The 115,669-nt window shown below is 33.9% G+C and overlaps 6 protein-coding genes across 6 annotated transcripts; 3 read left to right on the top strand and 3 right to left on the bottom strand.

The window, feature by feature from the left end:
• Window positions 1-14,572: 14,572 nt before the first annotated feature.
• On the top strand, window positions 14,573-18,862 carry LOC136970358 (motile sperm domain-containing protein 2-like). Its single transcript, XM_067264788.1, has 8 exons — window positions 14,573-14,924; window positions 16,327-16,491; window positions 16,560-16,646; window positions 17,077-17,234; window positions 17,344-17,404; window positions 18,052-18,090; window positions 18,163-18,287; window positions 18,614-18,862. The coding sequence occupies exons 1-8, from the start codon at window positions 14,828-14,830 to the stop codon at window positions 18,689-18,691; spliced, it is 810 nt and encodes a 269-aa protein (XP_067120889.1). The 5' UTR covers window positions 14,573-14,827; the 3' UTR covers window positions 18,692-18,862.
• Window positions 18,863-19,759: 897 nt separating this feature from the next.
• Window positions 19,760-39,154, bottom strand: LOC136970356 (polycomb complex protein BMI-1-A-like). Its single transcript, XM_067264787.1, has 10 exons — window positions 39,076-39,154; window positions 32,249-32,379; window positions 32,049-32,145; window positions 31,924-31,979; window positions 28,813-28,860; window positions 26,561-26,660; window positions 26,123-26,180; window positions 22,154-22,249; window positions 21,981-22,061; window positions 19,760-20,622 (listed from the first exon to the last, which is right to left on the bottom strand). The coding sequence occupies exons 2-10, from the start codon at window positions 32,355-32,357 to the stop codon at window positions 20,263-20,265; spliced, it is 1,005 nt and encodes a 334-aa protein (XP_067120888.1). The 5' UTR covers window positions 32,358-32,379; window positions 39,076-39,154; the 3' UTR covers window positions 19,760-20,262.
• Window positions 39,155-48,217: 9,063 nt separating this feature from the next.
• LOC136970355 (serine-enriched protein-like) lies at window positions 48,218-51,181 on the bottom strand. The gene is made up of 6 exons (XM_067264786.1): window positions 50,997-51,181; window positions 49,677-49,870; window positions 49,463-49,604; window positions 49,278-49,395; window positions 49,051-49,208; window positions 48,218-48,981 (listed from the first exon to the last, which is right to left on the bottom strand). Exons 1-6 carry the CDS (start codon window positions 51,048-51,050, stop codon window positions 48,466-48,468), a joined length of 1,182 nt encoding a protein of 393 aa, XP_067120887.1. The 5' UTR covers window positions 51,051-51,181; the 3' UTR covers window positions 48,218-48,465.
• A 2,364-nt stretch (window positions 51,182-53,545) lies between these two features.
• On the top strand, window positions 53,546-62,130 carry LOC136970353 (tRNA endonuclease ANKZF1-like). Its single transcript, XM_067264784.1, is given in 17 exon segments — window positions 53,546-53,614; window positions 56,032-56,235; window positions 56,306-56,400; window positions 57,007-57,103; window positions 57,176-57,430; window positions 57,433-57,479; window positions 57,860-57,975; window positions 58,042-58,195; window positions 58,281-58,503; window positions 58,573-58,797; window positions 58,871-59,053; window positions 60,546-61,119; window positions 61,194-61,305; window positions 61,388-61,474; window positions 61,559-61,639; window positions 61,704-61,774; window positions 61,841-62,130. Coding segments are annotated over 16 exon segments (2,637 nt in total). The 5' UTR covers window positions 53,546-53,614; window positions 56,032-56,033; the 3' UTR covers window positions 61,956-62,130.
• Window positions 62,131-62,183: 53 nt separating this feature from the next.
• Window positions 62,184-65,818, top strand: LOC136970354 (homeobox ARX homolog alr-1-like). The gene is made up of 5 exons (XM_067264785.1): window positions 62,184-62,876; window positions 64,757-64,889; window positions 64,953-65,118; window positions 65,188-65,329; window positions 65,393-65,818. Exons 1-5 carry the CDS (start codon window positions 62,747-62,749, stop codon window positions 65,749-65,751), a joined length of 930 nt encoding a protein of 309 aa, XP_067120886.1. The 5' UTR covers window positions 62,184-62,746; the 3' UTR covers window positions 65,752-65,818.
• A 410-nt stretch (window positions 65,819-66,228) lies between these two features.
• Window positions 66,229-80,323, bottom strand: LOC136970352 (sodium-coupled monocarboxylate transporter 1-like). The gene is made up of 26 exons (XM_067264783.1): window positions 79,766-80,323; window positions 78,605-78,670; window positions 78,477-78,528; window positions 78,261-78,328; window positions 78,037-78,191; window positions 77,831-77,971; window positions 77,641-77,770; window positions 76,892-76,980; window positions 76,696-76,811; window positions 76,558-76,625; window positions 76,392-76,478; window positions 76,082-76,251; window positions 75,911-76,011; window positions 74,412-74,515; window positions 70,147-70,212; window positions 70,026-70,077; window positions 68,909-68,976; window positions 68,370-68,524; window positions 68,161-68,301; window positions 67,939-68,068; window positions 67,636-67,840; window positions 67,496-67,563; window positions 67,338-67,424; window positions 66,784-66,959; window positions 66,499-66,718; window positions 66,229-66,426 (listed from the first exon to the last, which is right to left on the bottom strand). Exons 1-26 carry the CDS (start codon window positions 80,114-80,116, stop codon window positions 66,322-66,324), a joined length of 3,171 nt encoding a protein of 1,056 aa, XP_067120884.1. The 5' UTR covers window positions 80,117-80,323; the 3' UTR covers window positions 66,229-66,321.
• Between the last annotated feature and the right edge of the window lie 35,346 nt (window positions 80,324-115,669).

The following is a 115,669-nucleotide window of genomic DNA, read 5'->3' as shown; positions in this document are numbered from 1 at the left end:
TACCGGCGAATTTGGGTACTACTTTTTTATTTGCGGAATCTCTTTCCCAAATCGTCTTTAGTCACTCTCCCAAATTTGGCGACAGTTCGGCTGTTAGATTGCTCTACAGATATCTCTGAGTACAGCCGGAAGTTAAAAAAAAAACACCCTGTATCATAAAGATAAATAAAATTATTTACACATGAAAACAAGTAAATATACTCTTTTCCTCTGACTTCGAGGAATTCACACTAAGACACAAACGAAGTAACGAAGAAATACTAAACTTTCATTTTTAACAATTCCATTCTCAAAAATCGAATGCATTTCGCCTAACGCGTCACTTCCGGCTGTCTCTCCACGCGCGTGTCCTTCTGCTCTAAGCTTCCATCCGTTTTAGATTTGATTATCATTGTTCGGATTTGTTAGAATTTTCCTCAAAAATTCGATCGCGCTCTGACACCAGTGTGTTCTGGGATTAAAATCCTCAATGACTGACACCAGTGTGATCGGAGAGTCGGCAACTCTTCGATGCCTTTTCAGGACTGACACCACCGTGTCTCGGTTGACACGGGAGCCCCGACGGCGATTTAGTTTAGGTTAAAAAGTAGGTCACGTGAGCGACTGCGTGTGCGAGCGATCGGATTCCGGGTGGAGATGGAGAGACAACCCGACATAAGTGACGTACTTAGACAATAAAATTAACAACTAAATAACCGTTTAATTCAACAAAAAGGAGTACATGATACAATATATCGATTTAACCTATCTATGAAGCGGTCACGGAAGAGAGAGAGTTTACAATTGTTCGCGAGTCGCGAAATACCTGCGTCGATGTTGATGATTTTTGATTTGGATTTCGGGAGAACTCCTAGGTCTAGAATCTTGAGGTTGTCCGGATGTGGATCGTTCGGCGGACAAGTCTGAATCAAGAAAGTTCTGGTCGGTTCCGGGAAAGTTTTTTCTAACGTGAAAATTCGCAGACTACGATTGGCACTGACACAGGAAAATTTCGATGACTTTAATTCCGGAGGGACTGGCGACGACTGCCTAAACTCGCAGTTACTTGCTATATTGAAGTGATGAAATTTACACTGTAAGTGGGAATGTTATGAGAAAGTGTGGTTTTTATTGCTGAGAACGTTAACTGACGATTTACTTCCAGGTGTAAAAGTTGACAGTTATCTGACAAACTTTTATTGTCAGGACGATATGGTATGATCTAGTTAAGATACGAAATACAACAGAAAAATCCTGTTGTATTTCCTATATACTAAACCTAGTTTAGGATGAGAGAATTTTTTAAAATGTAAAAATGAAATTACAGAAATTCATCACACTTGATATTTCGTCAAACAAAGAAATATAAATTAATACATACGAAAACACTTTTATACAATAGCCACTAAATAGTATCCCATGAGTAAACACAATATTAAATTTAAAAGCAATAAATTAATTTAAATTAAAGGCCGTATTTTCAAGAATTTACAATTATTCACCTGTACAGAACAAAAATATATTGTATTATGTTTACAAACGTTTTGAATATCTGCAGAAACTTTGCTTGTGATTTTTATTATAATATCACAAAACCGAAATATACATAAAAATACATTTCTTACTTTTTACATTACAGGTTTTGTTTTACAAAAGGTACAATAGTGTAACGCCCTTAAAAGCTGGATATTCTTTTCCTGAAAGTGCAATTCCAACACCGCAGAAATCAAACGGGATTCTGGGGTATCCAAAAGACGTTGGTCATATGAAATTTTTAAATATCCAGTATTTTTTGTATATATGATGTACTGTACAGTATTTAATGTATTAGTTTGGTAAGCCCCAAATACTGTCCAGATTTGTTTGACAGAAGAGCGGAGGCTACAAACAGTGTTCGAGTATCAAATTAACATTATATCCTGCAGACAAATAATGATTTGTTTGAGATCGAAGATCTGACTTTTCTTTAATTTAAGAAACTTTCAGCTGGATTTTTAAAATTTGACAGTACAAAATAAACAGGAATAAACACGCAAATAATACGAAACATAAATCAATAGATGACGCTTTGTGCATAAGATGGTCTATTACATTAATGTAATTAAATAAATTTGAGCTCAAAATTTAATCAAAACCGAATGTAATTCTGCACCATCCTATTTAATGTTATTAAATCCTTCCTTGCCTTACCGTACTATCCGCCATGACAGTACAGAACTGTGGCTCCCATGCAATTTGCAAAACCTACATTTCGGCTCCCACTGAACTCTTGCTTGCCCACCTCTGTAGAATACTATTACTTCTTTGTTATATTAAAGTACAATTATCGTAAATTATTTTAAACTGAATTTTCATTTATTTTTTAAAGGTTCTTTGTTGTCAACAGTTTATGTATGTATTTATAGTTACGTAAATTATTTCATATACATTAGGTTTATTATAATATATAATTAAGTTATTTAATTACTCAATAGTTATTAATATTATACAATATGCAGATTTTTAGCAATATTATAATTTTATTTTTAAATTTTATTTGTATTAAATTTATTTACATATTTTATATAATATTGTGAGATTTTAAGCTCTATTATGAGTTTTAAACTTTGATATTTTTAATTGTTTCCCTTCTTCCAAATTCCTTTTCGTTGGAGGTCAAGAAGATGACCTTTTATTTCCTCTCTTTTTCTACCGTGCAGTAAAGAGGTGACCTTTTATTCTTCCAAAGATGTTTGGTATGTCATGGAAAAATTCTCCCCTCACACCTAGGTGTGAATTGTACATTTCCGCCTTCGTCGTGATATCGGCGTTAACCAATTAGCGCGAGACTAAACTTGCCACTTCACAGAGAGTAGAGAAAGGGTCACTCTTACTGAGGGGTCCAAACCAGATAAACCCACACATTTCCTATCGCGCTCGATTTTGTCTATAATAAAACCGATTTGATGATTCATAAATGAAAACAAATCACAAGACAAATCTTAATCTTTCGACCCCTCCATCATTTGTTATGAGTAATAGAACTCCTAAAAATGTAATAATATTTGATGAGAAGTTCGCTTTTTGACAGTTAATATCAACAATTATTAGTCACAAATCGAACTTATAATATCTTACTTAGTCAGCTTTCGCACAATCGGATATAAAAAGGGGTTCTACCCAAGCCTCCGGGCGATCGTCGGCGGGAAGGAATCTGGATCAGAACCTCTATTCGAACTACCACCGACTTCTAGGAAGATTTCGGACTCCGATCGCCATAGGCTACCAGGTATTCATTTAGAAACCTGAACCTCTCTCTTTGGCTATGAGATTAGCTGACTGTTTAGAATTTATGTCACCCAGAACAGGAACAGAACAGGATAAAATATATGTTAGCTTATTGTCTTTCTATCGGCCTCTATTGTACTTTATTAAATGTTCGTTACTGTAAATCCTTTTTGTCATCCTTGAGTACGACTGACACCTCATCACGACCTCACTATCCCCTCCACTCGATTTATCGCCATCCCCTGACAAAGTAACGAACTTCTCCAGTTCGCGCCGGTAAGTGGGGGTCAAGCAAGAAGCTTTTTCCCCCTCGTTTCTCACAATATGTTTTCATTTTGGAGTATTATTAAATCGAAATTTTTATTTTATTACAGAAATATTTTGCTTATGGGAGATTTAAGCTTTTGTTGTCAGAATACGCAAGACATAGGGGAAGTTGTGTTCACGTGACTGGAGTGGTGTTGTGTTTGGTTATATTTTTTCATAATTGTTTCAAATAATTTATTTCTTAACAAACGAATAAGTAATTATATGTTTGTATTAAAGTATATCAAAAGCCTTCACTTTACTTTTATTTTCGATAAAAATGTTGTTTTTAATATTAATACTTTAATTATTTAAACGTGGAATTGGCTCTATAATTATAATAATTATGTTTAATTGTTATTTTGTAAGAATGTAAGCAAATTTCTTATTAAAAATAAATTTTATTTACGAATTTTCGAAAAATACGTTTAAATAGTTCAAAATATTTGCGATAGATGGCAGGTCATTATTCTTAAAAAAAGATTCGATAAATACTTTTATAAAATATAAATGACTATTTTAAACAAAAGATGGCGCTGCATATTTTCAACTAGAAAATTCAAACTTGCATATAAAACATTATTTTTGTGAAACATAGTTTTAATCAAATATTTCATGTTATGTTAATTGAAATACATTTTTAATATTTATTACTTATTTTTAAATACATATATATACAAGGTATCCCATAAATTTGTAAATAGTTTAAAAATTCATAAAAGTTGAAAGAATTGGTATATTTGAATGCGAGTTTGCGTAAAAGTTATTCTCACAAAGGGGGATTTTTTGGGTAGAGAAAAAGAAAATAGTTTAAATTTTGTCGATAGAGGGCTCTGAACAAAAGAAAAATCATTGTAATTGTGCAAATCTGAGTCTTATAAAATGCATGGTGTACGATTAACAGCTCATTTCTGAATTTTCCTGTTACTGGAGCTGACATACAGTTTTCATTATGATGTTGACATTGATGGATAAAGCAGTATTGGTGAAGTTGTTTTATTTCAGCCACGAATCCCCGGCTGAAACTTTACGAAGGTTTAAGGCACAGAAGGGAATAAAGAGAGGTTCGGGTCCGATCACTCCTGTCAGATTGCTTTCCATTTGCAAAGCCACATCAGAGGTACAGACCTCTGATAAACGTGGGCGCAACTCTGATCGCACCAATGTGTGAGCGATTCCACAAACTTCCCGTTTCTTCAAAACGTCGTACAAGGGAAACCGATCCGGCAGGAGTGATTGGACTTGAACTTTTCTTCATTCTCTTCTGTATCTTAAACCTTCGTAAAGTTTCAGCCAGCAGTTCGTGGCTGAGATAAAAACAACTTCAATAGTGCTTTATCCACTAATGTCAACATCATAATGAAAACCATATGTCAGCACCAGTAACAGGAAAATTCAGAAATGAGCTGTGAATCGTACACCATGCATTTTATAAGACTCAGATTTGCACAATTACAGTGATTTTTCTTGTGTTCAGAGCATTCTATCGACAAAAATTTCAACTGTTTTTTATTTCTCTACCCAAAAAGTCCCCCTTTGTGAGAATAAGGCTGCGACTCCACTAGCCGTAAAACAGCCGTAAAACTCCTCGCCGTAAAAGCTTTTAATCACGTGACCTATTTGCGTTTGCGCTCGGATTGCGGTGGAGGTCCGGCTAGCGAAGCTTTTTACGGCGACAGTACTATTACGGTGTATTCGTGATATATCAATATAAAGACAATAATTATATTCTACGAGTTTTCTCTATACTATAATTACAAGTATAGTAAAAGTAATATCTTTACTTTCATATATTGACTTTTATTATTATTATTTTTTTTTTTTTTATTTATTTTTTTTTTTTAACTCTTTCCGCCCTGTGGGCACTAAGAGGGCCTCTTTTAGTAGGCCCATTATGGTTCGGCCAGGCCCACAATGGGGCGACCGGGTGGTGAGGGACGGGGCCCGACATATCCGAACGGACCACCCCCCGAAAAATTCCTGGGGATTATTCGACCCGTTCGGATTCGATCCCGGGTCCCCAGAGCGGTAGGCTGCCACCTTTACCGCTCGGCCATCCGGCCTTTATTATTATATTATTAAGATAATATACAACATTTATAAGCTTAGCTTTTATATTATATACTCCTCTAAATTGAAGGATTTTCCTTTGGCCGTTCATATCGCGCGTTTTAGGAATCCATTATTATAATCGGGATACCTCTTGTCGTAGATACATGAATACTTTCGGATGTTTTCGATAAATCTTTCCAGATCTTCTAGAGTAGCCACGAGAGAACGTACACAAAAGCTCGTTTTCCGCCATTTTCGCACCGTGTCACGATGACCTAGATTTAACTGACTTCTGATTGGTGAATGGACCGGTTTACGGTCGTATTCGCTTCGAAAGTTGAACACTGCTCAACTCGCTTTTATGTTGGTTTTACGACCTGCTCAGGCGTAAAATATCATGGTCACGTGATTAAAAGCTTTTACGGCGAGGGGTTTTACGGCCCTTTTACGGCTAGTGGAGTCGCGGCCTAACTTGTAAACAGAGTTTAAAATCTGCTACTCATGAGCACCCCTTCCCATTAACTCCACATCTGCGATTGTCGAGAAATCGGAAAACTGAGGGGACACAAAGGGAAGAGTCAGAGAATAGAGGAGAGAAAGGTCACCACCTTTCAAACTGGACATATGTGGAACGGACGTTGAATTTATCTGTGCTTGTCATTGCCTTTCTTTTTAGTTCAATTATTGTATCATTAAAATTTATATTATTACATAACTTTTATGCAAACCGCATTTAAATATACCAATTCTTTCAACTTTTATGAATTTTTATACTATTCACAAATTTATGGGACACCCTGTATATAATTGTTTAAATATAAAACTACTAGCAGATGAACCCGGCGTTGCTCCGGCAAAAGATAACTTCAAAGATTAATAGCGAGGTTGCTGCCAAAGTTTTCAACGTGTAAACGTGAATGTCAGACGTTCGGCTTTGCCTTTCTGTAACCCTAGAAGTTTGACAATGGCGTTTGGAATGTCGAGCTTGAATGCACTGACGTTCCAAACGCCATATTAGAGAGGTTGCAGCCGTCGTATTCAGCCCAAAACTTGAACGGCAGACCGTCGATTGCCGCCATCTGGCAATTCTAGACGGTCGATAATGGCGTTTGCTATGTCTAGCATAGTGAGTAGAAGATCGATTTAAACTTTTTCATTTTTTTGTGTTTGTGGTTGAAATTATGACGTGTTTTATTAAAATAATGATTATTTAATCATTGACGAATAATATTGTCAAGAAACAGGCGATTTTAATCCAGAGATTATTTAATTAAATAAATCAACAAACGCCTAAATAATCGGGCTAACAAACGGCTATAATTAAATAATAAATATAAACGAATTTGGTATAGAGGTGAGCGTTAAGCGCCATCTCATATCTAAATTAATAATTACAATTTTAATAATTTAATAAATAATTTAGAACATTCTGTAAGAAAATAACTGAACCGGGGCGGAGCTTGAACCCGCAGTCTCCGCTTGCCGTGCGGTGCGCTATCAATTTTCTTTTCTTCCAGAATGTGATGGCATTTAACACTTACCTCTATACCAAATTCGTTTATATTTATTATTTAACTATAGCCATTTTTTAGCCCTATTATTTAGGCGTTTGTTGGTTTATTTAATATATCTTCGGGCTTTGAGATGTATTATATTTATAATTATTTAATTATTCTATTTTTTAGCAAGCGATGTCAAGTGCCTATAGAATTTACATATATTTGGCTTCATAATAGCTTATCTTAAGATAAGTTTGTTCTTCCACGGCATCTTCTACCATCAACAGCGTATTACGTTAGTAAATTTTCTGAAAATTAATTTTCCGAACTGCTTTCGAATTTACATAAGGGTTAATGTTACCCTAGGTATCCAAGATGGCGGCTCGTTTCTGACTCCAGCATACAGAAGCAAGGAAACAGTGGGGACACACGTTTTGTAAACCTGACCTATTCTAATAAATTATCATAATTATTAGCAACTAAATTATTAGAATAGGTTAGGTTTAGAAAACGTGTGTCCCCACTGTTTCCTTGCTTCTGTATGCTGGAGTCAGAGACGAGCCGCCATCTTAGATACCTAGGGTAACATTAACCTACATTAGCCACTACTTCCCTGGACAAAAGTATGAGGTAGTCCTATCGTCCTATCGTACGGTAGGAGAATTAAATGTAATTATTTAGCGTTATTAAAACATCTGCTTGCCGTGTACAAGTGACGTTTATACTTGCGCCGCAGCCTCTCTATTGTCAAACTTCTAGGCTTACAGGATGGCAACGCTCACGTCCGACGTTCACGTTTTCGCGTTGAAAACTTCGGCCGCAATTTCTCTATTAGATTATTTCATACTTCTAACCTTTGTACTATATTATATTGTAGTATTTTATTTATATTTACTAAAGTTATCTTACGTAAGAGATTATCATACCATGTACCCAATCTAACACGTTTAAAAATTCTGTAAATTCTGTACAGTAGAGGAATAAAAAATTTTTAAGACGTGTTAGATTGGTCATTCGGTGTGATAAACTCTTACGTAAGATAACCTTTATAGTTATATAGTCGATCTTACCCGTTTTCATCGGGTGCAGGAATTAGGTCCCTCCTCTTCCGAGACTGATTAAATAATTTTTAAATGGGTCTAAAAAATGTTGGATTTTCAGCAAAAACGCAAAAAACCGCATCTAAAATAGTATAGTAAAAGCCGAGTTCTTCAGAGTAATCCTCAATTAAAGGAAAAAGTAAAACTCTTTCTTGTATAACTATTTTCACCGACAAATCCTGTACAACTCCGGAGTTTCTTTTATATATTTCGAAATATTTATTCCATTCTATAAGTTCTGCTAGCCATTCATCAGTAGGTTTAATAAGCTCTCCGTAAGATGCTGCATCTGTAATGGAATTCTGTAGTTATGGTGATTTTTAATTTTTTCAGTGGAATTACCCGAGTTCGGGAGTTTTTCTTTACATTTATAGGCAAGATATCCTGCCATATATTCGAAAGCATCGTGAGAAGTTTCTTCAAAGATTGTGTTAAAGTCTGGATTGCAAGTACAGTTTTCTGAAGATATGTTTGAAGAAAAAGTAGTTCTACATTCAGTATACTAACCTGTATTTTCACTTGTCACTTCTACGTGTGCCTGCTCTAAAACTTTGGGTATAATACATTCCTCTCGTGTTTGATCTGTAGTATTTACTTTTGACTCTAAAATACCAGGATTTTTCCTAAAATAATCAATCTAATCCTATATATATCATTTCACTTAAATGTGCTTCTTGTAATTCCAAATCTATACCATATCCAATTTTGCTTGGAACAGAACCTTTTGGTGCATACCTATTAAAAACGTCGAACCACATATTTACATCTCTAATAAAATTACCCAACTCTCTGCCATTTTTTGTGTATACCGGGTAGGTAATGTAAAAGAACTGTAGCCGCGGTATTTGATAAAATCCGAGCTGCCAATTTAACATTTTGGCGCTGACTTTTTTGACAGTTTAAATGCTTCTGGTTGATTTTCTAACAAGAATTCACTTCGATATTGGTGATAGAAATGAGAGCTTGCAATGGATTTCTTTTTTTATTACAGAGCCGTTTTCAAAGTTAAAACCTACGTCAATAAGCCAGTTTTGCAATAATTTCGATAAATGTTCCTCATTTATCTGCAAATATATATATACATGATTTTTGTATTTGGATGAAGGAAAAACGTTTCGTTGATATACAAATTTAATTCTCTCCACAAAATCATGTTATTGCAACTACAGTCACTGACGCAAGCTACTATATTATACGATAGTAAATAAAGTTCTGCTATTATTTTTAAAAGTATCTCCCTTGTCATTTTTTGATCAAACCCAATATAAACAGGTTGCTTCCAATTTGAAAAAGACTTCTTGCCACGACCACTTGCATTTGATTGTAAGGGCCTAAAACTTCACGCGAAAGACGTCATACTCTTCAACACTTCATCGAATAAAAGCACCACTGTTTTTTTTCGAAAAGTGCAAAATTTTCTCAGACAATTTCAACATTAATAAGACATCTTTTAATATTCCTTGTCGAGAGCCCCATTTCTTCAAAGACGATAGTAATGAAATTTGACCTTTTGTAAAGATCTGTGTCAACAAATCTGTAGTTATCTAGTGTGGTGTTCGTAACAAGAGGTACACGATCCCGCGAGCGAAATGGTACAAAATAAAACTTAATACAAAGTAGTTTTATTCTCTCTGAACAGGTTCTTTACATAGGATCCCAACTTTACAACTTCTAGAATTTTATATATACAGGAATTAAAAGTTTGTCCTCAAAAAACAGTTGTCTTGCACACACGCGACAATCTGACGAGGACCGTATTCACTTACACTAACTTATACTAACTTAAAACTAAAAGAAATTGGAAGAATAGAAGAAATAAGGAAAGATAAGAAAAGAAGTAGAAATACCCGGGTTTCTTTGCGATGTGTCTTTAGGTGGGGAACAACTTCGGATCTCTCTCTTTTGTTACGTTTGTAGCCCTTTTCCTTATAGATCTTTCGTCTATAATCTTTTTCTTTCAGACTGAGTCGTCTTTCCTCGATGATCTCTCTCTGCACTTTATCCTCTTAGATCACCCTTCTCCCTTTCTGGAGCACTCCTTTTCAGCTCCTACCTCTTTGGGATTCCAACCCAGACTTCCTTCAAAGTTCTCTTATAGGAATTCCTTCCTATCGATTCCTTGGCTCCTCGTAGCCTCCAATCGTCGGACACTCGATCTGGAGCTCTACCTTCTCTCGTCAAGAGCTCGACCCAGACTGGCACTCTTTCTGTCTGTTTTGCTTCAGGGCCTCACTCCCTCTTTTGTTCTTACTATTGAGGGAAAGATAATCCTCCCCCAAGGGCAAAGAGTTAGACAAAGAGAGTTCTAGGAAGAGTTAGACAAAAGAAAGTTCTAGAAAGAGTTAGACAAAGAAAGTTCTAGAAAGAGTTAGACAAAGGAACAAAGAAAATCTAAGACTAATTCAATATAAAATATACAAAATATACAATATCATGGCCGACGGCCACACTAGTTTGATTTTTGTCGATTTGGACGAAGGATATTTCTTCTTTTGTAATATCGTAATAAATCGTTTGCTACATTTATTCTTTTCTTATTCAGGTATACCTTACCTTATTGTTGGTAATTGGTTCCAGGAGAAGCGACGTAAGTCGAATTTACTTGTCACTAGGCTAAACCACAAATTACCATTCGCAGTTCTGTATTTTATTTATAAATGCATTTTTAATAACATATGGTTAATAAGAATCTATTATAAGCTTACAAACAAATAAATTTCGTTTTTAATATAGTACAGAAAAAAAAGTAATCTAAATTTACGAATACATGTACATGTTTACAATTTGGTGATGTTTACAGTACAGTAGATCCCCCTATAATACGGTAGATACGTTCCGTGTTATATGAATCAGTGTTGCACGAGTCACTTAAATACGTGAGCCAATCACAGCCCGGCACGTGTGCAGTTTAGGGGCTACGGCTGTTTGAAAGGTTTTCTTCCTTAAAATTAATCGATTCTAGACTAATTTGAGTCGAACATTTCCAAAACACGTATAATTTTTAGGGAATAATCATATAAACTCTGCTATAAACAAAAACTAGTAGGATTACTTACCGAGTGTACACCGTTCGACAACGCCATTGCTTAATGGTTTCTTCATTTCAAGTAACCTATTTGTTTTTTTGTAACTTTATTACTTTCGGATTCAGGGGCCCCTACGACCTCGGGGCCCTCCCCTAAAGACGGCACTGGTAACAGACGGAAAAGTAATTACAAATAATATAGTTTATTCTTGTGATCAATTATAAAACTATAACGAACATAATGAATAACAAGTTTATTTATACAGTCAAACCTGTTTTTATGCGGTCTTTTTTTGTGCGATTTTTTATTTGTGCGGTATAGTTGGAGACTAGTCTCATGCGTTTTGTCACGTCTCACGTTGACTTATTATAGCATAAATGCACTTATTATAGTAATATTATTGCACGAATATGCGAAAAATGAAATAATTTATTTTTTAAGTTAACAAAACACCACCTGGACAAAAATATGTAAAACAGACGATAGACGAGACGATGCAGTCAAGTGCTGACATCTGTTGTCAATAAATTTTACGTGTGTTTTAATTACGTTAATTAAACCTTCAAAGTGCTTTCACATTCCTGGACCATTAAGATAAGATTCACTTCAAAGCGTAAATTGAAGGTAAATGTAATGTATTATTTTTTGTACTTAGATATAAAATTTTAGGATTTTTATTTTGTTTAGACATAATCCCTGAAAATGAATAAGGGCAGAAACAAAGCGAAGAGGAAGGTAATTTCCTCAGAAACTAAGACTACGATTTTAAAACGAGTTATTTTCTATGTGAGACTTTTTTATGCGGTCCTTATCCATCGTATAAAAACAGGTTTGACTGTAATTAATTTTAAATTCACTCCCTCGCACCGTTGAAAAAATTCAATTTTATTGACTTGTACGATTAAATATCTTGTCGCAGAAACCAGATGGCGCTGTTGTCTACGAGCGCCACCGCTTACAGGGCACTAGGAGGCGCTCTGTTTACCATTCGCGCCACCTATTTTTACACTTTATTATTGTCTAATTAACCATTTTCCTAACTTAATAAAAATTACTTTTCTTCACTAGTAAATCAATTTAAAAAATAATTTAATTTCTCAGTAACTTTTATTAATTTTAAGAAGTAATATGGCATAATTTCGGAGCTTTAAAAACGGAATAATTTTACGTCGCGTTTTCTTGCAAGAGTATCGCACCTAACAACAGGAGACATAAGACTAAGCGAGGCAATGCGTCAGCGCGTCGCATTACGCGAATTTTTCATTTACTCGAAATTATTTTTTTCTACTTTTATCATTTGTACTGGTCAAAGAAACGTAATACTATCCATCGCAATTTGCAGCCCCGAACAGCGTGAGGGATAGACATTTTATTAACTATACATATGCAAATTATTTAATTTACTTCGTGACATAAATGACAATTAATAACCTTGGCTTCTTCGTGTCACTGACAATATTAGTCAACAATTCCCGGATGTAAGGCCAGAGAACGACTGTACATTTTCTTTTCTTTTTTTACTTTCCGAAAACTCTCATCCCTGCAGGCAAGAACTAGAGTTTCCATCAGTTGTGTAATGTAAATGTATAACAGATTGCCTAGGGCTCACATTATGTAAGGCCTAGACAAACAGGTGAACTAGGGCCTTATCTTTAATGGTTTTAATAACAGGAATAATTAACTCTTTAGCTAATTTCGGGCACTCTAAATCTAGGATCCAGTCGAGTGCAGTTTGCCAGGCATAAAATTGACACTGCACATTTATACTGTATTTAATTATTGATTTAAAGTGTCCTTCCTATTCATAAAGGGGCCTTAATCTTTTTTAAAAAATGTAATTTTAGAGGTTAAATTTTGGCAAAACTTGTCACGATTTATTAACGATAATTCTAAACGACATTTTTCTTTTTGATGTTATCAGTAAAATATGAAGGATAGAATTTTCGGTTTTTTAGTATTCAAAGGGACAAGTTGATTGAAGGACATACACTAATTCTCTAACTTGTCACGTGAGTAAAAGAAAGGTTATGAGGGTTGACATCCTACGTTATTTTACTACAAAATATATAAAATAAGCTACCGTAATTAGGCGAAATAAACTTTTGATAGGCATGCAGTACGGGTAAAACTGTACGCAAGAGAATTTTTATCAACAGGATATAGCTTGAACCATTACAAGTTACAGTTACGAAGCAATTATAGAGCATCCTGCGCTAGAAAATCTATACTTTTTGGGGGATAATTTAAAAATCGCGTATTAGTGGAGCAAATTTTACCTGGTACGAAAGATTAAAAAAATTTAAAGGGGGAAACATACTAAAACACAAATGTAGCCTATTAACTGCAGGGCATAGTAAAGTAATTCTAAAGTACTCTAATTGATGCGGGCACGAGATTTTCGGATTATATGCTAAGAGCAGGAAACTCGTCAGTTCGACTCGAGTACCTAACTAGTTTGCCCGAGACCCATTTTTACACAATGCCTTGGGCGTACCGGTGAATTCGGACCCTTTCTTTCCACGTTATTATTATTATTAAATATTGCTTTTTTTGCTGCATATAGGCCCTCTAAATCTAAGACTTCGGGTAGTATCTTGTTTTTACACGTAGCATCACTGAATTTCATCGTTAAACGACGCACTAAATCGGTAAATTTGGTCCTCCTCCTCTCGCTCTTAAAGGGGAGTAAGACAATCATTAAGCTTCTGCAATTGTTCTGCTGTTTCCTAGCCACTTAAACTGCACATTTTGACTAAAAACGCATTTCTCGGCATCAATTCTCTCTTTATAACCCATTAAAGTAATTTAATTCAGCTATATAATTAATTTACCTTGAATAATTCTTACAACTCCGGCATTTTTCAACACTAACACACCAGAAATTTTAAAAAAACTTGTTTTTATAATCAAAAATTGATTGTATCTTGATTTAAAAATAAATAAATAAATAAAATACCTTGAGTGTTTAAAAAAGAAAGAAAAAACCTTTACTTGCTACAAGGTCGAAGATAATTTTTAAGTATTAAAAAACACCAAGGAGGATGTAATATTGTAAAACACAGAAAACAAAAGAATTTGGGAAAATTAATACTTTCCACAACGGAATCCTGTCAGTTCGAATTTAAAATTGACCTATGAAATACCGTTCCGTTCCGTTGATTACTTTCACAACTGAAATGAACACAACTCCTTTATAATATTAACACAAGTATAAAATAAATTTAGTGTGGATGCAGCCAACTCTAAATTATACAATTATGAGTCATGCCTATCGATTAAAACAGCTGCGCGCAGCGTGACACAATGTCGATAAATCGAAAAAGACCAGGTAAAATTCGACAGTAAATTCCGTTTATAACGATCGTCCTTCGTTTCTAATAATATCTTAACAGCTAATATGTGTTATAGCCTGTAAGTGAGCATTTCCTTTGGATAACCAATCGAAGAGTGAGATGACGATCGACGTATTACGCAAAGGAAGGTGTTACTCGTAGCAGCTGAGTGGAGAGGAAGGAGATTTGAATGTTGTGACGTAAACACATCGGGGAAATTATTAAAGTTGCACGCATCACAAGAGGGATAACAGCTGTACAGCAACATGCCCGAGCTTACTAACTCCAAGATTCCGCCTCCCGACAGGCAGACCGTCGAAGAATTAAGGAAGCAAGTGTTAGAAGAAATAGAAAAATCCCCCGGTGAGTGGTGTTTTAATTAGTGTTATTGAAGTGTAGGAGTAACCAAGAATTTTTCCCTTTCCTTTCTTCCGTTGTTTATTAGAACAGAACAGCATAAAGGCATTGTCTACAGTAGAATCGAGTTCTTTGTTACGCTCCTTTGTTGAATAATAAACATATTATGACACTAGAATGGCTATTTTTAGACACGTAAAATAGCAATTTAAGTGATGAATGAGTAGAATGAACCTGTTTTGAATTAAATAACTTTCACCCCTCACCAATGATGATTACTTTCGCTCGATTGAAAGGGAAACACAATAATTTGACTTGTGTGGCGCGTGTGGAGATGAAAGTAAAATAACAGCTTTGTTACGCAGAGAAAGAGGAAAGTAAAATCTCAACTTTCGCTTTCTTTCATTTGGTAAATTTATAAAACTGCTGTTTAACGGTTTATAAGTAAATTTATGTCACATTTGGGCGTTTTTCTAATATTTTTTACGTTCGTATACTAGATACTGTAGTGTTTTATTACATATCCGTAATTCTAAACCCCCCTATCGAAAGGGCGTATATCGATTTACGCTCTACAGACTCGCAACTGTCTTTATAAACAACTCCTGTGTAATACAGTACAGATATACGCGAGAACAGAAATTGCTCAACGTTTATTATTTAATTAAAAATAAAAAGAAAAAAAAACATTGCAGTGTGTTGCAGAGGTGTTTAGCGAATTGATCAAACAGGATCGAGTTTTAGAGTCAGAAGACCAGTCGACCTTCGCCAAGTTATGTCTTAAAAATGTCGTATAAAAACATCCAGTGTAGGTGACGTCATAATGATATCTCGTGATACTTGCGGCCGGAAAAGTGAGTCACGTGGCTAGCTTTCTAGACCGCAAACGTCACGAGAGTTTTAGTGTTTAACTCAATGAATCGAATCGATTATTGTACGGAGTCAAAGAGATTAAGAATAAATTGTTTTATTTCTAGAACACGAAAGATTGCTATCGATTTCGATCGTTACGCTATTTTCTAGCATTAAATTTCATTATTTATAAATTATAAACTTCCATTCCGTTCGAGCGTGAAAGGTTTACGTGTGGCGGATATAATTCTGTCATATACAATAGATTGTTTAAAAGGCTTTTGTCGAGATAAAATGGATTGTGTACTCTTCTGTACCTGGATATTTTGTTAAAGATTAAGAAAATCGCCCGTACACATTAATTTCCTCAAAGAAAAATGAAAAATAGTCCGTAAATATATTTTTAAATTAAGGAAGTATCGAATAGAATAACGTGTCCGTATCGGTACAAGCTATCATTTTGTTGTAGATGCGAACACTCGCATCGCGAGTAAAGATGGCGACTAGCTACTGTTGGCTTAAATTCTTAATGTAAATTATAATTTACCATTCTTAGAATCGTATTATGCGGAAGACGTTAAGAGGTTGAAAGATGACGACGAATTCGTCAAGAGATTCATCGTCCACCAAGCACTGTTGCATCCTAGTGAGGACAGGCTGAAGAATGGCATCGCCATGGCCAAAAAGGAATTTAAATGGAGGAAGGAGAATTCCATCAGAGGTATTTAACACCCATTTTTCTGATGAAAAGTAAGTGCAACGTGTCTAACGATACTGTTTCGTTTGCAGAAATTAAAAGGGACGAGTTGCCAACCGAGTTCTTCGATCGCCAAGTTATCGTTCCTTACAACAGAGACAAAAATGGATGCTGCACGGGTGAGAAAATGCCCATATTTTCACTTTATTCCCGTAATTTAGCGTATCAGTTTCTCGTAACGCGTGATTCACATAATGAGGTATAACTAATTAGCGAATTTAACAGCTCGTTACTTTGAGTCACGAGCGAAGTCAATTGACTATTGGGTTGTTTAACATTCCCTCCCATTTCTTGTGTTACGCATGGAATGTTCCTATTCTCCATAAGACATATTTGGCTATTTAGAATATAAATGAGCCAAAATATATTTTCTAAAGAATAGTTTAGAAGTTATTACCTGTTGCGAGAGGACCCGAAACAACTGCACGTGATTTATGCTGAAATTTGATAACATTTTCAGCCTCCCTTTCGCAACACATACTCATCTCCCAATGAAGCTCTATTGAAAACTTCTAGTAGTATTAAGAGAAGTCTTTTGTTTTCTGGTAGTGTTTCTGAGAGCAAAAAAGGTGAGAAGAACGAGTTCGGCGGAGAAGCAGGACTTGGAACGTTTCGTCACTTACTGGATAGAAAGCGTAGAAAGCATCAATCCCGGAGAGATGTTCACCATTATCATAGATTGCACGGGAGCGGGGCTTAGTAACGCTGTAAGTCATTCTTCCTGTTTTAATTTACGTTGCTGTTACGTCGCGTAACAAATATACCTATGCCTTTCTCGTCACGAGTCTTTATAAGTTACGTCTCATTTATATTTAGAATATGGACCTGTTGACACTCTTGATTAACATGGTGAAAGAGCATTACTTGGCCATTGTAGGTGAGTATCAATTCGTAATTGATTTTTGAATATTTTTTCTCACTTGAGGAATATTCAATGTGAAAAGTGTTTTTCACATCAAAAAGCAATAAGGATTGATAGTCAAATGTTTTAGATATTATCTTTAAAAAACGTTGAGAAAATTAGATCTGGCAACATCACTCGAAATTTTCGAAATAAGCCCTCTGGTGGTGCGGTTAAAGTTATTGTGACGTATATTTCGTTTTCTTGTATAAAAATGCAGTATAATTTCGTAAAACCCAAGTTAAACGCTTCATTGTGTTTCCCACGTGCATAAATCAGAATCCTTATTGGTTTATTTAATACAAAAATTAAACAATGGGCTATGGCACGCGATGTATACGTACTTTTGACACAACACTGAATTAGCTATTGCGTTTAAGACAGACGGTTGCTAAGAAAATTTCTCCTAATCAGGCATTTACACGATGGAAATTGAAGCTGCGAGCTTCTCTAGTTGTGATGAATAACTAATGGCTTCCTTTACATGCCAAATTTAAAAAAACCCCTAAATTTACCAATAATATAACACGTAACGATATTAACAGTATGCAAATTAATATTAGCCCATTGTATAACTTAAATATACTAGCTACTGTTACATAATTATGTAAATTTATCTAAAGGACATATCATCGTGGCCAATCTACCGAGCATTTTGGTAGGTAAGTAGAATTTCTAGTATTTTGATCACATTAATTATTGTATAATAATACCCATAACCGTATGATTTACAGCTACATGGAAAATAGTCAAGTACTTGTTACCACCCGCAGCTGTCGAGAAGGTGAAATTTGTAGACAATAAAACAATAGGAGAATACATAGAGGAAGACAGATTGCCACCTCACTTGGGAGGAACGGTAAGTCCGGATCCAAAATTAGACATTTAAGTGGTAGTATGGTTGCCACCACAACCCAGATTATTATTATTAGTAGTAGTATATTCTTATAGCTAGGGAACCGAACAGGTGCCAACTTTGTTACTGACGTCACTTTCAAGGTAATCAATAACAAGGTTGGTATCGATAAGGCAATTTTAATTTTGCATACGGAATAAAACAATCATAATTGTCGCGCGAGCAGTGTGTGTCACAATTTTCGAGGAAAATACGTAATATAGAGGTGATTTTATGCAAGCCGATTGAAACTAGTCATTAATTTCTTGTGTTATTTTTTCTTTTAACAGAATAACCAGGAATTTGGATATTATCCATTTATCTTCGCCGAAAATTATCCGAAATGCAACGATACTAGGATGGTTTAAAAATTCTCTCCATATTTACTTGTATACATTTACAATAACCTTGTTTATAAACAGTTATTCATAGTTACTCATTTTATATTGTTAATGATTATATATACCGGGATCTATATTATACCTACAAAACTTTTGTATATGAAAAGATGACTTTGTATTAAAAATTTTCCAAACGTTTTGGCTATTGTTTGAATTTTACAAAACAATTAACACTGTCTATAATGATCCAAATTACTCTTTTATGGAAATAGACCCATCTGTATTTTCAGTAACACATTAAATTCTCAAATTTTTCTTAATAAAGTAACAAAATGCACTTTGTCTGAACTCAATAGGATTCTATCAAAGGAAGCTGGAAGATTTCTAAGTAAAAGTTACACCAGTAATGCCAAAAGTTATTAAATTCGCACTTGGAATCAGTAAACTAGAATCAACTAGTCAGTGACCAGACATAGGATACCTTTGTAATGTAATATGCATTTTTCTGTCGAGAGGTTGCGTAGCAATCGTCTATTAAGTGTTTTGATCTAGACGTTTCGCTTGTTGGTAATATTTATCAAAATGACTATAATCACAGAATGGTTGATTTTCTCTCGTCGTTCTGCTGTTATACCACTTACTAAATTTTCGGAAGGAAAACACTGGGCACGCATGCATTTGCTGTTAAGTAGGAACGTATGTTTAGTTGTGTGGCACTCTCAGGTATTTAGCGTCTAAGTGAGAGCAAAGGTTACTTAAATCACCCTATATTTACTACAAAGTAACTTGGCTCAGAGCTTACATATAAAATTCAAACCTAAATAATGCTAAAAGTTATTTTCAATGTTATAAAAAGTGACATTAATCTATTTCATCTCAAAGTTTCTGTTATGTTAATTAAAAAAGAGTTTCTTACAATATGCATATTGATAGGAACAATATCCAAAATGTTTATTTGCATCGAAGCAACTAAGCAGGATTCTTGCCTGTTAAAATGACTCAAATTTGACGTCAAAAATATATCTTTGCAATGCAGAAGTGTGTAAGTCATTACAAATTACGTTATTTTCAGAATTGAAACATTACACAAGAAAGTTAAAACAGAACGAATATTTTATTAATTCGTTTATTTTTTGTGTAAGAAAATAATTTCGTACTTTAACAACTTTTATATATATAATATATATATATATAAAAAAAATCGACTCTTGCCACGTTGGTGCACAACCCTATCTTTCGTCCGCCGACAATAATGTGTCCCGCCCGGTGTATAATTATGTGGATGTCGTGATTTTTACATTTGTGACGACGATTTGCAACTACGATTCTATTTACAATTGGACGAAAAAGTTTGTCTGAATGCTTTTCAAACAAAACAATCGGATGAATGATGTTCTTCAATAAATAAGTGAGGTTAGAAAAGATTCATATTACAAAAATACAATCTATCTTACATCTATCATCTAATCTTTATGTATAATATATATAATATATATAGTAAAAATAATTATTTTTCTCTTATAGAACTATCTGAACAGATTATACATTTAATGTAAGCTATACACAGTGTTAAAATGTTTATATATAGTAGGACTGTCTCAGAAAACCTTGTTTGTGATGCAGTTTTCTAGTTCGTTCAGAATCTTGCCGTTGGTGTCGACGAAACCGTCTTTGTCGAAAGTCTGATCGATGCACTTCAGATCGCACTCCGTCTGGTCAGAGGGTTTCACGTAGTTCCAGATTGCGTCCCTCACCTCTTTCTTGTCCACTCCGTGGATCGGAACCGGCTTGGAATTCGGGGTATTCTGATGTGTCCGGTCGTTGCCGTTGAGAACCGGACGACCGTCGTTCACCCGCTGCTTTTCTATGCCTTTGCAAGTGTTATCGTTGCTCTCCCTTAAAGTGTCTTTGTCGGTCGGTTTGTTATATATCTTGTAGAAGAGTCGAATTGGTTCATTCTGCAATATAAACATCTATTATTATTTTACTGCTTAGTACGTGTTAATATATTACATAACATACAGGCATAAATGGAGCTACAATTCTTCAAAGTAGATCTTATATAATCTGTGTTGAATAGCAATAACAAAGAATACATGCCATATTTTTCAGGCAAGAGGCTCTCTATCATTCATCAATTACTCAGAGTCCTAATGAAAGTTTTAGCTAAGAAATTAATACAGATATTTATGTGAATAATCAAAGCACTTTCATGTAGCCTATTGAATACTTTATTTAGGTAATTGGTTGTCGTCAGCTATGAGGATAACCGAAAGCTTCCTAACGAGACTGAAGATCAGAACAAATAAATTTGACTCGGCAATGAACATGACCGTATCTTTTGTCATCCTATCATATAAGTGTAACACTGTGGCAGTGTTATTTATTAATTTTCTATAAGTATTACACTAAATTTACAAATAAAAGAAAATCCTCTATCTGTTCCATACTGCCATTTACAGTTTGCTAAGCAACACAAAAAATTACAAAATCTATACTTTTTAAAATTTTAGCACAACTTATTACTTCATACTCATGTAACTAGTATTTAATTATTATTCATTGCTTATTTATTTAAAAGTTCTATATTATAAAATAAAGTGACTTAAACTTAGAAGTGCAACTTCTGATTATGTTTTCAATGTAATTCCACGAGAAAAAGAAGTAGAGAGAGAACATTAAGAGGGAGAACTCAATGAATTTGAAGCAAGCAAAACTGCCTAATCCTTGAAGATAAAAACATTGTCAATTAAAAATAACTCCAAAAACAATATCATATCATTCAAATCTACTTGGAATACACATTTTTAACATTTAAAATTTCAGGCAAAGACAGCAGAATAACAGAAAAATGAAAATACAGTAGAGCGTCGTTAATCGGAACGATTTTCAGTCGGACTGTGTCATGCTGAATCGAACATTTTTGATACTAGATTTACTTCTAAAGTATAATTTTCATGTTTTTTATATTCTTCAATGTATTTATTTTGTTTGTACAAAATGCAAAATAATTTTTAACGATACGATAGCCTCGATTATTATTATAAAAATTTTCGTTAGGCTTAAAATCGACGAGAATTCAACACGAAGCGACACGCAACGGAGAAAAGTTTGAACATCGGACAGGTTAATATATTTTTTCGTACAAAGTCGGTAATCGGAACAACCCAGTCCCCAATTGATTCCGATTTTCAACGCTCTACTGTAATACTAATAAATAAAAAAGTTAATGTAAATTTCTTTAAAAATTATCTAAGGTTTAAAAATTTGTAAAATTACTGGCTAAAAACATTATAATTAACAATAAATTCATTACCCTTCTCCAAGAATATATGTACGCTAAATCCATCATAGTATATTCATCAAAGAGGTAGTCGTGCATGTATAGTATATCAACCTAAATATTAAAAAAAATACAATTATTTCTTAATTAAATTATGATTTTATTTAAATTTTAAATAACTTAGAATAATTAATACAACTCGATACCTGTTGTTTGGGGAGGAGATTATATTTGGCATGAATCAATTTTTTCAAGTGGGCTATTGTTAATGCGCCCGGACAATAAAGGTATCGACGATGACTCTACAAACACGAGGAAACATAAAACATCAGAATTCAAATAATGGTAAAACGAAAAATTGATAAAAGTATATTAATAGCTTATCACTGTTTCCAATATCAAAAAATATTATTATTTATTATTGGGTAATTTTATTTTGCAAATATTGAAACAAAAATAATCTGTAGCCAAAGTAAGATATAATTCATCTAAACTACCTCACTTAAAGTATTTTTAAACATTAAGCTATTATTAATGTGCAGGAAAATAAGTGAATTATTTTCCTGTAAAAATCATTACGTAACTATTCGTATAAAAAAAAAGACGTGTAATAAATGAGTAACACTCCTTCGCTATTGTTTGTATTTTTGTCTGACCGATGATGCGAGACAGCAAGATTGTAGAAGCTGAAATCCAGCCTGGTGCAATCTTGCCAATTTCTTTAAAATACACACTTAAGATTTTAAATATCAAATGTTAATTTTTATCACAATTTTAGTAATGAAAACAACAGATTTTAATTTTACAAACATACAAAATTATATAAGTTAACTATTTTCAGCAGCTACAGTTTTATGATTTATGTAATTAAATACTGAAATATTCAAAAATACAGTCAGACCAATCTAAAGTTACGACTGTAGGACTGGAATTTTTGAAGTGCGATTTCATAAAAAGAGACATTGCAAAGACAACTGAAAAGCATGAGTTTTAAATTCAAATAAAGTTCAATAATAATTAAAACAAAATTAAGCAAATATAAAATTATATAAAACTAAATTTAACAAAAAGCAAATTAAAACTTATTATGGATGTTTGCTTTAGAGAGAGAATGCAATTATTTTGAATTGTTTTTGATTTTATGATAAAAGGATTGTAGTAAATATCTTCTTATAATCTTTTGATTTATGTAGGGTATCCGAAAAGTTGCTATGCAGTATGAAATTTGGAGTGACATTGAAGTTATAGGCATGATATTGCATATAAAAGCTGTAAGCTATGCAATACCAAACATATAACTGGTCAATTGGTGCCAAATGTACACCTTACAGATCTTTAATGTCATTACAAATTTCTCACTGCACAGCAAAACTTTTGGACCCCTGTAGCTGAAAGTACTGTATAGTGTGATTTCAAGTAATAAAAGCTAAAACAAATATTAACATTCTTAGACTGTAACTCAGGGGCAAATCCTGACCAAAATTTTTGGGCATGCTGAAAGTTATAATAAGAATAATAGGCCTATCTCTAGCACTAAACAATAGGCCGAAATGTTACTTGGTACGAATAAAAAAAGTATGGACTATCATAAAGCCAATTATATCTACACAAGAAATATAATGAAAAAGTATTAAAAATTTATGATAATAATTCAAATTTTGTGGACCCTTGACACTGGGAACCCAGGGTTAAGCCCTATTAATCTCTATGTAGATCTGCCCCTGTACACAATGTATGCTGACTGGGTACCACAAGCTTTCAATAAACTCTGGCTGTGTTAAATGCTTCAAATGACATCACGTGCGTGGACTTGTTTTCTGACACAAACCTCCACACAAGCAAGCGATTCAGTTTCCACAAGCATCGCACTGACTTACAATGGCAAGTCACTAGCTGCCAATGTAAAAGCAAACACAAATGATAAAAAAGTTTATACATTAGAATAAATTATTATTGGCATATTTGTTCTCATATAAAAAGTATATTGACAGTCAAAACTCTCTCTAAAGCATGCGGCGCATGCTAAGCAATCCCAGAGAATTTGCCCCTGCCGTAACGAGTTTCTTCAATTAAGTTTTGTATTTCCTCATGATTAACTAACACAATTGGAATTAGATGCTGATTTGACATTGTTTAAAACTACAAAGCCATCTACAACAAAATGTTTAGTTTTAAGTGTTCAGCTGCTTTGGAAAGTTTCCCTCTCTTCTCTCGGTAATAATTAAATTTTGTGTCCCTGAAACTATTCTCAAACAATTCATCATCTATTTCTTCAGATACAAGTTGTCTGTTTCTTTTAAACTTAGCTATTCTTTAATCATCAGTAGATTGCTTCAAAATTTTGTGTATTGTAAATGATGGATGGAGACAGAGTTTGATTTCACTTGTTGCCTAAGTATCACTTTTTATGACTAAGACACACAGTTCAGATAGGAGCTTCTACTGAAATATTTTTGAATGTAAGATACTAATATATACTTAGCTATTTTTCCCATACTATCAATTATAAAAACCATTTTATAATCATAGTTGTTAAATGTATTTATAGTCACACTAAGACAATACTTATCGTCTTAAAAATAGAATCAAAAGTAATGCCTTTAACATGTTGATTGTATCATCAAGGGTGGCTTTATATAACATACTATGGTAATATCCCCTGGTATCCCAATAATTGGAATTAAGGTAGACCAATGCTATCTTGGATAGTGTGAACAACAAGGCCATTCTGGATTAAAAATTATAAAGGATTCATATGCTATCACTATTTAAGCCCCTTCTTTTTAATACCTTAATGAATGTAATCATATATAACAACATTTTTCACGTTTATTATGAAGCTAATTTGTACAACAATTTTAGGAATAATGTGCATATTATTATAGTTGGAATGACTAGTTTGTCTCATATCGAAGTTCAATTGTATAAGGTAAATAATGCAATCAGTTTGTAATATACATTATCCTTTTAAACTTTCTTTAGAAAGTCTGAGTTTTTAGTTTTATAATGGTTGTTTCCTTCTTTGCCGCAATGTTCCACTGTCACTTCTGTATTGACCATTCATTAGGTCAAACAGTCAAAGTTTAAAGTACTACAGTGTTTATGTGCTTAGTGCATTCATGGTAATGCTTTTGTGAATTACAGTATAAGTAATGTATTTATTTACATGTTTGCTTCAGATAATGTGGAACCATGGATAATTGGGATTTTACTGTATATAGAAAGAACCACCAAATGACTGATTATAAAGAAAATAGAGGTGTGATTAGGCCTTATACATTAATTGTATAAGGCCTAAATTGGAATTAGTCACTTTTCATTAACTGAAAGAGGATACAACTTTACAAAGGCTGAATTCAGACAGTTTGACTGCATAATAATATTGTTGAAATTATTTATTTCATTATTTGTTTGGGAAAAAAATTGATTACATAATTATTATTAATTTGAATATATCACACTGCAAAATCAATACTTAACAATATGTTACAAGAACCCAACTTACTAAACTTGAGAAAAAATCTAGCAATGAGTTGCTTAACTTTCCCAGCAACATTTAAAACTGTGTGGTGCCATCTGTTATATTTTATTTTATAAAACTTTTTATAATTTCTATTTGTATCCTTGTCTACTTGGACCTTGTTTATTAATAAGACTTATTACACTGATGTAGTTTCTAATTAGCAAATAGAGATCTTAGTCAAAAGTCAAAACAATATATATTTATTTTCACCCGTACACTGTTTTTCAGACCTGAAGGCACCTCTTCAGCAGGTTTACAATATTCTATAACAGTCTAATAAGTCCTATTAATAAACAAGGTCCAAGAAGACAAGGATACAAACAGTAATTTATAAGAGTAAGGACATACAGGTAAAAAGAATTAACTTTTTATATTTTTGATTATTATAAAATCACAAGTCTTAATTTTGATGAACTTATAATCTTAATTATATAATCTAAATTAATGATGAACTTATAATCTGAAGTTTTTCTTGATTTTCACATTAGAAAAAGCTATTTCAATTGGATTTCATTTTTCATTTTTGTTAAAATGTATTAATAAATAATTGACAAAGCAATACAAAAATATTTTTCCTAAATTTTATTTAAAATATTTATTTTCAAGTAAATAGAATGAACTTATTGAAAACAACATATTTTCTTATTCTTACCTGTGAGCTACTAATGTTAGAAATTTGATTCCCCTGTAAATGAGGAAACAACACACCTCTGCAAGAGATAAATATATTTTTAAGCTAATAAATTTTTACACTAGGAAATAAAAATATTAAAATATAAATGGCTATAGTAGTAATTATATTTAATAAAACAATAGTAATTATCTAAGAAAGACTAATGATATACAAGGAAAATGTGTAGAAGAATACAAAAGTATTTAATTACAAATTTAGAAAAAGCTTATAATTCAATTTTATATGCAATTACATTTTTCTGTTTGAATGTAATGCCAAAACTTACTACCAAATTTATCAGAGTAAAATATTATTTCTGTAACATTTAGATTTTATTCTTAAACAAATAAAACATCCTGTAGAATTCTTTAATTTTATGAACAAAAATAGAAACATTGATATTAACAGTTAACTTACATAGGACAATATTCCATCGATATGCTGATCATGTCTTTGGGAGAAAAGATCAATCTCTCGCCGCCCAACACTTCGCCCCTTTCTTCACTCGAGGCAGGCACTAAATTCATAAAATAATTTCAATATAAGAAAATATTTATTACTTTCTACATTTAACTTAAAATTACAATCCGTCAAGCACTCAAAAATAATTCATTTTTAAATTTTAACTTTAAACTTGACAAATCATACTTTTTAATCACAGTAGTTTGACTTTGGAATTATTTATGACACACTACAATTTAAATGTTCTTGGTTTAGGAATGTTATTTGATTCTTGAATAACTTAAAATTTATACTTCGAAAGCAAAGTCTATGCTCTCGTAATTCTAGTCAAAATGAACTTTATCCTAAAGACAATCCTTTATGACAGTTTACTAATAAAAGTAATATATATTTCTTACCATATAATGAAATTTATAGTGTCAATACATACAATATTTTAAAAAAATCAACTACAATGCTCACAAATTGAGAATTGCAGACTTACTATAAATGGGTTTACCTTCCTTATATGTACAGAAATCATTTCAGGAAATGTTATTTATAGTCAATTATTGGGCTGCAATTAAAAAATTTGTAGACCTATAAATTCCCACTGACATCTGTCCATGCTTCCTTAATCCTGATCATTGTTTATTTGAAAGTTAGTCTTGCTAAAGCATGGCTGCACTGTTTCTCAGGATACATATTTTATGGTTTCTGTGATCCACATCATTACATCTAAAATAGATACGAACAGACAAGTTCAGCAGTTGATATTTTTGGAACAACAAGTTGCCAATTATACTCCTGTCAAAACCTGCACACAAATATGGCAAGATATTTTCTGAATGTTTTCCCTCTGAACATTTCTCACCTTTTACGCAGTGTTTTGTTCAGTAATGCCTGAAAAAATAAACATGTTTCATCACCATTTGCAACATCTTTGGATTTGTATCTTTTCACACATACACACTTCTCATTCCATTCTGCCACAGTTTCTTCATCGACATTTCCAGGTTCTCCACAGTCTTCAAGAAGAATGAATGCCATTTGCAAAAACTTTCCAACCATCCATTGGAAGCTTTATAATGTCTTTGTCATCAGACTTCTTTACTTTCTTCTTCATTGACCTATTGCCACTCAACCATTCCTGTTTGATATCTGAGTTTTCAAAATTTCATATACTTGTGTCTTGTCAAATCTTAAATTTGTCCACAATTTGCTTCATACAGGGTGGTTATAATTAAAGTTGCGCTACTCAGACCTGTCTGGAGCCCATTCTCGTAAACGTATTTTGATGAAACTTGGTATATATGTTATATGGACCATTGGGAAAAAGAATGCAAAAAAATATTTAGTCCGAATTTTTACCACTAGGTGCAAAAATGGCACATGAAAAACAAGAAACACAAAATGGAAACATGCAAAAGGTTTTTATTCAAAAAAGATTTCTGGTGAGGAAAGGTTTCTGTTGTAGATAGGTTTGACTGTATTTCATAGTTTTATAACATATAGTGACAGAACTAAAACTATAATTAGTTACCACTGTGTATATAACTACCCGATAAAACCTGGTGTTGCATGGGCAATAAATAAAAACAACATTAAAATGAAAACCGTATAGTTTAATTATTTCAGCCTACCATTGTCATATTTATTGCAATACTCAGATGGTACAAAATAGCACAATTTCATTGGTCAAGTAGACAGGAACTGAAAATATGATATCTTAAATTTTTTTCAGATATCATATTTTTTTCTAATGTTGATTCTACATACTGTACCATTCACAGCCAAATATCAAATGGTAATCTGTCAATGAATTAAAGTTTGTGAAAAATGGACCAAATATTTAAACTCGGCACTCTTGAAAACCTTTTAAAACATGTTTTGTGCTCAACAGTAATTTTGTATTATGTAATTTTCCTATTTGAATGCAACCATATCACTTGTCCATAGAAAGAACACTGTTGAGGAAGAAATTGAAGTAAATTCAACCTCCTCCTGGGAGAGAGGACGGTCAACGACTACTAATTAATATTCGGTCTACTATTAATATTGGAAAAGTGATCCATGTTGATGGTCCTGCATGTGATCAAAGTGGCTAACCTTAACATCTTATGTAATATAAAAATAAAAAAGTATGCATATATTTATATAAAAGTTTCTAAACTTTTGTGAGGTGAATCACATTCATGCTAATATAACTTTTTAAAAATTTAACTTACCAACTTCAGGATGTTGCGCATAGAATTCTCTTCTACGTTTCATTTCATCTGTTATAAAAAACAACAACTAATTTTAGATATGAAAATTTTTAAGCACTGAATAGGCAGTTACTAATTGTTATTGCTTATAATATATTAAATGTAAAATAAAATTTTGTTATGATAATTAATGTAAGAGCCTATGAATGTTAAAGTGTCAAATTCAAACTGTCATTTTAAATATTCATTATTTACATGTTATGAATAATGGAATGTGTTAAAAATAATGTAATAAATTGTATTTCTTGTATACAAAATATTATTAAGTACAGTCCTGAAAAAACCTTACAAGAAATATTCCCCTATGTATGATGAAAATGTATTGAAATAAGTTTTGCAGATATTTTATTATTTGAATTAATATATATTTGTTGACTCAATTTTCAGATGATTTAACAAATCAGTCAATTGATAGATCTGTTCCTTTTCTTTAATATTAATAATAAAAATTGTTCTCTTGAAATATATCTGATTTTATAGAATTCATAATGCATTTGCACATAACTGAAATTGTTTTTGGCACAATAAAATTTGTAAAATAATAGCATAACCTAGCTACAAAGAGAACATTCTACTTCTTCCTGTTTCTCATTTAGTATCTACATGCATTCTTCTCATTGTGCCACAATCAAAACAAAGACAAACACACGACCTTAGAACACAACCTTAACAACAAGTTTACAGCGAATTAAAATATTTCTGTAGTAAATATGAGTTAATATTCCTATTAAAACTACAATTTTTTGCATTTATTATTATTTAAGTTTATATTATTTGTGATTAATCAAAAATAATGCAGTGATCAACTAGCTGATAGCAATCAGCTTGTTGCCATTCGAGCTCTATATAAAAATAAACTTGTGGTTGATTTATAGAAATAAGTTTAGAGTTTCTTCTGTATGTTGTTTTCATATATAAGCCACCTTCTTACCTATGAGGGAGTATTAAATAGCTTTACTTAAAAGCTTTTGACTTGTTTGTAGCACACCATCTTAAGCAACATTTCTCCATTTAGATGATAATTCTAATAATGATGCTAAAAATTTATCAGAGGTTAAATAGATGACTTCTATAAATTTGTGAAGTAGCAAAAGTGAAAATTTTGATTTATAGTTATATTTCATTACTATTGTTTTCCATTTTGTTTATTTTGAATTTTAAGTGTTAAATTGTTTTAAAATCTCAACTGCTATCTCAATACTTCCCAACTACAGTTTCATTTGTATAATTTCATAGTAAGCTTTAGATTATAAATAGAACAGCATCCCACTAATTTAATATTTACGCCATATATTTATAAGAAAATTATTTAAAATTTATTCTTACAGGTAGGTCTTAAAAGGTAAGGCTTTTGTCAAAAATGTTGTATGCAGATTTGGATCAGTCTTTGCATGGTTATTCTGGAAACTGAAAGTATCCATTGTAAAGCCATAGATAAACATTTGAAGTATATCAAGTTTCAACTGAAATCAAAAATTGTTAATTTTCTCAATATTTATCTTCTAGGTCAGAAAACGATTCATGATCACAACTTGAAATCATGATTTTCTTCAATAAAATGAGAATGTGAACTTACAGCTTTACTTAACATTCTAAAAATGTGCATGAATCAGATCAAAACTTATAAATCTTGTTAATTTTATTAAGTGTTATGTGATATGTTTGTTTTTCTACTTGTCATTCATTATTCTTGTTATTTTATAGGGATATATTTATTTTGTTTGGGAGAAAGACCAAACAGTCACTTGATGGTTTTGTATACCGTATTTACTCGCATATAAGACGATCTCACATATAGGACAAGGCGTGACTTTGAAGATCAAAATAAAGAAAATTATATTTATTAATACAATTCTAATTTTATTTCATTTAATCACAAATAAATTATCATCAAATGCATGTATTAAGGCAAACAACCATGTTTTCTTGATGCTATCACCTTTTGTCTACTCGGACTTGCCCTTTGAAGCTTTGTTACAATTCTCCTCTTTTTCACTCTTATTTTATAAAGAATTGTTCTCTGATCTGTTGAATGAATTTAAAACGCAGTATTTTCCGAACGACTGCTATCAGCTATTGAAGATTGCTTTTCCACGCACCTGATACCCATGTAGCAAAACCAAAAGATTATAATGCACATGACAGGAAAAAGTTTATTTTTAATGATTCAGTGTACAAATATTCATTAAAAATCCCAATTTAACAAATATGAAATAACTGCATTTATAATCATTGCTAAGTGACCAGCTATTTTCGGATCATCTCTTTAAAAGCGACAGTCACCTTGACCTCAATAGCACCCTGCTATAATAGCAGCATGAATTATTCATGGTTCACAAAAATTATTGCAAAAATGCAAAGGATCGTTCGCTCCCGCGTATAGGACAACCTAGGCTTTTAAAACAGCAAAAAATAAATGGAAACCTCGTCTTATTCGCGAGTAAATACAGTAATTTATTTTTATTTAAATAAATTTTTAATGCTCAGAATAACTATGAGAATGCTAATCTAAATCATTGAAGCATGTTTGTAAGATTCTCTTTGTTAGTAGAGAGACAAGTTAAGCATAATCTTATTTCTTGTAAGCAATGCAGCAAGTTAGTAATGTAAATAAAAACATTTTTGATCTAACATAGCAAGCTAGTTTTCACTTCCACTGGTCAGTGTGTAGCATGAATTGCAAGCTGATTAAGTAAAACAATATCTAGCAATCTTTGCAATATCTTTTGCTAGATTTGTTTCCCTAGGTTCAGGTTAAGTGTAAGATATTGAAATAATTGTAATTTGTAATATTTGTTTTGTTGTTGTATATTTATTCATTTTGTAGTATGAACTGGCAATATTAATATATAATAGTTTAATAAAGTTTTTGATTTTTTTTTAACAAACTCCGATGCAACGTTTGATTTTTGTTAACGTCTTAGATTAATCAAAGTAAGTTTAGAGTTATGATAAATGTCCAAGTTACTTTAACATACACAAAAAATTACAAAATTTTATATAACTTGTCATTACAATGTGTTTTGAGTGTCATGTTAACTGTCACCAAATTCATCTTAAATTAAAACTTACTTTTAAATAATCCAGGAACTAATTTATACACAATATCTTGAAGAGTTTGGTCTGATCTATAAATTCAAAAACAGTTAATAGTAAATAAATGAGAGTAAAATAAGTTTACATGTACAAATTCTTACCTAATATTCAAAAGAGGACGAGTTTTGTGAACTTGAGCATCACATATAGGACAAAATTTATGAGTATCTAAATACTGGACAATACAAGTTTTACAAACTGAAAATATTATGATAAATAAACAATGCTGTATTATAAGTATTGATATTAGAGAATTGAAAACATTATTCTAGGATAAAATTTCTTGGAAAATAGATCTTACATGAATGAAGGCACTCAATGATAGTGGTTGCATCAATGTAATAACCTCCACACAATACACAAGTTAAATGGATGTTAAGATCTTTTAGCTTAATTTTTGTCTGAGACATAGTTTTTGAAAAATTTATATTCCTGAAAAAAGAAAAAAAGAATTTGATAATTACTATAAATAATCACCTATGGATTTTGAAGCATTTACAGAAAGTGTACGTTGGCAATCTGAGATATGCTTCAGATCCTGTTAAATTCAAATAATCCATATCTTTTGGATACTAACACAAATTCATCCTTGCTAGTGTGAATCAAACATATTTTTATAAATAAACAACAACTAACCCGTTATACATAAAGTAAGACATTAACCAATGCCGAATTATCGGGCAAGAAACGACTATATCAATATTAATAATTTTAAGATAATTTGGTACTAGAGTTAGGCGTTAGGCACCATCTCTTGCTAAATTTAATAATTAGAATTTCAATTAAATAATTTTAAATAAATTTAGGCCCAACTAGAAGAAAAGAACTGGCCCGAAGCAGGACTCGAACCCGCAACTTCTGCTCACCGTGCAGATGCATTGCCAATTACGCTACCCGGATTTCTGGTCCGATCTCCCCTTCAAGTATATATAAGCTTACGTTACGACCATCAACGGCCATTACACGGTGAGCAGAAGTTGCTGGTTCGAGTCTTGCTTCCGGCTGATTCTTTTCTTCCAGTTGGTACTAAAATTATTTAATTAAAATTCTAATTATTAAATTTAGCAAGAGATGGCACCTAACGCCTAACTCTAGTACCAAATTATCTTAAAATTATTAATATTGCTATAGCCGTTTCTAGCCCGATAATTCAGCACTGGTTGGTGTCTTACTTTACACATACTTTTGTTTATAAAATATTGCTTCTGCAAGTTCTCATTCATCCCGACATTTCTTCCCCAATCAATTACTAATGTTATACATTAATCTATGACTAATCTGTTCATCTAATTATTAATAATGAAAGCATACAGTTAAACTCATAGTCAAATGTAAAATTAATTTCCAGATACAGTAATACTAAAATGGCATAACCAGTAAAATACTTGCACCACCAAATGGGAGACAAGTTTGAGATTGGTTGCAAGCTGATAGTTTTTGTTAAAATGTCTGACACACACACATTTGTGAAGTGGTACAATCCCTCTTTTAAAAGATTTAAAGGTCAAAATATGCATCTTTTTAGATGTACTAATCATTTGAATGTAAAATTGTTTGACAGAGTTTGTATCTGCCAGTTCTTGATTCTCCATAAGCACATCACATTAAAAAGTCCAAGCTACGTGCTCCTTCAGTTGACACACATTAAATTTTATTTATTAGCATTAAGTAAATAGTGAATTAATGCAGAGAAAATAATCATTTTGTAATAAAATAAACTGGATAACTTTAAAATTCCACGCAAAATAAACCATAAAATGCCAATGAAACTTTAATTACTGTTTTTAATCTTGTTCAAAGTTCAAATTCTTCACAAAACTGAGTGGGTAAATGAATCAAACTCACACCAAAAATCTTTAATGTATCACCAGAAAAAAAAAAAAACTTGTTTCAGACAAACATTCTTTGCTGATGATACATTAAGATGTTTTGATGTATGCTTGATTAAACTTGTTCAAAGCCATCAGTTTATACTGCATCAGATTTAGCGGCTGTCCGTAAATGACATCCGCACTGGAAGAGAGGGAGGCGGTTATGATAAGTCGGACAAAGTTGGACGAATATAAAGGCTTCGGCAGATGTCCATTTATTTCATTAAATTTTATACAGTTTGTGTGGTGTATTATATTTATTTCAAAATTTATTGTATATTTCAATTCTAATTATGCTATCTATCATTCATAAAATGATAAAGTCTAGTATGCTATTCACACCATGTAATATTAATATGAAGAGAACATTACTTGTCGCACTATCGACAGGAAACAGCACCACGCATGCGTCGTATTACCTCACATTCGCAACATCGTACGAATTTGAAAATCGTAGTGGATTCATATCGAATATCATACAAAAAACATTTTTATTTAAATTTTGTATGTGTTATTCTTATCAAATGTTCATGTTCGATATAAAAATCTCTTATTCATCCGAAGATGACGGAAATACATTCATCGAAAGTGCTAAAAAGAAAATATTTGGTAACGCCGTACACAGTGAGTTCTCTTCATATTAAAGTGATAAAGGTTTTACAGGAATCATGTTTTATTGGATGCCCAAAAAAGGGAGTAAAAATCTCAAAAAAATAAATAAAAAAAAGGGCAGATTTATGGATAATTCCAGATTATACTTCAAAGTATTTATTTAAAGTTTTATTAAACCTGCAGAAGACAGAAACTGAATAACTATAATAGAATAAATAACCTTTAATCTAGCAAATAATTATAATTAAAAAACAAATATTGTAGATCACATTTATGAGTCACCTTCAAATTTAAAATACAGAACTAAAAACTGAACATTTACAGGCTTTATTAAAATGTTACAGTTAACTAAGTTTAACTTATTTCACAAATCCAAACATTTAAACAAGAGTAATAATTTATTTACCATCCAAAAATTAACTTTTAAAATTAATATTCTACCAAGATGACAAGGAAAATACATAAATTTGAAATAATTTTGTTAGTGAATAATCAAATAGAAAATATAAATGACAAATTTTATTCACATTTAAGTTTAGTTACTCACATTATTTGTTATAACAAATTTGTCTCAATAAAATATCTCCACATTTCCTGTCACAGCAACTGATTTGTGTTATCGAGATAATGATAATTGGGAGCTGCTTTCCACGAAAGTAATGAAATTATAAACAACAGCACAAATAAAAATATTTATGAAATTCAATAACAGTTCTGGCAGAAAATGAAGCTTATAGTTTGTAAAATTTTATGTAAGTGCTTATAAAATCACTAGTGTGTGCATGATGATTACAAAGCAGATAAGATATGCTTTTACCAGTACAGATACATGAAACATTTCACAAATCTTGCGCAGGATGTCGAAATGCTTATTGACAAGAACTTATGTTTGTTTGCGAAGAACACGGACTACATTTTTGATGCTTTTGAAAGTCATGAAATTTATTGCTATTCAAGTTGGAACATGGTTCTTAACAAAAAATAAAACAATACAAAATTTTACCAAGCAACTACTTGGAGACAGTACAAAGCTTCAAAAATATTTACCGATAATTATTTAGCTGACGTCTTTTAGTGATTTAGATCTATTTTTTAGGTTATAAATGATTCAGAAGGATGAGAAAATTTTAACAAATTTTGTTCCTTTCCAATTTAATTAAATATAAAGATTAACGACATCAAAAGATAAAAACCTGGTGAGGAATAGTAAATATAAAAATGAGAAAATATGGTGAAAGCAAGAGATAATTATACAAGTGTAACATTAAGCAATAATAACTATTATTTATTAAAGTCCATTTATAAGTTTAAAAATGAGAAATAAGTCATTATATCTATTGACAAATATGGTATAAGCAACAATAACGAGAACTTTTATCCAATGCCTTTTGTTATATTATAGACTGTTTATTTTCGATAGAAAAGTTAAATTTGTAAAGTACAATGAAACCTTGCTTAACGAGCACCTCTCATAATGAGCAAAACAAATTGTAAAAAAATGACTCCCTTAACAAGCAACGAGAAGAGGGGAAGTCCTGAATTGTGCACATGCTACATCAGTCTGTGTTTAGCACTCGTTCTACTAGCATCTTAGTGTCACTTGTGATCACACATTTTTCAAACTTGTGTTCAGACATATTACACATAATCATCAACAACCATAGCCTGTTATATAATAAACATGCCTAACGATATGCCAAATTCTTGGGCTATGTAAAGGCTATAATTAAATATTAGAAATTAAATAATTTGACTAAAAGTAGGCAGTTATGTTGCCATCTCGTATTAAATTTTGACTTTTTTTTTTGTTTTCTGCAAATCAAATTTGCATTCCAGGTTGGTTCATTCCACGCTAGAAGAAAAGATGATGATTCATGCTCCTTAACAATGTATATTAAATAATTTTCTTTGAATAAATGCTATACATAAAATATTTGAATATTTTTTCGGCATGAAACGCATTATTGTATTTTACATTAATTTATATAGAAAAATTGTTTCACTTAATAAGTGTTTTGCATTAGGAGTAAGATTCTGGAATGAATTATGCTTGTTAAGCAAGGTTCCACCATATTAATTTGAATGAATTTTATATACAGAGTATTGTTAAAGCAAATCACTACTAAATATTCATTTTGTAAACAATTGTATTAACATTAATCATCTTAATTATCTGTTAAAAATGACAAACATGTTAGTTTTATTTTCTGTCAGTTTATTACATTTTCAATGTTATTGCTTATCTGTTTTCATATTCTTTGCATTCAAATGTTACCAATATTTTTACATGGTTTTACAAATAGTACTGAGATTTTTTAGAATACAAATTAATTTTAAAATCAACTTAATAAGGAAATGCCTCTACTTTTTTAAAATTCTTGATAAATAAATCACGTTTTTACCTGTCATTTGACAACCATTTTCATTAAAATTTAAATATTTACAGCTGTAAATTTATGCTGTCCTAACAGAAACACACAACTGTCGGCAAGAAATTTAAACCACCGACTTTTCTAAATCTATGTCAACACACTACATTGCATTAAAATCAATGTAACAGTCGACGACTATGCATTTATGCACATACACTGATCAGGATTTATGGTGCTATAGCTACTAACAGACACAGTGCATCAAGATGAAATTTGGTGCTACAGGTACTGAAAGCTTTTCACACTGAGCGCAATTCACTGGCGAAAGCGAATAACACGTCAGACATGACGTCATTTCCGGTGAATTTTACCATTTCACAAATCACTTTGAAGTTCAAAACCATCGAGCTTTTTCGCTTCGAAAAAATTTCGCCACCAATTGTATTTCCGATAGTTGTCATGTGGTTCTTGTTTTCAAGATGGCTACAGAAACTTTCTCACGCAATAGAGTAAATGTTGTAATTACAGATTTTTAATATTTCACTCACCCAGGTCGTTTACTTTTTGACATATCTTTTTTTCTCGATAAATAAACAAATGTGGTTAACGACAGAGTATCGGAAGTGGCCATTTTGTTTTTCGAAATGACATTTTCTCTTGCTTGCAAACGATTGGCTTCTTAAAATTTGCAATCGCTTTTCACTTTTGGTTGTAGGGTCAATTTTGCTAAGCGAATAAAAAATCACTTTTTGCTTTTATCATTCACTCAGTGTGAACTAAGCTTAAGTTTCACAGATCTATATACATCTCAAAGGGTCACTTTCACTTCTTTTCAAGTTTCTTACTTACATAGGAATAGCCTACAACACTAATAGGATAATAATAATTCTTAACAAAGATTAATCAGGTCAAATCATGTTTATACCTTTATCATTAATTCCAGTAACTGAATGCATCAAATCAAATTATATCAAGTGGTATTCACACAAATCTCATTTAACCTTATGTTATTTATTGAAAATATCTCACTTTACACAGATAAATTTTAAAAATTAATTCAAAAAACTTGTAAGTAGATGACCCGATGCATACTTATTATAGAATTACACACAGTGACACGATATTATGCGCTTACCTCAAGCAAATATTTTCCATAATTATTAGATTTATATGAGAAAAATTATAAAAACACAACAACTTCACATCATTTAAGTCGAGAGAAATTAATGTAATCAAAACAAATTATTGCAAGCAGACAACCGTTTATAAATTTGAAAAACAATTTTATGCTTGTTTTTTATTGTTTATCAATAAAAATCACAACAATTCAACCATTAATAAGCGTAAAATTAAATAACGACGTAATTGCCATTTAACAGAGCAAAAAACCGAAGTAGAAAAACAAGATCTGTCAAACCAATTGAGATAGTATCCATTTTGGTACAATTACAGCACCGAATGAGAAATTTGAACCTTATCAGAGTTATAGACCGTGGGAGAAAAAACAGTTGAAGGAACCATACTCCTAATGCAACTATTGACAAGATATGGCCCTACTTCTGGGCCGTAGAAGACAGGGAGTGGCGTGGCTCCTCCAAGACCGTCACATTTAACTATTTAGCCAAGCAGCTTCGAATAGTCCACCGGCGAAGTTCTTGGCACGGGGCTCTCCCACGAATACACGGACAATAGTCAGTTTACCAGTCCATGGAAAAACCGACCTTTGGAAGCAGTACCAGGCAAAGTATCTCACATACAGGTATAGTTCCATTGACTTTTTAGTTCATACGGGGGTGGATGAAAAAATCCTCATTCAAAATTCAAATCTTATCCACATTTTTAAGTAAATTTTGCGTCTTCTTTCGAATTTTACATTTTAAAACCGGAGATGACGTCAAATTGACGTAAAAACGTGCACCATCTCAACCAAAGGAACAGACTAAAAGGCATTTTTGTATGCAAGTAGCACAAGCATTAATACATTAATTCAGCCATTTTATGCGTTAAAAACGTGTTTTTCAGCTCATCCGAGCTAAAAGTAAACTTATAATTTGATAAAACGTGTAAAACTTGTATTAAAATTAAGTATTTTCTCCCTAAAACATCAAGCATTTGTCTGCATGGTACCGTTAGGCCTAATTAAGATGGCTTCTTTTAAACGATTTTCTGGACATAAATAAACTTTAACCCGTTTAAATAAATAAGTATTCGTGTAATTATATTCTTATACATCAAATAAAAGTAATTAATAAGTAAATTTCCTCCTAACTTACTCAGAAAAGAAACAAAAGACTCATAAAACTTCGCCATTTTTCGAATCCGGCCGCTTCCTTATCGTTTGGCACACAAGCGTATCCGGTAATTCATAATTTATTAAAAATTTATTAAAATAATAAAATTTCGCGCCGATGTCTGAGAAATTTTATAAGTTTTTAATTAATAAATAATAAATTAATTATAATTTAATTAATTTAACATTTTAAAAAGTAAAAGGAAATTATTTGGGAGAAAATTTGGCTACATTTTGGGGATTTCGTAAAGTAATTTGTTACTGGTCCGTCGAAGATTAAACACGTGGTTTAGACGTTTTCGAGTTAATTTTTTTGAATTTTTGAATAAATTTTTGATTATAAATATGAAATCTGATATCAGACAGCGAATTATGGTTGTTGTTAATGTTGCTAAAGAAGCATTCCATTGGGGATTTATACCTACTGTTTTATATTTAGGTAAGTTAATGAATATAGCAAATGGTTTTATAGTTGTATGTTAGAATCGAGCTTTTTAAGAATTTAAGATGATAAAATACCAAAAAGTAATAAGAAATTACAAAAGTAAACACGAAGTTTTCATTAAGGGGAGAAATAGTACAACTTACAATCAGTCAATAGTGTCCAGTCACTCAGTGTTGTCTGTTGTATGATGCAATCAATTCTGTTATAGTGCAATAATGAACACCGCATTGCACATTTATTACTCATCATTTAGCAATTTATTTGAATAATGATAGCTACAAATAAATTTTACTAGTTTCTGCAACTCTATTTAACAAAATCTACATTAAAGGATTGGGTGTTTAAAATTCCTACCAGTGATGAAGCGGTTCTGTTCCCTGAACACTGGGAGTTCAATCATGAGTTTGTGCCTCGCCAGGATGGGCTGGTCATGTGGAGTTTACTGGATTTTCCCCACACCTCTAATGCCCGAAGAGGAGCCAGTTACCCTTAAAAGACCTCTTGGAAGGCATTATTCCTGCTCCCCGTATATGGTGAAGTGCCAAGCTTTGGCCGGCTCTTCAAATACACAATGCCGCTCTTTCCGAGGAATAAAGCCAATAGGCTAAGCCTCCATATCGACTCTGCAATCGAGAGAATGGGACTTTGGCAATGTTGCTATTCCAAAATGAAGGATCTTATAGTATAGCTGTTAGAATATTCTGTGAATTATTTAAATTGAGAAGGAATTCCAAAATTCGTTTTGTGAATTTTGGAATTTCATACATTTATTTCACAAATTTTAAATGTTACTGGACATAAAGATTCGTCGACTATGTTCATTAACACCAATAATTACGTTGTAAGATATTGTTAGATAATAAAACTTTTACTTTACTAATGAGTATTTTAAAAGAAAAATCAATTTCTTCCATTTTAATAGTCTTGCTATTATTAATATGTATCAGAGCTTTTTTTTAAAGATTAGATGAAAGTCCAGGTACAGGTCAAAGCCAGAATAACAGGGAAAAAGACAAGTTTACGAGGCACCTGATTTGAATAATCTCACATGGGACAGATCCCCTTACAACCTAGGCCTGTTTGCAAGGGTCCAAACTTTATTGAAAAACTGCCCAAAATTGCCAGAAAGGTCAAAGCCACAATACCATGGGAAAAGACAGCTTTCTCAGTTGTCTAATTTGCATAATCTTGTGGGGACCGACTCCCCTGCAATGTTTAAAAGTGTCCCAGACTGTCCAAAATCTCTAATTATAACTGCCTAATTCATACCAAGGGGCATAGGTCAAAGTTCAAGCAACTAAAATACACTGAAAACTACACTTTCCTCCATTCTAATTTGCATAATCTGATGCTATTATATATGTGTAACTGGCACTACACCCACACAGTAATCAGGAGTTGTGGGTTCAACTCCTACTTTGAGCTAATTCTTTTCTTCCAGAATATTCTAAATTAAATTTAATTTAATTAATTTCATTTATAATTACTAAATTTATTGCAAGATGTTAGTGAAACCACCTCCATCTTGTCAAATTACTTTGTTTTGGGTTATTATTTAGTCTAAAAATAAAATTTCAACAGATTGGTTAGTGTTCAAAGGATATAGGTTGTATGGATTTAATAGAATTTAGAACATTTCAAATTGCTGATGTATACTCTGTAAATGCTCCAAAGTTACAAATGTTGGTGCACACACTTTATTTATTTATCTAGTACAAATGGAAACGTCAGAGACGGTTGTATTCCACCCTCCTGATAACAAGAAATAAAAGATCCCAATAAAATAATAACAAAATATAAAAGACATAATAAAAATTATAAACATAGCAAAACAAAAGTTACGTTATGTATAATATAAAATAGATTTACATTTATTTTTAAAAAAGTTAAAATCACGATATAGATATGGTTCCACGGGCTGTATGTGAGATATTTTTAGCATTAACCGTAACTTGTACAAATATAATAAAAAGAGTATATAAATAATTGGGTTTCTGAGGTCTAAAATTATTTATAGTAATAACTTGTTTTTGGAAGTAAAATATGTTTTTATTGCAGGTTTTAAGAGAGGAGCTGATCCTGGAATGCCTGCAATTACATTACTCAAGTAAGATGGTTTTTATTATACAATTATTACTGATATATGTATTTATTTGGTTGTTGCCATAATTAAGTTTAATACACACCTGTACATATTCATGGCTAGACAGCATGAGTGGTGAGGCATAGGCCTGATGCTCTGATGGGCTCAGAAACCTTCATAGATAGTTTAATCAGATATGGTTGTACGAACAGGCTGACACACAAGAATCATGCATAGTGGAACTTTAGCCACCAACACATTAGACCCAGAGGTAGAGTTACTTTTTCAAGCCACTGTCTTGATCCTCCTGATCAGAGAGAGGGATGATTTAAGAGCATTGGAACGGACAGAGATGCACCTCTATGAAATTTAAAATGCATTGATTTTAAAAATTGTGGCACCATTTTCATTGCTTGGAAAACTGTTTGAATTGCAGTCACCTTATAAGTTTGAATTTGAACTTTGAAGAGGTCATTGTTTGCAATGGAACAATGGAAATTTGAATACCTGTCCCAGTGTTGCGTATATGATCTGTTGTGTCACGGAAGAACATTTACTGATGATATGCTTAGTCGGGCTGAAAATATTTTGAAGTTAATATATTGCAACTAAACATAAAAGTTAGTGCTACTTTTGATTAAGAATAGAACACATACAATGGGAATTCTTATTATAGAACAAAAATTTTGAAATTATTAACATATGGAGTAGAACATCTTAAAATAATTAAAATAGATGAAGTAAAATTAAAAACACTGAATGTATGAACAAGCACTTATTTATCTTGAAAAGCTCAGTATAAAGGGAACACATCATAAGCATATTATCCAGTTAAGTGATTGAAGAACTTTTGTCAAGTACAATATTATATATTCACAGAGTTATCATTGATTTTACATCTTTGTATAGTATTGTCAATAAATCTGATTTTGTAGTGTGAAGAACACTAAAGTAGTATAGAACACATTAAATTGTTAGTCTAATATGTACAGTCCATTTCAAAAGTATAAACACAGGTGCATAAAAAAATGATTTGTGATGTCTCAATATTTTGTAGGTCCACCATTTGAATTAATTAATTCAAATACTCTATCAGACACACATTTTACTAGTTTTTGAAGTTGTTTTTGTTTAATATTCTCCCAACAATCCATGATAGCTAATTTCAGTTCGTTTGGTTCACGTCAGGGTTCTGTGATGGCCAATCAATTACATTAATTTTTTTTTCAGCAAATCAATTTTTAGTTCACTTTGATGTATGAATGGCCTGTTGGAATTGCCAGTTTTCTCCCCGAGTAAGTGATCCAAAAGTTATTAAATTTTGATACAACAATTCTTGATACTTTTCTGAATTCATTCTACCTTCTATAAATACAACATCCGTTTTACCTCCCCATCCAAATCCTGCCCATGCTATCACAGATCCTCCACCTTGCTGTCTGCTCATTCTGACTTCGTTCTTCTTCAAATCATGCCAGTAGTGACTATAACCATCAGGTCTATCCAAACTCCAGTTTTTTTCATCTGAAAAAACTATTTGTTTCCACTCCTTTTTCCATGTCATCTTGTCTTTGGCCCACTTTAACACAATTGCACAAAACAGCTAGATTAATTTCAGTTTGGCAGCCATTTTTGTAGAATTGGCATTTTTATGATTATGCATACATCTCCATACAGTTGCTTGTGAAACTGCAATTGGCAATGTTGATGCTGCTTCTCTGACAGACAACTTGTTGGCTGTCAGTAGCCGAAAAACCTTTTGTTTTTAGGTGTAAGGAGTTTAGGCTTTCCACGTCGCTTATTTCTGCCATAATTTTCACCCCGAGTTAACATATTTCTCTTAGCACGTGTAGATCGATTTATAGCTGCCGAAATTTGTCTCGGAGATTGTAATAATGAGTGATACTCCTCTCTGGTGACAACTAATTAAACCAATAATTAATAAAAAAAAAATTATTATACTAATTTTATGCACCTGTGTTTATACTTTTGAAACACTCAAAAATTGAAAATCTATGATAATTTTTTTTTGTAATTGTCAAATTGCTCTAAAAATTTCAGAAAATGTTTAAATTGATGTTGTAAACAACATACTAATATAATAAATACATTACTACAGTTAATGTTTTTATTATTGAAAAATGTTGGGTGTGTTTATAATTTTGAAATGGACTGTAGATAGTATTAATGATGATGTAGATATTAAATTTGGAACAACAACAAAATTTTTGTAAATAGTTTGGATATAACTATCGTTACGTAGATCTAGGTAACAATAGTAACGATGTTTATCTTAAACCTGCATTTAGATTTTCATGTATACATCAGATATTGCTTATACGACAATTGCAAGTTAGTTGTTTATTTTATAATTTAATTTATGGAGTTTAGAGTTAAATAAGGTATCCGTGATGGATTTTGAAAATTGTTTTCCTAGGATTTATTAATTCTTATATTAACAGTCACATTAGAACATTCATTACATAAAAACCTAACAGCTATACAATTTATATCTTCATATTCAGTGAACAGTTTCGTAAACATTAAGCCTGTCTGAAATTGAGCCGAATAAAGATGACATTTTTGACTATATCGATCTGTTCCTTTCTATTAGAATAAAAAGTGGACATGGCTGTAGCTAGAAATGTAATTTGTTATGTGGCAGGCTTAAATATTAAATAATTTAAAAGTATAGTGGGTAATATAGATTTATTGAGCTATCGTTTTGTGTAGGATCAAAACTTTCATAGACAGTTTTAGGAGACTTAACTGAAGTAATAGTTAAATGGGTACATCTAGTTAGATCTTCTACTCATTTGACTGGTATTAATTTTATCATTGAACATACTGGCGAGTTTACCATTATCTAGATTTACCAAACTTCAAATCACAGAAGACATGGCATCAAAATTTTTCATTATCACTTAGTTGTATCGACTTACATAATACACCCAAACTCCAGCAGCAATGTGAAATATTCACACTGTAGAACAAACATTTTCGGCGACTTCTTATATCTCCATTTTCAGATTCTGAAGTCTGTTGAACATAGAACAAGACTTCTGACAAATGTAGAATGATGCTTGTAGAGAACGTTTTTAATTTCTATTGTTTTATATCTGGAAGAATTTGTGTAATACTTTGGCATTTGTATATGACAAGCTGCATTCCAGTGTTTGATTAACAGGGCCATCACCCATTCTACTTCGACAATACATATTTACCAAGTGATGACACCTAATGCCTGCCTCTAATGCCAAATTACTTAGCATTTAATTTATAGTAGTATTAGTAATATAGACCGGCGTTTCTCGACTGCTGGTCCACGGAGAATTTTTACCGCTCGGCATTAAAAAATTCTCTTATTCAAAAAAATAACGATGATGACAAAAATTTTCATTTATTAAATTATGAAAAAGATAGTTTATACGAATTTTAAATTTACGTAATTTATGTTTAGCACGGCACCGAAGACAAATTCTTGTGATGCGTAATATTCGGGAATGTTCTAGAAAGTACATGCGTCTCTTATTTATATCTCGCAATGGTGTGATGTCGTTTATTACTAGACGTTCGTTTCAATATGTTTAACAGATTTGGTTACAAGTTTACAAGGAACTGCAATAAATGCATTTCATTTATTTAATAAAATAGATGGATTTAAGAAATAATTAATAATTATTCTGAGTTTGTTAGTTTGCAGCAAGATATAAACTTATCAAAATTAAATATAATCATTGAGCAACACTTACAATCTTTAAGTAATAGTTTCAAAAGATATTTTCCATCTGAAAAAACCACGTGTGAAAGGAATTTGTGGATAGCAAACCCTTTTGTAATACACGACAGTAGTAAATTAGATTTAAGTAACGGCGAATACAAGTCCATCCTTGAGATTAGTTCAGATATCATGTTAAAGACTAGGTTTTCAACAATATCTATAGATAAATTTTAGATCAAAATGAAAAATAAATATTCGTCTCTATACGAGAAAGCGATGAAAATGTTAGTCCCCTTCGCATCAACATATTTAGGTGAAATGGGATTTTCAGCTACGACGGTAATAAAAAATAAATTTAGAAATCTACAAAATAAACAACAACTAACCCATTATATATAAAGACCACCAACTGCCGAATTATCGGGCTAGCAAATGGCTATAGAAATATTAATAATTTAAGTAAATTTGTTACTAGAGTAAGGCGTTAGGCGCCATCTCTTGCTAAATTTAATAATTAGAACTTCTGTAGTAATTCTTTAATATCTAGTAAAAGTTTTTTGTTAAAACACCACCGGTCCGCAAAATTTTTTTCAGATTTTACCAGTCCGCAAGCCAAAAAAGGTTGAGAAACGCTGATATAGACCAATATAATTTGGCAACTGTTTGGCTTCAGTCAGATATATAATTGCCATTCAGTTTTCAAAATAAGGTCATTGAGGAATTAATTATCTCACATTTTTAAAATACCATGTCTACACTTTCACTAAAGTAAAAGAATTACATTACTGAAAAATATCTGGCATCAGTTATTGTTCCAAACATAAATAATGTGGGCACCAAACTTTACGTTAGGCATTTGCCATTTGTTATGCAATCAAGGTCTTACAAGGATAAATGTGAGATGTGGATAAAGCTATGATAAATATGATCGAATAATTTATACTACATCAGTTCTACCAGAAAATGAACATGGCTTTAACGTCAGGGGTGAAATCAACACTAAATCTGGAACCTGTTACCGGTGTAGATCGTGAGAAAACTTTTTAAAGTAGTTCTTCCTCGGGTAGAGCTAATGCATCAAAAATAGAACGTGAATTTCTATATTTACGATATGATACCATAAACTTTGCAGTTTAAAGATTCTTCATTTTCAATGAGGCTGAGTGTCAGAAATGAATGTGCATCTCAGTTTGGCTTTTAAATTTATTTTAACATTATGGGACCTGTACTCGGTTGTCATTGAAAATGTCAGTTTACAAACCCAAGTCGAACCAAATTAATACGAGGGTTGGAATTTTAATAATGGCAACTCTGAAATTACAATCTGTACAAAAAACATGCGTGTGTTAGATTTTTACTGTCCTTCAATGTAATCGTCAGTATCTAATATTTAATATATACAAAAAATCCAGTGTATCTGAGCTCACTAATTCATTAATAAATATTTGAGAAACTGAGTGTCAGTTTCTAGATTATTTTTCGACAGTCGAGTCCATGCTTTGACTTAGCTGTCAAAGCTAGTTTACAAACGTAGCAAATGTCGACAACTGGTGCCACCAATTGTCTCTTTTAATCTTCACAATTAAAATGGGGTCGGTCAAATCTGTCATTGTCGTTCAATGCCGCCTTAAGTTTGCTGCTCACAATCATTGGGTTTTAATGTAAATTAGTTGAGTTTGATAGAGCAGATTTTCAAGTTTAGTATCAAATATTATTATGTTATGGATTTGATAATGTATGTGTGGAAACAATAACTTTTATTACCTTTTTCTGATTAAGTAAATTATACCCTGTTTATAAAATTAAATATTAAAACCAAACTTACGTAAAGTTAGCTTAAACTTTTCTTTTTTTTTGTAGTTTATTGTGGCAGTGAGAGAGAAAGTTTGAAGTTATTTCAGGAAGATGGAAAAGCATATACAAATGTACATAACATTGGGTTAATGTTTTATGATGTTAACAAAATTTCCCTAGAATATGTTATCCAACATTCTTATGTTCATTAGTAAATGATAATAAATTTATTTATAGAATTAGCAGTAAAGTATTTGGTTTATTTTTAATGTAGTTTAGTCATCACATATCTTTCCTTCATTATCACACAGAACAGCAATAGGCTTATGTGACACATTTCCAGTATCGAGGAAAATAAATTACTCGTACATTAAATCTAATCAGTAGACATTTTTATAAAGTAATTAAAAGGACAAGTCATTTAAAGAATTTAAATAATCATCATTAACAATGACATTATTAATATTAAATGTCTCTTTATTCAAGAGATCGGATGAGGAGCACATAATAAGTTGTCATCCTACCAAATTCAAATCTAATTAAAATGTGATGCAAACAACTTGATTCAAATGCTGTTTGCAATCCGTTAATCTTTTGTATTGTCATCGTAAGCTGGGTTTCCCTATAAAAATCATTATTTAGCATGTGTTCCACAAAAAACCTGTTCTTTTCAAATTATCCTCAAAGCTGCAGACGCCGCTAAAATACCGGAAAATCTGGCTGCTGCTTTAAGAGAGCAGGATTGAAATCCAAGTTGGAATTTCAGGAAGTTTTCATGGACATTTATTAGGTTCTAGTCTAAATTAGTTAGACATTGCATTTTACTACAGTTCAAGCTTGCAAGTAATTGGCAAAATTGGCCCCAAATATAATATATAACATGTTTTGCCTTTCTATAATGAGTTAACTGATCTTTAGGATTTGGTATTTAAATTCGTTACACTTGATCCTGGATCAAGTGTAACGAATTTAAATACCAAATCTTGAACAATTCTATAAATATTTCGTATAAAAGAGTTTATCTCATGGAAATTCTTAAAGAGCTGCCATAATGTAAAATGTTTATCAAAGTTCACTCTGAGTTGTCTTTTCGTATGCTTTATTATGTAAACATGACACATTCTCGTTCACAAAGCAACTTGAATAAAACTAGTCACATATATTTTAACAAATTAGAACGATCGGAGTGAAGAAAATATACTCCAACTGATCACACGTCGTCGGTAAATATGGATAAGAAAATATACGCAAATCAATTCCACTCTTCCAACGAGAAAAATCACAGAAGGCAATGGATAAGATTTCATCCATGGAAAAAGGCAGTGAAAGTTCAACTCTCGGCCACCGTTTTGCTTCTCTTATATAATCTGGTTCTCCCCTTACGTCTCTCTCCTTCTGCGGGCTCCTTGGAGGCCATCTCTTGATCGTAAAGGCTTTTGCAGGCATCGTTGGCCAATGGGTACATCAACGAGGTCCTCCTGAATCTTGTAGGTGTGCCCATTTTGTTCATATCCACACTGGAAGGATCTGCTTGGAAGGCCAGCGCATTCATGATAATGTGATCCGGCACTACGGAAAGGGGGTGAACTTCTCGCATTAGAACTCCCGCGGGAATCTTGTAAAACTCTATACACTCGAGAAAGTTTGACATGACGTCGCGCAATTCTGAACTGGGAACAACGTCGCAATAACGTTTACTCCAATGGACTGCCGCCTGAAATTTGGTAAGTTCGTCGGCTTTTAACTCCTCGCGAGATAGTATCAGTCTAACGACGTGTTGAGGCAACAAGGCAAAACTACCTAATCCCAAAACCTCATTACCGTGAAGATCTACGAACTCTAGAACCTGCAAAGCGTCAAAGTTGTTTTCACTTATTAATTCATAAGAAATTGGTTTATTTAGAACATAGCTTACCTTCTGTACCAGTGATTTTGTACATTTATATTGTATATACTTCTCTGCCGAAGATAGAAGCGCGCAGACTGTATCCACATTGATACAACACTGTACAAAACCCATACATGCTCTTCTCAACTCGTCCAGCCCATAGTAATCAGCTGCATTCATCAATCCTTTTAAAGAAAACAAACACTAATGAAAAAATACAGTCTCTAGGAGTAAAATTGTAATAAGAATCATACCCAGGAGTGTTCTTGCTTGCAACGTAACACATCCCGTGTGTATATACTCGATTAATTGCCGGAAGACGTCAGGTTCGAATTCTTCGACAATCAAAGTTTGGTGCGCATTAAATGGCACCTATATAAGTAAGTTACGCCATAGAGCATCTAAACTGGACTTAAATGAAATATTTGACCTCACCCACCTGCGTCAAAGGTACATTTAAAATAGGCTCACTACTGCGCTTCAGGAATAATTTTAATTTTGTCTCCTTGCTAAAATCTCTCTTCCGAGATTGAATTTCTCTTGGAGCAACTTGCTGAGTGTACAGTATCTTGTGAAACACCCTAATTCAAAGTATTCCCGTTAGAAAAGATTTTATTGGCTTTCGTTTTTAGATAAAATTTCAAAAAACTCACCTGCTTCTCGCCGCCAAAACGGCTTTGACTGCACAAACTGGCTCTCTAGTTTCACCCACCAAGAACGTTACGTCACACAGCTCGGGCATACTTGCCAAAAACTTCATGTCTTCTGCCAGACCGCTCTTATTCTCGAAAACGGAGTAATCTTCAGTATCTTCATTAGATATGAGTTCATCAGACATTTTATTTACCTGTTGATGAAAAATTTAATTACGTGACGTCAGAACCAACACAACAAAGTGCTTATTAAAGCTGGTAGAATTGTTCAGATTCCAAAGTCGAGTGTCAACGAAAAGTCGATGTTTTTAATTTTATGCCCTTCCTAACGCGCCAATAGCTTTTAAATTTCGTTTTTTAGAAACTTGCAGGGAAAAAAAGCTCTCTCGAGAAGAACTCTTAGGCCCGTGTTCACTGGCACATGGGCCTAAGAGTTCTTCGCAGTGTTCACAACCAAGGATCAAGAAGAGTTACAGCTTAAGTTATAACTTGGCTTTTTTGAATTGTAAGTAGGAAATCCTATTTTTTGATTTTAGTTCTTAAGATAAATTATGAATTTTATTAATGAATAATCCAAAATTGTTCGTAAGGTCAGGATGCAAGACGGTTTCACCAGTTGATGAGGGAATTCAATATAGGAACTAGTAATTCTAACGCAGTTTTCTAATAATAGATCTTATGGAAACAAGAAATTACGGACTCAAAGCCATAGTTCTTTTACTTTCTTACATTCTAAATAATGAAAAGCTAATTGCGAAAAATCCACGGACTGAACTCGAAATCAAATATTCAACGAAGTATACCGATAGATGTTGCATATATCATATTTCGTGTTGGGAACACTCGAATTGTGTGTAATTTAAACAAGATGCAAGAAAATATTTGAAGATTTTGTATATTCGCATAAAAATCGAGTTAACAACAACGGTATTTATTATCGAGTCCGACATTTTCGTGCTATTTTAAGAGCATGTATAGGGTGTTTACTAAGCGATTATGCCCTGAGGAATCGAGTTAAAATGGTTTTGCGCGCGATTTATCACGAAAAAAATCATATTTTATAACAATTTTCACTTTCGTTTCGATTGTTTACACGCTCAATAGAAAGCGAAGTTTTTTTTTTAATTTTCCTTTTTATATTTACCAAATGAGTACAACTACCTGCCGCCCACCTGTTAGTTCGTAGGCCTAAGATGTTGACATTCTGCGGCGGTTTTCTTGTTATTTTTTATCAAAATTCTACCTCTTAACGCCCCGTATCGAACGTATAAACATCACTCGAGAGTTCAGCAATTTTAATGGTAAAATTAATTAATTTACCTCCAGTTTCGGGCATTCGAGAGACGGCTTCTCCGCACGACACTTCCACCTCATAACTGTTTATCGATCGTGACGCGTGACCTGCTTTCGTCCTTCTGCCTTTTTTCTTATTATTTCTCCACTTTAATAACGTTTCGACGTATAAATAAAATATATAAAGGATTAAAAGCGATTAATTTCGATATTTATGCAACACAAATTGTTCTTTATTCTCTCCGATGTCTATTAATCGAATTCTAAATGAACGTAATCCGACTTAATGCGTTTTAATTAATTAGGTTAATGAAGAGCGGGATAGGTTACATTAGGTTATGTTGCGTTGTGACGACAAATTACGTCAATGTATTTCTTTAATAAATTTAATTATTTAACAAATATATAAATATTTTATTTGTATTTTAATAAATTAATATATTCTTTAAAAGGGTTGTAAATGTACTGTACAGGTACTGTACTGTACTTCCAATTAATAAAAATGTCGAAAAGTTTAAAATAATCACGAGGGGCGCTTTGTTCGAAAACCATTTTTAAATTATTAATAAACAGTTTTAATTCAATACATTTTTAAAGATAAAATAATATTTTAATTTCACTATAAAACTGTGTAATATATTTTTAATAAAGAAATTAATAAATAACTTTTAATTAACGTAATGGCTGTGGCGAATTTCTGCTTATACGTCGCCATTTTGATCGAATTAGGCCTACATAGGCCTAATTCGATCAAAAATTAATGTAATTCGAAAATAACATTAATATAAATTTTTATCGTTAAAAAGGTACTCTATTTTATATATAAGGAAAATAAAACGAAAATAAATACTAACTTTTTTTTATGAAAAACCGATTTGAATAAATTTCAACGTCATATTCATGTTTGCCCAAAAGGCGAATAACTTCGATATATTTTAAAGATTATTTAATATGGAACAATTATGAGCATTAAAAATATATCTCAATTAATTAGACTTTTAGGCATTCTGCATATGCAGCAATTGGAAAAAGCGCAGAGTTTGCACTGGTTAGGGGAAGAAGAAACTGTTGCTGCATTGTTTTCAGAAAATTGTATGATTATTAAGCATCACGATTATGAATTTGGAAGTTGTTGGAGGACTGGAACGGAAAATTCCTTAAATATTTATTTTTGTAAGTATAAACCAAGCGTGAAAGGAAAATTTCCTTAATGTTCAGTTTATATTTCGTGCTTACTTTTAAAGAAGTAAATGCATTCTATTTTGTACCCTTTTCAAATTAAAAGTCCAGCAACGAGTTGCGTGACTTTCCCGGAAAAAAAACGTTAAATTGCTGTGTAGCACCATCTATTATCGATTTTATTTAAAAACTTTTAATATTACAGTAGTAATTATTATAAAATGGCAAAAGGTTTAGTTTTGAAGGGAGAAATAAATTTTATTTTTTAAAAAAATGCTAATAACGAGTAAAATCTTCATTAATTTCGATCTCACTTGAGTTAACATACATGGCCGTTTATCTTCAACCCACTCGATCTTTAACCTTTCCCTTTGTTATATATAATAGCCGGGAAAGTAAAGTGAGTGCCACGAAATATTATTATTATTATTATTTTTTTTTTGGTATGAAACACAGAAGATATAAACAGTGGCGCGTTATCTTAAGCGCAAAACAGAGGACCCCAACAATGCTTCGTAAGAAGGTTTCCCCCAAGGAAGATGAGTCAACACTGTGAAGCTGATAATTGAAATTCGGCCGGGCCCTGTGAAGCTATAACGCTGTATGTCTATACATATTTGATTAATAACGCTAGCGAATAATAATTTAAGCTTATATAAGAATAATTTATGATTGTTTACGATTTAAGTTGGTGACATTTAAATATTAATTCCGGTGCTTTCGAGTTAAATAAGCGGCCACGCCCTAAAATGTGTACATTTGAGTTATCCATGCTATTGTATTCGTGTTTGTTCGGGAATTTTTTGTAATGCATGCCGCTAGAATTGTAATTGTATTTTTAAGTTGTAAAATTTCGTAAAATTTTTCCATCTCGACTATTCTCCGAATAAAAAATAATGCATAAATTCCGTGGAGGGTTAACGAAGAAAATCGATACAACAAAATGGTTACTCAACCCGTAATGATGTCATCAAAAATTTTAATGACGTGTACTAAAGCGCCACAGGCAAGTAGCGGTTGGTATGTAAACATCTATGACCAAGCAGACAGAAATAGTTCAATAATAATAATAATTAAAATTATATGTCACAATGGCACGCCGATGCTATTAAAATTTAATCACTCAACTCTAATATGTATGATTGAATCATTTGAAAAGAAAATTCCTCCAATTTCTAAATTTAATGCTTAAATCGTGATGGAGGAAGCAAATAAAATAAAGATTATACAAGAATGCCGGAAACTAGAAATTAAATTTATTTTATACTTTAAAAATATTAATTAATTCACAATTAAAATTAATACATATTTTAAACGTTCGATTTTATTTTAATTTTTAATATAATTTAAATTTGTTATTAAGAATCCAGACGCGCCCCTGGTGGCGATTTTCCGAGGGAGAGCCAGGAAAGTGCTCTATTGCACCATCGTGAGAAGTTACGTCTGTTGAACGGAGTTGCGCTTTGGTACGTTAATTTTATTATTATTAATTAAATTGAAGTAATCGTTTCTGTGGAATATTGCTTTGTTCTTTCTAAAATTAAAATCTTAAACAATTTAAATCTAATGTAGACGATAATTACAACAATCTCGGATCTTATGTCACGAACACGTGGTTTTATTAGCTTATTGAACATTATTGTGCAATTAGGAATTGTTTCTTAATCTGATAAATTGACGTGGATATGTCCACAGATTATCTTATTTTTTTTCAAATAATCGAAAATTCCTTACGTGGAATGATATATACAACAGAACAGATTGTTCTAGAGTAGAAACTGTTCAAAAATTGGATAATTTTCATTGCATAATGGATAATAGCATCGAAGAATGCATTCAGATAGCAACAAGACATTGATAAATTTAATATTCTGTACATAAAACGGGTGTACTATAGATCACCACCTATGGAATTTCGGGACTTTGATTATATATTTGAACTCAGGGAACCGAGACGAGTTCAACGGTACCCTATTTTTGTACCGGAGACGAAAAATAAAAAAGTTATCATACCTGATAAATTACCATACTTTTTTAATGCTCTTATGAAGACGGCACCATAGTTGCTAGTACTGCCATCTTGCGGTAAAGTCTGCAAACCATGACGTCGGACTATGGTCATCTCCAGTAGTGTTAAACATGTGATACGTGAGCGGAGAGAGCGACGTGACTTCTGATCATTGCGCGATTGCCATTTCGGTTAATGTTACTTATGGCAGCGAACATGGTGGCCATTCCCACTGTTCATGCTCCCAACTGACCTCCCGGAGGGGAGCCGCCGGCAGGCTGCCATGTGCTAAACGTCACTAGTTATTGATTCATGGTTGTTCTTGAACAAAGTAAAAAAGGGGGGAAACGTCTATTAAAGGCAGTTTTAACGGCAAGCGACGTGACTCCCGATTGCGATAGTGAGGCCGACTTAGAGGAGAGAGCGACGCAACTCTCAATCATTGCACAATCGCTGGAAAAAAGTATAACTTTATTATTTTTTGTCTCCAGTCCAAAAGTAGGGTATCATTGAACTTGTCTTGGTCTCCTGAGTTCAGATATATACTTAAAGACCCAAAATTCCATAGGTGGTAATCTATAGTATCCCCCATAAAACTTTGGATTGTTTATACTTATAGTGTGACAAAATAGAAAGTTAATTTAATTAAACATATCTCGAGTAAAGATTGCTTAAAGGTGAAGGTGGATGGTAAGATGATCTGATGGAGGATTCGTCTCCATTAGATACGAAACTCTAATTTGGTACCATACTCGTAATAATGAAAACTATTTGGAAATTTTGGACTGGAATTTCAGTTATCTTTTTAAAATTGTTTGAGAATTCTCTAAACATTGTTCGTTTTTCGTCGTGAGAAATTTGTATCACTAATTGTAATTTGAATTATTGTCGTTTCCATTTCTTTTTTTCTATTTTTGCCTCTCTTCTTCCTGTAGTCACTATGAGAGCCTGTTTTAATCGTAATCAATTAATCATAATGAGAGCCTGGGGCCAAAATGGCAAGGGATGGGCTTGATGTATCCAGAATGAACCGTTCCTGGAAAATTTTTGGGATTTTTCCACTTGTCCGAATTTGTTCCCTGATCCCCAGAGTGATATGCCGACGCCTTGACTGTTTCGGCCGTCCGGCTTTCGTGTCATCCCTCCCGACCTATGCCGTCTCGTCCTCGTCCGTATTACCTACGTTTTGACGGGATGGTTAGGTAGTCGAGCAATGTTAATGTAAACAGATATAATGTTGTAAGTAGTGAATTGACGACATTCATAATATGTATGCAATAAGGTAAATATTGTTGGTAAATTAACCATAATTTGCAATATGTTTACTCTATTTACAGTTTTATCTGTGATAAAATAAGTGTTTTACATATCTGTGAGATCACTTTTTAATATTTTATATTCCTTGATATAATTTTCAAGCAGTTAAATAAAGGTTAAAATAATGTAAAATATACAGCAACATTCTCATCAGAAGCATCTATGCAATTTCTGGCTTAAATTACATCTTTCTGTTTGTATAAGTTTTACTGTTATTTTAATCATTGATTTGTAAACATGAAAAGTATTTATTAACATTGAATTTGATTCATTTCTAATAAATATCTTCTGTTGGCTGGTAAGTGGACTTTTGACAGGTTGCAACATGGGTGTATACTAGAGTATTGCAATACTTTTAACATTTTAAATGTTTGAGTTATAGTTTCTTAAATTATCTATCTTCAAAATGCATTTTTATATGCTTAAATTGCATTTATCATATCGTTAAATGTGTAAGTAAGGCTTTTTTTATTATTGAATATTATGTAATTTATGTTTGTTGTTTTGCTATATCAGTACATAGTGCATTAATTGAACAGTCACTCTTAAAATTTCTAGCCATGGAGAATCCTGAAAGTGCTGAAGGAACAGTTGCCTTGGATAAAGAAAACAAAGAAGCAAAGAAGGATTTGAACAATTATTCCACTTTTTCTTTAAGCAACGTAGAAGAAATGTCAACCATATTAACGGGATTGAGTTTGGCGGATTTTACACCCGTCGTCGAACAGGAACTATACTCCATGCAGCAAACTGTGGCAAATGGTAATTACCAAATTTTATAAAGGAAAACCAAAAATAGTTAGTTTGTAGCACAGAGACTATCTTCTTTTAGGTGTAGAAAATGCTTCGGTGCAGTCGCCTCTTAGTGTATCGCGGACTATGGCGTGTTCCATCTGCAGCACGAGTTTTGTAGACAGAAGCGAACAGGTGGGTGTAAACTTTGTACGTATTTTGAATTCTATGCACAATCTTAAAAATTGATAAATATTTTCTGAAATTTGAGAGATTATAAGATAGAACCAGTTGAGCTATTGAACTCATTCTGGGCTGTTAAGGAAATATATGAAAGTAATTTGACAGTCAATTTAATTCGGATATCAGGTCAAGCATGATACCTCAAACTAGATTCCTAAAGAATCAAGCTTGAGGTGGTATACTTGACCTGATATCTGATCAAATGTGATACATATTTATTTCTAAAATTAATACAGAAAGACTGTAAGTGACGTCACAAACCCAAGTTTGTAACTTCAAAGCTTGGTTGTCAGTGATTTTGATTATGTATAATTGATAATGAAATATACAATTTGTATGCATTGTCATTTGATGAAAGTGCAACTTATCTGAGCTGTACATTCATCAGAACAACTGGTTTTAAGTTCAAGGATCGTTTTTTACTTGTAAAAATTTCTTAATGATTTATAATGATATTATTTCGTTATAATCGATTTAAATTAAAAATTTATATTTATATAATAATAATATTTTTCATAATTATTGCAATTAAATGATATTTCTAAAAATAAATTTTAGATTTTGCATTATAAATTAGACTGGCATCGTTTCAACTTGAAGTTAAAGTTACAGGGTGAGAAACCTATTTCTGAAGAGAAGTTTTTAGAAGTTTCAGGTTGGAATTTTATAATTTAGAGCATTTTACATAATAAAGTACAAGAGTAACAATGCTTATAAACAAACGTAGGAAATATATCGAGTCTGTCGGGATCGGATAGTGATGATGGCGAAAAGTCCGACGGCGACACCAGCAGCAGCGACGTCTACAGCAGTCCTCAACGGAGGAGGCTCTCTGCTCTCCCACATTGTATCAACTCTCCCATCCGACGTGAGAGGTCGGCCAGTGTAACTTCGACCGATACGGAAACGGACGATTCCGAACGTCCGGACAAGACTAGTGTCACGCAGTCTCGATTACAACCGAAACTATATTTTAGAAACCAGTTTCACAAATTATTGCTTTGTATAGATGCGTAGTACATGGGAAACAGGTAATAATGGTGTATTTTAGATACATTTCTAATGTTTTTATAAAAATATTTAAAAGTTTCAAGGTTGTTCGTGCTGTTTTCAATGCTAATTATATCCAGCTAATCTTAGGGTCGTGGCGAAATATAATTTAAAATGCTTGACAGTCTGCTGTCACATACTATTTTGGAATTAATATACTTCTGTGTAATAGCATAAAGTAGTATACTTTACATTCAAGCTACAATTTGGCTAGTAGAGAATGGAATAATGCTTCAAATTTTCTTTATTTTAATGTTTATTGTGTGTGCCAAAAATTTCCTTGACAGTAAATAGTATTATAAATATTCATTGCGTAATTTTGATGATAAATTACGTATCGGTGATTAAAATTCTCTTGCAGAACGTTCCGAAAAATCAACCGGACTTGTTAAACATGGTAACGGCTATCCCCAATCAAATGTATTGGGCCATTATTTTGATCGGAGGGGGCCATTTTGCTGCTGCTGTATACAATCAGTAAGTTCAGTAAAATATGCATCGATCAGTCTACGAAGAAATTCAAATGTGATAATATCACTTCAGATCCGAAATAATACTGCACAAAACTTTCCATCGCTACAGCGGTGAGAGCAAAACAGGGAAGTGCCAGAGCTCTAGGGACGGAAAGCACGGAGGCAGTCAGCCAAAGTCGGCAGGCGCATCTCTTCGCAGACATAATGAGGCAGCATTAGTGAAAGTAGATAGTTTCTCAGTATATTTTATGGTAATCAAGTATTTTGAGATGAGAAATTAATTTTAATATATGAAAAAACTTTATTCAGGATATTCAGGATTTGTTGCAAAGTTGGAACACTGATTTACAGAAGTGCAGTTGCATATTCTATCGCGCCCCTAGTTTCAACAGGGTCATTCTCTTTAGAGGAAAGAACCCGCCTTTTAAGAAAGACGACTGCCGTTTAAGAAACATCCCATTTCCGACCAGAAGGGCCACTTTTAATGAAGTAAAGAGAGTTTACGGAGTGTTATCGACGCTTGAATGCTTTGGTAAGTTGATTTTTTATATCGCATTAACTGGTTTGAAGAAAGTGACTTATAATTTTGAAAATTGTACAGGAGATGTTTCAGAAGAGGATAAACAAATTCCAAAATCACCTAAAGTGTATTTAGGCTCAAAGAAAGTTAAAAAGAAATCTTCAGATTCGTCTCTGGATTATGGAAATCTGGATAAAAATCAGGATTCCGAAAACTCGAAGAGTGGAAAACAGAGAGTCAGGAAACCTGCAATAAATAAAAAAGAAGGTTATAAATATAAAACAGAAGGGATTGTTCTTGCAGAAGGTTTGTATAATTATTTAATATTTTATAATTTTATAATAGATTTTATGCAAGTTAACTATAACTAAATATGCAGAAAAGTCAGAATTAAGTGATAGCAAACTGTCGGATTTGGATAACAGCATGGAATTTCAGTTGGTAGAAGAGACGATTACAACATCAGATCTAAAAGAAATGACAGTACCGAAGCGAAGAAAGCATAAATCTAGGAAAAATTCTCCTACAAAACGACAACAAGATCCAGCTGTGGATGTTTTAAGTAAGTATTTAAAGTTTTATAGTTGTTAATCTAATAATTTTTCTCTAGAGATGCCAGTTCTATAAACATTTAAAAGAAATTGCCAGAAAGTAAAGCAAAACACGATTCCAATTTGCTGGATGGGTCCAAAACTTGGTTAGATGTTATAAAGAGTAAATTACCATTGTATTTAAAGTTTTATTACATGAGATTATTCTTGTTTCTATAAAAATTACACTAACAAATTTGGAGGAGGATTCATATTTGCAAGTTGTGAAATAAAATGTTAACTGACCATCCTATATAATACAGGTACTCCTCACTTTACGACCTATCTGCTTAACGACCACTCGCACTTACGACCAATAGAGTTTCTACCTGCAATTCGGGGAATCCCCTTTCTCAGCTTGAGTGTCGGTCAGTGGTGAATGGTGACATGTGCACTAAGCATACTGTAATAGTCTTATAGTATTATAATAGGCTAATAGCGTACTATAATAGTCTTTTTATGAATAAATTTGAGGTTTGTTGCATAATTTGTATAATTTGGCAACGATCCTATATTCCCGGCGCAAGCTCCTCACTTATCGACCAATTCGCTTAACGACGTAGTCTTCGGAACAGAACTCGGTCGTAAAGTGAGGAGTACCTGTATAGTGTTTTTCAAAATTATAGTTACATCTTAATTTTTGAACTTAATTCAGTTATTTAAATTAATATTTCTTTCTATACCAAATTAAAGTACATCTACTCAACACACTCTGAGGAGATATTTAGTAGTCCAAGTGCAGTCAGATTGAAATGGTTACATTTCTGTAAAAAATAATTAGTTCCAAAACTTAGCACTTTTGGCACTAGAGCCGCAAACATTTTATTTGTACAAGACATTCATACTGTACAGAGACCTTAACTGCTGTGTAGTCTCCATTCTGAAGGTATCTAACTTGGGGTTGATGAACAGTGTGTTCAATAACCAACTGTAATTGATTCTCTATGATACTTCTCACATGTAGTTTGATACTGTCATTTGAGGTTACCAAATTTTCAATCTATCATCAATAAATCACACTTTTTAAGTGTTTCCAAAACAAACAAACAAGCAAACACAGATTAAGATCTAGAAAACAGATAAAGTTGCCGAATTTTAATGTAGAATGACAAATATATTGACATTTTGATAGAGTTTCATTTGAAAGTTTGGAGTTTACTGGGCATTTTTTAGCTGATTTACAAGCATTGAACAATGATGAACAAATTGTTTTTAAATGGTGATTGAATAGTGGGGTATTGAGTTTTAGCAATCCCATATACGTACGTATTATTTTGTAACAAATTACAAATTTACATGTTTATTGTGGTACAAGGAATCACTATGAATAGAGATTTTTAGTGACTGTAAATAAAGACACTTTAAGGTGATGCAGCAAGCAATATGTAATCAGATCTCTAGTAAAATTAATATTAATATACTTTTAAATATTCTCATATTATTTTAATTGTTATAAATTTATAGGTGAAGAAAACTATCACATGAAGAGTGCACTGTACACTGCTTGTCAGACAGGCGATGTGCAAGAACTAGAAAAACTGTTAAATATTTTGAAAAGTAGAATGTTACCAGTGGATACAAAGATGGAAGATCTTCACGATAAGTGTAAGTCTAGTCAAAATAGTATTACTTTAAGGAATTGTGACAAAGTTTGGGCTGAAGAACCCGGAATGCATGATGAAAGTACTTCAAATATTGAAACTGAAAACAATTCAAATGAAAGTTTGAAGCAGGATGAGACTAAAGTTCACTTTTCTGTTAATGATGATAAAAAAATGAAACTGGATTTCTCACCAGTTCAAGATGGCAATCCAAAGCCAAATAGAATTCTAAATATGGATTTATCTACTTCTAAACCTAGTAAAAGGCGTAACAAGAGTGGAACGGGAGGCGAATTTAATTCTCCTTTGTTAACTGTCGACGTACTGAACGAAGTGATAAGTGACGGAGGTGCCACGCTCCTTCACGTTGCTACAAAAGAGGGACATCAAGGAGTAGTCAAGATGTTAATGGAGTGTGGAGCCAATCCTACATTGAGGTAAGATTTATTATTTATCATAGCAAGAAATCTTGAAGCAAGTAGATAATGAAATCTTCTAATTATATTTGTAGGGATAAACGAGGATTAACGCCTTACATGGCATCTAACGATCGCGAAATGAGGAACGTGTATCGTCGTTTCATGGCCGAAAATCCCAACAGATTTGACTACAAGAGTGCAGAGGTAGGTAAATTCCCATTGCTTTTACCAACTGCAGATTTATAACTAACAGTTTAAAATGGTATAATAATTATTTAATTTACAGATTCCAAGTCCTTTATCAGAAGAAATGATGGCAGAACGCCTGGAGAAAAAGAAGGAAAAGCAAAAGTTAAGAAAAGAGCGGCTGAAGGTATATATACGACTTGTATCAAGCAAGAAAATAATTCGTTTTATAAAATTTCAAATTTTTAACTCTTTGATTATTAAATTATAGGAAAAGAAGGCAGTTGAGATGCAAAAAAAGTTAGAAGAGGAAGAGAAGAAAAGATATCTTTCACTTAGTGACAGAGAAAAGGTACTGTTCACTTTATTAAAATATGAATCTGCAATATAACATTGCTAAACGGAAAACATTTTAGAGAGCTCTGGCCGCCGAGAGACGCTACCTCGGTCATCTTTCGCAGACGGGTCGACCCACGGCGGTTCTAAGGTACGAATCGCTTCATTTTACATTTGTATCGTCTCTTAATCTAACTTACCCGTCGTCCCCATTTAGCCGCTGTTTCCAGTGCGGAGTAGACATCACGGGCAAGATCCCCTTCGAATATAACAACGGCAGATTCTGCAGCACGGAGTGCGTAAAGAGCCACCGAAAGTGCAGAAAATCCTGATACCCGTCCTTCGTAATCACTCGCAGCTTTTAATCAAAAACCTCATCGGAATCACTGATTTTATTTTGTTACGAAATGATTTGTTATATACATATATACATTTTAAAGCTTTTAATATATTTTATTTGTTTTAAGTCAATGGGAAAAAATTAAATTTATTTTTAATATTTGAAAATCAGTCTGAAAAGTTTTTGCGTTTAATTAGGTGCAAGTACAACAGATTTGGCTATATTTTATTTTTTTGCAACTTTTGCAGTTGAAACACTTTCAAAAAGCTAATTTTAAGCAATTTGTAAAGTTAAAGAAGTAGAAAGAAGCCAAAAAAGTGGCAGACATCATCCTATTGGTTGGCTTCTCCTCTATACTATCGATATCCAGATAACGTTACGTTTGAAAGGATGCGTTGCCATTAAGCCGATGAAAAATCAATATAAACACAATTTTAATTTGTACAAAATACATTTTTAATTAGAAAAAAAACCAGCTTTGTTACGCGCAAAATCGTCGGCACGGGCGTTAAAAGCGGGTTATTCGTCGTAGGTCACGCCGGAGGAGAGTCGCGCAATATCGAAGTTTTCCCTCTTTTTCGCCGGTTTTTATCCGGAAAAATGAAAGGATTTTACTCCAATCTCGTACAGAGAAGGTGAAAATGTGGAAAAAATGCATCTTTAGTAACCGCATAACGTACGAAGTAGGCAGAAAATGAAGGGAAGCCCTACAACAGGGATCTACGTCATCTACCCGAGTTTCGGTGTTTAAAGTTTTACGGGGGATAAGTTGAAACGATCGCCATGAACGAAAACGATAACGAGGACCCTTCCGACTCCAATACGTTATCGTTCTTGCAGAATTCTGCAGAAAACACCTTCTCCTTCCTCGATCAAGCGGACCAATTGGGCTTTCAAGGAAGCAAATACTTGAGTGAGTAATCTCTGACGTGTATTTCTGCTAATTTAAGAGATTTTAGCCCTTTGTAACGGTTAGAAACACGCGCACTCCTCTTACCTGCCTAGCGTTAGAGAGGGTTTCCACCCGTTCTCCTACCCACATTTAACGCAGCTAACTCAATTTGTTGAGCAAAGAAGGAAATTTAATTAAGAAGTGGTAGTTGCCATGGATACCTCATATATCGGTCTCTATGACGACGCTTGTTTGGTTTCCAAAGTTCATTTAAATTAAGAGCGATCCTCCGTTGATTCCGCATTCGGAAAACGATTCGAAATTTTCGGCAATTTATTTTTTCTAGCAGAAAACCTTCACCCGCTACCAGAAACCCCCTTGTTTCAAAGGTTGGGTGTTTTCTCGTGTCCGTAAGAAATTTCGTTATCGTGTGTTGTCTTTAAACGAAGTACAGTGGTTCCTCTCACCAGGAAATTCTCAAATTTCCTGTTAAGTCGGAGAACAGCTTGATTTCTTATCTCCATGTTGATGGCCATTAAGAGTGCCCTCAACTTGAATCTAACGTAAAAAACGCTATACCCGTTTTGTAAACCGCAGAATAGTTAAAATTTATAAATCGGGTGTTATCGTTTTCCTAATTATAAGATGGTCCCGTTAAAGCGTATTGATGGTATAAGGCAGCGCAACACGTGGGCGATCTGCCCACGTCGTAGGACTTTGTGGGTGTGGGAAATTGGTCCTATTCCGGTGTGAGACACGTGAAGAAAAGTTGCCCGCGACTAGCCTGCTAGTGGAGGGCCGGATGGCCGAGCGGTAAAGGTTAGCAGCCTGCCGCCCTGGGGGACCCGGGATCGAATCCGGAAGGGTCGAAAAATCCCCAGGAATTTTTCGGGGGGTGGTCCGTCAAGATATGGCACATTATGGCCGAACCCATAATGTGCTTGCTATAAGAGGCCCTCTTAGTGCCCACAGGGCGGAAAGAGTTAAAAAAAAAAGTAATTATCAGGAGTTGATTTTTGATGATTTTTCATATGCTGCAAGATGAGGATTTCGTTTCTACTCAGTATTTTTATACGTTGTATTCCGCACAAAATGTTGTATAAAAATAGTTTAGTGTTATTAAATATTAATTGTTTTGTTAAAGATTACGTGAAATTTTAAATATTGATGAAAGGTATATTTGGTTTGCTTTGATGGAATGCCGCGATGCAAAGCGTGCGATCTGCCAAGTGGGAGGGAGACTTTCTGTTGGAATCCGACTCCTACTTAGATGTTAAACACCAACAAATTCCTGAAATTTTCACAGGGCAATACCTATTTTACTAAAGAGTTTTGTCTCGGAAGACCACTCGGCAAAGAAGGGCGAATCTGCAAAATTGGTCTCGCAGTGGCCGAGTGGATAAAACTACTGAAGACTGGTAGTTGGTCGTAGATTCGCCTCGCTAACGGACTGGCCGCGTGGACTTTTCCATGTTGTTTTCACGTTTGTAATACCTAAATAGGTGCCAGTTTCCTGTAGAAAGTCCTTTCGAGAGGCACCCCCTTAAGTGTCGTGTTGTATCCAAGCAAACCGCGGAATTGGATCCTTCAACGGCAGAGCATTTCTTATTCGCCATCTTGGAGGCCAATTCATTTTTTCTCGCTGTTAGTTGTGTTTGAATTTACGTGCTCTTTTCGAACAGTTTAAGCAGCGTCTAGTTTACTGTTTTGATGTTTCGTGAACCTCGTGTTTGCTATGATTTTTGGTGATACATTGTTCATGGGTGAATGGGTTGCTCTTCACGATTTAAAAAAATCGAACTTATTAGAAAATTGATATGCTTTATTTATAATGTTTACCTTTCTTACATGCAGGATTTGTTCGAAACGAATGAAAAAATAATTTATAAACATTTTTGTAGACTTTTCTGACATTGCTTCCTCATTGAATAACGAGTTATGTAGCTTTCAATCCACCGTAGAAACGGATAAGCAATCTTCTGTCGATGAAAAACGTGAAGATTCTCAAACAGTAGAAGTATATAACTCGGAAAGGTAAGTTGTATAACTGAATCTTAAATAGAGGAGCTTAGATATTGAGAGATGTCTCTCATTTAGCCCATCGACCAGCAGTGGAAAGAGAAAACAGAGAAGATACAGAACCACTTTTACAAGTTATCAGTTGGAGGAACTGGAGAGGGCATTTCAGAAAACTCATTATCCAGACGTCTTCTATCGTGAAGAATTGGCTTTGAAGATCGATCTGACTGAAGCGAGAGTTCAGGTATTTTCTATTATATCTGTCGGAATGCAATGACTAACTAGAAAACCCATTTACACATTTTTCTTAAAGGTTTGGTTTCAGAACCGAAGAGCAAAATGGAGAAAGCAAGAGAGATTAGTCAATAAGCATCAGTTCTCACAGGAGGGAGCCGAAGTAACTGAGGCATTACTAAATTCTTCTTGTGACACGGATTTACTTCAAGAAGTAGAAAGTAAGTTGCACAGACTCGTCGTGCCTTCCACAGTGGACGATTTTAACAATGGCATATTTTCAGGCGCGTTGTCGACTCACCAAATGGATCTTCCGGCTCTTTTAGTGGATCAACCTTCATCCACTACTTTTACCTTCCCCTTATCCAACGTTTATCTTCCTGGCAACATCAGCATCGATTGGAGCCACTTTTGCCACAGTCAGCATTTGGCCTGTTTGGCATCTCAGGAACCTCTATCCACCGAAACTGATGTAGTGAAATTGGCTTTGGCGGCCGCAGAAGAGAACTGTGGATCTCTTCTGGATGCCCCTTCCCCCTGTGAAGAGAAGTTGTGCCTAGAGGAGTATTCCTCCTCCACCAACACTCACTTTAATCTGCCATCTTTGGAAGGTTGCACGCTCTTGGATGCTGATCCAAGTTAACTCAATGTCAATCTTTTTTGAGGATTATTTATTTTTAGATTAAATAAACGATCTTTTCTTTCTAAAATGTATTTTTGGATCATTTTCCTCACTGAATTCTGCTTTTTCAATATTAATAGTTCCTACAATATGAGATAAAGGATGAATACTCGTAAACGGATCATCAACGTAAACATTAAATGGAGAACCTTTCGGTGTATATGAATTACTAAATATACAGTTTTCCATTGTAGTTGACATTATCACTAAATCCCGCGACAAATACTCTAACTAGGGCTTGTGGGTAGATCTCGTTACTATATACATACAGTATATCTTTTTAGTTGAAGTACTTCGGTTTATGCCATTTGAGGCGAATAAAGGACAGCACTAAATAGAGGTTCAACCGAGAAAGTTAATTTTTACAGTAAACGTAATCATTGTGTTTACGTAAACACACACACCCTGTGTATTCGAGATAATGGGTTAAAATTAGGGTTGATAAAAAAATAAAATACAAGTTTTAATACAAAACAAATCCGACTAAATTACAAATATTTGTGTACATAAAAGCTATAAACATAATAAAAGTCACTCTACATTCCCGTTAGGTGACTTCTCCCTGGAGGAAAGCTCCATACTGTCGAAGGCTCGATTATGGATTCCTTCTGTCTGAAGGTCTTTACCGGGTACAATCTGAAATTTGATTATGTGTTAAACTAAACCTGTGATAAATCGATATGAATTGGAACAATGAGTTACTCTTACTTCGTTCTTGAAGCGCTCCATCCCTAATTTCTTCCTGACTGAACGAGGTAGAGAAGAAAATATATCTCTGACAACGGGCGACAATAAATTGACGTCCAAGTCCTCTGCTTTTGTGTACCCTGTTAGGAAACTTACTAAAATCCCTACTATGACTCCTACTATACATCCGATAACGCTGTACCACATGTATGACACTCTATACAGTGGAAAGATGTCTTGGCTGCAAGAAATAGCTGTTAGAATGGGAGGAGGAAGATTATGAAAAGCAAATTGGGTGCCACTTACTTTATTGTTGATCTGGTTGGCTGAGTGAAATTTGATTGTGAAGTAATGTTCAAGTATAGAGGTAGACAATCTTGCACCGAAACGGGTAACTTTTCAAAGTAAGGCTTGTAGATGAAAGCGCCTATGCCCATCCAAAAAGAAATGCCCAAACCGGCCAACACACCTGCTAATGCGCCCTAAAAAGTAAAGTTTATGGTATCATTTAGGTGAGAGATTGCTAATTCTATTGTCTATGGTTTCGGGAGAGATTCTAGTATAGGAAGATTAATGATGTACAAACCAAATATTTCATTTTATTCGTGAAAATATATCTAAAAGTTATCCCAACGAATAAAAGCATTCCATTGAGAATGATAGCCAAATTTTTGGCCGTTTTGATGGCAATTGCAGAAGAATATTCTAAGAGTTGGCACCTCAAGAGCCGCTATTTATCTCAAAGAACACCAATCCCACATTTCCTGGATGATGTGCCATGCTTTTTTTATAGTTTGGAATAATAGCATTTTGGATGCTGCTGAATATATAGATAACTCTTCGAGTGTGAGTGTACTTACCGTCGAATTGATCCAAGGAAAGAACATTCCCATTGTGAACATGGATAACATAGGACCTCCCACCATACCAAAAATACTAATGGCAGCCTGCAACGATAATTAAATTAAGTTTTACTTCAGTTAAATGCCGAATTGGAACGTGAATTAGGCTAACTTACACTCAGTATGTTTCCCATTTGGCGTGCCACAAGAACCAAAAGAATGGCGACAATTCCATACAAGAAAGCTAGAAATAACAATTAGGAATACATGGAACACGTGATTGTGATCACAGATTAAAATTATGAATAGTAATTACCTAGAATTTTCGAAAGTCTCGTGGCCGAAATTTCAGACAAGTCGGGTTTTATGTAAGTTTTGATCAAATCCTCTAAAGTGATGGCCGCCAAGGAATTAACACCCGAGGAAACTGTGCTAAGCGCTCCACTGAAGACTCCGGATACAAAGAGTCCGGGAATTCCGGGAAAATCTCCTAATATCTCCATGACAAATAAGGGAAATAACTGGAAACAGAAATTTATTAAGCATTAGAAGGGCTGCAATTCAATGTGGAGGTGGTTAAATGGGAAATTCGCGTATGTAACTTGACGTCGATATGCACCTGATCCGGAGCGGAGACCCTCTTCACCATCATCGGATCGCATCCATGATATTTGCCATAAATAACCAATCCGGCAAGACAGGCTAATGAAGTCAGCAAAACTAATCCAGGTAAATTGATCCAGATCGTCCTTTGAGAAGTAGAAAATCACATTCGATAATTCATAATTATGTTGATAGGGAAAGTAGATTTTTCAGGGAAGGAAGAGGGAAAATTACCTACTTCTGAGCAGCCTTGAGGGAGGGCAGTGCAACATAACGCTGGATCATGGCTTGATTGCATCCGTAAGTGGTAACCCACATAAAATACCCTCCGATGGCTAAGTTCCATACGGTGTGACGTGTGGTGACGTCTGTATCGAAACTGAAACGTAGGATAAGATCTGTGACATCAACATTCGTCAATGATGAAAATAAATGAAAACGTCATACTTGAATAGCTCTATTCTTCCCGAATCGGCACTAACTTTGAAAACGTGCCTCATCCCACCAATATCGGTGGCACCCTTTGCAACAACGGCTATCATAGAACAGTACATCATTATCACCTGAAACAGGTCGGTCCATACCACGGCTTTCAGTCCACCCTGAAATTAAACAATTGCCCGTCACGTGGGAAAACCGTTTCTTTGTTTGATACAAGGAAACAAACATTTTTTTTTTCACGTCTGGACGAGGAAATACAATCACTTGTTACCGAGTGTGGGGAATTTTCCCTTAATAGCCTTTTAATTATGGTAAAGAACACCGGATCTGTCTCGTTACTCGTCATACCACAAACGGTAAAGTATCAATTAGTAACGAAACTAAATTTACAACCGGATAATAGGGAGAGGTTCCAATTTCAAAGCTCATAAATATGTAAGTTCTCAGAAAATATTATTGTCACGAAAATCGTGAATGTATCGTGTCCTTACGTGGTTTTGTTTCCCAGAAAATTCGAGTAGAAATCCTTTTCGTGGCATACTTACTATTGTTGTGTAGAAGGTGCATACTAGACCAGTGGATAACACTGCGAACCACAGACCAATTCCAGTAACTGGAAGTAATAAAATTCAGTTTTAACACGTGAAATTATACAGTAAAATCTTAGTTTACTTAATTAGCATAACTTGTCGAGCCATTTCTATAAATAGTGGCATAGTTTTCGGGGGGTCTAAGAAATGGCACGGCTTGTCGACAGTTTGTAGACACGGAATAACTCGTTAGAATTTAAAGAAACCTCACAGTTTATCCAAATTATACACACGAATACAGTCGATAAATTGCCAAGAAGTTACGCCATTCTTGTTACTATAAGTTCTTATCTATGGAAGTTAGAAATAATTGAAAGTATTCACGGATATTAGGAAACTGAATGCCTTAAATTGAGTCTGTAAACATCACTTAATCGAAAGTTAAGTGTGGGTTGTTAGGAAACTTAATTTGTGACCGAGTTATGATAAGTGGAGCGTGTCCATGCGAGAGATCACGTGACCGAGAAGATCCTGTCGGTCCCAGAAAGTGATGGGATGGCTGGCGGGGCTTATAAGCGCGTGATTTGTCTCGAAAGGCATTCTGTCTAATGATAATTGCGTCGTAATTAATAACCACGTGTAATAATGATAAACGAATATGATATAGTCTATTTGTTACCTAATATGGTCTAGTTATCTTCCTAATTTTTGCTATCGTAACGTGACTGACGAGAGTTGGAACCACACGGATTTTTCGTCTATTCAACAATAGGGTAATTCACGCGGTCATTATCAAGGATGGAACTACCTGTATCTCGAAACAGAGCGAGATGTGTCCTACTCAACCCCTTGTTCTAGAATTGGCGTTAAATACGTTACGAAGGAAATCGATATCTGCTGTCGTAACGTTTTTTCCAGTCGAAATAATTCGTCGAAACAAGGATGAATTAAAGTAAAGAATTAATAAATATATTTATTCATCCGTTAACATTCATATTTATTAATTAATTCATCCTTTAGTAATATATTTACTAAAGGATGAATTAATTCACCACCCCCTCCAACAGATGGAAACACGAGAATTTTGCTATTTGTATTGTAATACGTGAATGTGTCAAGTGCAGTAACTTACCTTGGGAGAGAGCCAAGGATGGAGCGTAGAGGACAATCGCCATATACATCAGCTGTAGGGAAATTAATAGCGTGTCACTAGTGTCAAATGAGAAATTCGAGTATAGAATAGTTTCACTTACCATGTTTAAGGAAAATATGGTAGATGCTATAGATCTCAGTATCCGATTGAAGCGTAGCTGTAGATACTGCAAATATAGAAAACCAGTTACGCGTTATTCAGATTTTAATGTTACGTTATTCGATCGCGATTTCCCTTTACAAGAACACAAATTCCATCGCTCGTTTCTCCTGTTACGCTATCGGAGACTACAGATAAAGATTAAGAAAATTGATAATTTACATTCGTATTATATTCCAGCGTTAAGAAATAAAAGAAATTGTCTGTACGAAACGGTTTGATTTACTTCTTATACTTTCTATTATTGTGATGGTAATACGGAGCCGTTATCGTTATTAGTGGCACTCTACATCAGTAAAAGCATCACCGTCCGCGAGTTGTACTCGCGAAAGTGAAGCTCCATTTACAGGTATGAACACACTGTTATTTTATCGCTATGTACAGTACAGTACACAGAAGGGAAGTTCTACACGCTCCTGTGTAATGAAGATAATAGTGTAGAAGCTCTGTATCAAGAAAACAATAGCCTGAAAGAAGTTCTTGTGTCGAGAAAATAATAGCCTGGAAGAGCTGTACCGTTAACAATAACGGAACTGTGTGCCTTACTTCTAATGCAACACTTCCTTTTAATTTCGGAAGTGGTAGCATTTTATTTCCGGTTTTTCCGGCAAGAACCGGAAATAAAATGCTACCACTTCCGAAAAACAAATCACAAATACAATTCTGATTGCATTTTTGAGCGAGTTGAAGTTTTATGCTTCAATAATAAAAGACAGTAATATAAAATGGCGGGTTTTTTCAGTTTTTAGATGGGGAAAATGACTGAAAACTGTGAAAGTGATAATGCAATAAAAGTGAAAATGAAACTCATAACCAAACTCGACACAATTAAAGGTAAAAGTAGCAGAAATATTTCGCTAGATATTTAATTTCTGGTAATATCGGATTACAGACGACCAGATTAGAATTTCGAATGTCTAAATCAAGACTTTAGGTGATGAAAAATTCCATAATATTTAGGAATTTCATCACCCAACAGGAAACTAAAAGAAATATTCTTTCTATTCATTGGATTATGCACGAAAATGGAAGGTCTATCGTCGATTATTGTAAGCGATTATCGTTACGACACACGATTGTTATTGATTTAATAGCGAAATATCGAGGGAAATGACGTAAAACTTTCGTGACACGAAGAATAAAATTTTTATTGAAACTACATCCGTTCATTCTGTGCGTAAAGTAGCAGAAATAATGAGGATGATCGACAAGGTCGGGGTCAGTCGAAGATGATGGAAAAATCCACTTTGTTTTCTTTTTGCTCCATCACTCTGTGATTTTAATATACTATTTTGTAATGGCGACTCCACCCTTTGTACCAATATCGGTTAAGGAATAAAACTTCCTGTTTTCACGATCGTTAAAAAGAAGTTTCGTAACGTTTCGCTCTCTGGAATGGGGGAAGGAGGAAGCGGAACTTTTCAGTGTGTAAGTGATTTAAAAATACCGTGCTCGGTACGGTTCTGTCTTATCCTTTGCTTTCTATAGAATGAGCCTCGCTGGCTCCCTTAATTATTAAACCTTCGATGACTTGCGTGATGAGGATCGTTTCGTCTTTTAGGTCATTTCGATCACAAAATAGTTCTGAAACTATCGTGCGTGTGAACACTTTAAACCGGAAAACACTGGGAAATATTGTGTTTATACGAACTTTTTCGAATAATATCAAATTTTGATAAGTTGAGCCTCGTATTTTTACATAAACAAATGAAACTCAGCCCTCCAGCCATGTTGAAACTCGGCTGATGGTGTGAGTTTCATTCGTAATGGACAAGATGTATACTGTCGATCATCCACGAACAAATGTGATCCAATACTCATAATTTTAGGCCCTCAGCTTTCTAAAGAAGGGTCTAGAAATTGCTTAACGCTCAGTAACAGCTTTAATCGAGGAGTTGTTTAATGCCAACATCCTTCGTTTCGGTCCCTCATCGTCGGATCCTTCATCCAACACAATCAGAACGAAGATGCTAACGTGCTATTATTAGGTGAGTTATGAGAAAAAAATATGAGAAGAACTAGTTACACGAGTTGTTGAAGACCTACAAATTTAATTATGGACATTTTAAACACTAGCAGGGGGATGAGAGCAGGGAATTCAAAGCCATATTTTAGTATTAACATAATCTAGCGAGGAAAAAAAAAAGCAATAATATTAGGTAAGCGTAACAGTTACGGTGTTAAACCGTGAAGAGACGAAGAAACCGCGAACCGTTAAGACGATAACAGAAAAATACAGTATTGTTACGCTGGTCGGACTTACCTCGTGAGCGCTGGTGACTCCCAGATTGTAGAAGACCGGAAGATAAAGGTAAGCGGATGCGGGTATCATCATCAAGAAGCCGAGGCAACACACGACAAACATGGTACCATTCTGGTACACTTCGGCAGGTACACCAAGCAGGGTGACGGCCGACAGGAAACTGGCTAAAACGGACATTGCTACAGGGAAGACTTTCATGTTCCGGTTACCCAGGAGGAATTCTTTGGTGGTTTTTTGCTTGTCTCCGCTGCACGCATAGTAGATTCCTATGGCAGCCGACACCAACAACATGGCCACGAACACCACGTAGTCGACGATACCGAAGCGCGCCACCTCAACCTCGACCATGGTTTGATACTAAACGTAAACCTGTCGCAACTTTTAAGTACCCGCGACGCTCCGATGGTACTTCCTGAGAAAAACCCGACGGGTCTAGCAACTTTAGTACCGCTACCCGACGACAGATGGTGCTAGCGAAGAAAGTAAGGTGTGACATAATTTATCCGGTTTCTCGCGTAACGCGTAAAACCTTTAGGTATAATTTTAAGAAAAATTACTCGTCTTATGCCTAACTCGCCAATTAGCACGGATAATCGGGTGTGGCCCCCTGTTTATTTTAACACGAGCGTACCGCAATTAGTAGAGGTCAACTGAAGGTTCTTATCTAGAAGGGTTGAAGGGTTTTTATTCATCGTTAGGACATTTAACTTTGCGTGTAAGAGAACGAGTCCGGTGACTATAATTATTAAGCACTTTATTTGACATTAAATAAGAGGTTGAAGGTGAAAAAAAAGGTGCAAATCTTCTACGTGAACTGCTCTATTCGGGGGTTGACGTAACCTTACAAACGTGTTTGCTTCTCGTGTTTGACGTCGTCTTCGTTTGTGACGAAACCTCTGTTGGATATGCCATTACGATCCGACTTGTAATCATCGTCTTCCTGTAATGAGTGACGTAAACGGCTTTTAATTGTGACGTCACGTCAAACGTAGTATTCTACAGGTGATCGAGGTGTAATGACGTGACAAAAACTCACTTTTCTTTTTAATTCATTAGAGTTTGCTGTGTTATTTTTGGAATTTGTAATCCATAAATAGGAGGCGAGTAATTGTGTTTCGATTATTATTAGAAAAAGAAAAAAATTGCGATATTTTAAACTCTGTTTTTTCATCCAGTTCATCCTGTTACGAGTTAAACAAGTCTTAAACACGTAAAAATATACTTTTAGAGCTTCTTTTTCTTATTATTTACTACAATTTATCAACTGATAAAAAGGCCTTTAAGTACTCTAAAATCGCAATTTTGCACTCCAAAACCATCCAAAATTGTACTTTTAATTAATAAAAGAGTTAAAGAAGTATGTTTTATACTAAGAGAAAATTATAAAAAAGTCATTGCAAAACTCGTTTTCAGTTCTTTTATGAAAATAAAATACTATTTTTAATGCTCGTACACTATATATTCGTATTGTTATACTCTCATTAAAATACAAAAACCTGTTTGATTCCTGCAGAATAACGACTTATTTGTTTTTAAAAAGTACCTTTTTAGGAATTTAATACGAGAATTCCTATGGTTATTTGTTCATTTTTAACTATTTTCCGAGCTAAAGACGTTTATTTCCCATCTTTAAAGCTATTTTACTGTATAAAAGGCGCCCTTTTCTATACCTTTAGCCATTACTCGCCACATATTTCGTGTCTTAATTCCTCTATTAAAAATACTTAACAATATATATTATAAAAATTCTATTTTTTAACCTTTCTTAAATGTATTGCAAGCTGCTTATTTTCCACTCGATAAAAAGTCGTAAACTCTCAACACAATACCAGATCGTCTCATTAATTGTAGTTCACGTTCGGTACGTGTGTCTCATACAAGAAAGACAGCGACCGAAACCGAAGTACGTATTCTCAGAAGGGAAAACATTAGAGTAGACTTACTTTTTGTTGAAATTTCGGTCTTATTGGAGGGGGTAGAAGCTTGTAAAGGTCGACAATAGCTGGAGAAAGAAGTTTACAAGATATTTCTTCGGGTTTCTTCGCACCTGTGAAAAAAAAACGGCGTAAAATGTCACGAATCGCTTTGAGAAACAAGATGGCGGCGAAATGACTATTAAGACGTGATTTTTTCCGTTTTTTAACTTAATTTAGATTGTTAAGAAAATCTGGTAATTACTTCCGTATTTTCCACAAGAATATGCCAAAATTTTATATTAATTCGGGACCATACACAAGGATGAATTTTAGAATGATTCATGGCTTTTTGTAAGATGTAATACGAATATTGGAACTACTCCAATATGCAAGTCGTGAGAAGGGAGAAATCACTTGAAATAATAAACACTAGAATGTTTCGATTGTTATATAATTCAACAATTGCAATTTATATACAAACACGTTTATAAATTATACAGAACATCTCGTAATATAAGTGTCATAGATCATCTGTTCATATGCCAAAATCACCACTCGGAGAATTGCAAAATGTTTATAATTAACATAGGATTTGGTTATGTAATTCATTAAAATGCGACTTTACAGTATTTTACATATTAATTTGCATGCAAAACAATAAATTTTCGGATATTAAATGTCTTTTTCTTCAGTTCTTTTATGCTATTTATAATCAAAAATAGAAGGAGTTACTAATAAATATCATTGTCCAAACGTTGTATATAGACTATATATTATATTTTTATGGCATACATACTTCGTTTAGAATCTGTACCTGAGCAGAAATATGTGTGCACCCCTTTGAAAGAAAAGAGAAATGCTAACACATAAAGTTAAAAAAGATATAGCTCCTATTTAGATACGTGTTCTCTTGTTAGAAATATACAATATCTACAGAAGCACGTGTGGTTTTAGAAAGGTAAAAACACTATATAGAAGCTATTCACCTTTCCTTACAATAGAAAAGTACACTATATGGAAGCGTGGATACATTGGTACGGTTATAATTTGTTTTCTCGGAGCTAAACAGACACTTCATGGCTAACCAAATACAAATTAATGTCTATAGAACATAAACAGCACATAGAAATATCCTAAATAAATAGCTTATTACTGAATTTACCTGTTATCTACGACTGCTGTAACAAGAATTATGGAAGAATGTTTTAGTCACGTGTTTGCACAGTCGTTAATCGGTCTGTCACGCTTTACCTCCAATTACTTCAATAAAATAAAAATATTATCTTGTACAACCACTCGAATGATTTTCGTAATAAACAATACCGTGCTGAACATTTTTTACTATTTTTTAATCTGCTGTTTTTCATTAAAACGTGGTAACACAACAAAAACATCTTATAGATTGTTTACAATAAATTTATTTTCATATTTATGATATTTTCACAGTTCAACAGACAAAACGCCAGTCATCCTTGTCATACTTTCAGAAATTACCTAGCGAATATATGAAATTTTAGTAGACTAACCTGTACAAAAACTGACTATTAATCCTACTATAGTGCACCAGAGACACCCTATGACGCTGTACCAAACGTATGACACTCTATACAGAGGAAATATATCTTGACTAAGGGAAAAAAACAAGTTTCAGCATACGTTGACGTAGTAGTGATTAAATTGTTAAAATCAACACTTACTTTGTGCGCACAGTTGTAGTGTTGCGCATGATAGTAGTGACGTTGAGTAGAGCTTCTGAACAACCTTGTATCGATACCGGAGCCTTGGGAAAGTAAGGTTTGTATATAAATACTCCGATCCCGATCCAGAAAGAAACAGCTAATCCACTTATAAATCCAGTAGCTGCTCCCTTGAGAAAGAATTAATGTAAATATATTAGTTTTATATAATATTGTCGAGCGTTAATACTACAAAAATCTACCTTAGGACCTACTTCTACTATAGATACTGTCCATAAATCCGCTTTTATGCAACAAAATCATAACTCACCGTGCTGTTAGACCATGGGAAAAACATTCCTAAAGTGAACAAACCTAGTAGAGGGCCACCAATCATGCCAAAAATACTCAAAGTAGCCTTGAAATAGAATACAAACAATAAATATGACTGACTTTAATGTATTTACTACTCTGTGTGACATCTCGTAATGATTTACCTGAAGCACATTTCCCATGTATTGAGCAACTAAAACTAACAAAATGGCCACTATACCGTACACCAGAGCTGTAATAAATTAAAATAAATAAGAACGACGAGTATATTATATTTTTTAAACAATTCTTATCCCATTTACCTAATATTTTGGTGATTTTAGTCGCTTTACTCTCTGATAAATCGAATTTGAAGTAAGCTTTTATGAAATCTTCCAGAGTAACCGCTGCTAAAGAATTAACTCCTGAAGAAACAGTGCTATAAATAATAATCGTAACAGGATTAAGAAAATAAATACTACACGCGTAATTAAATACTTCTAAAGCATTGTACAATACCTAAGAGCACCACTAAAAATTCCAGAAACAAAGAGACCAGGCAATCCTGGAAAATTTCCTAGAGTATCCATAACGAAGAGGGGGAACAGCTGAGGAAAATATCAATGCAGATGCTTAAAATTAGAGTAGTCTTCTCATTGTTCTAATTTTAATTTGTTCTAGTTTATTGTAATGGATAATTTGTATGTTTATTTCGAAATGCAGTAGAAACTCGATTATCCAAACATGACGAAACCATAGGTCTTTAGGACAAACGAAATTGTGGATAATCCAGAAATTTGTCTGTTTCTGTGTTTTGGATACATCAAGCACCGTGCATTTAAAGTCTCGCAAACAATAAGTATTGTATTGCAATTACTGTATTTGAAGGTAAATTAATTTACTCAAAATCTAACGTAATGTTAATGTAACGTATGACCTAGTTTCGCGGCGCTACAATCGACAGATCGCTATTTACAGTTACGTGAAGAGTTTGGTCTCTGTGTATTATACTTTGTGTTATGATCTGTTTTTATTTATTTATTTTTGCAAACCGTTTCGGATAATCGAGTTTCTACTGTACATAAATAGTTCACTATAGAATTACCCAATCAGATTCTGTTCTAGATATAACGATGCACACTTGAAACACTTAAACACTTAGAACAAGTGCTTTATTGTATTTATATCACGTTATGTTTATTTACTTACATGATTTAATACTAGGAATTACTTATATTATAAACTTATTGTCTAATTTTAATAATTACCTGATCGGGTGCTTGAACTTGTTTCGTTAATATCGGATCGCAGTCGTGATATTTTGTGTATACAACCAGGCCAGAAAGACCACACAAAGTTAGCAGCAGAGTCAAAGCGGGTAAATTGATCCAGACAGTTCTGAAAGATTTATATTCACAAAATACATCTCAAAGAGTATATCCAAGGTATACAACTTACTTCTGAGCAGCTTTGAGGGTAGGTAGACTGAGGTATCTCTGTACCATAGCTTGATTGACTCCATATGTCGATAACCACATGAAGTATCCTCCGACTAGAAGATTCCAAAATGTATGTCTTTGGCCGATATCTGTGTCGAAACTACAAATATTTCTTGTGTAAAAGTAGTGTGAAGGCAGGTATTTAGGTTAAATTGAAGGAATTACTTAAAAAACTCGATCCTTTTTCCGTTTACGCTGGTCTCCCAAACTTGTCTCATACCTCCCACATCATTGGCACCTTTGGCTACTACGGTAAACATGGAAATGAACATCATCAAAACTTGAACCAGATCGGTCCAAACTACAGCTTTCATTCCTCCCTAAAGAAGAGAAACAAGGCCTGGTGTAAGGAGTTCTCAAAATGTTAAAGGAAATCCAACGATACTCACGATTGTGGTGTAAAATGTGCAAACAATACCCGTCGACAAGACAGCGAACCAGAGACCAATACCTGTAACTAAAATGTTTGAAAAACAATGAGGCTCGTGCTTCAGTGTTTTTATCTTTATGCGAGCTTCCAGTAATTTAATCCTCGTTCAGGAAAACGTGTCACAATACTCCGGATGCACTAAACGTTACGCAAAGCGTCAAACCACTACACTTACCTTGAGACAGAGCTAGAGAAGGGGCGTAAAGTACTATGGCCATGTAAATCATCTGAAAACGAAATCAAATTAGTGGTGAAACCAATCGAAATTCTATGACTTCTATGAATTAACAATACAATACTTGCCATTTGAAAGGCGAAGACGGCAGAAGCCATGCTTCTGATATACTTGTTAAATCTTAATTCCAGGTACTATAATGTAAAGATGAGTATCAGTTTAAGAGATTTTAACATAAATAGTTTAATTAAATTTAGAAAAACTCTTTCGAACGAAGCAGTATATAAATATATAAAACCTGTAAGATTGCATTTATATAAAGCGTTAAGAAATATAAATATATCAAAGAATTATAAAAACAGGAGGATGTAAAATATAGAAATAGCTTGTGGGCATTAAATAACTAAATTTCCTTACGTTGTTGGCACGTAAAAACTTCAAGAACATGTAATTCGTACAGTTCAGAAGAGCAGAAACGAGGAGCATCCTTTGCATTTCTGATGTTCCTCATTTCGTAAAGATCAGCACTCTGATTGGTTCAATGTTCACGAAGTTAGGTATTTAAGAAAAATCAACATTAATTGAGATCGTGTGTCGTAAATTTGGCACACACCTGTTTAAATTTCCTCTAAATTTGTGAATTTACGTAAAAATTAAAGGATCTGTGTTACGATTCTTGTTAAATTAATAGAGAAAAAACCAATATAAAAGTGGTATATATATTCAACAGGTATGAAAGTGGAGAGTAAGTAGAATTTCAAGAAGAAAAAATAAAAAGTTTGTTAAGTATATAAATAAATGTAATTCGCAGTAATGCAAAAATGCTCTTTACTTTGTAGAAAATTTTAAAAAAACAATGAGTTTGGGAGGTAAAAACACGGAAAAAATCATGAAAACCCCCCATATTTGTATAGAAAGAGGATAACTATAGGAATTATTCTATGGATATCGTGATAAAAGATATTTAAACATGGCATATAATTTAATTTAAAAGATGACAGTTTGATAAAAGAGTTAATCACGTTCTAAAGGTTTAGTGGTATTTGTACGGATCATAATAGAATAATGTTTGACATACTAACTACATAATTACATAAAGCAAACACACAACAATATAATTCTATTCCAAAAGGAAGCTTATTATACTATGATCAATGATAAAAATGTATACATATAATTACTTCCCGTTACGGCTCGAACCAAGGATGATCTTTGAAAGCGTCAAGGCCAGCGATGTACCTGCGTGGCACAATTTTTTAAGGTAATTTAGTAATTAAAAACGAACTCACCTCGTAAGCACTGGTTAATTTGAGATTGTAGAAAACTGGAAGATACAAATGAGCAGCAGCCGGGACCATGAGGAAGACGGAAATCCCGATCATGGTATAGAGTGTGCCGTATTGGTACATTTCTGCCGGTAGTCCCAAGAGGGTGATGGCCGAGAGAAAGCTGGCCAAGATGGACATGGCCACAGGAAAGATGCTCATGTTCTTGCTTCCCAGGAGGAACTCGTTGGTGGTCTTCTGTTTCTGACCGGTGCAAGCGTAGTAGATACCAATGGCTGCCGATACTGCTAACATGAATGCAAATACCACGTAATCCGCCACGCAGAAGCGATCGGCGTGATCTCGTTCGGACATTTTCCTGACAAATGACAGAACCCCCGACAAAATGCGAGTAATACAATAGAATGGATTATTATTTTACGTCATTCGATCACGTGGTTGGCATTGTTTCTACAAGTAAACGAGGAGGGACGGTTTGCTGCAATTTAAAAATTTATGTTATGATGTGGTAAATTGCTGAAAAGAATTCATATTGCGGAACTTTCCAAATTTCCTATAATTTATTTTGTCTGAAAGGCTTTGAGGAAAGTTCGTGTTGAAAAACGTGCATTTATAGAAGTCTCCAATGACCTTATGTTGGAACTCTTTCTAACCGATTCAATATACGGTTAATTTTAGCTCTTGTTCTCACTTTCTCGTAGAAACTCGCTAATTTTATTTTCACAGATTCTTTATTTTTCATATAAATATGCTCTATATAGTCGACTATATCACACAAGTCCATACGATTAAGCTCTTTGCAAAAGTATGCAAAAATTGATGCGTAAATTTAATAGGAATTTATTGGATGATTATACATTTACATAACGCACTTAATTATACTTTCTTAACTATGAGATTATTAAATTCACTAAGTTACTTAAGACTTCATTTGACATGGTTAAAGGCATTTATAGTAGGAGGAACACCTTGTCATGTATCAACCTTCGGTTGTTAAATCAATGATGACCCTTGAAGAACACTCAAAGAAGTTTCTGTAATCAGTGAGCGGACATAACTGCCTCATTTTCTTATTAATGAAACAGAAAATAATTGCAATTATTAATTATTAAAAATGCCTTCATTAATTAATATTTTCGGTGGAATTATATATATATATATATTATAATCTGAATAAGAATTAAATGAAAGTAATCTACATTAAGTCTCCTCCATTTTGACTCCACTACACCTCACTCTAATCTACAATATCTTGTCCGAACTTTACAAATTTCGAAGTTACTACTACTGGATGGGCAGACATTTTGTTTTGAGTTCTCGGTTAATGTAACCCTTGGTGCCAAGATGGTGGCTCGTCTCTGATTCCAGCAAGGAAACAGTGGGACGCACGTTGTAACCTAACCTAACCTACTCTAATAAATTACCATAATTATTAGCAACCAATTTATTAGAATAGGTTAGGTTAGGTTAGAACGTGCGTTCCACTGTTTCCTTGCTGAAATCACAAACGAGCCACCATCTTGGCACCAAGGGTTACATTAACCGAGTTGTATAAATTACAGCATAATTAAACTAAATCTTAAAATTAAATGAGAAAATAAGAATACTTACTTTTAACTAATAATACTGGTGTTTAAAGAGAGGAGGGATGACGTTACAAATCTTCTGTTCAATAATAACTGACAGAAGGCGATGTCTTGATACTGATGATCGATGATTATGGTTAAAATGGATCCTTAATTCCTACAGATTTAATGTACGCTACAAAACGATACTATTAGTATCGAAGGCAGAACTAGTCTCAACTAAGAATCACTTACTCTCAACAGAGCCTCATCTTTTGAGGGTAGCACGTAATTATAAAGATGACGGAATGAATTGTAGATGCAATGGAGTTCTCGTCCGTATATTACGATCCTTACACGAAAATTGAATCACGTGCAAGAAGTACTTGGAATTTACTCATACAACCTCATTTATGTCTGAATGAAGTTAAATTGTTAGAAAATAAAGATTTAATAAGGGAAAATCGTTATTGCGTCCTTCAGAAATAACTTAATAACAACAAAGAATATTGGAAATTTCCTTAATTAAACGACTTCCTTGAGCTGTTCCTTTTTTTCTTTTCCAAAGTTTTGCAATTCTTCTGAATCATTCTATTTAAACTTTATATATGTATACAATGCAATGACGAGATGAACAAATGTTTTTTTTTTTTTTTTAACTCTTTCCGCCCTGTGGGCACTAAGAGGGCCTCTTTTAGTAGGCCCATTATGGGTTCGGCCAGGCCCACAATGGGGCGACCGGGTGGTGAGGGAGGGGGCCCGACATATCCGAACGGACCACCCCCCGAAACATTCCTGGGGATTATTCGACCCGTTCGGATTCGATCCCGGGTCCCCAGAGCGGTAGGCTGCCACCTTTACCGCTCGGCCATCCGGCCGTCGATGAACAAATGTTATACGAGATGGTTCTCCAGACGTGCACACCGTAAATAACGAAGTACAACCAGACCATGTTGTTTCTTTCAATAGGATTATTTGTTTACAGCGATCTGCCGAGGGAAATGTCTCTTCGAAAGACTTTCTAAGGGAAACTAGCCCCTATTTATGTATTACAAAGACGAAGATGGCCAAAAACTCCATGTGGCCATGCGCAAATCCGCGACCAAGTACCATTGTTTAGTAGTTTTATCCACTCGGCTATTGGTGGGCTGTTTTTACGTATACGCGTGGTGCATACGTAACGCATGAATACAATCGTGCTTACACTCGTGCGTGCATTGTCCCAATGCCGAAGGAAACCAATTTAAAACGGTTTATCATAACATATAAATAATCTCTGACAGTAAAAGCAGAAAATTGCAGAAATTGCTACAAAAAGCCAGCTTCACTTTGTTAGAAAACAAATCGCTGTGTGGCACCCTCTGCCTGTCGTGGAGGTTGCGGATAGCGGCGGAATGGGCGTGTATCGTGGTGACGTAATATCGAATGTACTTGTCACAACCTATTTAATCAAAGCACAATAATACTCATAGACACACACAAATCGAGTATTTTATTATAACTAGTAACACGATATCAAAACATATATCTGAAGTGCGAATACTATATTTCCAGACGTACCGCATACGTAAAGAGTCCAAAAAATTAATCTTTTTGGGCTAATTTTAATCCGATCAAGCATACTAAAAGAGTCAAAATCTTTGACTTTTATTCAAATTATGAAATTATTATTGGGCTCATACTACACTTATTCTGCTTGCATTGGCGTAGCCAGGATTTTGTTATGGGAGGGGCCTAGTAGAGGCTGTAATTTTCTAGAAGGGGCACCAGGTTAACTGCGTGGGGGCCGGGTTGTAATTTTCTGGGGAGGGGCACCAGGTTAACTGGGGGCGTGCCCACCCATGCCCCTTCCTGGCTACGCCCATGTCTGCTTGAATCATTCCAAATGATTCGCTCAGACAACGTCATATGATGCGATTTTCCCGATCGATGAGGAGATGACTTCATAATCATTATTGAAGTGGATTGGATTGAAAACACTAGAGAACAAAATGAAAGCTTTTTTGGCACACAAATGAAAATACCTGATCCTAATAGAATTTTTTATGCTGTTTTTAAATATATAAACAGTTTTTCTCCATTACGTCTGGTTTTTTTTGTAACAGCCAGTTTAAATGTAATATATATTTATTTATACGACATGCATACGCTTATTTATTTATCTTGTCTAAAATGGCGATATGTGGAGCTATCGCTTTGTTTGGCATTTGGAGAATCCCTCATGACTGTCCAACAGTAATCAGCCGCATTCTTGAATTCCACTGGCCCCGAGACCTCTTTTCCACGATAGAGATGTCTTCATGGAAATGATCTCCGTGTTTGTCACTGACAGCACCAAGATTGTCGGAAAGAAATCCAGGGGAATCCAAGAAATGCATTTTCAGGGACATATTATATCCCATATCTTTGTAAGATTGTAAGAGCCCATTCACAATTTTGCAGTAATTTGGAGATATCCAAGAAATCTTGTGCAACATTTTTGAAATCATTCAAAGATGTTGCACAAGATTGAAACACAAAGAGTACAAAAAGTTCTATTAGACACAATTTCTCTCTTCTGTGCGCCAAAAAGCATGTTGAACAGTAACGCAACACGTGGGCGATCTGGCAAGGGTGCCTCCCAAAAGGATTTCCTATGTATCGTACTGTACATACCGATGTATGCATCGTACATTTGCATGTATGTAACGGATATATACGGAAGACGGCTTCTTTACACGAGCCAGTTTTATAATCGGAGAAACTCCATGTTGGTCAGGTGAGAACCTCTGACTAACTACCAATGGACAATGGTCAGTGGTTTTACTCGGCCACTAAGTGGGCTAACCGTAATTGGCCTAAATATCAATTCCTAGATACTTTGCAGATGTTGCGCTTCTCTAGAAATTCCCACCACTCTCGAGATTATTAATGTGTAAGAATGCATAATCAATGGACTCCTTCAATTGTTTGTTTTCCAGTTAAAAGCTAGACAAACTTGTTTCCCAACTCATAATTCAATTATAAAACGTGGTATTTGGCAAAACGAAAAAAAACAATAGGTGATTCAGCACTTTTTATAATTATTCACTTGTAATTTACAATACCATCGTGATATCACATTTTTATAGTTTCCTAGAGTTCTGACCAACTTTTAATTATATGAAAAAGGATCATCGCTTTATAAAATGGTATAACTTAATGTTTTTTGTAATTTTCTCGGTAAAATTTTCATAAATTTTTTAGATGCCAACCGGAAAAATTACAACTTTCGAATGTAAAAAAGTCAGAACTGACGAAATAAATCAGCAACAAGTCGCTCAACTTTCCCGGCAACATTTTAAATTTTGGTGGCGCCATCTGTTATCAATTTTTATTCAAAAATTTTTAACTATTATACAATGGAAAACGCTTAATTTTCAGGGTAGGGACGAGTTTTATAAAAAAGGAAAATAATTGTAAATGCTATAATAACCAGTAAAATCGTCATTAAGTCCGACCCTACACACGACCCCCATTATATTCCCATCCTCTCGACCCTTAACCACCAAATTTTAACAGCATTAATCCACTTAATAAACGAAACGCCCTGCAAAATTTCAGAACTTTTCGACAAAAAGCACAGGAATTATTAGGCTTCAAAGAGGGTGAACAAAATCGTGTCCCCCATACAGACACAACTAACAACCATACATACAGAAATTACCCCCCCCCCATTTTTTGCATTTCTCGATGTTTCAAGATGTCCTAAGTCCAAAAACCTAAAAATCTGGGGAGTGGTCATTTTTTGACGATCGCCATACTTTCCCTCTGTTATATATAACAGAGGGTAAGTAAAAATTAAAAAAATATATATATAAATAATTTATTCAAATTTTTAAAAATGAAAACGTTTAAACCTTTATTTAATTTTTTCGAAGAACGGCAATTTACAAGAATTGCAGTTTCACGCACGTATCTCATTCAGCATTTGTTATGAAAGTCGTGATGTGTCATTGACAGCAGCGTAGCAAAATAATGCAAAGTCAGATACTTTACCTAGAACAAGTACAAAAATATTTTCCCTTGATATAATTATATGTTTAACGAAATATTATGTATAAAAATCAAACACCTTCAAACGTTTCGACGCCAGTTAACACCCCAGTTTGTTAAAGTTGTGCTTAAAATTAAGTGTTAAATGTAAATTCTTGCTAATTATTGCAATTAATTAGCAATTTAGAAAATTTATAATTAAATTATATTCTTCTTAAATGAACTAAAATGTTGAACACCAAACCGCGTAAGGGTTTCGCATAAACTTGGAAGACCTGGTGATAACAAGACACTTAAATTGGTGTAATGTCAGAACCACCCTCATACGCACAATAACGTTGTTACACGTTTCATTGACTGCATTGCTGATTATGTGGTAATAATGGCACCAAAAAATCTGCATTACAGAGCAAAATATTACAATTAGAAAATTATCGAACTCTTCATTATACATAAATTTCTATTTTATTTCAATCTGTTTATATCATTCCGCTGTTGAGAATACTTGGCTTTAACTACTAAAGAGTAGACATGCCTCAGAAATCAACAAAACCGGGAATTGTTGATATTTAAAATGTTATTAAGGCAAAATAATGAAACTGAATCCCCTATAACCATTGATACCGAAAAGAATATCTTACCTTTAGAGGATCTCCAAAGTGGGGTATGCAGTGATACTCGAAGTTTCCCTTTAAAATGCAGTAGAGCGTCGATAAGTGGAACCAATTGGGGACTGGGGTCCTTCCAGTTAATGATTTGTTCCAGTTTCCGACTTTGTACGAAAAAATACATTAACCTGTCCGATGTTCAAATTTTTCTCCGTTGCGTATCGCTTCCTGTTGAATTTTTCTCCGTTGCGTGTCGCTTCGTGTTGAATTTTCGTCGATTTTAAGCCTAACGAAAATTTTTATAATAATCATCGAGGCTATCGTATCGTTAAAAATTATTTCTGCATTTTGTACAAACAAAATAAATATATTAAAGAATATAAAAAACATGAAAATTATACTTTAGAAGTAAATTTAATACCAAAAACGTTCGATTCAGCACGACACAGTCCGACTGAAAATCGTTCCACTTTCCGACCATTCCACTTATCGACGCTCTACTGTACTGTGTGTGTGTCCTGTCTGCAATCTGTCTAATCTTACAGTCATCCTCCCGAAGAAGTAGACTCACGGACAGAAACACTTAATTAAAAGAACAAAATATATAGAAGTGTGTAATAGGTTTAAATGTCCAAATCCATAAATAATATGGATACTTGTTTTATTACAGAATAGTTTCAGAAACGCTCGTATTCTCCACCCATAGTCGGAATTTAGCCAATTATTATTCACTCCGCTTTAAGTACTCCAACTAGTGACATTTACTTTCCACAATTCATTGTCAAATCGAACACTACCATTTGGTTATTATTAACAATATTCCCCTTGTTTGAGTGAGTGCCATCTACCGTCCTATTAATGTATTTTTACTAATTACGCTCTCAACGTCATACAGTGGAGTAAGTTGGGTGTGTTTATTCTTTTTTTTTTTTGTGTGTGTGTGTGTGTTTAAATACAGGTAATCATTTGTAATAAACAATATTTTAACGTAGAATTCGAAAGAGATATACAATAATTTTTCTGTCACGAAACGAAATTTTCAGGATCAATAAATAATAAATATTATTTATGACAAAAATTTCTCAAGCGGAATTGAAGATTTTGCCTTTCAGCTGTAAAAATCTCAATTGAATTCTAAATTTATTTATTTACAACATAACCGGCGATATCGTTAGGATAATGTTTGCCAACCCCTATACAACAAAAAAGCAAATGCGATAACTGATGATTAACTTACCCAGATTAGTGTTTTCTAACAGATAAAGAGTGTTGTTCGGCTTTTTACAACCTTCTCTCCTCTCCATTCCTATTCTTAGCCCCTTTATTCCACGCCTACGGTGGAAATTCGTACCCCGAAAGAGTATTTTAAGTGATTCTTTAAAATATATCGTACCTAATTAATTCTTTGGGAATATTGAAGGCGGGACTTTACATTTTCCTAAGGTCAGTTATGGACGACGGTGTCCGTTATTGAATGTCCACTGTTTAGAAGTAAATGTAATAGATGGCCTATTTGAAAGGGAGTGTAAGAATGCTCGTTAAGTAGGTGTGTCCGCTATTCGGGAGTGTCCGTTAATGAAAGTTCCAGTATTGTGATTTCTGTTTTACAGATCTGACGTAACTTTGGAATTGTAGAAGTTGGTACCTACGACGCGATAATAGGCGAGACAGCCTTTTCTCAGTTGAGAAGAGGGTGAGGGTTAAGGGGAGAAATGATTCCAAAGAGATACATCTTGCTCTTAATTGGCTGTGGCGTTGTAATTGTAGTCATTTGGTTATGATAAAAACACCGTGGCCCTGTAGGAATACAAATATACTTTTATTCATTGGCTGCAAATCTCCCAGAATTTGAATCCTACAAATCATTTTCCTCCCCAAAAATATTTCTTCCCTAGATTGTCCCCTAGACCAAAATTTCCTCCCGAATCTAGATAAATTTACCTAACTTGGTAACTTTGTAACAAGTTTTAAAAAGCCCACTAAGTGACAAAGGGAATCGACGTCGGAGCAGACAAATGCCGCAGTAAATAGGAAAGATTGCAAGGCCGTCAACATATCTCACTGGACTGGAATGGACGCACTCCTAACACTTGCAGGAATTTTTCGTGGGTAATGTGTTTCCGCTATGTTGGTTCCTTCCCGGTGACCCGCAACGTGGCCTAGCCGAATTCACGTTGAATATGGTAAAGTTCTTAGTTCCCATAGAACGAAAAGGGTTAAAAAAGAAAGAATCTAAGTAGAGGACCAAATTCCATTCTCGTCTTATTCTGCTTATTCGTCTGTAATGGCTACATCACAAAATATAGACTAAATATGTGCAGGTAGTTTAGCATACGTGATTTAATCGTAATTACTGAAGGCCTAAAAGCCCATTCTAAATTAGGCCTGGCAGATTGACAAAGCGACAATTTGGGGATAGTAGTGAACTACAATAAAGAAGTACAGTACACGAAATAAATCACAGTAGAGTAAGTGGGATGTATATAAATTTTGTAGTAATTTCGGATACAATGTTTAAAGTAGGATAGATGGAAAACTAAGGAGATGGCAGCAGCAGAAAACAGAAATAACAGTATGCAAATGCTAGCAGCTCTGGGGAATTCCAAAGACACTAAAGTATCTTGTGACTTCTCAATTTCCATAAGCTCTACTCTAAAAAAGATGTAATATCAATCAAATCAATCAACTGTTTCTATCCTTCTCTAGAACCCATTGGTTAGTCTGCAAACAAAACAAATTTGGTAACTACTGAAAAAAATAAACAGCAGATAATGCACTTATGGTTAAGCCTGCTGCAATTTAATTGCAACTCCTCAAGGCTTAAACACACATTTTAAAGAAGGCCTAACCGAAACTAGTTCCCATTCTGATGATGTAAACGACTGATCCCAACACATCTGCAATCGCAACTGCTTCTAATCTGACCTCTGGCTCTCCTCAGTCGAGGTGTAATCTTCAAAAGATGAGGTTATCATCTTACCAAAGGGGCTTGCTAAAAGAGGCTCTCATAGTGCCCACAGGGCGGCGAGTTAGAAATATTTCCTTGACCTTTCATCGAAATTTAATAATGTAATCTTCATAGTACACAAACCCTCCAAAAATTCAGAAATTTTTGACAAAATAAAACACAGGAGTTAAGTTTCAAATTGGCTGAACAAAATTGTGCCCTGATACACACTAACATCCATACATATAGAAAAAAAACCATAATTTTTTTGCATTTCTCAACATTTTAAGGTCTCGAGTCTAAAATAAACAATCTTGGCTGGGGGTTCATTTTTGACCAATTGCAATACTTTTCCTGTTACACATTATTGTGTTATTGTATTATTGATAACATCTAATTTATTTGAATTACATTTTTCTGATAGTTGAGACCAAATATACTATTAGGGAAGGTGCCTACATTAAATCCTGTAAGGAAAATGGAGGTAAAACATTCTCTTGGTTCATAGTAATGCTGGACCTTTATAGTCCTTTAAACAAATGTTAAATTCAAGTGCCTGGCCTATAAAATCGCGTTAATTGAATCGGTTCCCTATATTGGGTCGATCGATTCAATATGCAGGACTGATTTGAAAACTGCACTGTTGGATCTCCAATTAAGTGTAGTGGAAAATGACTTCTCTAACCCCATATATTATCCTCTTTGTCTTTGCCACAAAAACAGTGTCTTAGCAATTAGTTCAGTAGAACGTCTTTGTGCCTGTAAACACAAAAGCGTCTGCACCCACTATTCGATTGCTGCTATTTTCTTCTATGAATTCTTGGATTGTAAACTTCATTCTAAGATATACCTTCTCTTTATACGACTTGTATATAATTATTCAAAATTAAAGCTAATCTTTCAAAGCAAAGTGGGAGCTGCTTAAGCATATCACTAGCTTATTGTAAAACAAAGGGCTGCTCTGCACTTGGTGCAAAGTTCCATTTACTGGAAAAGTGGGAAAAACAGACGAGAGTATTAACACGGGATACAACTTTAACTTGAATATTTCAGGATTGGTACGGATAAATTGGAAGGATCAGTCGACGGCTTAACAACTTTACTTATCAAGTTTATCATTACGACTGTGGTATCGGCAAGAAATGTCCATGTTTTATGCTCTCTCTTCAATCTGTTAATTTTACAGCTATAGTCAAGTTCCAAAATCACATTAAAAAACAGTATTATCTGTTTATTTCTGTGCTTTTCATATGTTTATTACTTGATGTAAAAATCTCCCAGTCATGTGATCATAATTGATTAGCCAGTTGAACAAGTACTTGGGCAAATTTGGTGATTATAAGGAAACAGTGTTCTTACCTATGTATGGCTGTAGCTTCGCATTTCTATGTTCAGCAATCAACTTACCTTATTTATTGATCCTCCCTTGTATAAATAAAATATGATTTTATTGGTTATATAACCAGTTAAAATTCTATGGATTAAAGAAAATAAGAAATGAAAACAGCAAAACTTCAATTTTTCATTTATTTTCTAAAATTACAAGTTAAATCTATTTAATAACAAAATTCTATCTAAATTACAGCAAAACTACGCTTCTTATTTGAACAAATATGTGTACTATTCATTCTGAAAATAAACAATGTACATTCGTTCTTTTAACCATTTGTGAATTACCTGAAAAACAAGAGAGTTTTGTCAGTGAATATTACTTTAAAACATTTAGGACATAACATATCAATTAATATTAAAATTATTATTTACTTTTAGGTATGAAATATTTACATTTGACATTACATTAAACTCATCTGTTCTGGAAATTAAATCAAGTACTCTGCAGTATTTGACTTCATTTCCAGACACAGAAAACAAAGCTAAATGATATAATATTGTATTCATTTTTCTTCTTTCGTTAAGGCAGGGACGGGCAACCTTTTTTCTACGTAAGGGCCGCATTTCGAGACTTTTGAACCGACGTGGGCCGCATACAAGAGAAAAAAAAAAAAATGTCGGTAAATCACAATTATTTATTCATATATAATTATAAATTAGCGTAGGTATAATTAATTTAGCTTCTGCAACTGATATAAACATAATATATAGGAAATACTTCGTTAAATATTAGTCACTGCTAGTTTCGGTGTGTCCGTTAGCCGGTTTCTTGTTTTAACTTTTACTAAATTCATTGCAGAAAAACAATTCACATACATAAGTTGTAGAAAATAACGCTTGAATTTTTGCTGCATTCTTCCTTAAGCTGGGAAATTGATATATTCATTCATATTTTATGCGACACGGGCCGCAGGTTGCCAATGTTTTTGTGTTTTTACATTGTTAATATTTATGTTTTGTTTATTTTTTATTTATTTACTTACTCATATTTCATTTATCTTAAACTTTAAATTTTTGAGTTTTATTTTCTTTATTTAAATTTGTAAATTTTGTAGTTCTATTTCAATCTGAAAACGCTATTTATGTATATGATTCATTAGTTGTAACCGAGGAAGAACTATGATTAGGTCGAAAACATTTTTATGGTACTAAACTACTGCTGGAAATAAAAAGGTGTGATTCCTTATCTAATATTTTGTAGCAGCATTTAAACTGCTTTAATGATTACAGAGGCATTTATGTACTAATTGATGACAAATGTAGTGTGGAAGTACTGTAGCAGTGTTTCTGAGTTTTGCCTTAAGCGAATTAAACCATTTTATTACATAATGTCATTCCTCTTGGATAAGTGGGTGATTGCAGTGTCCAAATACAAGTGTTAGCAACATCCCACTAACAGACAGGAAAACAACTTGTTTACTATCTAGATGTAAAGAATAAAAATAAAGTATTTTTAGTTGTGTCTGTGTGTGTTATCCGAACCTTCTTTCAATTACAAAAGTGATGCATCTCTGGCAGATAATTTAAAGTTAAAAAAATAACATTTTATTAAAGATTTCAACTTTGGATTCCTAAAATAATGGGTATTTTTCTATCCTCAATATTATGCAGTTTTATATAATTTACAGTTTGCAGATGAAAGAAATATTCTCTTTAACATAGGAATACAAAGATTTAAAATGACACGGGCACATACAGAGAATAGGAGATAATATATAGCGTAAAACTCCCAAAATACGCATCTTTAGAAAAAAAAATTATGGTTGAGGTGGTGGAGATGAACAAGACAGGGAAAAGATCAAGTGCAAAAACATGCTAAGACATGTTGGCACAAGGTAGTGTTGCCACATTTACAAAATCGATGATCCGGACAGAGGTCAGGTTTGTCCGAACAGGAATAACATGCATGCCAATTCTAAATCAGTTACGGTTCAGGACTACGGACTTGCCTAGGAGTAACGTATGTAACCTAAATTAAGAAAGAACAGATAATCTAGATCTATAGAAGACGTATACAAGCAAAAAAACAAAAGGTTGAGAGGCAGGTTGTGCATCACACGTCGGCGTAAACAGGGTAACATGGCGGAATGGCAGATGAGTTTCAGTGAGTGAGGTCTTTCGCCGTTCAAGTGGTGTAAATTTATAAAAATATTTGCAAGAACTTTGTTTCATCGCAATTTCACAATTTCTACGAAATTCCTGGACAAAATTAATAGTTCACCCGGACAGTGAGTCAATTCCCAGACTGTCCGGGTGGTAACACTAGCACAAAGTTAAAATTGTGTGTGGAGCTATCTGTTACGAGATGTTATTAAAATAATGGATAAGACCGAAAATGTTCAAAGTTTTTATTAAATTTATGTTACTGGTGTTTAAAGGCTTGATTAGCTCCAGTAATTTGAGAAGAAGGTAGTTTTAATTAAAATAACTTTTATATTACTGATTATTATAAAAATAGGCAAAAAAATGCTTAATTTTAAAGATAGAGATGACGTTTTAAAAATATTGTAAATGTCAATAAGGAGTAAAATTTTCATTAAGTCTGATTCCATTTGAGATATTACTCATGACTATCTCCCCACCACCCCAACCTTTAATAATTAATCACCAAAATTCAATGGCATCAATGCCCCACATTTACAAGTTACCATGCTAAATTGTATTTGATAACCTTTACTCAATCCTGAGATGTTAAATGAGATAGATGCCAACACACATATGCACAGGTATCAGTTTTTGACACTGGAATAGATGAAATCACATACGAAATAGTTAGAAATTCAGATGATATTTTACAAGATTACTTACATAATTTATATAAAGTTTGTATTAGATATCAAGTTTTTCCTAACATACAGGAAGTGGGCAAAGTGATTGTTAAAGGTGAAAATAAAAGTAGAGATGATCCAAAGTCATATCGTCCCAGTGTTTAATTCCCTTTTTGGAAAAACTATTGTAAGAAATAATTAAATTAAAGTTATATGATAAAATAAAGTATTTGGATGAAAAGAAACAATATGGTTTTAAAAAGCATTTGTCGACAGAGAACGCTTTACTTGATATTAAAAAAAAATATAGAAACTATCGATAATATGTTATTGGTATTTTTACTGACATTAAGGATGCATTTGATTATTTATGGTGGCCAGCAGTGCTAAATTAATTAAAAATACAGTAGGTGATCGGTTAACGAACAGTTCGGACTGCGAACAAATCGGACAACGAACACTTTTGTGAAAGATTTTTATGTTTGGACAACAAACGCATGTTTGGGTAACAAAAACCCGACAGAACAAACACAAGAAGTGATGCATCATTTAACATTTGTAAAACTATATTTTAATGGCATCTATGAATGGTTAATGGAACAAGACTTTCACAGTTGTATAATCATTTTTGCACTAGTCAATTTCTGTTCTCTAGACTTTTGTAAGTGCTTTTCTGAACTTTTTATTTAAGAAAACTGATAATATTATGGAACCTTAAAAGAGTGGAGTGTCAAGAACTATGTTCACTATATAAAATAAACAAAAGATATTAGCCAAGGTAGAGTGGGAAGATGTCTGATGTTGCCAGGCAGTATGGCTTCAGCAGGTCTACAGTAGGCACAATCTTAGCTAAGTAAGATATAATCAAAAAGGCTCAAGCAGATAAAAGAGTAATGAAAAAATTGCATCTAAGAAACATTTTTATCAGTTATTACATGTTATTCACAGTTATTACATATAAATAAATGTAGTAACAACATATATAATTTATTTATTTATTTTCTCAGGTCTCCAGAACAAATTAATCAAATTACCGTAAAAATCTATGGTAAATCGGTAATTGGTTAATGAACAACTCGGGTAGCAAATATGGTCTTGGAACAAATTACGTTTGTTAACCGATCACCCACTGTATGTAATTGTCCTAAAAATTCGTATTATATAATTCTTGATTATTTTGAGAATAGAAAGGTTGTATTAGTTGAAGGCATTAATAAAGTATATAAGAATGTAACAAGGGATTGCTCTCAGGATTCAGTCCTGCGACTTTTATTGTAGAATTTGTTTTTTGATGAATGTTTAAGGATATTGAGAAACTTTCGAATTGTTCATACTGCACTTGCAGATAATGTGGCGTCGTTGATACCTGCGGATAGCCACGAAAATTAGAGGCAAAGTCACAGTTTGCTCTGAAAGTTCGAAATGAGTGGTTAAAGTCTAATAAGATGGTTTTGTCTGTTGAGAAAACTAAGTGTGTGTTATTAAAAGGGTGTATTGCAAAATAGCAACTGCCTGTTATCAAACTGGATAATAAGATTGGATATGTTACATTTATAAAATGTTTGGATGTATGTTATGGAGAATGCCTAAACGTTACTCCACATGTTAAATATGTGTGTAATAAAGCTCTTTATTGTTTTTATAAATTGAGAACTATTGCAGGAAAAAATGGCAAATGAATTATAAGATTATTGAAATTATTTATAGCAGATTAATGATACCATAGATGTTGACAATACAAAGATTAAAACTATTAAATATAATATAAATAATGAATTATTGGCATTGTGCAGAGTAGATAGGATATAGGCAGGATAAGGGCAGAATAACATCAATGTTTTTCTCTACAGTGGAACAAAGAGTAAGTAAGTAAAAATAGAATAGAATTGAATTATTATAATACCCAATTGAGTGAGCATGGAAATTTCTGGCAAAAATTGTATCAGTTTTCATTGGTTGAAAGTGACATAAGCAAATATGGAAAGGCGATACTTTAGAGCATTTTTTGTTTGAATGTGATTACAGTAGAGCATCGATTATCCGACTCGACTGGGGTTGGTCGGATAACCAAAAAGTATGAAAACATACATTATTAGTATAGTGTATTAGGTCTGGTTTAAATACTAGCCTCCCTTTCATGGTCAAGCCGTGCTGCCAGCTAAAACATGCAAAAATTTAACAAAAATAATATTAAAGTAGCCAAGACATAACCAAATATTGTAGCGCCACATCACTAGCGGACATTTGAATTTGCTGACTAGAACGCGGTTGGTTAATTGGGGGTTGGATAATCGATGCTCTACTGTATTTGAGAGATAAAACTGATAATAATTTACATATAATGAACAGGAATAAAGACGAAAATTGGTTTTTTGAAAATAAGTGTTATGAAATGGCGTGAATTAAAAATAATTTTATTAAAATAACTGAAGTTGTTAAAAATATGTTTGAAACTAGAAATTTGATTTGTTGTGATTAATTTTATCTAGCTGGTTATAATTGAGTGCTTGTTTGTGTTGATGATGTTTGTTTAGTCCCATTTATAATTTGTTTTAAAGGGATTTCTAATCAGCTATTTTAGTATATACAATATTTGTTTATGTGATCTTTATACTTAATTATACATACAGTCTTTTTTATGTTTATTGTATTTGTTAATATTTGATGTTTAAATTGTAAGTTTGTAAAATACTGTTTTGTAACAATAAGAAAAAGTGTCTTGCCAGTAAGCCTATGGCAGGTATGGCAAGAGAAGTGTGATGGGACTTCTGGGACAGTAATCATCTTCAGCTTTTACATTGCAAGTAACCATTTATTACAATCATCAATGTTTACTCACTAAACATTTTTTGCAGGATTTAAAGTTATCTTGTGTTTGGTTACATTCATCCAGTTAAATAGGCACCTTACATTATTTTAATTATACATTCATCATTTCAGTGCTCTTAGTGTTTTAATTATTGAAAAGTATTATGTAACTGCAATTTTGATTTCTTTTACTTTCCTGATTGTTATATATAATAGTATAGTGATCAGTTAAAAAATGCTCCCAAGAATTTTGGACTCAGTGGCCTTGAAATGTTGAGAAATGCGAAAAAAGGTGGAATGATTTTCCATGTGCGTGAAAATTTCTGAAATTTTGAGTTTTACATGAATTGTTTCTGGAAATTTTCAGAAAAATTAACTGTTGCACAATGTGTAAATCTGGCAATCTAGATGGAAAAACTTCAATTTTTCAACTTAACCCACAGTATTAATTTGTTTTATATCACAATAGTAGATTGCGATATAAATAAAAATGTAATTACCGAAAAACCAGCATTAATTCACTTCAGAACAAACGTTTTCTACCATTTTCAACGGCCATCATCAGGTTTGATTCATTGGAATGCTTGTAAGAATGCGCATTTCAAAAAAAAATACGAAAATCGCACGTGTTGAAGTCATGTGCATGTCCAATGTAGCACTTTAAAAAACAGTCTTAAAACTGGCTTCCTTTTTAAAAAATTCTGATGTTTAAATATAATACGCAGACAAACTTGATGTAGGTCTATTTAACGTCAAAATACACCCTCCACGCAGTTGCCAGTGAGTCCATTTTATTAAAATTGATGGCCATTCCCTTCTTGAATGCTTTAAATATCTCCAGCTGTTCGAGATCATCGTTGTAGTAATCATGCATTATCAAAGACCACCCTGACGTCATCATCAAGGGCGAAAGAAACCAATGCCGTAGTAGAAAGGCATTTTTGAATGGAGTATTTGTGCTCCTTGATCCTAGTTTTAAGGCAGTGTGCAGTAGCACCAATATATTCACCTGGACGGTTCACCCTATGATCGTAAATAGGGTATTATAGGGTAGAATATATTCCTGGGATGCTATTTTGATCAAATCGGTCTTTATTGTTTCTTAAACGAGAGAAAATGGTCGGCAATCTCCTGTAAGCGATCCTTTTTTTGTATAACGGGTTATATGTAACAGTAGAAAACAGTCATTCTGAAGTGAATTAATGCTGGTTTATATCTACATACATAAAGGAACACCGGGGATGTAAACAACACTTTCCGGAACCTTTTACCGGTAAAAGGTTCCGGAAAGTGTTGTTTAATGCTGGTTTTTTGGTAATTACATTTTTATTTATTCAATTATATACCAGTAATATTGTGGTGATTAGACTGTGATATAAATTGTGGGTTTACAAAAATATAAATTCTGCTTACGGGTGCTATGGACACTATTGTGTCCATAGAACCCGTAAGCAGAATTAAATTATCCCAAAATGTGAAGGGGTAGCGTCAAAATTTGACCAAACTTTCATTAGGCACGCATAGCTCCGTATACTGTGCTTCATTACATCTAGTTGGTTCAATCTGTGTGTGCCCCTAACAACATTCAGAGTTTATTGTATGTTTGAATTGTAATTTATACAGATTTTCCTTATTACTGGTGATTGAATTTTTCCTAAATTAGATATTGTCAACTCTAAGAATTCTTTTGAAAAGGCGAGTAACTTTCATTTCACCTAAAAGTTTTTTTTTGAAGTTTACCTAAGGTTTTAGTTCAGTATTCCACTTAATTTCCACTTTGTGACTACATGGTTATTAAAGCTAATACCTTTGGGTATTTAAATCATAAAAGAAGTTTTGTGCAAATTTGCATATTAAATTTTTTCATTTTTAACACAATGACATCTTCAATTTCCTGGAGAGTCCTTTTTGAGGTATAGGACAAAAATCCAACGAATTCGAAGTTTGAGGCCACAATTATGTATTTCCTTGAGAAAGGGAAGAGAAGAGGAAATTTTGAAATTGTTTTAACCTGCACAAAGCAGAAAATTAGAAATGTTTGCAAAAAATTAATAGCAAACGAGAAAAAGTAACCAGGCATTGACAATGTTTCTTCGACACTTATTCGTCTCGGCTCATTGAAAATATTACATCTTCTGGCAACATATTTAAAACCGTCCCGAATATGTCTAGACTAAATACTCTCACAAAAGAACCTGATCGGCCAACAAAGCCTATCGATGCACGTGATCCTAAGTCCAAAAAACAAAAAGTGCAACGCTTCCCACAGTCAAACTTGCCAAGAACAAGAGTATGACCACAAAAATTAAGACGGAAGGAGATCAAAATTAAATTAAGAGAGCCCCACACAAAGGAGACACCACCTTTACCTCCAACACTATGCACGATAGCCAATGTCTGCTAACCATCATAAAATTTTATTTCTCAGAAACAACATTATCAAAGCTTGTGTTCTCCCAATTGGGCAATACTCCAAAGAAGCCCAACAGACGAGAAACAAACGTAATAGACAGTTTGAGAAACTATTTAAGAGGAAAACATGGAGAAGAGATACACTCGTGATTCTTTTTCACTTTTGCTTGCTTACTAATGTCTGTTTTTATTTATTATTTCTCAGAGTTGAGATTTTATTAAGATTAAATACAATACTAAATATAAATACTTGTTAGTCTACTTATTTTTAGTCATACAGAAATTGCAAGTTTTGCAAATCCATATTTATGTACCATAAATAATTTTACTTTTCTTTAAGTACATTAACATGCACAATTACTCATATTTGTATTTTATTAGCAAAAACTACCCAAAAAACAAACAATAATGCTTTATATTTGAATTTAGAACCTTTCCCCCCAGACTGCCAGATTTATACACATTGCATTGGAAGAAAATAAGGGGGAAAAATCGTATCCCAAAACACTTCCAAGTTACGAAAACTTTTTTACCGGTAAATTTTTAGCAATTTTGAGGGTAGCAATTACCGAATAAAACCTCGGTAATTGCTACCCTCAAAATTAAACCTTATGCCTCTATTATAACAAATAATGTAAAAGTTATCTTTTTAATAAAATCTCGCAACAGATGGCGCCACAATATATTTTCTTTGCTTATTTTTTCGCCGGGAAAGTTACGCAATTGGCTCCTGGATCCTTTATTACCTGAACTTATGTTGTACAGTGTATTTTGTGTAATTAAATAACTTTTATTCACACTTAACTCTAGTAACATAACATACGCAAAGTATGCAGTTCAATTGCTTTGTAATATGTAAAAATGATACCTATGAGAGTGACCATCACTTGAGTTGAGAGAATAATTGGTGAGACACACAATGATCGACACAATGAACGAAATCGAAGAGCTCTTCCGTGCACGTTTCTGCTGTATTTTCTCGGCTATTGACTCGAGCGTTACATTCTTGAAGCTTTTCCTGAAAGCTGGCGCAGCTCTGTTTCTGGCCGCATTTCTCCTTTAAAGTGTCTAAAGGATCCACCAAATCTTCCTCCTCCTCTTCGGCTTCGTCGTTGGCGTGCACTTTAAACTTTTCCAGAGACATTTCCACTTCCTAGAACACGACGGTAAAAACCAAGATGGCGGATAGCAAACTCCCAAACGACTTTGCGATTCAGCGCCACGCTGCGTGAAAAATAGTTCATTTATCGATATTTATTAAAAGATTAATTTAAAATTTTAATTAGTCGCATACATTTTTTTAATAAATCAAACATACTTTTCTTTCTTTATGCATGATATAAAATTAAAAACTTTAAATAAGATTTTTTGAACTGAATACAGTAGAAAAAAAGTTACAACAATGCGTGAAAACGGTAAAACTACTTACTAACCAAATAGATAAACCAACTTCTCGCCGAAGTACGACTCTAACTCCAGCTATCGGCAACCTCCGGCATTAACAACGCATCACTTTGTTTATTTAAATTGGGCTGCAATTTGAAAAAAATTGTAGACCTATAAATTCCCACTGTCATCCGTCCGCATGTCTGTCCTTCCTTAATCTCGAAAACGGAGTTCAGCACATTAAACTCGAGAAGAAATATAGAGGGCTTATAAGCGGCACGTCTCGATTAACTACACCTCATTCAAAAAGTTCTCCCCCGAAAGGAGTTAGATAACGATCGGCAGGAGCCAGTTGTTCATTATATTTACAGTATGAGAAATTATATTTTTTTAGTGCACTATCGGCCGCCAGCGTGCTTACCAAAACCGGCCCCGAGTCGTTCCAAGCGAGACTTTGTCGGCCTCCCATCCATCTTTCCTATGTGTTATAAGTATAGTCTTTGGCCCAAGTTTGGTTAGATTGTTGAAATCCGGTCGTGTTAGAAATTATTGGCTACTTAGATCCCGAAACACGTCGCGAACAAAATGGTGTCAATTTATCACCGAAATAACATATTCTGTAAGAGATATGGTGCAAGTGTTCTGGGTAAAAAAGAAACTGTTTATATGGAAGTGTCACTATTTCTTATACTTTCAACACCTGGTATAACAAAATGACGGCGGATGTTTGAGCTGTTAAGACTTCAGTCTAACGCTCTGAGATCGATTTCGGGCCGTTGAAAAACCCGGGGCGATCTGTACCTGATGTGTCAAGACAGACCGACGGCCCAAATTGTGGATCTTCAGAAACCGACGATAGGTTGGGTAAGATTAAAACGGCCCTCCATAAACAAAACAAAACAAAACAAAAAATTACCAGCTGCCATATTGCAAGTGTGATGAAATATACGATGAGCACTAAGATCTTTAATTAATGACCTTAGGTAAGAGTTAGCAATACTGAAATACGAGCGAGATTTGTGCGCAGATAATTTTTACCATAATAAATTCACAGAGATTTAACAGAAAAATACACAAAGCGATTATTGATGCGAATGTATGAAGTTCCATTTAATCCATGCAAGTTGTGATTACCAGAGCCCCTTCGGCCACCAATTTTTAATCTTTAAAATTGGCGTTTCCACTTCCCTGGACGAGGACCCAGGGGTTGGATCTGTGGGAAACGAGTGTTCGGGTTGTTTCATTGTGTCGAATTACAGAGAACGAGGCGCTTGACGTGTAAGCGCGTGAGTGCGAGAATTCGAGTAAAGGTTAAACGGTGTATATCTTCGTGTACAGTGATGTTGTGTCCGTGTGTGTATGTGTGTGATCGAAGAACATCTTTCGGCGTGTCTATAAACAAAAAACCAGTAAATTACGATACGTGAATAAGATGTGTTGAAAATGAAACGAAAGAGTTCTTACCATCGGAGATTTCGGAAGATATTATCTTGTACGATAAATGGTCACTTCGTCTTCTTCGTGGTAAAGTTGAGAAGGGAGAAGTATCTCTCTCCCAAATGTTCCTATAAAACACAAAGACAGTGAGTAAAAGAGAAGTTGATTCATTTATTATCTAAAATCAACATTATTACCTTAATCAGACAGTCTTTCTTCCCGTACAGTGTTATGAGAAGAGCGAAGGACCTGACCTAGCCTAGCCTAGCCTAACCTAACCTACCCTACCCTAACCGGAAGCTCAATCCTCATAACAGCTATTTGGGATGAAAGGTCAACCGAATGTCGCGTCCGATGAGTAAACGTGTCACGTCCGAGTGATCACAATCGGGGGTCAAATCCGTTGTCGTCGGTCGAACGTCACGTTCGGGAGACAAGTCCATGGGTCACGATCGGATAAGAGAAGTCACGTCCAGGTGAAAAGTGTCGAATCCGGTAAGAAAGTTCTATCGGGGTGAAGAAGAAGAGGAAATCGAAGAGGATTACCGTCTAAGCCAATGGAACCGCAGCCGTCTTCAGCGACAAAGCGGACACGGACAGCACGGTCCCTCAACTGCGGCGGCTTTCTCCTCCGATTCCTCCTCGTTCCGACTTCGACAAAGCGGTGGCGTCGCCGTCGCGGACGAACGAGTAGAACACGACTGCGACAAACCAGAAAATGTCAACTCGGAGGAGTTGTCATTTTCTGTATCCTCCACAGCAAGGTCTGTGGCCGGATGACACCCGAAGACCTCGGCCAAGTGCACTGGACCGAGGGTGTAGCGTCGCATGATCCCGACTCCGGGAGAATGCCACGCCACGCGCACTTGGGGAAGGTCTTCTTCACCCGCTGCCTCTCGCTCGTCGAGCCCCTGCTCCTCCAACGGCACGGAACGACAGACTAGTTCCGCGTCGTCCGAGGAACCCCCTCCCTCCGGTGCCACCGCCTGCCTCCGCCTGAACCTCCAACGAAACCACTCCAACATCTTTGTTCTGAAAAAAAGACAATTTGCAATTAGTCCATTAAAACAAAAGCTTAAATTAATGTCTAAATTCTTCCGAGAAAAGCAAAATGCCTTTCTAAATCTAAAAGATTCGAATCCGACCATCGAACGACGTGCCCAGATGTCTTCTGGGACCGATTAACGCAGAAAAAGTCCAAGATTATACTCACGACGAATCGCAATTCCGATCGCTCGCGTTAGATCCTACCGGAAATTGCTAGAACGTTCCAACTGTATTTGCAGTAGAGACGACCGATCCGGAACGATGAAACTCTCTTACGTGTAATTTGTATTTGTACGACAGTAAATTAAAGATACGCCGCACGTAGCTACGAGGAAAAGGCGTAACAAGTCGTAACAAGTGTTTCCTTCTAGCGCAATTTGCCCTAACGTGTACGTCACATAAACGCAACGACGGCATTTAAAAGAGTTTGGTGCAAAGAAATTGCCAACGAGTCGACCAAAATACAAGACAAACGTACGAAGAAGCGAAACGTGCCCACATCTCAACTCGCCATTCGGGACACGAACGTTTAAGTGGCACAAAGCATTAGCAAAAGGTTACGTAAGTGTGGAAGATCGACTGCGCTCGGAAAAGACTGCACCTTGTGGAAAAAGACAAAGAGCCTAAGGAAAAGAATTCTTTGTATCAAGCCTGTATAGAAACTGTTAAGTGTATTAGTATTACTAGTGTTTGCAGGTAATTTAATTCTGGCAAAATAAGCCATTGAAAAGCGTTGTAACCAATACATAAATTGCTTGGAGAAGTCGGAGGTCAAAGGGCGAAATTTTTGACCTGTCGAAGGAACATCCCATGCTTCGGAATACGGTCTCCGTCCATCAACGTTACCAGAGTCTATTTTAATTAAAATTCGTATTTAAAGTTAGTATTAAATAATTTTTAATTGAATTTCTATAAATAATCCTTATTCTTCAACCGTGTTTATAAAATATAAATGAATTAATTACGAAAAGAAACCAACGAGCAAGTACTTAATCCGTTTACGGCGCTTCGGTCGCTTTCCAATGTGGCGGCTCGTTTAAAAGTCCTAGTTCACAAGCGACGGCAGATTTAAACGCAAATACGCCGGCCGACGTCTTCTCCGAAAGTTGGACTAAACGAAACGAAAATAAAATCTTACAGCTAGCTAAATTCTAATTAAAATCTTACTTGGTGTAATGTCGGCGTCCAAAAGTCTTCTTAAAACCACTTGGGGTAGCAAAGAGCACTGAAAAAAGGCAAAAAACACAGCGAAAACAGGAGCAAAGAGCGCACACGTCCGTTCGGCTAGCAAACAACGTGCAGAGTGACGCAAAATCGTGTTGCAACAATAGAAACGGCAATTGTTGCCGTTTCTATGGAAATTAAGAAACGCCTAACGAATTCGAATGCGATTGACGTAATAGATTCTTTTTGAATTTATAGACTAAATATCTGCCTTTTTCTGGAATGGCGACGGATCGGGATCGAGAGACTCCCTACCACCCTCTGCTTTCGGTTATCACTCTCCACAAGGGGTTAGAAGCAAGATTTTCTATAATCGAACGTCGCCACCTCCAAAACTAGAACAGATCATTTTTCTCGTTCGTCCAGTACCCTCCGATTGACCGACGGCGCAATTTTTACTAAATTTCCTAATATTTCGTTTATCCGACGCCATTTTAAAAGCTGTTATCTGACGTCATCGGACGTTGGTTATATGAAATATGCGCGTTATAGTTTACTCACGTAAACGTTAATCAAAGTCACTTATATATTAAATAAGCGAATTTTATGAATTTACCTGCTCCAAAGATAATATCGTGTACGTATTCTACACCAAGGAATCAAAATATTACAGCTGTTCTTGTACGGAAATGGAGAAAAGTGATGGGCTATTGCTCGAAACCAACGATTTAATTTTCTTTTTATAGTCAAAAAACCCGGCAACGAGTTGCGCAACTTTCTCGGCTGTTGTGAGATTTTAGCTGGTTAAAATTAAACTAATGAGTTGCCCACGTTTCTAATACAGTATATTAATATACAGCATAGAATTTTAAACATTGAAATATTTGATACTGAATCTTGGAAAAAAATTATGCGAATCACAAAAAACTGTTGTAATGTGCTTAATCGCTTCTTTGTAAAACATACTTAATTAGAAATTTAAGAAGTTATATTAAAAATATGTGTTTATATCAAATCAAAATATAACATGTCTATGAGAAGTCTACAACGAAATGATTTAATTTATGCAACTTTTCGTAGACAGCGTAAGATAAATAAGTTTGATATTTTTAATAATATCGTAGTGCAGAATCGATTTTCTTACATTTACAATGGGAGCCGCCATCTTGAATTTTGAGATATTCGCTTAGAATTATAAGTTTTGTAGTAACTTTTATTTTAAAGTTCTAATACGAATTTCGACAGCAAAATACAGCATAACGTAAATAGGTTTAGTACTTTCAATAATATCGTGGTGCAAACGCGATTTTCTTACATTTACAATAGGCGCAGCCATTTTAGATTTTGAAATATTCGCTCAGAATTATAAGTTCGATAGAAACATTTATTTTGATAGTTTTTTTTTTTTTTTTTTGTAACTCTTTCCGCCCAGTGGGCACTAAGAGGGCCTCTTATAGCAAGCCCATTATGGGTTCGGCCAGGCCCACAATGGGGCGGCCGGGTGGTGAGGGACGGGGACCGACATATCCAGACGGACCACCCTCCGGAAAATTTCTGGGGATTTTTCGACCCGTCCGGATTTGATCCCGGGTCCCCCAGGGCGGCAGGGTGCTAACCTTGACCGCTCGGCCATCCGGCCGCTATTTTGATAGTTTTAATACAATTATCGATATCGAAACTCAGCGTAACGTAAATAAATTTAATACTTTCAATGATATCGTAAAGCAGATTCGGTTTTCTTACATTTACAATAAACGCTGCCATTTTGGATTTTAAAATATTTGCTTAAAATTATAAATTTTATAGTACTTTCATTTTTATTGATCTAGTACAATTTTCGATAGCAAAATACAGCGTAACGTAAATAAATTTAGTATTTTTAATGTTATCGTAGTTCAGGATCGATTTTTTTACAATCGCAATGAGCGCCGCCAACTTGAATTAAGCGATATTCGCTTAAAAGCATAAGTTCCACAGTAACTATCATTTTTACAGATTTAATACAATTTTCGATAGCAAAATACAGCGTAACGTAAATAAATTAAATATTTTTAATGATATCGTATTCAAAATCAATTTACTTACAATCACAATAGGCGCAGCAATCTTAAATATAGAGATATTCGCTTTAAAGCATAAGTTTCACAGTAACTTTCATTTTCATTGATTTAGTACAATTTCAAGTAAAATACAACGTTACGTAAATAAATTTAGTATTTTTAATAATGTAGGGCAGAATCGATTTTTTTACAATCACAATAGGCGCCGCTGTTTTAAATTTTAAAATATTCGCTTAAAATTATAAATTTTATATAGTAACTTGTATTTTTACAGATACAATACGATTTTCGATTACAAAATACCCCGTAACGTAAATAAATTTAGTATATTTCATGATATCGTAATGCATAATTGACTTTTTTACATTTACAATGGGCGCCGCCATCTTGGATTTCCAGATATTCGCTTAGAATTATAAGTTTAAACAGGAGTAAAATTAGAACGTTAATATAAAAATTAAGTACATGTGTTCTTCGCATAACACGGTAGATACGTTACGAAAAAGTGCCGTGTTACGCGAATCTGTGCTATACAAAAGAAATGACTAATGCAAAACATGATGTTCCTGAAGTTAGAAAAAGTAGTCCTATCGGTCTTCATCAAAGTAATGCCGACGAAATGCACAAAACAAGTTGAAAATTTTAAAAAATAATCGAAAGATTTTTACAGTCACTTAAGAATTAGTCCATAGAAATTCATAATTAACCAAAAATTAATTCAATTATTTATTTAATTGAGAAGATTGGAAAAAATAACAGCGTATTCCACATAACAGAGTTTTCGAGAAAATGAGGATTTGTGTTTTAGTTTGTCAGCATTTTAATACGAAACATTAACGGGACTACTTTATCAAATACGTGGATCGAGAATTCGAAGGATCTTATGTACCGCATTGTGCTTGCATTGAGTTTTTTACCTGTGTCCGGATAGCAGAGCGGTCGAGGTGGGAGCCTTCCGATCTGGGAAACTCGGGTTCGAATCCGAACGAGTCGAAAAATCCCCAGGAATTTTTGGGAGGGTAGTCTGTCCGGATACGTTGACTCCCGTCTCTCACCACCCGGGCTACCCCATTGTGGGCCTGGCCGAACCCATAATGGGCTTGCAAAAAGAGACCCTCTTAGTGCTCACAAAACGGAAAAAGAAAAAAAGTTCTCTACCACAATTACTTGTAATCTGCTACTTACGTTTATAGAAGTTGTTACTCGTTTACCGCATCACTCGTGTTCAGATGTAAATTAAAATTTTAAATGTTGACTTCGCATCGATGTATTTAAAATTCTGTACAAACACGTACTAAAAATCAATTTCTTATAATTTTTATTACATATGACATAAATTTAATATTATAAATAAATAAACTTTCGTAAGACCCAATGCCAGAAAAATGGTATTTAATAGGTTGTAACAGACTTAAAACCTTCCCAGAAAACTTCAAAATGTCGCCATTGACACATGGAAGTTTCTTCTCTACAACACGATATTTAAACTTGTCAAATTATATACACAATTAAGTATTAAGACTTACACGAACTCAAACATCAAAAACAATTTATGCGTTTTGAATAATTGCCAACTGACACGCAAACTCCCTGCTATATAAAATAAATATTGATAATATTATTCGTTCGTGTGTATTATGAACAAGAAAAACAAATAAATATAATTAAATCGTGCAAGTCACCATCGATTTAATTATATTATAAACTTCATAATCTTGATCTTATCCTTTAAAATCATCTCTTGAACACGTGCCAGTATACATAACAACAAGAAAGTATTTATAGTGACATTGCCACAATGCCGGGTTGCAATTTTTATTAATACTTTTTATAACTTTTTAGTTTATAATATATGCTCTCCGCCGCCTTAAATTAGTAGTGTTTTGCTCCTGTACAATATACTTTTCTGTTAGAGATAGAGTCGTGTCGGTCATCTATCTAATACGTTATTTGAATGTGTGAAACTAGTAACCGAAAATAATGTAATGGCATAGGAAGTAACACGCGATATAACTAGTTCAAGGAGCAATCAATTAACCGTTAGTTCAGTTAGAGTAGTGTTCCGCAACAGGGTGTGTCGCGGCATACTGGTGTGCCATCACACGATGAAAGGTATGACGTGAACTATTACATATTCTGTTAAGATCAAGTTTTATTTATATATTTTTATCACAGTTGTTGTGTTTCTTATGGTTGTATTTTATTCTCTGCCGCAGCACTAATGAAATAAGATGATGTTTGTTTATTCTTTATTATAAGCCACGCATGTTTATGTATTCCAAGAAATTATATGTAAAATAAATTTGCTCACAGATGTTGATGTCTGTTTAATAATAACAATAATAGGTTAGTGGCATTACGTAATTCTATCGATAGTATCATATCATACGTTTTTGATGGGAATAACATTTTGTTGCGCAGTGTTGAATCATGGGTGTACCGCAAGCAGAAACAGATTGCGGAACACTGAGTTAGAGGAATGGTTCTTAAACTTTTCCATTGGACGCACTACTTGAAATTTTATAATGTTCTTTCGCGCACTTATGAAAAACCAGTCACATATTTTTATTTGAAAACGTACTATTGTATTGGGTGTATGTTAGCTTACTTTTACACGATGTGTAAACGATTAGGATAAACAAATTCAGTTGTGCCAATTCAACAATATATAAAACAATAAATTTGAATTTTAGGTTAACAGCAAATGTTACAAAATTATGACTAAAAATGTAATATTTGTACATTTATTTTCTGAAATGAGTTCCGTTTTTAATGACAAAAGTGAAGAATAGTTTTAAAATTTTAACAAAGAAAGTATTTTAACACTTTCCAAGCGGTTAGCTACCGATCGGTATGTATCACGTGACTTCTTCGTTTATCGGTGATGCGAAACTTACCGATCGGTAACAATTAAAAAATTCGATTAATTTGCGCTATATTCGAGTTTTCCAGACATCTTAGCTTTGATTTGCTTTTCTGTATGTTGATTGACTTTGTTTAAGCCAATAAACGTTTTGTTACCACCCCTGAGCCATAAATATTTTGGTAAATACATCCCCTACTATTCTACAGTAAATCTTCGCAGTTAACTACACAGTTGGCTGAAAACAATCAAAGGGAAACTCCTTCTACAGTTTTATTGAGTCTCTTCTGTCTTTGTTGACGTTACTTTAACTAATCACAGACTTATGAAACGAAAAAATTGGCGCGAAAAGCCCCGCCTCCAACCTTCGATGTAAAATGTAAACAATCACAGTAAATTTGCTTTTTAAATCGATTTTTAATCCTAATTAACTAATTTAAAGCACTTAGACATTAAATTAGCTAATTCGACAATATTTAGGCGAGTAAATATGTTTTCAAAACTATCTAGCGATAAATATTCCCGGGAAACTCCACCTTCCTATAGTAAGTCTATGGAAGGTGTTCGCGCTGTTAATTTAGCTTTAACATTTTTGTCAAATGAATTCATATATATTTTGAATACATTTAATTATTTTACAAAAGTAAGAGCAAAGCTCTACGACTGACACAGTCGAACAGCTGACTAATCGGTGTCGCTTCACGATAACAATCGACTACTCTCCCAGCTAAGTAATTAGAGACATAGTGTGAATAATGGCAATAACTTCTCCCCCGCTCTAGGTAGAAAGCTGCGGTTTGTTTTGTTTAATAGAGGACAGATGTTTCTATCTAACAGATGTACAAAGTTCAGCGATTCTCTGTAAATTAATTTTTTTTTTTTGTTCGTAACCTTCAAATTTGTTCGTAAACTTCATATTATTTTAAATATGTATAAAACTAAAAATTATACAATCGTAAACTGTAATATGTTTTTAATGAAACACAAAAAACAGATTGAATATAGCGCGGTATTGAAGCGAAATATCGCGATTCAAAAAATTACCCAAAAGCGCAAAAATGCGCCGCATAAGGAATTCCACCTATTTACTTAATGCTAAAGGTTTTCAGCATGGAAAGGGTTAAATTCCGAACAAAGTTTTTCGGCACACGCTGTCAAGTAAAAAACTATTAGGTTAGAGTTTAACTAAACAACGTTCTGTTTATCTATTATGAAATATAATTTTTTATATTTATTACTTATCGATATTTGCATATTTGTTTGTATTATATTATACACATAAATTAACTTTGAGGAGAGTTACCAACCAGCCCAACATCAAATTTCCATTAGTCATTATTTTCAGTTCCATCTTCATAAGAATTATGTATAAAAGTCACACAAATAAATCGTCGAATATGCAAATAGAAGTAAATTAAAAATATTAGAAACTACAGAGTAAACCACACATCGAATACTGTAATTATAATAACAACGGAGAGACATACAAGATGAAACTGGTTAAATTTCTACTATTATGTTCCTTTCCTATTGTTTGGACAGAAAGTAAGTAAATTTCTGTAAACATTTTTTAAAATTAATTTGTTAAAAAGCAGTTTAAATAAAAATATTATTAGAAACGTCAGAAAAACTGTAAGTTTCGAATTTGTTATCATTTAATTTAATCTCTATGTATGTCATTCAATATATAATATAATGGCGAAAAACTATAACAATTACTCGTTTAGATAATATTATTTAAAATATGTAGTGCAATTTCCAATATAGTTTATAGATAAATATACATACCTTGTTACATTTACTCATTAAACAATTTAATAATTATATAGAGAGTGGATAGACGTTAATCGATGGGGTCCACTAGGACCTTCGGCACTAAAAGGCCTGGAAGGACAGAAATTTATATTAGAATAAGGAAATAATTGTCTTATTTTGTGAAAAGTATACAATATCGAGTTAGACATTTTGAGTAAATTGTAGATATCGAGCAGTTTAATATTTGTTTAATTGTTGTTGGGTTCTCGATGATATCGATTTGACATCCATTTCCTAAGGAAAAATATCTATAAAAGATATTTACTGTGTTCTGTTTTTTTTCAGTTATTTTAATTTGAAAACTGGGTTCTGGTGTATAAATAATTGTGAAGGAAGACAAACAACTTTATTAAAAACACTAATAGTAATTCTTTTTCTTTTTATACACCAAAATGATTACATTATTTACCTTGAATAGAAAATTTAAGGTAAAGTTTATGACGTAGAACTTGAAAATTTATCGTTTAATTCCTAATCTGTTTAGATTTTTGGATTCAGAATAAAAATCATTAAAATGTTCTGTCAGAAAATCGAATAATTATTTAAAATTTTTAATTTAACACTGCATCAAAAATAACATTGTTTTTCTTCATTTTAGAATCCGCAGACACAAGACCTGTTTGGAAGATCGCAGAATCACTCGTAAGTAATTTGTCGTGACGAACAATTTTACGTATTTTAAAAAGGTTAGGGCGAGGTTATTTGGATTATTTCAAAATTAAGCTTTGTGTACGGGCAGGAAAAATTTTATATCGTGTTTACTTACTTTCACTGAAAAGCCTATGGTGATAAATAATAAATCACGAGGTTCGGGTATTGGGTATTAAAGAGATTAAATCTGCTAAAATTGATGACGGTTAAAAGGTCGACGGGGTGGGGAGATAAAGAGATGTCTTATGTCGTATCCGAATGCGAGTAGAAATTAATAAAGGTTTCTCTCGTTATTATAATAAGCAATTTTTATAAAACTCGTTTAAACTCTCGAAATTAGCGAAATTTATTTTGCTTTTTGTAGTAGTAAACTACGAGAAATAGATTTTTTGGTTCGTTCTGAAATATTTTAGACGGTAAGACTTATAATGTACTCAAGTAATATTACGCTGCGATCGTTCTCGAACGAGACCCACTTGTTTAAGCAATTTCTAGGTGTACGTCGAAGAGCCGATAACAAAGAATAAATCTGTTCTTGCGTCAGACTTCTCTAAAAACTCATTCGTCATGGCGCCCGCTCTGGGCAATCCACACGTGTAATAGATGGTTTTACTACGTAAATTTTAAGAAAAACCCCACAATTCCTTACGTAGAGTGCAGACACGTAATCAAAAAATTTAGAATTTAGAACGGTAGAGTTAAAAATTGTCGTCATTCTCTAGTAGAAAGAGCACCCTTAAAGCACAGACCTATTTAGGACGACAAAGTTTTTTTCTCCGTAAAAACGAATGTTTCAGAAATTTACATCTGCTAAACAGCATTCGAATGGCTATAGGAAATCTGTGTAATTCTACAGGAAAAGGGTGTATTTTAATATACACGAAATTTTCGCGACATAAAGAATGACGTATTTAAGAATATAGCGTACGTACGTCGAGGTTATCTGTTAGCAAAGTGATGTAATTAACAAAGGATTTTGCGCTATATCTGGATTAATTTTATTATTTAACCTCCGATGTCAACAGTAACAGACAAACGACAACAGATATCGGTGCTCAGCGATACTTTGTTCGAAAGCCCCGCACGACTTCCCTACTTAACAAAATTATCGAATTAAAACCTGTGACAAATTCATAGGGTTTCGACAATATTTACATAATTAATAGATTTATTAATATAATTCAAATGTACAGTACGTATCTGTATTTTCGGAATCCATGCCGCAATCTCAGTGAGAATGGAACAAGAAAAGGAAATACGCAATTATATTAACCAGACTTTGGACCCGATTAAAAGAAGCGTAGTATAAAATAGTACGTGAGCGTAGGAACGTGGGATATTATGAAACCCTTACTAAAACCGATTTGGTTTTTCATAGAAAACACACTTGTCCTAAATAGGTCTAATCGCTGTACACAGAAGGAAAGCGATTACGTAAGTAAAAATTTCGCTTTAAAATATTTTAATGTATGGTTTCGTTTTTACGTACCTGTTACTATTTACCAAATGCCGTAAATTAATAATAATAAATAAATAATACTATTTTATCAGTCTGAATGGATTTATCTTTTTTTTGCAGACTGGAATAAGAATGAATTGGAGTTGTGAACAGTATTACTTCCAGTTTAACAAAGAAAAAACGGAAGCCATTTATAACGCTCTTAATGTTAGGTAAGGGTGTGTGTGTCCTATGTGGCAGCTTCCAGCGATTGCGGGCGTGAACGCGCTTCCAAGCGGAGCGGACAAACCGGTTCGAGCAAATGTGCGCGTCCGGAGTAGCCGCGTTTAGCGTGTCGCGACTACTAGATAACGCTTCCACACGCGCTTCCAGGAAGCAGCTACCAAGCAAGTTTGGTCGCCGCTTCCACTGCTCGCGCTTCCAAAGAAGAAAATGGCTGATTTTGTAGATAAATGAAAACAGAATGACAAATAAATTGTGTATATATGTTGTATGTACTTTAATTAATAATCTTTTACCTAATTTAATAATTTCTGATTTTGTAAATGTAACGTTTTAAAAATAAAATTTTTTTTAACTTATTATTCTGTGAGGATTCTTTATATTCGTTGTGTATCTAGTTAGTGATAACAATTACCTATCAAATTTACCGTATTAATGTTCGCCATACTTTCCGTAGCGAGCATTCGACGAAGTCGTCTCGCCGCCATTTTTTAAACAACACGCATCCACTCTGGACAGAAGTCGCTCGCGAGTTGGACGCGCGTACAAAGATTCTTTCCGCCCGCGGTCGCTGGACGCTGCCACGTATGACGTAGCCTAAAATCTTTTATAAAATTTTTAAAAATTTTCTTTCGAGATTAAACTTAATCGTCGAAACAATTTATCCTTCAATTTAAAACATTAAAATACATAAGCAAACGTCACGAACCCGATAAATTTGCAAAGCCAAACAACCACCTGATTAGAACGGGCTACTTTCCCGCGATTATATTTAATTAATTACTAAAGAATTTGTCACTAAAGAGAGGCCTGAGGCGCCACCTCTTATTAAATTTATTAATTATAATTAAATTTAATAAGAGATGGCGCCTAATGCCTTTCTCTAGAGACAAATTATTTAGTAATAGTAAAATATAATCGCGGGAAAGTAGCCCGTTTTAATCCGGTGGTTGTTTAACGTTAAAATACTTTCGACTATATTTATCTCCAATTACTATGCCTTCGTGTCCTTTATCATAACTTAAATTCATCTTTGTATACTAGTACATTTATCAATTATCAAAACTTATTATACTGGAAAATTATTGATGCAGATATTTTCTTACAGATCAGAAATAATATTTTTTATTTAATTCACCACACGTTCTAAACACAGTCAGGCCCGGAATTAAGGCGATTGGAGCGATTGGGCCCAATCGGGCCCCGCACTTGATGGGGTCCCGCATCACCACCAAAATTAACAATAAGTTATTTTTCGAAATTTAAAGCAAATTGCTTTTGACGATAAAGGATAAATTATAAATTATTCAAATAATTAAAAATATATTTATTTTAAGTTCGCATTGATGGATGAGATTTATTACTGTGTTTATTATAATATAGAAAATGTAATTGTTTTTGAAGTTTGTGCATTTTTATTTTTTAATGTATGTAGGAGTTTACCTATCTTATGATCCATGACATTTGATATATATATATATATATATAATGCAAATTATATGTATATATAGAATTTGCGGGTGTATTATAGATTACTCCCTATGGAATTTCGTGTGTTTGAGTATATATTTGAACTCAGGGGACAGAGACGAGTTCAACGATACTCTACTTTTGGACCGGAGACGAAAAATAAAAAAGTTATCATACTTTTTTCCGGCGATCGCGCGATGATAGGGAGTCGCGTCGCTCTCCGCTAAGTCGGCCTCGCTATCGCGATCGCTTGCCGTTAAATTGCCTTTAGTAGACGTTTCCCTCCCTTTTTTTTTACTTTGTTCAAGAACTACCGTGAATCGATCACTAGTTTAGCACATGGCGGTGTGTGGTGGCGCCCGTACGAGAGGTCAGTCGGGCCGCCATGTTCGCTGCCATAAGTAACATTTACCGAAATGGCGATCGCGCGATGATCAGAAGTCGCGTCGCTCTCTTTGCTCTCGTATCGCGTGTTTAACGCTCCGGGAGATGACGTAGTCCGACGTCACGGTTTGCAGACTTTACCGCAAGATGGCAATACTAGCAACTACGGTGCCGTCTGCATGAGAGCATTAAAAAAGTATGGTAACTTAAAAAGTGTGATAACATTTTTACTTTTCGTCTCCGATTCCAAAAATAGAGTACCGTTGAACTCATCTCGGTCCCCTGAGTTCAAATATATAATCAAAATCCTGAAATTCCATAGGGAGTAATCTATAGTACACACGAATTTGCATTTTTTAAAATATTTAATATATAGAGGGCCCCGCAAAAAAAATTCAATCGGGCCCCGCACTTATTGGATCCGGGCCTGAACACAGTACACAAATTATTTATAACACAACAACAACACTATTTGTAATTTATTTTCAACACTAGTGAATAACACTCTGGCACTCCACAAGCGAGTAACACTCAGGCACCCGACAATTAATTAATAAAAGCACAACACTGATTCTTTGCCAGCCACACAGACGCACACTCCGGTCAGCACTGCCCGGCCACACCAAAGGAAAAAGCACAATTTTTCCCTCTCTAGGCAAAAAGATCTCTCCCCGCATTCCCAAGTCTTTAGTTACACAACACGACTGACACGTGTGACAGAGCTGTGGACTGTACATCAACACAACGTAACATAAGCACACGGTGAGCTAAATAAAAAATATTATTTCTGATCTGTAAGACTAAATATCTGCATCAATAATTTTCCAGTATAATAAGTCCTGATAATTGATAAATGTACTAGTATACAAAAATAAATTTAAGTTATTTTTATCTCTGTTTGAATAAATCTCTTGTTAACATAAATTTAATTTTAAATCGAAAATTGCGAAGCGTTTCTTTCATTGTACAATTCATGGTTATATTGACTTTGAAACAGTTTTATTTTTTATTTTTGTTATTATAGTAAAATATAAATTTTACTATTTCTTTGGCAGCTTTAGATTACATTTCTCTTTGGCAGACATTAGATTTAACGGACAGAATTTTCGTATGTTATACGTGAAAATTAACACCCCATGTAACTTTAAAATGCTTTCTGTACGAACTGTAATTGAATTAACAAGATATTTCTTTTTTCTCACGTTTAAGAGTAGCCATTGTTAGCTTCACCTCAGAACGCGAGTGTCTCGATATACCGTGATTTAAAATCTATTTTAAGGACACTATGTATTTGTTTGGTTTAATGCTATTAAAGCGTATAATCCAAACAATGTGTTTTTAAAAAAAATTTAAGAAAACTTAAAAAATTAAAACGCTTCAAAGGTTAAGACAGAGATAACCGTTATTTTTTTAAAACTATAACTGCATTTTATCA

Source organism: Centruroides vittatus, unplaced genomic scaffold (assembly GCF_030686945.1).
Source record: "Centruroides vittatus isolate TY-2023 unplaced genomic scaffold, ASM3068694v2 contig_1924, whole genome shotgun sequence".
Classification (NCBI taxonomy): domain Eukaryota; kingdom Metazoa; phylum Arthropoda; class Arachnida; order Scorpiones; family Buthidae; genus Centruroides; species Centruroides vittatus.
This window is presented reverse-complemented; position numbering and strand designations above follow the sequence as displayed.

Bases quoted from the DNA above. Each gene is read 5' to 3' on its own strand.
- LOC136970356 (XM_067264787.1), bottom strand. From the start codon at position 32,357: ATGTCTCAGACAAAAATTAAGCTAAAAGATCTTAACATCCATTTAACT. The intron at 22,250-26,122 runs GTAAGAATAAGA...TCGTGTTTGTAG, and splicing joins CTAACATTAGTAGCTCACAG to AGTCATCGTCGATACCTTTA. The intron at 22,062-22,153 runs GTATCGAGTTGT...TTTAATATTTAG, and splicing joins ATCTCCTCCCCAAACAACAG to GTTGATATACTATACATGCA.
- LOC136970354 (XM_067264785.1), top strand. From the start codon at position 62,747: ATGAACGAAAACGATAACGAGGACCCTTCCGACTCCAATACGTTATCG. The intron at 62,877-64,756 runs GTGAGTAATCTC...ACATTTTTGTAG, and splicing joins TCAAGGAAGCAAATACTTGA to ACTTTTCTGACATTGCTTCC. The intron at 65,330-65,392 runs GTAAGTTGCACA...GCATATTTTCAG, and splicing joins TTTACTTCAAGAAGTAGAAA to GCGCGTTGTCGACTCACCAA.
- LOC136970358 (XM_067264788.1), top strand. From the start codon at position 14,828: ATGCCCGAGCTTACTAACTCCAAGATTCCGCCTCCCGACAGGCAGACC. The intron at 16,647-17,076 runs GTGAGAAAATGC...GTTTTCTGGTAG, and splicing joins CAAAAATGGATGCTGCACGG to TGTTTCTGAGAGCAAAAAAG. The intron at 18,091-18,162 runs GTAAGTAGAATT...TATGATTTACAG, and splicing joins TCTACCGAGCATTTTGGTAG to CTACATGGAAAATAGTCAAG.
- LOC136970352 (XM_067264783.1), bottom strand. From the start codon at position 80,116: ATGTCCGAACGAGATCACGCCGATCGCTTCTGCGTGGCGGATTACGTG. The intron at 67,564-67,635 runs GTAATTACTATT...TGTTATTTCTAG, and splicing joins GAGACTTTCGAAAATTCTAG to CTTTCTTGTATGGAATTGTC. The intron at 66,719-66,783 runs GTAAGTGGCACC...TATTTCTTGCAG, and splicing joins CCAACCAGATCAACAATAAA to CCAAGACATCTTTCCACTGT.
- LOC136970355 (XM_067264786.1), bottom strand. From the start codon at position 51,050: ATGAGGTGGAAGTGTCGTGCGGAGAAGCCGTCTCTCGAATGCCCGAAA. The intron at 49,396-49,462 runs GTGGGTGAGGTC...TTACTTATATAG, and splicing joins TAAATGTACCTTTGACGCAG to GTGCCATTTAATGCGCACCA. The intron at 48,982-49,050 runs GTAAGCTATGTT...GACGCTTTGCAG, and splicing joins CAAAATCACTGGTACAGAAG to GTTCTAGAGTTCGTAGATCT.